We start from the raw sequence: 130361 nt of genomic DNA, 5'->3' as shown, positions 1-130361 counted from the left end.
GGGATCCAGAACAATGGCTTAGCAGGTGAAGGCACTGGCATCCAAGTCTGACTACCTGAGTTTGAGTCACAGAACCCGCATGGCGGAAAGAGAAAATCACGACTCCCCAAATTTGTCCTTTGACCTCTAGGTACATACTGTGGCACACCAAGCCACAGCCCTATAAGTAAATAAGTAATGAATTAAAATGCCAAAGGGAAAAGGAAGGGAATGGTTACAGCTGAGATTCTGAGCCTAACCATTTTCATTTAGCCCTCCCATCTATCCTGCAAGGCAGGTACCATTATTCATTGACTCGGTCAGTGAATAAGCAGTCTGGGGAGGTTGGAAGGCCTGCAATAGGGCCACTGCTAAGAAGCATAGGGTTGGGGACAGATTCAGAGAGCATCACTCTGGAACCCAGTCTTTGCCCTTCTCCCTCAGAGCTGAGGACCAAACAGGGTCATGTAATCAGAACACAGCCGAGGGTACAACTCCCAATTTTACTTCTTGGGTCAAAGATTTATGTGCTGGATAGTTTTATGTCACCTTGACACGAGATAAAGTCATTTGGAAAGAGTGACCCTCAATTGAGAAAATGCCCCCCATCAGATTGTGGGCAAGCTGGTGGTGTATTTTCTTGATTAATGGTTGAGATGGGCAATGATATTCCTGGACTGGTGGTCCTGGGTATTATAATAAAGCAGACTGAGCACACCACAGGGAGAAAGCCAGTTAGCAGCATGCTTCCATGGCCTCTGCATCAGATTCTGCCTCTGGGTTCCTGCCGTGAGTTCCTGCCCTGACTTCCTCAGTGACAGAGTGTGACCAGGGAGTATAGGAATAAATAAACTATTTCTTCTCCAAGTTGCCTTTGGTCATGACATTTGTACAGCAACAGAAACTCCAATCAAAAGATCTTGGGCCTCCAAGCTATCTCTCTCTGCCTCTCTTGGCCACATAAGTCTTTGTGCCTCTGAGCTCAGGCAGCCTTTCCCTGGCTCAGTCCTTGGCCCGGGACACTCTTTCCCAGGCTCTCTGCCTGCCTCCCTCTCTTCCTTCAGCCTCTAGACACTGCCTCAGATAGCTTCATCTGACTACTTTGCCTAGAGAGGCCCCAGTCACCACGGGTGATAGGCTCTATTCTCTTTCTCACAGTTACCATCAGAATTATTTTGTTTGTATTGTTTCTTCCTCCAACCTAGAAGGTAAGTTCTAGAAAGTCTGGGGAGTTGTCTGTTGTCTCCACATTGCCCACCGGCAGAAATCTGTGGTAGAACTTTCTTATCAGACTTTTTTTTTGGACTGCTAGCTCCCCAATAATAATAGAGACTTATTATTAATTATGAAAGCTTGGCCTTCAGCTTAGGCTTGTTCTCAACTAGCTCTTATAACTTAAATTAACCTGTTTCTATTAATCTACATTCTACCACATGGATTTTTACCTCTCCTCCATTTTGTGTGTCTGACTTCCTCAGTGTCTCACTGGCATCTCTTGCTGTGCCAGATTCTAACCCTAAGTTCCTCTCTCTGCCCATAGTCCTGCCTATCCTCTCCTGCCTAGCTATTGGCCATTCCGCTCTTTATTAAACCAATCAGGTGCCTTAGGCAGCTGAGACAAAACACAGACACATCTTCATTCAATGTAAGCAAATATCCTGCAACAGAAATCTGGTGTCCAGCGCATAGGAGAAGATCAATAAATGTTGAGGGATAAAATGAGTATCTGTCCACAGTGAGGGACCAAATGCTGCATCTGAATGGAGTTGTGATCATTACTACCAAGCACGGGCTGCATGGATAGTTCCTGAGAGCCCATTGTACGCAAGGTTAGTATTCTTGTTGCTCTGATAAAATAGCCAGCAGTCTGTTAGAATTTGTTTATCTTGGCTCACAGTTGAAGGCTATAGTTAATCACGGCAGGGAAATATGGCAACAAGAGTTTGAATACACATTACATCCATAGTCAGGGAGTAAGTAGGCAGTAATGAATAGTAGTGCTTTCAACTTCTTATTGTCCCATGACCCAATCCTAGAGGATAGTGCTGCCCCAAATTAATGGACTACACATTTCAATGAATGGAATCTAAGTAATCCCTCACAGGTATACCCAGAGGCTCATCTATGTGATTCAAGATCTTGTTGTGTTGACAATATTAACCACCACATGTGCCAGATATGCTGTGTGTTGGGGGACACAGCCACGAGCAAAAGGGGATCAAAATGCCTGTGCACTAAGTCAAATGCTAGAGGTCAAAGGATGACATCAACAAAATAAGAAACATCAAAGATGTGGGAGAATGGGTAGATATTGATTTCTGCTGTAAGCTGAGAGGTTAAGGCTGCCATTTTGAGAAGAGGAATCTTAAGCTGGATGGGGCCACCAAAGGGATGCACAGGCAAGTGAATGTTGGAAGAGCTACTGTGTGGGAAGAATGGAAAAAGCCAAAGAGGCTGGAGCAGAGGCAAAAAGAAAGACTGTGTGTGTGTGTGTGTGTGTGTGTGTGTGTGTGTGTGTGTCTGTTGGTGATGTGCGGGGGAGGCAGGGAGTATTCAGGGCTTTCAAGCCACGGTAAGGATTGTGAGACTATTCTGAGAGTGAGAAGCCCTTGGAAGGTTATAGTAGGAGCATTGATCCTCTTTCTTGTTGTTAAAACACTATTGGTGGAGAGATGACTCAGCAGTTAAGAGCACTTGTTGCTCTCAAAGAAGACCTGAGTTTGGTTCCCAACACTCACATAGTGGTTCACAACCATCTGTACCTCTAGTTCCAGGGATCCAACACCTCTTCTCTGCTGAAGGTCACAGGAATATATCATAAGAACTCAGCTGGTTATGGCAAAGTCACTACCTGGAGGGGTCAGGGAATTCCTCCAGAGGAAGCCAAATCCCAAGGAGTTTTTGGTGTTACTTGGCTTGTTATATATCAGCTGTATTCTTTTATGAAAATCATGTATGCCTTCATAGTTTTCCCAAGTGACTTTTCACCTAGAAGGGCTAACAGTGTGGACTGATCACTCTCTGGAATTTGGAGAACAGCCTCAGGAAAGGCTTTCTCTGGAATCAGATATCTCCCTTAGCCACTTTCAAGGACTACAGGAAACACCACCCAGGTGGGCGCCCAACTTCAGAGGACTAACAGTAACAGCTCATGTGCAAGTCTCCTGACTTAAATTCCACAAGGAGACACTGCCCAGGTGGGCGGACGCCCAACTTTCAAGGACTAACAGTGATAGCAGCCCACATACAAGTCTCCTGACTTAAGGTGAATTCCACAAGGGGACACCGCCTAGGTCAGGTGGACATTAAGTAATAGCTTTACACAATTTAACTCGGACCCTCCCTTCTTATACTGGGATTTCCTGGGCATGGGAGGGAGAAGAGAAAAGAGAATAGAAGAACTAGATGGGTAAGATCTTGAGAGGAACAAACTGAGATGGGGAAGAACTAGATTGAAGGGCTAGAAGAGAGTACTAGAGGAACGAGATGGAAGATGAGGAAGAGCCAGATGGGGAAAAACAAGATGAGAGAGAAGGAGATGGGAGAGGAGCTGATAGGGGAAAGAACCAGATGGTTGAGAACCTAGAAGGGACAGAACTAGATGAAGGAATTAAGATATAACCTAGAGGGGACAGTAGATAAATATAGAGAGAAATCAGGCAAGAAAGGAGCTAGACATGAGAGCAGAATAGAAGCCGTGTAGAGAGAGAACTATCACAGAATAATAAAGTGTATGAACTAAGGAGTTTTGTGTACATAGATTCATTTCATTTCATCAAAGATTAATTATCAGCTGGTTGTAGATTCTTCCCGGACCCTGGGAGGGGACTTTCGAGGGGCTGGACCCCTATAGTCCTTGATACCTCTCACCTCCGTGGCTATACCAGGAATGCAGGTAGTATATGTACATACATGCAGGCAAAATACTTACACATAAAAAAAAAAACCTAAAAGTAAAAATTGTGCTAAGGTTGGGTGTGTCAGGATCTCAAGTTCAAGGCCAGCGTGGTCTACATAGTGAGACCTTGTTGGAAAAAAAAATCACCCCGTCTTCTAGACCTCAGCTAGTCTTTAGAAATGGAGGTCATGTTGCTGGGGATTTGGGTGGAGCATGATATACTTTGATATACTCTTGGGTCCCATATAACAAAGGAACAGTTTCTTCTTCTTACCTGAAGTGTGAAGAAGGGAGTAGCCAGGAGTGTTAGCTCACACTTGAAATCTGAGCACTTGAGAGACTGAGGGAGGAAGAGGATTCCTTCAAGCTCAAGGCCACTCTAGTCCTGCAGAGAGAGACCCTGTCTCAGAACACTAAACACACACACACACACACACACACACACACACACACACACACACACACACGGGGAAATGATCTTCTGGTCTCTTAGTTTTGCTTCCTCTGATGGCGGTAGATGTATCTTACCCTCCAAGGAACTGATTCACACCCTTCACCGTGGAGGCCAATGGCTCACAGACAGGACTGGAGTTGGCACAGGACATACCAAGACCAAGTTCTCAGCGCAAAGGAGATTTATGAGGGACACAGAGGGACAAAGGCAAGGATAAGAGACAAAGTCAGGAGACAGGGTGAAGAAGAAGGGGAAGAGATGTCTGCCCTGAAGGGACTGACATAGGACTGTGTTGTTTTATCTAAGTTATTCTATTTACTCAGGAGTCAGATATTGGGGTGAAAACCTACTAGATCAGAGGAGCCAAAAAACAATTAGCTGACCTTGCTTTCTGGCCAGAAACCCAGCAAGAGAGCGTCTCTCCACTGGCCCCAAACTCAAAAGGCCCCAGAAGTTCCTCCCTACTCCTTCCTGTGCTTCTCTCTATCCCTATTCCTGGGTCCTCCTTACTCTCTTTGGCTAACTCTTGTCACAAGTTGCTGCCTCCACCCCATGATCCAAGGGTAATTTTATTAACAGTTTCAGAGTTTCATAGAGAGAGAAAATATCCCATAACAGGACTACCTCTGGATAGAGAGGAGACAGATGTGGCATGTAGGCAAATGGAAGTTTACAAAGAGAAAATGAGAAACTCTGTGTTAGGATGAGTTGGTTTGTTTTGATTGGGCATGTTAATTAGGTGAGCTAAAAGCAGGCTTTTGATTGCTGGACTTCAATACTTTGACAGCTGGACCTTGGTAGTCAGCCTCAGGGGAGGAAGTGGCCAAATAGGGGAACAGACCTTGGTGGCTAGCTTTAGAAATGTAATGTTTTTAGCAAGGGGGAGAAGGGTGAAAGGCAAAACTCGTTGGCACCATGTTTGCCATGCTCAGAACTGCTAGAGCCCTTCACTCTCGTGTGGCAAAGCTGCAGACCTTTCTTCCCAGGCCACTCCAGACTCCTGTCATGTATGAAACAAGATTTTTTTTTTTTCTCACTGTAAATGCTGTCTGACCTGACATTCACAGGTCTTTCATCCATTGACAGTAGCTTGGTCCTTGCTTCCTTAAAGCTGTTGAGACATGCATTAAGTAGGACTCAGTTCAAAGTGACAGAAAGCCAGCATGGCCTGGCTGATGAGAGAAGGTGCACCCCACCCGTGCCCACGGGGGTAGAACTGGATGGAGAACAGGAGGGTGAGATCCAAGATGTCAAGTACCGGCCCTCGGCCTTTCAGGTCTCCCTCCCGCACACCGTCCATTCACCCATCCAGCTCCTTCCAAGTGGTGACGAAGGAATCCCGGCTTTAAACCTTAGCACTTAGCCGCCCAAACTGGAACAAGTTTATCTCTTCCCTAACTCATGAGTGCAAGTCCCAGGACTGTCTCTGGTTGGTCTATCTTGAGTCACACGCTTCTGTGGACCAATCATTAAATAGAGGATGGGTCAGACTGCTGCTAATTTAGTCAGATTCCATGCCCATTTTTGAGCCAGAGGTTCAAGTTTGTTCTTCTTGACCGGATCAAGAAAACCAGGAATGATTTTTCAAGAAAGATAGGTTTTGTCTTTTGAACTGTGACGCCAGAACAAACCGCAAGGGCCCATCAACAGGCCCACCTCCAGGGGTCTTTCTTGAGAAAGTCTTTTTTTCCCCATGATTTTTAAAATTGATTCTTTGTGAATTTCACATCGTGCACCCCAATCCCAACCATTCCCCTATCATTCCATATCCGCCCTCCACCCTTGTAACTTCCCACCAAAAGAAAAATAGGAAAAAAAAAAAGTCTCTCTGTGGAAGCTGTGGCGTGTCACCGTGTGTCACAGTCTACCCTTTTGTTCAAGCAGCTTTACTTGCAAATGTTCATTACCATGAGTTCTGGTCTGGTTTGAGTCCTCTGGCTTCTGCTATACCATCAATACTGGACCCTCACCGAGACTCCTCTCCTATATCCTGCTGTTTCCCTGAGTCATGGAGATCCTGCAGCTTTGGTTTGCAGGACAGGCCCCTTCACACACTCCAGCAGCTCATAGATGGGGTAGGTGTTGGGGTGGGCCAGATAAAAGCCCTGGATCTGGCCCTGGGTGGTAGTTGATTTGGTCAACCGGCCATCTCTCCCATGTCCACACCCCCAGGGGCCAGCTCTCTCACCCTGCCCAGGTGAGGGGTGGGGTCGCTCTCCCATACCCATGTCATGGGGCCAGCTTTCCCACACCTATACCCAGCTCTCCCATGCTGCCCAGGTGAGGGGCAGGGCCAGCTCTTCCTAGTTCCTCAGCTGACAGGGTTAGGCCAGCTCTCCTGCATCACCAGCTCTCTTGCATCCACATCACCTCTGGCACCGCCATACCGTGGCTGGTGAGGGCATGGTCTAGCTCAATGCAGTACTCAGACATCAACATGGCCTTAGACAGCAGCCCAGACTAAGGAGGTCACATGGTATTTGGTGGTGACATGGGCCATGGACGTTGACACAGTCAGCTGCTGCAGAAAGGCCATGGACCCAGACATTGTCCTTGGCAGCAGCATGGGTCTGTCCAGATGGCCTCAGGTGGCAGGGCAGGCCTCTCACATCAGGCTGTCCCTTATTGCCTTTGAGTCTCCAGTTCAGGCTGTCTTCCTAGCACACACTGTTCTGATTCTCTTTCTCTCCCATCTCTCCTGCACATACTTGCTCATCACAGCGGTGCCCACCCCAGCCCACGCTAGTGCAGCAGTGGGCTGATCACCCTAGTGGATCTCTGAGGCCTGGCTGCTTGTGTTGAAGTCCTGGCTTCCCTCCTTCCCTGGAAAGCCGCAAGAAAAGTCTATTTTAAAAAATCAGAATTTTTATAGTCTTTTTTTGGGGGGGGAGAGGTAGGGAGTTTTGAGATAGGGTTTCTCTGTGTAGCTTTGGAGCCTATCCTGGAACTCACTCTGTAGACCAGGCTAGCTCAAACTCACAGAGATACACCTGCCTCTGCCTCCTGAGTGCTGGGATTAAAGGTGTGCGCCACCACTGCCCGGATAGAATTTTTATTTTTAAGAATTTCATGCATGCAGTTGTATTTTAATCATATTCACACCCTCAATCCTCCCCCACCCCGATTCTTCCCAGATCCATTTCTCACTTCACAACCCGCTTCAAACTTCCTGTCTCCTCTCCTCTCCTTTCTTTCTTTCTTTCTTTCTTTCTTTCTTTCTTTCTTTCTTTCTTTCCTTCCTTCCTTCCTTCCTTCCTTCCTTCTTTCTTTCTTTCTTTCTTTCTTTCTTTCTTTCTTTCTTTCTTTCTTTCTTTTCTTTCTTTCTTTCTTTCTTTCTTTCTTTCTTTCTTTTTCAAACAACCCACCAAGTACAATTTGTGCTGTACTCATGGGTGGGGCCATCCTCTGGAGCTTGGCTGACCTCATAAATAAGACTGACTCTCTCTCCTCCCAAAGCTATCAACTGTCCAGAGCCCCCTCCATACTGTAATGTTGACCGTCTTGATCTTGTACAGCCAACCACAGGAGGTGTGCATTCCCGAGTGCAATGGATGCACCCTCTCCAGAAGACTGTTTTTCTCCAAACCTCCCCAATCTCTGGCTCTTATAGTCTTTATAGCCTCTCTTCACGGACCACCTCACCTTTCCACCTCTGATGAGGAACTTTAACTTCCCAGGATCCTCATCTCTGAAGTAGAGACAGCAACAGTGCCTGCCTCATGGGTTTGTCATTAGAATAGTGGTGGCACAGAGAAAACCCTCAATGAACATTTACAATTATGATCTTGCCTTTAAAGAAGCTTAATTCTAGGGTCCTACTCTTAGAGACCTGGGATCTTCAGTGGCCTGCTTCTGTCCCCTACCTCCAAATGGGGACGTTTAGAAATGTAAATGTTTCTCAGGAGGAGTCTATACCTGGTCAGGCCCTGCTCCAAGATGGTGGTTTGTTTGCTGTTTGAGATTGGATCTAGACTCACTCTACCTGTGTGAACTTTTCATCCTCCTGCCTCTGCTTCCTGAGGTCTGGGATTACAGGCTTGTGCCACCATGCCTAGTTTTGTGGTACTAGATTTGAAATCTGGGCTTTGTGCATGCTGGGTAGGCACTCCACCAAGGGAACTGAGCCAGGCTGTAGGGAGTCTTTCTCTGTCTCACCAGCCCAGCTCCTAAATAACCACATAGAGACTTATTCATTATGAAAGCTCAGCCTATAGCTCAGGCTTGTTTCTAACTAGCTCTTATAACTTAAATTAACCTATGTCTTTAATCTATGTTCTTTTACATGGCTTTACTTTGTAATGCCAATGCTGCTTACCCTGGGCCCCCATCGTCTTATTTTCATTCTGCCCTTCTTCTCCCCAGCATCCTCTGTGCCTGGAAATCCTGCCTAGCTATTGGTCATTCAGCTTTTTATTAAGCTAATCAGAATGACACATCTTCATAGTGTACAAAAAGATTATTCGACACCAGGCACTTAAGTTTTTTTATTTATCTTTATTCTACTGCCTGTGTGTATGTGAGTGCATTTTGTTAACACTGTGGGCATCAGATCCCCTGGGACTGGAGTTAATTAATTAATTAGTTAATTAATTAATTAATTTGGTTTTTCGAGACAGGGTTTCTCTGAGTAGCTTTGTGCCTTTTCTGGAACTCACTCTGTAGACCAGGCTGGCCTCAAACTCACAGAGATCCGCCTGGCTCTGCCTCCCGAGTGCTGGGATTAAATGTGTGTGCCACACCACCTGGCAAGGGACTGGAGTTATTGACAGTTGTGAGGCATCACATGGGTGCTGGGAATTGAACCTGGGTCCTCTGCAAGCACAGCCAGTGAGTTCTCTTAATCATTGAGCCATCTCTCTAGATTCCCCAGGCACTGTTTTAAATGAGTCTCATGGACTGTCTTATTCTCATCTAACAGAAAAGCTGTAAATTCAAACTATTTTTAGACTCAGTTTCAGAGAGGTAGGATAACCTTCCTCAAACCATGCTTGGTAATTGGTAAACCTGACCAGGAGATCTACTCACAGGACAAGTGACCAGTTGTCTCTGCTTCTCAGAATAATTTGTTTCTTTCCAAAATGCCTGGCCACATCTCTCTTCCAAACAAGACACCAGTACCTCCACAATCCAGGCAGAGCCTGCTAGTAACAGCCCCTTTCTTGTCATCTAGAAACTACACATATGATCTCAGGAAGGCAGAGGTGAGGCAGGGGGATCTCTCCTCCTCTCTTTTCTTCCCTCCATCCCTGCTCTCTCTTTTTTCATTAATTCTTAATAGGGTCTCATTATGTAGCTGTGCCTGGCCTTGAACTCCCAGAGATCCTCCTGTCTCTGCTTCCTGAGGGCTGGGATTAAAGGTGGTTGTCACTACACCCTGATTCTTTTCTTCTATGGTTCAGAAAAGGACCCTGAATATACTCAGAACTCGCTAAAGTCAATGAAATGAAAAGACAAGATATAAATGAACTATGGATTAATGTGATGATGGACCATGTGTTTCAGCCTGTTTGAGCACTGCTCTTGTATGGTACTATGTTGCCCCCATGTGGCCACTTGTAAGATGGCAGACAGTAAACAACTAATTTTGATAGAAATTTTCAAAATTTTAGAATAATGCAGGAAGTAATATAGCTAATTTGTTCTCTCTATCACTAGAATGTTTTCTATGTTCGGTTTGCATTTGAATTCCAAATATCATTGCAATGTGTTAGCATACATCTTAAAATGAGATCAGCTCATTTTACAGATGAGAAAACTGAGGCATAGAGAGGTTCAACTACTTGCTCAAGTTAATATGCACTGAAATCCAGACACTTTGCCAAAGCCAGGAACTCCTCATTCTAGGTTTTAACATGGCTGTTGGTATCTTTTCCAAAATGGGTCACCATGCACATGTTACCTCCTATAGGAGACTTCCCAGGGCATCCAATTCATGGTGTCCTCCACTGAACCATCAGCTTTTGATGTATTGCCACTCATTTCCCATGCTAGGAAATTTGTATTCATTCACCTTTTTTTTGTACTGCCTTGTCTATATTGTCTCTATCCTTTGCCCCACCTCCACCCCCCAGGGTGTCTGCTCCTCAAGATTAGGGACCACATCTGAATTGTGTGGCAAAGGTGTCAGGGGGCTGGAAACATTTAGTGGAATGAATGGAGGGGCTGGATCTTGTAGTACCCTACAACTTGGAGTGTGAATACTCAGGAAATGAAAGCAGGTACCCTGTGTTTCATAGCCAGACCTTGTCTTAAAAACCAAAAGGCTGAGGCTTGGAAAGATGACTCAGTGGTTAAGAGCATCTACTCCTCTTTAAGAAGACCTAGGTTTGAATCCCAGCAGCTATACAGTAGTTCACAACCATCTATAATTCTCGATCCAGGGGATTCAGCACCCCTTTTCAGCCTCTGCAAACACTCATCATATATGTGGTACAGACAGACAGACATGTTGGCAAAACACCCAAACACAAAACAACTAAATCTTAAAGGTGTGTGTTTGTGTGTGTGTGTGTGTGTGTGTGTGTGTGTGTGTGTGTGTGAGAGAGAGAGAGAGAGAGAGAGAGAGAGAGAGAGAGAGAGGGAGGGAGAGAGAGAGAGAGAGGGAGGGAGAGAGAGAGAGAGAGAGTGTCTGTGTCTCGGGAAGCTGAGGATATAGCACTGTGGTAGAGTGCTTGCCTGGTTCACTCGAGGCCCTGGATTTGATGCCTAGTACTGCAAACAGACAGACAAAGCACAATAGAAATAAGAATGGGAGAGAGGGAGAGGGAAGGAAGATAGGAAGGGAGGGGGACAAAGCCTCAAGCTCTCTAAGAGAGTGAGGCAGGTCACAGAAGGAGAGGGGATGGAGGGCAGAGAGAAATGCAAGATGGGAAGATGCTTTTGGCAGGTGCTCAGGACCATGAAACATCAAGGGTGAGTGGGTGAGTCCAAGCCAGGCCCCCACTTGGCTAGGAGGACATTGCTCTGATTAGAGCTGCCAGACTTGGCAAATAAAAGCACTGATGACCAGGTTAAAAATTAATTTCAGATAAACAGGGAATATTTTTTTTTTCATGGAGCTATCCTTGCCTGGCTCTCTGCTTGGTGCTAAGTGTTGTGGGAGATCCTGTTGACTGTAGTCTGCTTTTAAATACAGAACATTTTGTTTTTGCTCCTGAACAAACTCTTTATTGATCTAAAAGAGGGACAGATTTCTCAGAGACAGATGGCAGCTTGTTACAGGAGAATGGTTCTGGAGGCTTAAGGGAAGGAAAGGGGGGGAGATGTCAGTGTATTGTTCTGAGCCCATGGTGGCCTTCTGGAATCTGCTTGCCCCTGGTACTTTCTTCCCTAGGTCTGGAGTAGTGTTTAGCTCCCTGGTTGTTGCTAAAAAGAACAGGAGAGAAACATTCAGCTCAGGAGGAAAAGACAGCATGAAAATGTGAGCTCACTGGTGATCTGCCCATTCATCCCATCTCACCAAGTGGCTGGGGGCAAGTTTGCAGAGATGAATGGCATGGGGCGTGGCCTTGAGGCTTTGCACAGAGAAGGGAGTGCCTCCTCACCCTTGCCTCTTCTCTCTCTCCTTCCCTCTCTCCCTCCCTTCCCCATTTTTACTTCTTTTCTCATATATTTCTTTTTTACTTTCCCAGCCAGTTTCCCAGTCAACTTAATTACCCAGTATCCAGACGTGACTCTAAAGGAATAACTACTGCACACTGGTTTTATTGTTATTGTCCTATCTTTGCACAGATACCTGCTCCTGATGCAGCCACAACAATCCAACAGTGCCCAACTCAACCTAGAGTTCATTTGCATACTCATCTCTGATTGGTTGGTACAAATCCACTAGGCACCTGACCCTCTACTTACCTACCTCCCTTTGCTGGTTTGCTCAATCTGGTGGCCTGGGATTCTCAGATTTGGCACTGCCCTGTGTGCCCTTGTCTGCTCAATAAAGCGTCTCTGGTGATCTCTTTGGGTTGAAGTTAAAAATCTGGATCAAGCCTGAGCATTGCCACCGACAAAATTACGTGACCTTGATGAATTGTTTTGCTGTTCTGATGACACTCTGTTCCTATATCTCTGTAAGTGAGAAGTGCCTTGACTGGATTTTTAGGAGAATATTCTGTGGTAGTTAGTATATTCTCAAAAGCCAGACAGCCTGAGTTCAAACCCTGCTTCTATTTATCTGCAAAATGCCCTGCACCAATGACCTATTTCTCTTTCCTCTGAATAATAAATTAATAAGCCGAATAAGTGCATAGATGTAAAAACACAACAGTGCTTTGAACACAGGTGGTCTAATATGTGTTAGCTATTACTGTGATAGATATTAAAGTCTATTGTCTAAATGTTGTTCATGGCCTTATTGCCCAATGCATGTGAGAGTGTGGGCTAGGAAAAACTAGTTGGCTCAGAGTACAGAGGTCCCTTTATGAAGAGAACTCAAAAGAATGAAGCTCTAACCTGTTGGGCCTCCGCCTTCACATTTGTAAAGTGTCTATGACAACCCTACCTCTACCTATTTCCCAGGAGAGCTCACATGCCTGGCCCATCGTAAGTCTTCAAAACAAACATGTTGCATGAGTGAATGCACGGGCCACATGTGTGTCAGTGACAGGGCAAGCTGCAGGGTTCTGTCTTGGGTGGCAGCTGGACTAACTTGTGGCCCCTGAGACCTACTAAAGTGGAGGCCCACAGGAGGCAGGGGGTGAATGATGAGCTGAGCAGCCAGGCTGGCTGTGTGTTGGTCATTGTTCCACATGTAGATGATGGGATTCTGGTTAAACCAGCCTAAAAGGATCCTTGCTGGAGACAGGTCAGGGTGGTAAGACATCACCTGGGGGTATGGATGAGGATGAGGAACCTATCAAGCAGTCGGAGTTATTTGATATGAAGATTGTGGTTCCTGTTAAACTGATTTAGTAATGCTCTCTGCTAAAACTGGACCTTATGAGGAAGATTGGCTCGGAGATGGTTTAGGAGCCTGATTGAAGTTTGGTCAAGGAGAAACTCTTTGTCAGTCTGCATGGGAAACATCTGGGACTAATGCCAATATTAACAGTGGTTATCTCTGAAGAATAGAAGTAACTTTAAATTAAACTTTTAGAGGTTCGGGCTGGGGGAGTAGGTAAGTGGTCGAGCATAGAGCACGTGCTTAGTGGGGGATAGGGCTGCATTTGACGCCTCCCCCTGTGCTAAAAGCAGGAGTTCCTATTTAGATCACGTAGGCTCTGTGTGGCTCTGGTGGATGCCACTATCGCTCACAGGAAGCAGAGCTGAGACAGAAGTGTAACTTTAGATGTTTGCAAGGAGCAGGACAGATCTCTATAGCAACCAGAGAGTACAACCTGAGGGGAAGACAGGATCCTAGACCTTGAAAACTCTATCCAGGCTTAGAATTCATTTAATTCCTGACTGTCTTTTGTCCTAATAATCAATCACCTTCGGGAATCTTTTATGTATTCACTTTCTAAGACAGATTCAAGCTGCCCTTAATTTTCCAATCATCCTCTTGTTCCCCGGGGTCTAAGGACTGCACCACTGCAGGCTGCACCCTGGAATTCGCGCTTTTCCTCTGAGGGCTTCCCAAGACACTGAAGCCCGACACAGGCTAACTACAGCTCCCAGCATGCTGTGCGCTTGGCCTCGAGCGCGTCGCGCGTTGCCGACGTATGCCGTAGCGCGGGGAATTTCGAGTAGAGGAGCTGCGTGGCAGGCCGGTAGCTGGCGGTCTTGTCAGGAGCGACCATGGAGGCCCTGGCCGAACCGCGGTGGCCTCCGGGGCTGGCGATGATGAAGGTGAGTGTCTCGGGAAGGCGGTGGCGCGGACGGCGCGGGTGCGAGCGGGACGGCCCTGGCCGCGCGCCCCCGCCTCGACCCTACCCTGGTCGGCCTCGCGACGCCGGGCCTCAGTTTCCAACCCCCGAGACAGTCCGGGAACGCACGGCGGCCGTACGCGGGGGAGCCCAGGATGGCCGCCCTAACGAACCGGATGTTTTGGATTTCAGTCACAACCGCCTCGTCACCAGGATGCAGTCACTGTCACGCAGTGTCTACGATGGTGACAGTTCCTCCTCCGAGAGAACTTCCCTGTGTTAACAGCGACGTCACGCGTGGTGTGGGTGGACGTTACATCGGAGGACGCTTTTATAATCATGTACCAAAGCAGGGGATCTGCTTACCATGACTTCCCATTTCTCGCAGAGGTTCAGGAGTGCTTCTCGTTCTCAGCGCACGGCAACCGGTTTCTCCCTGATGTGCCTTGCCTTACTCAATAATGACACATCTGTCTTTTAAAAAACTTTTAATTATTTTGTTAATTTATGAGACAAGGTCTTACTCTAGCCCTTGGCTGGCTTGGAGTTCGGTATGTAGACCAGGCTAGCCTCGAACTCAAAGATCCATCTGCTCCAGCATCCTGAGCATTGGGTTTAAAGTCATGGGTCACTGGCCATCCCTGGCTCACCCTCACGTCTTTTTAAAACAGAGATCAGGACCTAGGCCCAGCACTTAGCCTTTCATTTAAAAAAATTATTGCACACTGAATTATTTCACTTAACATTTACTTAGGTGGATATTTTTTGTTTTTGTGGTTTTTTTTCTTCTTCTAAGAATCACTCCTGAATTCAGGCTTTTTCCTTTAAATACATAAAAACAATGTATTTACCTATAACGATTATTCTTTGCAAGCAGATTTTGTTTTGTTTTGTTTTGTTTTTTTTGAGACAGGGTTTCTCTTGTATATCCCTGGCTGTCCTGGAACTCCCTCTAATAGATCAGGCTGGCCTCGAACTCTGCCTCCAAGTGCTGGAATTAAAGGTGTGTGTCACCAACTCCCAGCACAAGCCGGTTTTTAATAGCTATGTACTATTTCATCATATGGGTTGTTAATGACAACGTTTTTGTCTGGGTTTGATTTTGAGACAGGCTCCCTGTATAGTAATAGGCAGGCTTGGAGCTTGCTCCCTAGCGCAAGCTGGTGTCTAGCTTTGGAACCTCTTGCTCTTGCCTCTGAAGTGTTAGGTTTAAAACTATGTGTCACCATAATGGCATCTGCTTATAATAGTGTATAATATATGTAATATATAATAATATAATGGTATTTAAATTATTTATTTTAAACATTGGTTCTGTGCATTGAGTGTTTTGCCTATTTGTTTTATGTTTCTACATGCATGACTGGTGCTTGCAGAGGTCAGAAAAGAGCATCAGCTCCCCTGGAACCAGAGGCATAGACGGTTGTGAGTCATCTATGGGTGCCAGGAAACTAACCCAGGTCCAGCTGATGCTCTTAACTGCTGAGCCATCTCCTCAGTCTCTACAGTATTTAAGTAATAGATTCATATGATTTAAGAAATACATAAAATGAAACAGATTTTCCTGCCATGTTCCTTGTTGCTCAGTTCCTTGCTCTTAGTAACTATGATTTATCACTTTTTGTACCTTTTCAGAATTTTCTTCATATATGGAATATCTACTTTTGCTTTTTTTTTTTTTTTTAAAGCAGGTCTCACTGTGTGGCTCTGGGTGTCATGAAACTGTAGATCAGGCTGGTCTGGAACTCACAGAGATCCTCCTGCTTCGCCTCCCAAATGCTGGGAAATGTGGGCCACTATCCCTGGCTATAGTCTGCATTTTTATTCAGTGTGTTGTGCGTGTGCGTGTGCGTGTGCGTGTGCGTGTGCGTGTGCGTGTGCGTGTGTGTGTGCGTGTGCGTGTGCGTGTGCGTGTGTGCGTGTGTGTGTGTGTGTGTAGCTCAGGATGGCAGCCAGGTCTAAATCCATGCTAGACAAGGACTCTACCCTTCAGCTGCCTCCTCAGCTTCCCACACTTACACATTTCTTGAGACTAAAGCAGCCTATCATGGTTACTATCAGTAACTTGCTTCCTATCTTCTTTCTTTTCTTTCCTTTCTTTAAGATTTATTCATTCATTCATTTATTTATTATGTATACAGTGTTCTGCCTGCATGCATCCCTGCAAGCCAGAAGAGGGCACCAGATCTCATTACAGATGGTTGTGAGCCACCATGTGGTTGCTGGGAATTGAACTGAGCTCAGATCCTCTGCAGGAACAACCAGTGCTCTTAACCTCTGGGCCATCTTTCCAGCCCTCAGTACCTTTCTTAAACAAATTAAAAGATTTTAAGCTGCAAGAATAAATCCTGTTCTCTTTAGCTTGTTGTCCAAATTGACACTGGCCGTAGCTAGCTATTTTGAAGGCTTCCTTCTTTGGCTGCACTGTGGTGTATCAGGCATAAGCATTGGACTACCATGAGGAGGATAGGTATTTCAGTCTCAGAATCCTGCCGCAGCCTTCGAAGTGCTAGGATTACAGGCGCATGTTCTCATACCCTACTAAGCCTTTGTAATGTTTGACTTTCCTAGTCTCCAACTTGGTTCTTAAGCTGTGTGGTGACTGTTGATGTCTTCTACCAAGTGGTAACCATATGCCAGAGGATGGGGTCTGAAGAGCTAGAACACATGGGAGAAGAAGAGCAGGAACGCAGAGCTAACAGTGTGGCACAGAACCCACAGTGTCAGCTCTCCAGAGCAGCTGGGGTAACCTGAAATTTGAATTTATTTTTATTTTGTTTTATTATTTTTTTGTGTTTTCATGGCAAGGTTTCTCTGTGTAACAGCCCTTGGCTTTCCAGGAACTCGTTTTTGTAGACTAGACTGGCCTCTAACTCAGAGAGATCTGAGTACTGGGATTAAAGGTGTGCACCACCACACCCAGCAAATTTAAATATTTGTGGGGAGGTTTTTTTCTCTGTTTGTGATGATATTTTGCTGTTTCTCTGTAGTTAGATTTTGAATAAGTGTTGTGGAATTAATTTTAGGGGAATAGAGGGAAAGTTGTATGCCAGGCATTGATCCTGCTGCTGATGTCTTGCTGATATACATGTGTTTTTATATTTCAGACAATAGATGATTTGCTTCGCTGTGGAATTTGCTTTGAGTATTTCAACATTGCAGTGATAATACCCCAGTGCTCTCACAACTGTAAGTATATTTTGTTTTGTTTTAGTAAAAGGCCAAGATAGTTTTCATTAACACTGAAGATTTGTTCACATGTTCATTTTTAATTTTTCATTCCTCTGTCTTGTACTTTTAAGGTCTTTATCATCACCTTGTCTTGAATATGGCAGTTTTTTTGCAAGGTTCTTATATTTTTCTACCACCTCCCCTTTTGGATATTTTTATATGCCTTTTGTAGAATTTACAGCAGTAAAGATTTGGTTTTTTGCTGATTAATATGTTAAGCTTCAGGATGTTGTTTTTAGCAGGATGACAGATAAATGGTTCAGCCACTTGGTTTGAAATTATAAATCTTAAACTTCAAAACAATAGGAATGCAGATGCTTTTCAACATGGGATTATTTCCCAGTAAACTTCTCAGGAGTTGAAAATACTGTTACGATTTTGTTAATGCACCCAACCTATTTGCTGTTGTAGCACGGAACAGGTAGAATGAACTGACCTCCTGATCTACTGGCTGATGGGGCGCTGTCCCTACTACCTCTACCCAGCATTTCAGAAGTATTGTACTGCATATTGCTAGTGGAAGGTTGTGGTGGGGAGCAGGTCAGAGGAATTCAAAATGTAAAATGTAGTGTCTATGGATTGAATATTGCTTTTGTATTCTGGGACGGTTAGAAAATTGTCCAACTGTCAATTCAAGGACCACCTCGGTTTCCTCGGATTTCTCTCATTGAAGAGTATTGCAGACTGTCTTCTCACTTAGCAGCGGGGAGACTTAAACGAGTAGTGCAGTAGCATTGCTTATCTTCTTCATTAGAAATAGGTTTTACATGCTGAGGGATAAGCTTATTTTTTTCTCTTATTTGTTAGGTTATGTGGATTTAACCCTCATACATACTTAGGCAAGTACTCTGCCACTCTCCTAAGTGTTTTAATAGCTTACTATTGTGGAGGTTAGTTAACCTGTCATTTAGGCCATCTAGTTTGTTGAATACTTAGATTTAAAATCGTTTTTGTTCCTCTGCTTTCAAGTTGATACTTGTCTTCAAAAGTTAAAAATCAGTTCAGTGTGGCTTTAAAAAAGATGGGGAAAAGCTTTGACAAAAAGTTCTATGAAGCCATAATAAGATGTTGGCAGATGTCGGCTTTGTAGATACACCTACGCTTGGCTCTTGAGTGCCACTTACCAAGTGAATGAATTCGTAATTATTGCCCAACATTTCTCTAAATGTCAAAGTCTGTTGAGTAGTTTTTACTTCAGAAGATAGTTCTGAGAATTTATATGCAGAACTTGAGGCTGTGGAAGATGGGTTAGTGGGTAAAGTGAGGATATGAGTTCTGATCTCTACTACCCACATAAAAGCCAAGGGTTGTGGTGTACATCTGTAGCCTTAGCACTTGTGGACAGAGACAGATGAAATCCTGGGGCCTCACTCTAGTCAGCCTATCTGGAAAACCAACAGTAACAATGTGAGTTTCAGGTTCAAAGAGACCTTGTCTCAAAAATAAAATGGAGGGGTGATTGAGGAAGACACACAACATTGGCTTCCATATGTACATACCTAGGCAAGTGCTTCCACATATAATAGACATACCAAAAACAAAACCCCTTCACTACTTGGCCCATTTTGAACTATCATTACTTTTCTATTGCTGTGATAAAATACCATGACCAAGGCAACTTATGAAAAGAAGGGTTTATTTGATGCATTTCCTACCAGAGAGATGACAGTCCATTACCACCCCAGCAGGGCAGGGAATTGTGGCTGCAGGCAAGCGTGGCACTGGAGCTGGAGGCTAGAGCCTGAGGGCTCACATCTCATACCATAACAGGAAGTGGGGAGATGGAACTTGAAGTAGACAGTGTCTTTAAACTCTGAAAGCCTGTTCCCAGTGACTAACTTCCTCCAGCAAGGCCACATTTCCTAAGCCTTCCTAAACAATGTCACCAACTGAGAACCGAGTATTTAAATGCTTGAGAAAATGGAAGAAATTTCTTTGAAACCACCACAATGGGTCTTTACAAATGATAGTTTTCTTCCAGGTAGAGTCATATGAATAGCCAAGATCAACTTTGGGGACTGTTTCTAAATATATTTTAATATATTTACAAACAATAAAAATCATACATTAAAATGAACATGTTCAATGAGTTCTGATAGATATGTCATATAACAAGTACAGTTAAGTTTCTTCATCAGATAAAGTTCTTCCCATTTTAGTTAATGTGGTCTTTGAAATACCCATATATCTATCTATAGCTAGATCTGTCATGTGGTATTGTCTTGGATTGATAGGCTTGATGGCTCTTAATCCTAGCTATTTATTGCTTGCTGTTCCTTAAACATTCCAGGATTCATCACTGTAAATCACTTTATTCTGTTTCACTCTGCTTTTTTTGGGGGGGGGGGCAAGCAATAAACACTATGTTTGCATTATTAAAGTTTGAATGAGTTAAGCAGCAGCTTAGTTAAACTAGACCCAGTCACTGTGTTGTTATTCCACATGAGGGTTACAGAGTTATGCAGAGCTGCACTCCTATATATTCTGGAGTGCTGGTCTTTAGTTGATTGGATGGTGTTTTCTTATCAGCTAAAAATAATTAAATTTTTGTTGAATTAGTGTGATTTAAAGTGATTTTTTTTATGACCTACATCCACTGAATTTAATATAAGTGAGAGTAGAATTCAAATTAAAAGCAGTAACCTTACCTGCAGGTGCCTGAGCTTAGCAGCCATGTTTAGGAATTTGGGACTTAAAATAGTGCCTGGGAAACTTCTTATTGTGTGTCTTAATTACTTCTCTGTTGCTGTAATGAGACACCATGACCAAGGCAACTTATAGAAGAAAGAGATTATTTGGGTTTACAGTTTCAGAGGGTTAGAGTCCATGACAATCGTGGTGGGAAGCATGGCAATAGGCAGGCAGCATGGTGCTGGGGTAGTAGCTGAGAGGTCACATCTTAATCCACAACCACAAGGCAGGGAGAGTGAACCAGGAATTTTGTGAGTCTCCTGACACTTCAAAGTCCACCCCTAGTGACACACCTCCTTGAACAAGGCCACACTTTCTAATCCTTCCCTAACTGTTCTACCAAGTAGAGACCTAGTATCTGAATATATGAGCCAGTGGGGCCGTTTTCATTCAAATCGCCACATTCCAGTCTCTGGCCTGCATCCTCCATAGGTTTGTGGCCATATAATAAGACAAAATGCACTTTGTCAAGCTTCAAAAATCCCCATAGTTTTTCAGTCTCAACATAATTTAGAAATACAAAGTCTCTTTTGAAACTCAAGGCAGTATTTTAACTCCTTGTAAACTCAAAATCAAAAAGCAAATTACATAATTCCAACGTACAGTGGCATCGAATATACCTTACCATTCCAAAATGGAGGAAGAGGAGCACAGTGAGGAAATGTGGTGCTTTCTGCTTGGGCGCACTCCTCCCTGTAGAGCTGTCTGTCTAGTTTTTTGGAGAGGTGTAGTAGTTTAGCCTGTGACTTTGTTTTTCTGATGGATCTGAGGAGAGCTGTTGTTTTTTCAGGTTGTTCACAAATGAATGGCAATTGCCAGCTTCTTTGCAATGCCCAGAAGAGCTGCCTGCCCTTGGCCATATGTCTGTCCCTTCCTTTTCCCCGTCGGGGTACTGTTGTTGGAGCTGGCAGTACTTTATTTGTGAATACTTGCACCATCCAAGTCATATTGTTTTTGCTTCCTCAGCCTTAATTCAGCTGAACTCAGGCTTCCGGTAAAGGAGCCACCAGTGGGATAGTCTATTACACCGGGTAATTTTCTTTGGGAGTGCATTTGATGCTGCTTCAGCTATGAAGAATTTAGTAGATACTTAGTTCCTGCTTGACTTGTAATGTAGTTGCCCTGTGCTTTGTTGGCTCTAAAAAACCTTAGCCCTGTGTGTTGTTTTGGCACCTGTTAAGTGTAGGGTGGTGGGCATCACAGAGTTAGGATGTGGGTATCTGGCACATGTATAAAATAAGCCTAGGGCTTCTATGTGTTCCCGTGGCTCATAAATGGAGCAAAGAGGGAGTGGTGTGTGCTTATGGAATTCATTGCACTAGATGCATTTCCTTTCCTTAACAGTGCTTTTAGTTACATGTGTAGATACTTGTGGAGCAAGAAGGCACCAGAAACTTAAAACTTAAAACATTATGTAATGATATAATGATAGAAGTACTTTAGTCTTAGGCCAAAATTTTGTTAAAAGTCAAATTCCTACATTACCAAATAGTGTAACTTCCTGTGTTACATTTTGTGTCTTTTTGCAGATTGTTCTCTCTGTATAAGAAAATTTTTGTCCTATAAAACACAGTGTCCAACTTGTTGTGTGGTAAGTTTTTAATTTTCTTTTTAAAAATTTTGTTGATTGGGGCAAGTTTTTTGCTTTCTGTGTCCACAGAAATGCACAGGATCATATGTAGTCCTAAATTAAGCCACTTGACTGTTCCAGGAAAGACTTCTGAAGTATACATAAGAGACTTGGGTTTTGTTCTACCTCTCATCAGAATTTTTATACCCTAAATGTATTTTGTGAAGTGAAAGGCTATAGTACTCCTTGACTCCTATAATTTATGTTTTTATGGTTCCTAACTTTTTATAATTTCTCACTTTGGATGAAAACTGCTGGTGGGACTCTTTGTTTGTGAAGGACTGGTGTCCATGTTTGTAGAGGAGGCAAGAGTTTCATGACAACTGGGTTCATCCAAGCCTCCCTGGACTCTTACCACCTTCCCAGACCAGCACTTCAGAACAAATATCAGCAAGTGTGCTCTCCGTCCCTGAAGCTTTTCTTGAGGTGAGGACAGGTAGAGAAGGAGATGGAATGGGAAATTAAACCTGTGTCTGGGGAGAGAAAGAAGAGACACGCTCTCTTGACTAGGACACTGCCAGGGGCTGGAGGTGACCACTCTGGCTGGTACATGGTGTCAGGATGTCTATAAACTGTTTCCCTGTGCCATGAACAGTGCAGTTGCCCCAGCCTTGGAGGTCTTTGCCACTGCTGTGCTGCCTTTGTTGAGATGGACTTAGCTCCAAGGCGAACCAGACAGCATCCATGCTGCAGTGCTGGGTGGTGTTTTTGTAGTTTTGAGTTCTTATTTTTAACCTTCTTTGAACACTTAATGCCTCTTGTAGTGTTATTACTTAGAAACATCTCTCTTCTGTTTCTGAGTAATTTGGGGAAAGCTAGAGTTTTGGTATTTTGAAGAAAAGAATCCTTGCTCATGTTGGGTTTTGTCTTAATTGGTACAGAGTAAATAGCAGATAGTTTTAACATGCTTTTGAGAGCTGTTATCAGGCTTCAAGTTAGCAGGTCCTGATTCACTGGCTAAAGTTCTGCGTTAGTATAGATGAATTCACTTTATTTTGAGGTTTTCCTGGAAGACTAGTGGGACAGAGAGCTCCAGGAAGACAGGTCAGACATTTTCAAAAGCAATATTGTGACAAATAATTACTGTTTTTGACCTTTTCCATCTGTTGTTTCTCCTTTCTAGACAGTAACAGAACCAGACCTGAGAAACAATCGCCTTTTAGATGAACTGGTAAAAAGCATGAATTTTGCACGGTATGATTCAGTTTTGTGACTAACTCCTAACCGCCTTTGTGCACCCTCCCCCCCCCATCCCTGTTCAGTTAGGGAGTGCAGGGTTGCATACTGGAGCAGAAGAAGGGGTGTGATGATAGCCAGTGCACACATGCCAAGTTCTAATACGGAGTCTTGGGATCTTCTCTATTTGATAGAAAGTCTCCTCTTCTGAACAATGAAGAGTCAAAGTGTAGCTAAATTGGCTCTTTATTCATAGTTGGTGTTGTATTGCTACTGGGGTGTTAGGCTTTGAGGCTTTTTAGTGGACAGCACTAGAGAATATATGTGTTTATGCAGTTGTGTATACTAACACTTTTGTATACACATACCTACCTATAATCGGTTCTGTTTGTATGTTTTAACCTATTAATCAGATTTACTCAGCATGTATAATATGGTGTGCTGTGTGAGACATGCAGCTGCTTCTCTGTAAAGTTCTCATAGATAGCCTTGCTCCTTCACTGTCAAATGCATGAATGTGTGAATATGAGTTTGGTTACCCAAAGGGGTATATAAAAAGGCATGTTTTACCAAACATATCTGACATTGTTTTAATCATGTTATTAGTTCACATGTTCATATATAGAACTTGTTGGCTTGTTGGAACATTCTTGGAGATACTTTACTTTGCTTCTAAAAATATCATTAGACTGTCATTAGAATTGTACGTTTATTCATAGGTTTGTATCCTAAAGATGATCACGTTTGATACTCTGAATTCTCCTAATGCTTATTCCAGTAACTCTAGTTAGCTGTTTCCTTAGTGAGGCCACAGAAAGATGGTGTATTTTTCTAGATTGAGAAACTAAGTGGTTCTCTGATTCTTCTATTGAAGTCATTGCTTTCTTACTGTAAAGTCTCTTGTCTACTAATACTTTTTTTTGGCAGGGGGGAGGGATATGTGTGGATGGGACATATGTGCTTGTTAACATAGTTATACTTGCATGTGTGTGAGGGTATGGAAGCTGGAGATCAGTTTTGGGTGTCTGTCTTTGATCACTCCCCACATTTTTGGGGAGTGTTTCTCACTGACTTGAAGTTTGAAAATTTAGGTAGGCTGACTAGCTAATAAGTTTCAAGGGTCTGTCTGTCTCTGCCTGGCCAGCCCCAGCTTTTTATGGGGGTCCTGGGGCTAACTCAGGTCATCTTGCTTCCACCAAAGTCACTTAATGACTGAGCCGTCTCTTCAGCTTGTGTGTCTGTCTGTATTTGAAGCTCCCCGATGGGCTCTGTCATTCTCCTGTGCTTGCCTTCTTGGCATTACCATGTTACTGTCATCTTTGAGGTGCATATTTCTTGGATGGATGTTCACCATGTGCAGTACTACTGTACTTCATCTGCAGAATGGATAGGGATGAAACAGAAGTTAATCGATATCATTACTTGTTTGAACTCTGGTCTAAGATTGATGAGGAAAGAACTTTAATCTTATGATGAAAATGTAAGGTCTTTGTATTGCTTGTTGATTTTATTTCTTGTCTTTCTCATCTGCCATTACCATTTTATATGCCATTTTGATTTTTAAAAATTTAATATTCTAAATTGAATAATAAGATATGGGAAATAATTTAAGGTTTCAGATACAGGATGATATGGATCTTTTACATTTTTATTTTTATTTTACATTTACATTACAATGACCTTTTGGCATTTCAAAGAACACACTTTTTCTTGGCTCATTTTAAATGTTCTTAGCCAAGTGTGGTAGCTCACCTTCACCCTGTCATTTGGGAAGCAGAAGTTAGAGGATCATGGGTTTGAGGCTAGCTTGGGTTACATAACAAGACCCTGTATTTTAGGGAAGACATTCTTCATCTTCTGTTTTGAAGAAAAGTTTAGTTAGATTTTGTTGTTGTTGTGTTTTCGTAAGAGAGCATTATTTCTGCCCTAAGTGGTAAAGTATTATTATTTTTTTAATAGAGACCAGTCTCCATCTATAGCATTGGTTTTATGAATTGTTTGGGTTGGTCAAGTTTGGAGCTTTCTTTTGGTACTCCATATGTAAGAATATACACATTTTAGTCCGACCCCTCCCCAAGGCAGTTGACGGTTCTTAGGGAATGAGGAGTCATTTTTTTCTTTTTCTTTTTCTTTTCTTTTCTTTTTTTTTTTTTTTTTTTGAGATTGAGTTCCTCTGTAGTCCTGGCTGTTCTGGAACTTGGTGATCTGCCTGCCTCTGCCTCCAGTGCTAGGATTAAAGGTGTGCTCTGCCGCTGCCACCACCACCTGGCAAAAAGTCACTTTCTTTACTGAAGTAGCCATTGGTAAGCTGTCTCTGTTCTAGTAAGTAACCCCAGACCTATTCTCATGCATGCAACCCCAAGTAAATTCAGTAGGTTAAAACAAAACAGAAGACATGGAAGTAGGAAGATAGGACCAGGGCTTGTTGGGAAGAAGAGCTCTGAGGGAATGGGGGGTGGGGGATAGAGGGCAAGGGAGATGTACAATTTTATATGTTTGAAATTGTCAGGGAATTTACAAAAACATTTTAGATAATAATTACAGCAGATACTGCTCTTAGCATCTTACAAGCAGGATGTGAGTTCCTCTGTGGTTGTGGTTATGTTGTCATTGACAGCATGCTGGCTTTGCATTCAGGTGGCACTGGGCTCCAGTCCTGGTTCTCTAGTTATGATAACAATAAAGAGATTTACCCTTTTGACCCCTGTGTCTTCATCTGAAAAGATAAATGGTGCTGTTGATGGGATTACAGATGAGAGTTATATGAAGGTCTTTTCGATAGTACTTAGTACAGAGGAATCCAAAACCAGATTTCTGTCACTACTGTGCATTTCCATCTCACACATTGATGCTCTAAGGTGCTATTAAGAATGTGCTGTAGGGGCTGGAGAGATGGCTCAGAGGTTAAGAGCACTCGCTACTCCGTAGAGGCCTGGGGTTTGATTCTTAGCACCCACATGGCAGCTCACAGAGGTCTCTAACTCTAGTCCCAGGAGACTCAATTCCTTCTTCTGGCCTCTGCAGGCACTGCATGCACATGGTACACAGATACATGTAGGTAAAAACTCATACATGTAAAATGAAAAAAGACAAAAGAGTGCTTTAGCGGCCTCTGTCTCCATCAGATGGTTCTAAGCTGCTGTTTGTGTGTTTCAGATTAGAGCAAACACTTGCAGGGACTCCAGTGATGTAGCTAAATTATATGGCCTTAATGACATATGCACTTAGAGACATATTATGAGTTTCGATTCTTGGCCACATTCTACATTCTAAAGAGTTGAGGTTACTTGTGTAGTTATCAAGTCAGCAAGCTCTTCTATACTTGCTGAGTCACAGTTATTATATTCAGAGCAAGATGCCCTGTGGCGGGCTGTTTTGTGGTTCTGCCAGCTGTCTGAGATCTAATCTGTATGCTTTCCAACTAGATGACTTGATGACTTGGACCTGGGACTTTATTTACCCATCTGTACAAAAAAAAAAAAAAAAAAGATGATTCCTTTCTGATATCTTTCCAGCTCTAAAAGTCCATAATCTGTCCATGAGATAGCTGAGTGCCTGTGATGAGTGCTGTTAGGTTCTGCAGTGCTAGATCACTTTGATAAGGATTCATAAGGGAAAGTGACCAATTCCATTTAAATGTAAACATCAATTGGGAAATTAGCATTTTCACTCAACTTATTTTAGTGTATTTAAATTATAACATGTTTCTTGGTTTTAGATGTTCTCTGTTTTCATCTTTCTCAAGTCTTCAAACAGACTTTTCTTCCATATTTCAGACTCCTGTCAACAGCTTATCTCATATTTATCCTTGAGCCTCCTAAGAGCAAATAATGCTTAACATGTGCAAAGGGGACTGATAATGCTCTTCTCTGTTCCATATCTGCTCTGATGATGGCTGTTTTTTTTTTTTTTTTTTTTTTTTTTTTGTTTTTGTGTGTGTGTGTGTGTGTGTGTGTGTGTGTGTGTGTGTGTGTGTGTGTGTATGTGTATGTTGGATGTGTGTGCCATGGTATGTGTATGGAGGTGTTTTGGAATATAGTTGAAATGTGTTACATTCATTTATGCCATGGAATATTTGTTTAATTATGCAAAGATGTATTGCATTCTTTTATGTTGCATTTGTTTAACTCTGTGAAGCTGTTTGTTACTTTGCCTGTCTAAAACACCTGATTGTTCTCCTAAAGAGCTGAATTGCCAGTAGCTAGGCAGGAGAGAGAAATGGGGGCGGGGGTGGCAGGCAGAGAGAATAAATAGAGAGAGAGGAGGACATCAGGGGCCAGCCACCAGCTACACAGACAGGCATGGAATAAAAGATACAGGAAGGAAAGAAAAGATACACAGAAATGGAGAAAGGTAAAAGCCCAGAGGCAAAAGGTATACAGGATAATTTCAGTTAAGAAAAGCTGGCTAGAAATAAGCCAAGCTAAGGCTGGGCATTTATAAGAAAGAATAAATCTCTGTTTTTTTTTGGTGGGGGGAGCTGGGTGGCAGGTCCCCCAAAGAGTAAAGAGTTAAACAAAACAAAACAAAAAACCAAAAAAAAAAAAAAAAAAAAAAAAAAAACCAAACAAAAAAACCCCCCAACAACATGGAGGTCAAAGGACAACCATCAATGTCATTCTTTGCTTTTCCCCTTTGTTTGAGATGGGATCTCTTTGTCACTGCATAAACAGCCTAGCTGGCCCCTGAGCTTCTGGAATTTGTCTTGTGTCTGCCTCCCATCTCTCCACAGGGGCACCCTGGGATTGTAGGTGTTGTGTTACTACATCTGGCTTTTATATGACTTCTGGGGACCCAAACTCAGGTTGTGGAGCTTGTATGGTGAGCACTTTTACCTACTGTCTCCTCAGCCCTGCATTGAAACTATCCTTTAACTACTCTAGCTAAAGACTTCGGTGTCTCTCTGAACTCGCTTTTATTACCACTTAACTTGTTAATCCATTAATAAGTCCCATTGGCTCTACACAGTGCTTCCCAAGGCTGAGTCTTTGATCTCCTTACCATCTAGAATCTGGTCCAAGTCAGTGCCATCCTACTGGACTGTGACCATTTCCTAATTGTATTCTTACTTTCACTTTGGCCCTCCTAAAATCCTTCCTGATGGTAGTAACTAAAGTGATTCCTTTAAAGCAAAAAGTCAGGTCATGTGTAAAGCCATTTAGTGGCAGTTCCTTGTGTTAGGCAGTTTTACGGTGCGATAATAAAGTGCTCAAGCTGTGCACCTTATAAAGAGAAAAGATGACTTTGGTCCTTCTGGAGCTTTCAGTCCAAGATTGGGAGGTCTTCTGGGCTTACACCTTTGGTGGGATGGTACGTTATAGTAAAAGGACATTTTGGAGCAAGTGCTTGCATTCCAGGTGAGAGACAGAAGATAAGGACTGTGCATAGTCCTGTGTTAGGACATGCTCCACTGGCCTTAAGGACCTCCATCGTGACCCACCTACCTCTTAAATTAGATCCACAGCCACCCCCAGACTGATTCCCATGAGCACTCAGGCCTCCAGGGAGCATTTAACATCCAGATGGTTGAATTCTCCATCTTACTGGAGCAGGAGCCCAAGGTCTTCTGAGTTAGTTCTCTGGTTGCCTGCCATCTTGCTTCCTCTCAGCCTTCATGTTTGCTCTTTATTCAGTTGCAAGCCTTTTTGTTTCTCTACTATGTTGCTTTTAGGCCTAGACTTTGTGCTTGCTGTTCTTTGTAGGTGAACCAGTGTCTTCCCAGGTGGCTGCCTGGCTACGGCCCACTTTCTCTGAACTCTGTTGTCATAAGTTACTTTCTTAGGGAGGCTTTCTGACCAGCTATAAAGAACCCTTACCTCATCTTCTCATGCTTGGCCGCTTTTTATTTTATTTTGGTTTAATTTAGTTTAGCTTTTCTTGTGTGGGGCTGGCACCCTGAGCCTTCCACATGCTAGGGAATCTCTCTACCACTGAGCTGTTTTCTTAGCCCCTTGGCTCCATTGTATTATTGCTTTTCACATAGGTTGTATGTTCTTTCCCCCTTACTTTATAACTTTCATGAGTATAGGATTTGCTTTCTATTGTGCTTCTCTGGCAAGATTAGGTAGTACTGGAATAAGTTAATGGATTTTAATTTCAGCCCCGAGAATAGTTTATTGTGACTTTGCTGCTACTGTCTGCCATAGTCTTTATTGGCATGCCTTGAAATAAGAGAGCCATTTGGAATTACATTCATTTGAATTGTGGAAGAAAGGCAAAAAATTATCACTAGTATGCTGAAAGGATCAGTGGTGTCTCATCTGCGGCTGAATACTATCTCCTCTCTTTTGTCATTACAAGAGGAAGGCTTTTTTTCTGAACCTTCTTTGTACTAAATCAGAGACTGGAAGGAAAAGAGACTATTGAAGAGGATGGTTCTGTGTGTGTGTGTGTTTCAATTTCTGTTTCTTTTCTAAGACCAAGGTCCTTAAGTGTTTGTTTTAATCTTCCTGCTTTTCCCTCCCTCCAGCTTCCTCTTCTCCGTCTTCCCTTCTTTCCCCATCTCTCTCCTCTTGTCTAGTCTCTCTCCTTCCTTTTTCATGGTTTTTGTTAGACATGGCATCACTGTGTACCTGAAATTGGGCTTGAACTAGAATCTTGTGCTTCAGCCTCCTGAATGCTGAGTTAGAGGTACACGCCACCACCCTTAGCTTAGTTTTTCTTTATTTTTAGTCTTTGTGTTTTTAAATTGTGGGAGAATTTAAATATATATGAAAGTAGGGAAGGTAGTGTAATGAACCCACCCTCTTTCCTACTTGAACCTAACTTTTCCTGTGGAAATGAACATTTTTCTTTCTCTTTTTGTAGTTTTTGTACTCTTTATCCCTGGCTCCTTTTGTTCTTCCCTTTGGCTCAGGACATTTTCTGCAGTTTTAAGAGAGATGGTGGTTGTAGACATCTGTGTCTGGTCAGTCATGGGGGAGATGTCTCATTTGCTGTCACTAATGATTGATACTAGTGAGTTGTTGCTTTTTAAATTACATTTTATCAGATTGAGTTCTAGTCCTGCCAGGGCTGCATAGTGAGACCCTGCACAGAAAGAAAAGAAGAGAGAAAAGAAAGGAGGGAGGTAAACAAAGAGGCAGAGCCTTGATAAACACAGGCAGGAAAGGAAAACTCTACTCCAATAATCTTTCACAAGTAGTCACAAAAATCATTGGTGAAACAGTAAAACCTAGGCATAAAAATTTAAGATACATTAAAAATCAACTAATGTAACTATATTAGCCAAATAAAGTAGAAAAATGTGTCTAATCATAATCAATGCAGAAAATGCATTTGATACAATTTGGTACTAATTCATTGTAAAAACTTAACTTCTCAAAAAAAAAAAAAAGAAAAGGAAAAAAAGAAAAAGAAAAAAAACTTCTCATTTGTTTCTTTTGAATATTTTATGGCTTGATTAGTAGCTATTTTCCTTTTTCTTTGTGAAGATTGGGGACCAAATGTTGTAGAAGCTGCAAAATCTTTCTTTAATTTTGAACAAAAGTATATTTTGTTCTGGGGAGCCTCTCTTTAGTCCAGATGGAAGCTCTGGGCTGGATGGGAGCGCTGGTCCAGATGAGAGTGCTGGCCGGATAGGAGCTGGGGGCTGGACTCTGAGTCTCAGGAAGTCCCTGGGGTCTCCTTATCTTGTCCAGATGGGAGCTCCTCTTGTCCAGATGGGAGTTCCGGGGCGGATGGTAGCTGGGGGCTCTCTGGTCCAGGTGGGAGTTCTGGGGCAGGATGGAATGCTCGAGGCTGGTTTCTAAGTCTCCGGAAGTGGCTGGGGTCTCTGGCAGATGGGTGTGTGGGCAAGGCGTGGAGGTTGTATGGTTCACTGGAGGGTCTTGGAGAGGGGGAACCTTCACAGTGGGGATGGGGGTTCCTGCCCTATGGCCAGAACCTGGGGCCCAGTTGGGCAGGTCTTCCCTGGAGTGGCTGGTGCCCAGGGCTGGGACCCAGGTGCGGGACTCTCTGGGTGTGACCCCAGGCACTCACCTCTGGTCCAGGTGGGAGTTCCAGGGCAGGATGGAAGCTGGGGGCTGGTCTCTGATTCTGAGGAAGTGGCTGGGGTCTCGGGCAGATGGGTGTCGGGGCAGGGTGTGGAGACTGCAGGGTCTGCCTGCAGTCTTGGAAAAGGGCGTATTTTGTTCTGACAAGCAATTAAATTATCAGCTCTTTGCTTTTGTTCCATTAAAGGTTGGTGCAATGTATTAATTTTATACACACATGTATACATGCATACACATGAGTTTTACACATGTAGAAAGAAGTAAACGTGCATGAATGCACATTTATGTAAACACACATTCTGTGTACACAGTGTGGTCCCTTTGCTGAGGTACAGCCTCTGTGACATCTCACGACTATCCCCATGGTCTTCATAAGAGTATTTCCTCTTTGGCTGGGCTAAGCTAAACATCTTTCCAGCACTGGCCGCTGGCATCTGTTTATCAATGTCTGTTTCCCACCAGACCCCTGTGGGTTTTTTTTTTCCTTCCTTGTATACCCTGGAGATGATTGCAGATTTTCTTCTTGTAGCTCCCACATGCCAAGCACCTTGTATCCCTAGTCCTCATCACCTCTGCCCAGAATTGTGTGCTCTTCTTTCTAGACGGTGAGATCACTTTTCCTGCTTAGATGTCAGTTCAATATGCAAATTCCAGAAAATGCTTCCAAGAGAAGGAAGATCTTGGGACAATGTTGGCTCCCTTCACATGTCTCCTCCCAGAGATCAGACTTTTGTGTCGATTATTCTGTAGTGATACTGTTGCTTAGCCATTGGAGAATAAGTCTCATATCAACGGCTAGACCCAATATACTTGAAGTCCTAGTAACTGCCTTTCCATTCTGATTTACTGCTCGGTTTCTTGTTTTAAAAGAAACTCTTTAGTTTGGTTGTGACTGTGGCATAAATTCTGTGTTTCAGAGAAACAAGTGTTAATTGGGAAGATCCCAGTTACAATGTCTAATTTGACATCTTAATTTCCCATCTTTTTCTCCCTCCTCCTTTGGTATGTGTTTCAAGGACTCGCCTGTTGCAGTTTGCTTTAGAGTCACCACCCATATCTCCTGTGTCTTCCACTTCAAAGAAAGTTGCTGTTAAAGTACATAATACGGAAGCCATCAAACACCCTGTCAAACAGGGGAACAGGCTAATGGACAAGTTTCTGGTTAGAGAAACTGGTGAGTGTGTAGCAGAGTTGCTGGGAAAAGAAAACGACAGGAAATTCAGCCCTCACAAAGAGATAAGCACCTCTGCTGAGATTAAAGAGACGAGTCTGGTCGGAAAGGCGGTACTTGGTCCCTCGGATGCTAATGGTCCTGTGACACCCTCTACATCCGCCATGAAGCTGGACACTAAAGGTAGGAAGTCATTTTTATATATGCCTTTCCTTCCTTCCTTCCTTCCTTCCTTCCTTCCTTCCTTCCTTCCCTCCCTCCCCTCCCCTTTCCTCCCCTCCCTTCCCCTTCCCCCTTCCTTCCTTCCTTCCTTCCTTCCTTCCTTCCTTCCTTCCTTCCTTCCTTTTTTTTTTCTGAGACAGGGTTTCTCTGTGTAGCTTTGTGCCTTTCCTGGAACTCACTTGGTAGCCCAGGTTGGCCTTGAAATCACAGAGATCTGCCTGGCTCTGCCTCCCGAGTGCTGGGATCAAAGGCGTGTGCCACACCACCCGACTCCTTTTTTTTTTTTTTTTTTAAGATTTATTTATTTATTATGTATACAGCATGTTTGGCTGCAGGCCAGAAGAGGGCACCAGATCTCATTACATGGTGGTTGTGAGCCACCATGTAGTTGCTGGGAATTGAACTCAGGACCTCTGGAAGAGCAGTTAGTGCTCTTAATCTCTGAGCCATCTCTCCAGCCCCTATTTATGCCTTTTCAAACTTAAGGAAATCTCATTCATGTGGTGTAAGATTAATAGGCAGCACTTTTGAGGGGGAAGTAAGAGGGATAGACCAGGTTTCACCTTACCATGCCTCACACATTGATGTAGTCAGTACTTAGAGGTAGGTTTCTTGTCTTTTTCATAGACTAGGAATCAGGAAGATTCTTGCAGAAGTGAAATAGTTTAATAGTTAATGCTTCTCACGGTAGCTTTCTGTGTTTAGGTTGGAACCCTCTCACCTGCAGTTCCTGTTAACTTTTTTTTTCTTTTTTTTTTTTTTTTTCTTTGAGATGGGGTTTCTCTGTGTAGTTTTGGAGCCTGTCCTGGACCAGCTCTATAGACCAGGCTGGCCTCGAACTCACAGAGATCCACCTGCCTCTGCCTCCCAAGTGCTGGGATTAAAGGTGTGCGCCACCACCTCCTGGCCATCCATCCAGTTAACTCTTTAAGGAGGCCTCCATTTTATACTACTGGTTGAACATTTCCTTGATGCTCTGCCTGTAGCTGAATGACTTTTGGCATATGACATGTACTTTAGTGACCCTGCCTTATTTCCTAGCTCTCCCTCAGAATGTCTCTGAAGCCAAGTTGTTATCTCACTCTTCCTATAGTACACCCATAGACTGGCAGAATAAGTGAAAACCAGAGCTGGTGTGCCACCTAGTTGGGAATACAAGTTTACTGGGACACACTCCTCTCCTTTGTTTACATATTATCTCTGATGTTTTCATGCTGTAGTGGTGCAGAGTGGCCTAATCGTGACAGAGCCAGGATTATGGTGTGAAGGGTGATCTGGAAAGCCCATAACCAATCTCTATGAGCCCATTTTTTTTTAACTAGAAATGTGTGTTTTTAGCAAATGCATATAACCCACGGTTGAAGGCCAGTAGTGTTTGTAAGGATTTTTGTTTGTTTTTCGATATTCTGTTTTTAGTTTCATAGGTTTTCAACTTTTGTAGAACTTTTCTTCCCAAATGAAATCTTAGAATGAATCATAACATATAAAATAGATACAATTCTCTGTGTTCTGTTAAAAAGGAGTAGGGATCCTAGAGAGTGTGGTGCCACAAGTCTCCCTTCTTTGGCCACTGCTTTTTACTCATGGTACTTCCATATCCACTGATACCTCCATGTTCGCTGCATCTCCACAAAACTGCAGCTTTAATAAGGCATACCTGGCCCAGGAGCAGGGAGGTCAGTAGGTTCAGCCAGATTGTACCAAGCCAGCCAAGCCTTGGTTTTATTCATAGTTGTAAATTCATTACGGAGTTGTTGAGATTGATTCTGTCCTGTGTAAGATGGTCCTAGGGCCTGGAAAAACTCAGCATTATGGTTTGCTGGTACCTTGGTAGAAAAGTTACTTGCAGTCTCTAGGCCTAGGATTATGCGACTTCCCACAAAGTAGCTAGTTACTAGTAACCGGTCTGCTCTCCTTGCTCTTGTGGGTTTTTCTAAGAGTAGATTATCTGAGATTCTGTCTTTTCTCTTAATTTTACCTTTTATCTGGCTAACAAAGTCCCTGTCTCTTTCTCTCTCTCTCTTTCTCTCTCTCTCTCTCTCTCTTTCTTTTTTAAATACAGTGTCTTGTCCTGTTTGTGGGGTCAGCATTCCAGAAAATCACATCAATAAGCATTTAGACAGCTGCTTGTCACGTGAAGAGAAGAAGGAGAGCCTCAGAAGGTAAGAAAGCTGGGCTTAGCCGCTGCCCTGCTTGGCTGGGCACTTCTGTGCTTTGTAGACGTGCACCAAACTAGGACTCCTTTGTCCTGGTGACTAGTGCTCCTGTTCCCTTTCTTGCTTGATTTTTTTTCTTTAACAACTGGTTCCCTTTCCATTCCCTCACTCTTGTTCCTTCTTCAGCTCACACTTTGCCACATGTCAGTAGTGGATCAGTGCTGGCTCACTGCTACATTATGATTTAGACAAACTACTGACTTAGAATCACTTGTCTTTTTTTTTTTTGTTGTTGTTGTTTGTTTTTTTTTTTGAGACAGGGTTTCTCTGTGTAGCCTTAGCTCTCCTGGAACTCATTCTGTAGACCAGACTGGCTTCGAACTCACAGAGATCTGCCTAGGCATGCACCATCACCACCAGGCTAATTCACTTATCTTTTAAACTTACTTTTTTTTTTTAGAATTCTCAAACTGTCATGTAAAGGCCTTATCCCAAAAAAGCAAAAGACAGCTTGAATTTGGAACATATAAAATCTTTCATTAATTCTTAGGATGTTTTAATACTTTAAATAAAATCTCTAAATAATTAATATTTTAAATATTAATTTAAATCATACTTATTCTATATTTATCTCTCTGTCTGTCTGTATTTATATGGTACTGAGAATTAAGTCCAAAGCCTACTACCTAATGAGCTTCTTCAAAAATCAGTTTTTGAATAGGCTGTTCTAGTAACATGTAAAAATGATACAGAAGAATATTTTTGGCTGAGTATGGTGGTGTATGCCTGTAATCCTAGCATTCAGGAGGCTGAGGCAGGAGAATCAAGGGTAACATAGACTACAGGTCAGCCTAGGCTGCATGGTGACATTCCAGCCCTATGTCTCTATTTCCTCCTTCCTTGCCAGAGAGTATATGGACCGTAATGATCTTCTCTCCAAAACACCGAGAGATGGCATTACTAATAAATTGTGAGGTCAGTATTTGTACCTAAACTACTTTGCTACTTTGCCTCCTTTGTGTATCAAAGTCACCAAATCTAAAACTAGTCCACTTTGTATGTTCAGGAGTGATGTTTTAATTGAAGTTAAATTGCAGGGCTTCAGGAATCTGTCTAGTAGAGACAATAAGGAAGCAGAAGTGTCATGTTTCAGTCTGGTGATGGTAGAGAGATGTGGTTGGGAGAGGCATGGGCAGCAAGGTCAAGGGCAGAGTTTATTTTTAGAGGTAGGGTACAGGCCTCAATCTTCTGCCATTGTCAGATAATAGGTAGAATAGTGGTGAGCACAGGGAATGAAGTTGGGGAAAGTTGGAGAGAATAGGTGGCAATCAAGAGGGCTGTGGAAAAGAGGAGGCTGCCGATGATAGTAGTGATGCCTGGAAAGTTGGAGGAAGGGAATGATTGGCTCTTACATTTCATTTGTTTTGAAGAGTATTCTCCCAAAAGCATTCTCTCCAAAGACAGGACCATCTTACTGATTTAATTATTAAAACTACAAAGGTGCCTCTCAATTTTTATGAGTTAGTTTGGAGTGAATGCAGGCTTCAAGGGACAGGCTGTACTGGTGTAACTTACAAAGGCTGATATTGAAGTGTGGCGATGTGTTGCTAACTCACAGCACAAGCTGTCCTTGACTCCAAGCCTGAGCAGTCCTGTGCTCACAAGGACTGCCTTCTTGTACCCTCAAGTTTGTTGATGGGAGTAGAATTTAGATGTTTATGTTGCTTAGTTAGGGGGAATTTGGAGTAACACAAATCAGTAGCTCCCAGATGACTTCTAGGCCATCAGTATCTCATGACTTGCTTTTTTCCTTCTGTTTCTCCCCAGAGAATGAGTCAGAAGTAGAAAAGCTGAGTATTTTCTTTCTGGAGAGTAAGAAATTGGCACTGATAATCTTGTTTAGATTGTTCTCTTTCTAAATGTATCTGTTGTATTCTTCTAATACTTTTAGCTCTGTTCAGCGGTGTTCCAAATCTGGCTGCACAGAGAGCCCTGCCAGTTGGTTTCCAGTACAACCTAGAACTGTATCACTCATAGCAGATTGACAGTGCTGGGAAGTCCCCCCTCAGGTAGCTGCTGGAGTTTGTTGTGTTTCATAACTCCTAGTTTTTTGTTTTTTTTTTTTTTTACTCCAAGGTAGTGTGTGTGTGTTTTTTATTTCTTTATTTTATTTTTTGTTTTGTTTTTGTCCTCACAAGTCATTTTTTACAAAATTGTTCAGGCACACTGAGGGAAACATGGAGCTGAATCTTTTTGGTTATATCCTGGCCTGGCCTTGGTCACGTAAGAGTCGCTGTGTCTTACAGTCTCTTTACAACACTAAAATGTCAGCTGCTGGGTGTGGCTGCTAGCTCTTACCACACCCTATGTGAAACTGTCGTAGAACTGTTTCTATTGAAGTCCTGGTTCTGAGACTCTGACATGTGACTCAGCTTCACTGAGTCAGCATAGACAAGATCAGTGTCAGGTGATGCTTAGGGAACTGCTTCTCTGGCTTCATGGTGTCACATTCCGTATTTAATTTTAATTTTGTGTGCATTGGTGTTTTGCCTGCATGTATGTCTGTGTGAGGATGTCAGAAGCCCTGAAACTAAAGTTACAGACAGGTGTGAGCTGCCATGTGGGTGCTGGGAATTGAACCTGGGTCCTCTGGAAGGACAGCCAGCCAGTGTTCTTAACTGCTGAGCCATCTCTCCAGCCCCCATAGTTTCAAATTCTTGACAGAGATGGTTGATGTCTGGTGTTGCTTTCATTGTGAATGCCAGTGGACACTATAGATCTTCGTTAGAATTTCATAATTGCAAATGTAATTGTCTGTCCTTGATAAAATAAATGTTTTAGTTGGAGACTTAATGAATTGTTCCTCTTTTTGTGCTTGTCATAAACACTGCAAAATGATTCAGTTGAATTTCCTACTGTGATTTTATTTTACCGTAATGTCAGCAATCTTGTAGAGCCCAGTTGGATGACATTATAAGAAGAAAATATACTCTGTTGAGGTTTGCAGGTTCTTTTATAATTAAGTAGTTATTTCTGGCTTTCAGGCTTTACTAACAGAGCATAAAAGAGATTTAGCCAGAAAACGGTCCTTGTGCGAGTAGAACTGTTTTATCTGTACTTGGCTGTCATAGTGCTCTCTCTCAGTATGACCTTGGACCACGCACCAGCTTTACCTTAGGAAACTGGAAAGTAAAGATTCCAGCCTGCACCATGTGGCTGGGTGCTGCAGAGAAAGTGACTGAGCATCTGCAGTTAAAGAACACTCTCCTGGTAGTTCTGAGGTCCCTGAAGTTTGGGAAGCACAGCTTTTTTGAGCTCTCCATGCTTATCTTTTAAAAAACATTTTATTTTAAGCCCCGTTACCCTTAAGATCTTACTAATTTGCTGTTGTTATTTTGAAATGATTGCAATTGTAAAGACCACTCTGCTTATTATGCACTTAATTGCCCATAGTGCTGAACTTCTAGTCAGAATGCATATACTGACTGACACCCCTGCCCATCTAGCTTCCTTTGTGTGGGTGTGGATAGGCATGTTCATGTGTAGGGGGTGTATGTGTATGTTAGCATGTGTGTGAAAGACAGAGGTCAATCCTGGGTATCATACTCAGGAGTATATTCTACCTTGTTTGAGACAGAGTCTCTCAGTGGGACTAACCTTGCTGGTTAGTTAGGCTATCTGGCTAGCTCCAGGAATGCCCTTGTTTTCACGTCCCGAACTTTTTATATGGATGCCAGAGGTCAAACTCATGCTTGTGAGGCAAGCACTTCATTGATTAAACTAAGAGGATCTCCCTATCCTCTTCTTTTTTATCTTCATGGCTCAACTATTTTTCTAGTCAGCCAGGTATTATGAAGGTAAATTACTCTTTTAATGAGACTTTGATAATTCACAATAATCCTCAGATCTCTCTCTCTTTTTCCATTTTAGTTCTGCTCACAAAAGGAAGCCGCTGCCCAAAACTGTGTATAACTTGCTCTCTGACCGTGATTTAAAGAAAAAGATGAAACAGCATGGATTATCTATTCAAGGGAACAAACAACAGCTTATTAAAAGGCACCAAGAATTTGTACACATGTACAATGCCCAGTGTGATGCTTTGCATCCTAAATCAGGTAGAGTAATACATTTGTGCTCATCTTTGGATAAAGCAAGTGTGTAGCTCAGAGATTATAAGGAAGAATTTTCATAAGTACCTTTCTGGTAGTAGTTGAGATATGCAAATGAATTTTTTCGAGAGCTACCTGGAGAATACTATGCTAAGGCCATCTTCTTCTCAGGTGGTCTCATAGCCCCAGTTTCCTTTGCAGAGGAATCACTTTTGCCAGTTTTGAGTATCTTTCCAGAGATGGCGTGGTGGTAAAATGATCTAGAGTCCTATAGTCTTACTACTTTATGCTGAGTGACTATGAACAAGTCACATCTCTGTACTTTAGTTTTCTCATCCATAAAATGAGGATTATAATCCTACATGCTGTATAGTGTCTTTGAGGTGGTAGGATGCATCCAAACTATCTAGTACAGTACCTCAGCAAGTTCTTAGAACTCCATGGATGTTTCCATTATGATTATTATACACAAACAGGCATCCTTAGTCAGTAGTGATTCATAAAAATGTCAGTATCCTCCACGTAGTTTTCACTTGACAATGCATACATTTTGGAGTTCTTTATAGGTAAGAACTTATAGGTAGAATTGCTTTATGTTTGAAAAAATGGAGAGTGATATAAAAAAACAGTGCATGGTATGTTAACTTTTCATTAAATGAAAATGCCTCCTAGATTATGGTCAGTGTCCTAGAATCTCTTTCCTTCCAGTCTGGTTGTCTCCATACATCAGACCACTGTTTATTCACTCTGCCTTCGTAAGCTAAATGAGTTGGGTAATAGCCACAAGTTTATCCCTAGTTTCAGTGCCTTCATGGTTAAAGCTCTTTTTTGCTACACTACATTTCTGTCCACTACTTTACCCAGGCTCAAAATCCTTTTCTTTTCAAATTGTACATTTTTTATATTTTACTGTACTGTTTTCTGTGAATTAGGATAAGTGTATTGAGCAGTAGCCATGCCATAGCTTGAATGTTATACTATTATAAGACTTCCTCCACCGAACAAATTAGTTCATTACTTTTTAATTTTGCCTCACTGAAATAGTCAAGACGTGAGCGGAATGCAGTCAGATTCTTCGCTAGAGTATAACACAAATGGCCTCTACTCTTGTCCTAGTTCTTTGTAGAGATCTTACCCTCTGAAGTCTCCTGAGTACAATCTTCATTGTCCACATCTCAGCATTCTGGTCTTCCTCTTTTCTACCACAGTGGCCTTTCAGGCTGTGCTTAGAGTGTTTGAGGACTCTAGCCTGCAGCCTCACACCCTTCCACAGTCCTTCTTCATGTTACTTCCAAAGGCCTGTGAATCACATGGCTAGGTTTTTCACAGTTGACTCCATTTTCTGTACTCATTTTTTGTTTTTGTTTTTGTTTTTCAAGACAGGGTTTCTCTGTGTAGCCCTAGCTGTCCTGGAACTCGCTCTGTAGATCAGGCTGGTCTTAAACTTAGAGATAGAGATCCACCTGCCTCTGCCTCCCAAGAGCTGGCATTATTAAAGGCGTCTACCACCAAGCTCAGCTTGATCTGTACTACTTTTTTTTGGTATCGGTTATTTTTCTTATCGGTATGACCAAATACCCGAGAAGAAGCAACTTCAAGAAGGGAAGATTTATTTTGACTCATTGATTGAGGTGCTACATGAGTGGGAAGGCATGGCAAAGTTTATGATTCTGAGTGTACAGCTAAGACTCCTACCATCTCAGTGTGCCAGGAAGCAGAAAAATGGGAGTGCTGGCATTCTGTAGAAACAGCCTGCAATTGGTGTTCCTGTGTCTGAGCTTCTCAGTTGTGATTTTGTTGTTGTTTTATGTTTTTATGCTTTCTTGGTAGCCGCCCTTGGCCTTTTGCAGTCCATCAGAAAGTGTATTTGTGATCTTAATCAGATGTGGGTCCTTGCAGACTATCTCCTGGACATTGGTTTTTGTCACCTGATGCTCCTGATCGCTCCCAATTTTGCCACCTGTTTTTGGGTTTTAGGACATGTAGTTGCTGTTTGACTTGATGGATTCAAGCAAAATTATAGTTGGGTAGATGGTCTAGTTTCTCCTTGTCATTATAGTGAGGGTAATGACATTGTTAGCTTTCTACACCCTAAACAGAATTAGAAATCTCTCTGAAGGTAGTTTAAATCCTTAAGTTGTACCCACCCTAACAACATAATTTTCTTACTACTGTAGAGTGTGCCAGATGTCTTGAATGGTACTTGTGTTAATGCATGGGATAGAATGTAACTGCTTTTCCTTTCCTATGATACCTGGACTCAGTAAGCTCCCAAGGACATAAACAGTTCTTGCTCACAGATGATATTGTTTACATTGCTTCTACCAGCTTTACAATATTAAGGAGGCAGATACATATCAGTGCTTGGAAAAGAAAATTTTTTGTTTAAGTGAAGCAATTGCTCTGAATTTAAAAATAAACTTTAGTAGGTTTATTTGCAGTTGATATAGATGGGAGGTTGAGGTGGGTGTAGAGGGAGATTGAATGAGGTGGGAACTGACTGAGAAGTACTCTTATTTCCCCCATGTGTTTACCCTACAGCGTAACCAGTTATCAAGCCATCCTAGTTTTTGTCTACCTTTTAATATCCATAGGATATTTTGAAGTGATTTGACTTAGTATCTTTTTACATATAAACGAGTATAAATGATTGTCAGTTCTTATTCTGTACCTCATGCACTTAAATAGATGGACTTTTGATACTAAAAGACAGCATTTGGAAAATTTGCACTATTTATGTTTAAAGAAAGCCATTTAATATGTGATCTCCTTGCTATGGGTGGTTTTGGAGGCAAGGGATTTCCTGTGGTATTTGCAGATCTTTTTCTTTCCTTGCCAAGTTTCACTACATTTAATATATTGGAGTTTGAGTGGCTATCCTCTAAGAATTTAACTCGTAGTAGTAAATTAATTCTCATATTTCATTGGAATTGCTGTTTATATATTCAAGAGAGAAGGCAAAAATAACATGGTATTTCTTACGATGTTATTTTGATATGTAGAAGAGTTGAATGTTAAAACTCCACATTCTTCTTTTAATGTATTACTTTGAAATATTGTTAGACTTACTATTTTAATTACTATTCTATTGTTGTGATGAACGAAACACCAAGACCAAGGCAACTTTAAGGAAGCACTTAACTGACTGGGCTTGCTTATAGTTTTAAAGGGTGAGTCCATGACCATTATGGAAGGGGGGGCGGGGCATGATGGAAGGCGCCTGGCATGGCATGGCATTGGAGCCATAGTTGAGAGTTCATATCTGATGTGCAAGTTTCAGACAGAGAGAGAGAGTATGTGGGACTGGGCCTAAGTGGGCTTTTGAAACCTTAAAGCCCAGCCCTAGTGACACACCTCTTCCAACAAGGCCATACCTCCTAATCCTTTCCAAATATTTCTACTAACTGTGGGGACCTAGCATTCAAATTTGTGAGTCAGTGGAGGCCATTCTCCTTCAAACCACCAGACTTATTTTTGAAAACTTGCAAAAAGAAGGCAGGAATCTGCATGTGTTTATACCTATCTTTCTCTATTGTTAAAACCTCATATAGGCATAGAGTAATGATCAAACAGTGTGATTAAGTGGTTTTTTCTTCTTCTTCTTCTTTTAATAGCTGCTGAAATAGTTCAAGAAGTTGAAAACATGGAGAAGACCAGGATGCGCCTTGAAGCCAGTAAACTCAATGAAAATGTATGTTGAATCTTTCAGTGTCTGTGTAGTAGTGCAGGAAGAAAAAATTGAATTGAACTTTTAAAATTAAAAGCCAGCCTTTGTAAATTATTTTTAGTAGAAAATATACTCTAACACAGTACTTTTTACAGTATTAAGATTTCCTTACAGCTCATGTCTTCGTACAGCATTTGTGTTTAACAAACTTACAGCATAAAGTACAGCCCCAAGTAGAGTTTTGCTTATAAGCTTGAGTCATATAGAGAAAGCTCTTGTGGCTCTGTTTGCTGTCTGCTGTGAGGTAAAGACACTCCTCCACCACTTATCCTGTCACTGTGGAGTTCTGCCCAGATGTCTGGGGCCAAGCAGCCATGGGCTGAACACTGAACCAGCATGTGAGCTATAAGCTAGAAAAATGAGTATGTCACTAGGACACATTGGAAAAGAGAAACAACTAAAGAAAAATGAGCTGGGAGGTGATGGTGCATACCTTTAATCTCAGCACTCGGGAGGCAGAGGCAGGTGGATCTCTGTGAGTTCGAGTCCATCTTGGTCTATAAACCAAGTTCCAGTACAGCCCGAGCTATTACACAGAGAAATCCTATCTTGATAAACAAAAACAAAACCCCAAAACAAAATTAAAAAAAAAAAAAAAAGAAAAATAAGAATATTCTAAGATTTGTGATCTTTATAAACATCTATGCATAATTTTCATAAGCATTAAGAATGAGTTCTGGTTGGGGATTTAGCTCAGTGGTAGAGCGCTTGCCTAGCAAGTGCAAGGCCCTGGGTTCGATCCTCAGCTCCGAAAAAACAGACAAACAAAAAAATGCAAAATGTTTGGGGCTGGAGAGATAGCTCAGTGGTTAAGAGCATTGACTGCTTTCCCAGAAGACCTGGGTTCAATTCCCAGCACCCACATGACAGCTCACAACTGTCTGTAACTCTAATTCCAGGGGATCTGACACATTCACATAGACATACATGCAGGCAAAAAAACTAACACACATAAAAATAAAAACTTTAAAAAAAAAAAAAAAAAGAATGAGTTCTGGGTTTACTCTGCTATTCCTGATGACTTTTGTAGCTCTTAGGAGAGACAGTAGGACTATGATTCACATTCAGTAGCAATGTATCTTTTATAGTTACCTTTCCCTAGTTTCTATGAATCATGGGCCAATTTTTAATAATCTGATTTTAAAGAAAATAGGCAATTATATAGCTGAAACATAATTGCCTACCATCTGGAAAGTTACTTTTTTAAAGATTGTATTTTTATTTACATGTGTGTGTCTTTGTGTATATATACTGTGTATGTATGTGTGTGTGTGTGTGTGTGTGTGTGTGTGTGTGTGTGTGTGTGTATGCCTGTGGAGGCCAAACAAGGGTGTTGGATCACCTGGAACTGGAGTGAGAGGCATTTGTGAGCTTCCTGATAAGAGTGCTGGGAACTAAACGTAGGTCTTCTGAAAGGGTGGCAAATGCTTCTAACTTTAGAGTTATCTCTTCAGCACCAGTAATCACCAGTTTTTTCTTCTTCCTCCTCCTCTTCCTCCTCCTCTTTTTCCTCACATCTTTCTTATTTCTACTTCATATACATACATATATATAAATACATTTTTTTTTTTTTTTTTTTGAGATAGGTTCTCACTTTGTAGCTTTGGCTGTCCTGGAACTCACTGTATAGATCAAGTTACCTCAAACTCACAGAGCTCTATCTACCTGCCTCAGCTTCCCAAGTACTGGGATTAAAGGTGTGTACCAGCACTCCCAGCTAATTTAATACTCCTTTTAAAAAATTTTTATTTAAAAAATATTTTTTCATAGGATATATTTTAATCATTCTTTTTCCTCCTCCAACTCCTCCCTATTTCTTAACCCATTCAACTTCATGTTTGTTCTCTTTCTCCATTATTGAAATAAAAAATAAATAAACAAAAATAATAAATAAGTAAATACAATAAAAAATTGTAGCACAAATTCTAATTGGTCTTAGCAATGAAAACCTGGAGTCAAATATTGGGGTAAATGCTGAAAGATCAGAGGAGTAGAGCAGCCAGCCACTAGAAAGGCTTTTTACCTCTAAGAATCCTCAGACTGAAAGGGCTGAGCTCCTGTCTCCACCCTGCCTTATCATTTCCTCTCCTCACCCAGCCATATCACTTCCTGTTTCCTCCTCCCAAATGCTGGCATTAAAGGTATGTGCCACCACCACTGCCTGATCTCTAGTGGCTAGCTTCTGCACTCTAATATTCAGGCAAGCTTTATTTGTTAGAGCACAAACAAAATATCACCACAAAAAAAAAATCCAAAAAACACAATAAAAATCAGAAAAACCAAAAGAAATAGAATAAGACAAAAAATAATAAAGTACACCAAAAAAAATGGATTCTATTTTTTATATTGGCCAACTGCTAGGCATGAGACCTGCCCTGAAGTATACCCAGTGACACACCATTGGAGCAAACTGATATTCCCTGTGCCAGCAGGTATCAATTATAAATAGCTTCTTGGTTAGGGCTAGGGCTTTGTGTTCACTTCCCCTTCTTAATGCTGGGAATTTTGTCTGGTTTGTCTTGTGCATACTATCACAGTCTCTGAATTCATATGCATATCAGTCCTGTTGTGTCTGGAAGACACTGTTTCCTTGGAGTTCATCACCTTTGGCTCTTATAGTCTCCACTTCCTCTTTCATATAGATCCTTGAACTTTGAGGGGAGGGGTTTTATAAAGACATCCCATTTAGGGCTGAGTGTTCCAAAGTCTCTCACTCTCTGAACATTGTCCAGTTGTGAATCTGTTTGTTAATTACCATCCACTACAAGAAGAAGCTTTTCTGATAATTGAATAGTGCTCTGATATATGGATATAGCAGTATGTCACTAGGAATCTGTAGACGAATTGCTAAACAGTCTTATTAATAAAAAAACCTAAGAGCCAGGTATTGGGGTGAATTCTGAAAGATCAGAGAAGCAGAGCAAGCCATAGCTTCCTCACCTTGCCAACTTCTCAGCCAATCCTGTTTACTTAAACTGGAAGCCTCTGAATCTTCATCCGAATGGATCTCAGCTGAACTGCTGCTAAAAGCCTGAAATCTTAAAAGCCTCTAGTTCCTGGTCCTCACGCCTTATATATCTTTCTGCTTCCTGCCATCACTTCCTGGGATTAAAGGTGTGTGTCACCAGGCTTGGCTGTTTCCAATGTGGTCTTGAACTCATAAAGATCTGGATGGATCTCTGCCTCCCAAGTGATAGGATTGAAGGTGTGTGTGCCACCATTTTCTGGCCTCTATGTCTATCTAGTGGCTGTTCTGTTCTCTGACTGCAGATAAGTTTATTAGAGTGCACAATATATTGGGGGGCACAATATCACCACAGGAATCATTTTATTGCTTTGTTCCATAATAGGGCTTCCTCTAGATCAATGGCTATCTAGTCTCAGGTTCTTGACCACTTTAACAGTGTCAGGTATGGGTTCCAGCTCATGGAGTGGGCCTTAAATCCAATAAAATAAAAGTAGTTATTCCTGTAACATTGTGCCTCTATTGTACCAGTATACCTTGCAGGCAGATATGTGTTGTAGGTTGCAGAGTTTGTAGCTGGGTGATATTAATAATTTTCTCCTCAGGTAGTATGCAAGAATACTTTCTAATACCATCAACAATAGTCAGTAGGGGTGAAGCTTCTCGTTGGGCACCAGCTCAATTTCTCCATGTTTGATGACATCAATAATAGGGCCTTATCATCAGACTATAGAGAATAACCAATAACCAATATAGCTTTGGTAATAACTTGTATTTGGAGGTGTCTATGGAACACCTTTGGCCAATGATTCAGCAAGTTGTAACTCATTCCTATCACTGGAGGTTTTACTTGGTGACATAAGATGTCTAATTGGGGCATTGACTCCATTTAAATTTCTTTCATATATGTATATATTTTAGGAAGCTTCTATAGTGGTCGATTTCCATATGGCATTTCAGCCTTTAGTGTTAGGTGTCCCTCTTTATAATCCCTCCTTTCTTCTGCCCTTCCATTCCCATTCCATTTAGTCCTCCTCATTTCCCCTTTATCTCTTTATAGTACTGTATTCTATTTCCTTTTCCTTGGAACATCACACCCCTCCCTGGTCTCTTACTAGCTACCTAACCTCTGAGGTTATTTGGGTTGAAATACATATGTCTAAAGCTTAAAAGCTAACACCTATATAAAAACACATGATTTTTTTTTTTTTTTTTTTTAGGTCTAGGTTACCTCATTCATGATGATTGCTTTTACACCATCTATTTACCTGAAAAATTTATTATTTCATTTATCTGAGTAGCCGAATAATCCATTTATCAGTTGATGGACATGTAGGCTATCTGCAATTTATAGCTATTTGACTAGAGCAGCAATGAACATGGATGAGCAAGTATCTCTGTAGTAGGATGTTGAATCTTTTAGATATATACCCAAAATGGATTTTGTGGTAAATTGATTTTCAGCTATTTGAGGACCCTCCACACTGACATCCATAGTGACTATACCATCTTGAACTCCCACCAGCAGTGAATAAGTGTTCCCTTTTCCCACATCCTCACCGGCATTTATTGTCATTTGTTTTACTGATTTTGGTCATTTTGACTGGAGTGATATGCAATGTAAAGTAGTTTAATTTCCTTGATGGCTAAACATGATGAGCATTTTAAAAGTGTTTCTCAGCCATTTGTGTTTCATCTTTTGAAAAGTGTTTAATTCTGTACCCCATTTTTAAATTGGTTGTTTTCCTTTGTTCAGATTTTTTTTTAGTTCTTTATATATTCTAGATACTAACCCACTATCATATTTCCTATTCTGTAGGCTGACACTTTGCTCAAATGATGGTGTCTTTGCTGTACAGAAGCTGCTTTCTGAGGTCCCACTGGTTAATCGTTAGTCTTACTGCCTGTGTTGTTGAGCTATTTAGAAATTCCCTTCCTGTGCAATGAATTCAATCCTATTCTCTACTTTCTTCTATAAGATTCAGTCTATCTAGTCTTACATTAAGGTTCTTGATCCATTTAGAGTTAAGTTTTGTGCAGGGCAACGGCTGTGGGTCTGTTTTTACTTTTCTCCATGTAGCTGTCTGGTTTGACCAGCACCATTTGTTGGCCATGCTGTCTTTTCTCCAATGTGTAGTTTTAGTTTCTTTGTCAAAGATTAGCTGTTCATAGGTGTGTGGAATTATGTCTGGGTCTTCAGTTCTATTCTATTGATCAAGATGTCTTCTTATGTCAATACCATGTTTTTTAAATGAGTGTGGCTCTATAATACAATTTGAAATCTGTGATAGTGATATATCCAGTATTTCTTCTATAGCTCAGGATTGTTTTTACTATTCTGGGTTTTGTATTTATAATGTAATATTCTTAATACAGAAACCCACTTTAGTTGACAAAATAGACTTCAAGAATTAGAGAAGAGATTCATGAAAGTTTCAAAGCAGAAAGAGGAAATGACATGTACAACTAAAAACTCAGACTTGCTTAAAATTTGTCTTTGTTTTCTTAATATATTTTAATTTTTAATTAGGTTTTTAGTAACCACAAAAACAGTGGATGTCTTTATGGTGCTTTCATACATTCATATCATTGTGCTTTGCTCATATTCACCCTATCCCTTGTACTGGTTCTCTTCCTCTGCCAAATATTTCCCCTTAATATTTCACTTGAGAAACCTTACATATGCAGAAAGGTGAAAGAAATGGTACTACCGTCTACCATCAAAGATTTATTACCTGACACGATTTTCCTCCCTGGTTTGACTGTTAGACACAGGTTTGTATGTGTTTTGATTTTTGATATTTTTCCTCAACTATTTGAAGTTGGATACAGATACTTGATGCATTTTATTGGGATATTTCTATTGATGGGAAGAACCAAAACTTTAAATCTCTCCACAAATGAATCTCACCTTGGCCTAAAATCTACAACTACTGTCAATCTACTTATTATAACTTTTCTTTTTTTTGTCAAATTATATGAACAACTGGGGCTGTGGATGACTTAGCTTAGCAGGTGGGATCACTTGCTGTATAAGCATGAAAACTTGAGTTCAAATCTCCAGCTCTCATGTCCAAAGTGAGGCATGGCTGTGCATGTCTGTAACTCCAGTTCTGTGGGGAGTGGGGACAGGAGGATTGCTAGGGCTTGCTGCTTGCCAGCCTAGCTCAGGTTCAGTGAGAGGCCCTGTCTCAAGAAAATATGGCAAAGTGTCTTCATGTGGATACAAGCATGCACATCCATACATACTTGCACATATACCACATACACAATGTAAACAACCTCTTAGATTTCACTGTAATATTGTTAAAGAAGAAAATAGTATTTAATCATGTGAGATTTCCTTCTTGGATACCACTTCGTTTGAGGGAAAAGTTGTTTTTCCTTTTTTGTTAATAAAAGCTAAAATCTGCCAATGAGAGAGAAGTGGTAAGTGAGACTGTGTACTGTTTACGAAAGTTGGAGGAAACGTGCAGGTTCCTCAGAAAGCAGATTGTCTTCCTGTTTTAAGCAACCACATTTGAAATTTTGAAACTTGATTTCCATTTTTGTCATTTTGGATGAAATTCTAAAGATTTTTAAAAATTATTATTCTAGGTCATGGTTTTTACAAAGGACCAAACAGAGAAGGAAATAGATGAAATTCACAGTAAATATCGTAAGTTGTGCAATATGTCCTTATTGTAAAGAATTTAAGTTGCTGTTTTATATTTTAGGTAATTAAAAAATGTTTGATATTAATGTTCAAAATAATCTTGTTAATGTTGTTTCAGAGACGGGGCTTTAGTGGGTGTCTGCTCAGGTACCCCTTTGTATATGGTACCATATCTATATCTATCTATCTATCTATCTATCTATCTATCTATCTATCTATCTATCTATCTATCTATCTATATATCTGTGACTAACATTCTGCTTTGAGCTCATTGTCACCAAGCACTTGGCAAATATGAGTTAATTCCCAGAAACCATTCTGTGAGAAGGGGCGAACATAGGAACATTCAGGACTGCATAGAGTCTCAGGCCTGCAATAACAATTCTACTGTAAGGAGGTATAACACTTTTGTGGCTCAGAGATTTGTGTCAAAAATAAGTTTCCTTCTCTTGTTAGCTTTCTCTCACACATTGCCATTTCCTTTTATGTAAGTGGTCTGCCTGTGTATCTTTGCCAGGTCACACCTTACTGTTTCGTTAACTGGGTAGTTGTTATTTCTTATTTACTTAGTTGATTGGTATTTATTTATTTATTTATTTGGAGACATGGTCTCTCTGTGTAGCCCTGGCTGTTCTGGAATTTGCTATGTAGACTTGGCTGGCTGGCTTTGAACCCACAGAAATCTAATTGCCTCTATTAATTTTTTAATTTTAGTTTTGTTTTATTTTTGTAGCACTGAGGATTGAATTCAAGGCCTTGCATGCAGTAGACTAGCATTCCTGGAAGAGTTACTTCTCCAGCCTCAAGTTTAATGAGGACTGAAGTTCCTTATTCCTCCTGGTTCTGGCTGACTCTCCTTCTCATTCTCCCCACACTTCTCCTCTCTCTCCTTTTCCCTCTTTCTCTCAGTCTCCCTCTCTTTCTCTGTCTCTCTTTGTTTATTGAGTCTGGGTCTTGCTTAGTAGTCCAAACTGTCTCAGCCTTCCTAGTGCTGTGTGTATGTGTGTGTGCCACTACACTAGTTAAGGCCAGCAAGCAGCATATAATGAATGTTGGTTGAGTGAGTGTTCCAGTTATGGTATGGTTTCATTGTGCTCAGATAAAAGTTCTCTTCCTTCCTTCCATCCTTCTATTCATTCATTCATTTATTTATTTATATTTATATTTATTTATTTTACATACCAACCACAGTTTCCCCTCCCTTCTCTCCTCGAGTTCCCTACCCCTACCTCCCTTCTTACCACCCCCCACCCCCATCCACTCCTCAGAAAGGGTAAGGTCTTCTCCAATGGGAGTAAACAAAGTAAATCAAGTTGCTAGGAATCTTAGCTGGGGTCATCCTTGTGGATTCTGGGGAGTTTCCCTGGCACCAGGTTTCTCCCTAACCCTACAATGCCCTCCTCTATCAAGATACCTCTTTTGTTGTTCTCCTCTCTGTCATCCCCCAGCTTGACCCTCCCAATCCCTCATGTTCCAATCCCCCACTTCCTCTCCTCAAACCCCACCCTCCCATCCCACCCCACCCCCACCCCCGCCTCCTGCTGTCAGTTTACCCAAGAGATCTCAACTGTTTTCCCTTTCCAGGGCCATCCATGAATCCCTCTCGGGGGTCCTTGCTACCTAGTTTCTCTAGGGCTGTGGATTGTAGCCTGGTTATCCTTTGCTTTACATTTACTATTCACTTACGAGTGGAGTACATACCGTGTTTGTCTTTCTAGGTCTGGGTTACCTCACTCAAGATGTTTTTTACTAGTTCCATCTATTTGCCTGCAAATTTCATGATGTCATTGTTTTTTATCACTGAGTAAATACTCCGTTGTGTAAATGTACCACATTTTCTTCATCCATTCTTCGGTTGAAGGACATCTAGGTTGTTTCCAGGTTCTGGCTATCATGAATAATGTTGCTGTGAACATTGTTGAGCAAGTGTCCTTGTGGGTATATGCCCAAGATTGATATCATTGGGTCTTGAGATAGATTGATTCCCAATTTTCTGAGAAACTGTTATACTGATTTCCAAAGTGGCTATACCATTTTTCACTCCCACCAACAATGAATAAGGATGTTGAGCAATTCTTTAAATGCATTTCGGCCATTTGAGATTCTTCTGTTGAGAATTCTCTGTTTAGATCGGTACCCCATTTTTTAATTGGACTATTTGGTATTTTGATGTCTAGTTTCTTGAGTTCTTTACACATTTTGGAGGTCAACCTTCTGTCAGATGTGGGGTTGGTGAAGATCTTTTCCCATTCTATAGGCTGCTGTTTTGTCTTATTGACCATATCCTTTTCCTTACAGATGCTTTTTAGTATCAGAAGGTGCCATTTATTAATTGTAGATCTCAGTGTCTGTGCTACTGGTGTAATATTCAGGAATTCAGAGAGTAATTTCCTGTGCCAATGCATTCAAGGCTACTTCCCACTTTCTCTTCTTTCAGGTTCAGTGTAACTGACTTATGTTGAGGTTTTTGATGTACTTAGATTTGAACTTTGTGCATGGTGATATATATAGTCTACATGTCAACATCCACTTATGCCAGTGTCATTTGTTGAAGATGCTTTCTTTTTTCCATTGTACAATTTTGGCTTCTTTGTCAAAAATCAGGTATTCATAGGTGTGTGGATTTATGTCAGGATCTTCAATTTGATTCCATTGATCAGTGTGTCTTGGTATTGTTTTATGCCAATACCAAGCTGTTTTTATTACTATAGCTCTATAGTAGAGCTTGAAGTCAAGGATAGTGATGCCTCTAGAAGTTCATTTATTGTACAGAGTTGTTTTAGCTATCCTGGGCTTTTTATTTTTCCATATGAAGTTCAGTATTGTTCTTTTGAGGTCTGTGCAGAATTGTGTTGGGATTTTGATTGGGAATGCATTGCATCTGTAGATTATTTTTGGTAAGATTGCCACTTGTACCATATGTTAATCTTACTTATTCAAGAGCATGGAAGATCTTTCTATTTTCTAATATTTTCTTCAATTTCTTTCTTCAAAAATTTAAAGTTCTTGTTATTTAGGTTTTTCACTTTTTGGTCAGCATTACCCCAAGATATTGTATATAATTTGTGGCTATAATAAAGGGTGTTGTTTCTGATTTCTTTCTTAGCCCACTTATCATTTGTATTCAGAGGGCTACTGATTTTTTTTTTGAGTTAAACTTGTATCCTGCCACATTACTAAAGGTGTTCATCAGCTGTAGGAGTTCCCTGCTAGAATTTTTGGGGTCACTGTGTATACTAATATATCATCTGCAAATAGCATAAGTTTGACTTCTTCCTTTCCAATTTGTATCCCCTTGATCTCCTTATGTTGTCTTATTGCTCTAGCTAGAACTTCAAGTACTATATTGAATAGCCATGGAGAGAGTGGACAGCCTTGTCTTGTTCCTGATTTTAGTGGAATCGCTTTGAGTTTCTTTCCATTTAGTTTGATGTTGGCCGTCGGCTTGCTGTATATTGCTTTTATTAGTGTTTTTTCAGTTTTTTTATATGGTGAATTACATTGACAGATTTTTGTATGTTGAACCATCCCTGCATCTCTGGAATGAAGCCTACATGGTAGATTTTTTTTTTTTTTTTGATGTGTTCTTGGATTCTGTTTACCAGCATTTTATTGAGTATGTTTGCATCAATGCTCATGAAGGATATTGGTCTGTAATTCTTTCTTTGTTGTGTCTTTGTGTGGTTTTGGTATCAGGGTAACTGTAGCCTCATAAAAAGTGTTTGGCAATGTTCCTTCTGTTTCTATTATGTGTAACAATTTGAGGAGTATTGACATTAGCCCTTCTTTGAAATTCTGGTAGAATTCTAAGCTGAAACCATCTGGCCCTGGGCTTTTTTTGGTTGGGAGACTTTTAATGACTGCTTCTATTTCCTTAGGAGTTATAGGTCTATTTAAATTGTTTATCTGGTCTTGATTTAATTTTGATATGTGGTACATATCCATAAAATTGTCCATTTATTTTAGATTTTCCAATTTTGTGGCATACAGGTTTTTGAAGTATGACCTAATGATTCTATGGATTTCCTCAGTATCTGTTGTTATGTCCCCCTTTTCATTTTTGATTTTGTTAATTTGGATATTCTCTCTCTTTTGGTTAGTTTAGATAAGGGTTTGTCTATTGATTTTCTCAAAGAACTAGCTCTTTGTTTCATTGATTCTTGTATTGTCTTTGTTTTTCTATTTTATTGATTTTAGCGTTCAGATTGCTTATTTCCTATCATTTACTCCTCCTGGATGACTTTGCTTCTTTTTGTTCTAGAGTTTTCAGGTATGCTGTTAAGTTGCTAGTATGAGACTTCTCTAAATTCTTTATGTAGTCACTTAGTGTTATCAATTTTCCTCTTAGCACTGCTTTCATAGTCTTTCATAAGTTTGGGTATGTTGTCATTCATTTCGTTGGATTCTAAGAAGTCTTTAATTTCTTTATTTCTTTCTTGACCCAGTGGTGATTCAGTTGAGCATTGTTCAGTTTCCACGAGTTTGTAGGCTTTCTGTAATTTGTGTTGTTTTTGAATTCTACCTTTAAGCCATGGTGATCCAATAAGATACAGGAGTTTATTCCAATTTTTTTTTTTTTTTGTATCTGTTGAGATTTGCTTTGTGATCGATTTTGGGTAAAATGTTCTTTTAGGTCCATTTGAGTCACATCTTATTTCTCTGTTAAGTTTCTGTCTGGCAGACTTGTCCATTGGTGGGAGTGGGGTGTTGAAGTCTCCCACTATTAGTGTCTGGATTTGATGTGTAATTTAAGCTTTAGTATGTTTCTTTTACAAATGTGGTTGCCCTTGTATTTGGGGCATAAATATTCAGACTTGAGACTTCATCTTGGTGGATTTTTCCTGTAATGAATATGAAATGTCCTCCATCTCTTTTGATTAATTTTAGTTTGAAGTTTATTTTGTTAGATTTTAGGATAGCTACATTAGCTTGTTTCTTAGGTCCATTTGATTGGACCATCTTTTCCCAACTCTTTACTCTGATGTAATGTCTGTCTTTGAAGTTAAAGTTCCTTGTATGCAGTAGAAGGATGGATCCTGTTTGTATATCCATTCTGTTAGTCTGTGTCTTTTTATAGGTGAATTGAGTCCACTAGTATTAAGAGATATTAATGACCAGTGATTATTATTTCCTGTTATTTTTGGTTTTGTGGTTGTTGGTAGTGTGTGTGTGTGTGTGTGTGTGTGTGTGTGTGTGTGTGTGTGTGTTTCTTTCGTTTGGGATTTGCTGGTGTGATACTGTCTTTTGCCTATGTTTTCATTGGTACAGCTAACTTCCTTGGGTTGGAGTTTTCTTTCTAGTAGTTTCTGTAGGGCTAGATTTGTGGATAGGTATTATTTAAATCTGATTTTGTCATGGAATGTCTTTTTTTTTTTTTTTTTTTCTGTCTCTGATGATTGAAAGTTTTGCTGGGTATAGATAGTCTCGGCTGGCATCTGTGGTCTCTTCATGTCTATCCAGGAACTTCTGGCTTTCAGAGTCTCCATTAAGAAGTTGGGTGTAATTCTGATAGGTCTGCCTTATATGTTACTTAGCCTTTTCCTTTGCAGCTCTTAATGTTCTTTCTTTATTCTGTATGTTTAGTGTTTTGATTATGTGGTGAGGGGACTTTTTTTGGGGGAGGGGGTCCAGTCTATTTGGTGTTCTGTAAGCTTCTTGTATCTTCATAGGCATTTCCTTCTTGGGAAAGTTTTCTTCTGTGATATTGTTGAATATATTTTCTGTGCCTTTGAGCTGTAATTCTTCTCCTTCTTCTGTCCCTATTATTTTTAGGTTTGGCCTTTTCATAGTGTCCCAGATTTCCTGAATGTTTTGTGTTAAGAATTTGTTTGATTTAATTTTCTTTGGCCGATGAATCCATTTCCTCTATTGCATCTTCAACACCTGAGATTCTCTCTTCCATCTCTTGTATTCTCTTGGTTATGCTTGCATCTGTAGTTCTTATTTGTTTACCCAGATTTTCTATTTCCAGAATTCCCTTGGTTTGTGTTTTCTTTATTGCCTTACACAGTATCACCACAGTTTCTTTCTCAGGGGAAGGACAGCAGTGAATGGTAAGATAAGGTGGTCTTGGCTCTTTGCTAATGCTCTGATCTCTTGGGCTTTTAACTCTATATTTGGTTCTGTGTTTCTTATTTAGTAAGACTGTTTAGAATTTCATCTACAGTCCCCAGTTTGCTTTCTATGTTGTGATAAACACCCTGACCAAAAGCAACACAGGGAGAAAAGTGTACTATCTATCATGGAGGGAAGTTGGGGCAGGAACCTGGAGGCAGGAACTGATACAGATTCCATGAAGGAACATTGCTGACTGGCTTGCTTAGCCTGTTTTATTACACAACCCAGTACTTGTCCTGGGTGGCACTGCCCACAGTGGACTGGGTCATCCCATATGAATCATAATCAAGAAAATGCCTCACAGACTTGCCTACAGGTCAGGCTGATTTGGCATTGTCTCAACTGAGGCTTCATCTTTCCAAAGGACCCTAGCTTGTGTCAAGTTGACAAATAAACCACCCTCCACATACGGTAGATATAGTTGCTACAGTATGTGCCTGGTGGAGTACATGTATATAATGTATTTGCTCAGACTGACCTACTCATTGTCTTCTTGTCTGTGTGTGTGCGCGTGCCTCAGGGAGTTTAATTTGGATTGTTCACAGCAGTATGGGTGAGGGGTTATTTACAGGAGCATGGCACTGGCACCTTACCATTGTTTATACCACTGATGAGAACCATAACTGCAAGTAGATCCTCAGGGGTCAGGGCCTCATGAGTCCCCTATTAGAATGTTGACAGGGCCAGTCTTGTGCCCATAATTGTAGCTGTTGTAGTTCAAGAGTACAGCCCTGTGTAAGGTTCAGAAGACAGCTTTCCAGTACAGCTGTTCACTGAACACTCACTCTCAATACTTGGAACGAATTCTGAGCTTCTATAGTACTTACCACCCACTGCAGAGAGTAGCTTCTCACCAAACTGGCAGCAAGCATGAACATAACTATTTAGAAAGCATGTGGTCATAGCATGTTCATTTGGCAAAACAGCAGTAATAGCTTCCTTACATGGTCTGTGTCCTCTCCAGCCATCAGCTTATAGTAATGGGCATGGGTTCGCTCTTGTAGAGTGGGCCTCAAATCCAGTCTTACTTGGCAGGTCAGCCATGTAGCAAAAAATAAAAGATATACTTTTCTCTCTCTCAAAAATGTAAAAATAAGTGCATAGTTCTACTTGTAGACAAATGGAGTAAGGGTCTTGACTGACTTTTCTCCCCCTCCACAAAAAAAAAAAAAAATTGATCTGATGAAGTATATGTTAATGTTTGTCTTAGATATTGGCAAACAGGTAGCACAGGACTGTGAGAGAAAACAAGATGGAAAGCACTATAATCTGGTAGCAGTTTTCAGGTGGTAGGATGTGGAACCTGTTGCTACCACTGAGCTGAGACAGGTATCATAGTTCTTGAAAGCCAGGGTAGCCAGAATCTGTGGCACAGTACCAGTGAGAAGGCGGCTGTGGAGAGACAACAGCTCCAAAGATCTGTGAAAGAGGCCAGTGACTCCTGGCTGACTGAAAGGACGAGGCAGAGCAGTTTCTGAGGTCCACACAGGAAGAAGAGTGGCTGGCATCACTATCAGACCAGGCAGGAAAGCCTCATAAAACATAAGCAGAATCTCAGAGATTGCCTTGCTAGTAAAGCCGAATCACCTGCCTGTGCTATGGTTTCCATTGCTGTGCTAGATACATGACCAAAAGCATGGTGGAAAGAGTATTTCATCATACTGCTTGTGGTCTATGGTCTAGGAAGGTCAGGACCTCTAGGCAGGAGTTGATACAGAGGCCACTGACGAGTGTTACTTACTTTCTCCTCATGTCTTGCTCAGTGTGCTTTTTAAAAGCACCCAGGACCACCAGCCCAAGAGTGGCACCACCCTCATTGATCTGAGCCCTCCCACATTAGTCATTGATCAAGAAAATGTCCCACAAGCTGGCCCACAGGCCAGTCTGGTGGGAACATTTTCTCAATTGAGATTCCCTCTTCCCAAATGGCTCTAGCTTGTCTATTTTATGTCTAATTGACATAAAACTAGCCAGTACATCACTTCAGAGCCAGGGAATATGCAATCTAGACTCTTCATGCTGCATATGCTTTGCCACATCTTATTTACCTTTTTGTATTTTAATTGTGCCATTTATGTGTATGGCTGTTTTGCCCACATGCATGTTTGTGCATCTTGGGCAGCCCTGACCCTGCAGAGGTCAAAAGAGGGTGGTTGCTTTCCTAGAACAGGAGTTAACAGACAATTCTGCGCCATTAGAAGAGGTAGGAATTAGGAAACTGTCACACTCAAGTGTCACATGTAAAGTCACATGTGACACTTGAGTGTGACAGTTTCCTGACATTCTAATATTTACTTAAAAGTTTTAATTTTCTCTTTGACATAAAATGCTTTTGTTCATTTTTCTTGACATTCCTGTCCTGTCATTCACTTCTGAGACTAAGAGTGCCAGAATTCAAGTCTGATGGCTACACTTTGTTGTGCTTCTACTTAAAAGTATCCTAAGTCAGGAATGGTAGCAATCAGGAAGCTGAGGCCAGGGATTATATGTTTGAGGCTAGACTGATGTATATATTCCAGGACCTGCCTCCAAAAGAAAAAGAGGTACTTGTGCTGGCTAGTTTTGTACTAACTTGACACAATTGAAGTCATCTGAGATGAGGGAACCTCACTTGAGAAAATGCCTTCAGGGGCCACTATGATGGTGATGAGTTTCCAGTGGCTGTGGGAATACCGCTTCCTGCCCTTCTTTATGTTACAGCCGAACGTGGACACTCGGCAGAAGCAGCTTGGTGCTCTCTCGTTCTGTCCTTCTGCCGCTTGCACAAACAGTCCAGCACGACGGTGATAGAAGCCCGGGAGAGCCCGCTCTTCAACAGTGTCCAGCTACAGCGGGAAGGTCCTGTAGAGTCAATCCAGATTGTATTAGAGGAACTTAAGGAAGAAAGGGAACCTTGAGTGGTTGGATAAGAGTAAGTCTAGCTTCCTGATCATGTGGCGGAGGCCAGAAGAATGGGGAAACTCATTCATCAATGGGTTTCCAGGAGCAGCCAGAACCACTCTGTGTTTATCCTGTATGAACTGACCAGTGGGGAAGACACAGAGGATGAAGCTCTACAAGGCCCTACTGCAGGAGCACAAGGCTGAGACTATCACTGTCAATGATGGCCGAGAAGTCAAGTTCTTCTAGCAGAGACCTGTCTCCTTCTACTTCTTACCTTCCACCTTTCCAGGGCTTTCACAAGGAGACAGACCAAGTGTCCCACAGACTGGACCAGTCACTCCACCGACTCAAAGGGCTCAAGTCCTGAAAGCTCAGACTTAGGGATATTTCCTGCTTAGTCCATTCTATCTGTCCCCGGGACAGAGTGAGCCCACGGTGCCAGGGGAAAAGGATGGTTCTTGCCTTTCCCATCCTAGACTGTCCCTAGGCCAGGGTCTATAAACCTGACACTTTATATATGTTCTCACACATAAGTACACATCTGTATACACCTGCACCTGCTTCTTTCTCCTTCCCCCTCCCTCTCCTTAGCTGCTGTGGCATCCCTTCTCAGGCTGGTGCTGGATCTTCCTAGGGGTGGGGTGGGGGGAAGCCCTGGCTGCAGGTAGCCTTCCAGACAATACAGAGATAGGAAGTCCCAGTGGGGGCTTGGCAGTGAAAGGCAGCCCCACTCTGATTTATGATATTAAAATTTCTACTCCCACAAAAAAAAAGGAGAAGAAGAAGAAGAAGAAGAGGAGGAGGAAGAGGAGGAGGAGGAGGAGGAAGAGGAAGAAGAAGAAAATGCCTTCATAAGATCAGGCTATAGGCAAGGCTGTAGGACATTTTCTTAATCAGTGAATGATGTTGGAGTGCCCAGGCCATTGTTTCCCTGGGCTGGTGGTTCTGGGTGCTATAAAAAATTAGGCTAAGCAAACCAAGAGGAGCAAGTGAGTAAGTAGCACCCCTCCATGGCCTCTGAATTAGCTCCTGCCTCCAGGTTCCTGCCCTGTTTGAGTTCCTGTCCTGACTTCCTTCAGTGATGAACAGTGATGTGGAAGTGTAAGTTGAATAAGCCCTTTCCTCCGCAGTTGCTTTGGTCATGGTGTTTCTTCACAGCAGTGGTAACCCTAACTAAGACAGTAGCCCATTACATACATGGCTGACTTAGCTCACAGAGTCTCCTAGTACTTCGGTGTGCCTCAGCACTTTTTTTTTGTTTGTTTTTTTCAAGACAGAGTTTCTCTGTAGCTTGGAGCCCATCCTGGATCTCGCTCTGTAAACCAAGCTGGCCTTGAACTCACAGAGATCCACCTGCCTCTGCCTCCCAAGTGCTGGGATTACAGGTGTGCGCCACCACCACCCGGGGCCTCAGCACTTTTTATTTGTAGTTCTCATCTCACCATAGAGGGTTTTAGAAAGGTGTGTCATGTATTCAAGAGCCAACATTTAATTACTTAAGAATTCTTACTGTTGGATCAAAGAGATGTGTGTAAGTCTGTTTGTCATATATCTATTTATATATGGAGAGAGTTGCTGGGATACTAAACATGTACCCTGCTACTCAGCTACTATGCAACCTACCATCAAGACAGTCTTAATAAAGTTGACTTTTTGTTTTTTCTAAATGATGAGTGTGTGCATGCTGGGAGGAATACAGCATCATTTCTTTGATGCGTGCTAGGGTACCAGAAATTTTCTCCACCATCGCTGCTGCACCATTCATGGATTATGTCACCGTAATAAAAAAGGACAGATAGGGGCTAAAGAGATGGCCCAGAGCATAAGAGCAGTTGTTCTTATGGAAAACCCAGGTTTGGTTCCCAGCACCCACATAGAGACTAACAACTATCTGTAACTCCAGAACTGTAAATTCAGAGGATCCAACACCCTCTTCTGGCCTCCATAGGAACTGCACATGTGTGGTACACAGGCATACATGGAGGCAAAACATCCATACATGTAAAATACATACATTTTTTTCTTAAGGATCAGATTACATCTTAGTATGGTTATGACAATAAGTGTTACCTGATAGTCTTTGAAGGAAAAATTTCAGGGTTCTTTAGCAGTACTGTACTGTGATATACAGTTTTAGAATATAGATGATGGAAAGGGAAGAGGAGCCCACCCACAAATAAAACTGTCAATAGTAGAGACTTGAGGCAGAAAGAGCTTTGATCATGTGGTTTTGGAAAATGTAGACAGATGGAATCATGAGTTGTGCCCCCCACCTGTTGCCTGGAAGCTATGTGGAAAGCAATAACGAGGGGCTAGTAGATTTTAGAGCTTGGCAGCAGCAGACCTTGACAGTGTGCCTTCTAGAATGGTTTCATGGAGAAGAGGAAGGAGTTAGAAGCACTCAGTTGGTTGAGACCAAGTTGGAAAAAGTGAGACCATTAAAAAAGTAGACAGCTCCTTTATTACTGTGTCATGGAGAGTAGAAAAATGAGGTAGCTGAAAGTGAGTTTGCAGTCGGGGAGAAGTTTTTTTGGTTTTTTTTTTTTTTTTTTTTGTAAAAGTTGAGAGGTACTTATCTCAGTGTCTTTCAGGCTTTTGGAATGCCACCCACAGCCAGAGATGATGCTTATAGCACCACTAACTACAAACACAAGTTATGGAAACAAGTTTCATAAAACCATATTTACCTTTATCATTTTTGGTGCCTGTTGGTACTATCCATTCTGCCCTCTGTTTATTAAGAAGTGAAAAGCTGTGGATCTCTGCATCTGCTTCCATCAGTCATTGGATGAGATTTCTAGCATGGCAGTTAGGGTGTTTGGCCATCCTATCACCAGAGTAGTTCAGTTTGGGCTTTCTCTCGACCGTTGCCAGTAGTCTATTGTGGAAGTATCTTTGTGGATTTCTGGGGGCCTCTCTAGCACTTTGCTTCCTCCTATTCTGATGGGGTCTTCATTTATCATGGTCTGTTATTCCTTGTTCTCCCTCTCTGTTCTTGATCCAGCTGGGATCTCCCGCTCCCCTAAGCTGTCTTTCCCTCGACCCTTGCCCTTCATTACCCCCACTCATGTCCAGTTTGCTCATGTAAATCTTACCTATTTCTCTGTCATTGGGTGATCCCTGTGCCTTTCTTAGGGTCCTGTTTTCTAGGTAGCCTCCCTGGAGTTGTGAGTAGCAGTCTAGTCATCCTTTGTTTTACATCTAGTATCCTCCTATGAGTGAGTACATACCATCATGTTTGTCTTTCTGAGTCTGGGTTACCTCACTCAGGATGACTTTTTTCTAGATCCATCCATTTGCCTGCAAACCTCATGATGTCATTGTTTTTCTCTGCTGAGTAGTACTCCATTGTGTATATGTACCACATTTTATTTATCCATTCTTCAGTTGAAGGGCATCTAGGTTGTTTCCAGGTTCTGGCTATTACAAACAATGCTTCTATGAATATAGCTGAGCATGTTCCAGGTGGAGCTCCAGGAATCCAATCGGTGAGAAAGAGGAGGGATTGTATGAGTGAGAATTGTTGAGACCAAGATTGGAAAAAGCACAGGGACAAACAGCCAAACTAGTGGAAACACATGAACTATGAACCAATAGCTGAAGAGCCCCCAACTGGATCAGGCCCTCTGGATAAGTGAGACAGTTGATTAGCTTGAACTGTTTGGGAGGCCCCCAGGCAGTGGGACTGGGACCTGTCCTTAGTGCATGAGCTGGCTGTTGGGAACCTGGGACCTATGCAGGGACACTTTGCTCAGCCTGGGAGGAGGGGACTGGACCTGCCTGGATTGAATCTACCAGGTTGAGCTGGATCCCCAGGGGAGTCCTTGCCCTGGAAGAGATGGAATGGGGAGGGGAGAAGCTGGGGGGAGGGTGGGAAGAGGGAGGACAGGGAATCCGTGGCTAATACGTAAAATTAAATCAAATTATAAAATAAAAAAATTGCTACTGAAAAGATACAAAGGAGATTCTATTAATTATTTAGGATATAAAATAGGGCTATAAAAAATTAGCCCCCCCCCAAAAAAAGAAGTGAAAAGCCAGTCCCTGGACTACTAAATATTCCCCCCACAATCTGTAATGATTAGTGTAGTTGTTTGAAAAGAAAATGGCCAAAGGGAGTGGCATCATTAGAAAGTGTGGCTTTGTTGGAGTAGGTATGGCCTTGTTGGAGGAAGTGTGTCACTGTGGAAGCAGGATTTGAGGTCTCATATATGCTCAGGCCACGCCTGGTGTCTCAGCCACTTCCTTTTGCCTGCATAAGATATAGAATGCTCAGTTACCTCTAACACCATTGTCTCTGCACACTGCCATGTCCCACCAAGATGATAATAGACTGAACCTCTGAACTGTTAAGTCACCCAATTAAATGTTTTCCTTATAAGAGTTGCCATGGTCGTGGTGTCTCTTGATAGCAACAGAAATCCTAATACAGAAGTTGATAACCAAGGTCAGAGGTATTGCTGTGATAGGTTTGACCAAGCTTTTGTTTGAAGGAATATGGACCTTGGGAGTGTGGATTAGAAAAACAGTTGAATGCTTTAAGTGCTGCTTAATAGGTCATACTAGTAGGAACATGGAAAACAGGGTGCTGAGTGTGTTTTGAACTGTGGGTGCCTGGATCAAGAGGTTGCAGAAGAGAGAAATGTTAGTATGTGGCCTAGAGACTCATCTTGTGATATTTTGATGAAGAATGTGGCTGCCTTTTGCTCTTGTCCCAAGGCTAAAGTGAAGAGTTTTGGATTGATTTCATTGACAGAGGAAATCTCAAAACAGCTTAATATAGACTCTGTTGTGTGGTTATTAGTGGTAACTCTAAAGAAGATTTATAATGAAAAGGAGCAAGCTGAGCAGGGTACATTACAAAATTTAAAGTCTGGGGAGAAAAGGAGCACCAGGAAGTGGAGCTAGATTAAGAAATGGAATAAAGGGAGTGGTGACCTCAGGGCTAAGTTTTCAACCTTTGGCTCTCAGTTGTAGTGGTATACTCTCCAACATTCCAGAGGCAGAGGCAGGTGGATCTCTGAGTTTGAGGCCAGCCTGGTCTACACAGCAAGTTCTAGAGCAGCCAAGATTAGGCAGTGAAGTTAAAACTATCAAAAACAGAAAGCTGGTGAAGATGTAATTGAAGGAGGGGTCCACGTTCCAGCCTTAGCAAGCAGCAGAACTTGGCCAATTCAGCCACATGGTTCTGGTTTTAGAGTCAAGGATACAAGAAATGAGTTAAGGGATATTCCTTTGCTGCTAAGGAAAACTGCTGAGGCCAGGCATGTATCAGGGGTGTCCCTAAATGGAAGCCCAGAAAGGCCATTGTGTGAAGTTGTGAGATTAAAGCCTGAATTGCCTTGGAGATTCAAAGATGTTAGAGATGCTAGAGTCATGAGATACCTGCTGAGGAGAGCTGCTCACAGGGAGTGGAACCAGCCCAAGAGTAAGTAAGTGTGTTGCAGTCAGCAAAGCTGAAAAGAGTTGGAGATCTGAAGAGCGTTTTGACATCAGCTGTGGAGATGCAGAGTTTGGAGTTTGCCCTGCTGCTTTTGATCTTGCTTTGGTCCAGTCTTTCCTCACTATGCTCCTTTCTATGGTTTGGAATGGTAATGTATAGCCTGTGCCACTATATGTTGGAAGTATGTAATCTTTTTTAAATTTTTATTTTATTTTATAGGGGATTGCAGTTAAGAAATTGCATGAATCTCAGAAGAGACTTTTAACCTTGGACTTTTAAATAAGTTTGAGACTGTGATAGCCTATGGGGCCTTTGAAGTTGGACTGAATGCATTTTTGCATTATGATATGGCTACAAGCCTTTGGGGGCCAGGGAGTGGAGTGTGGTGATTTGAAAGAAAATGCCTCCCAAAGGGAGTGGCAATGTTAGGAGGTGTGGCTTAGTTGGAGTAGGTGTGGTTTTGTTGGAGGAAGTGTGTCACTGTGGAGGTGGGCTTTGAGGTCTCATATCTGCTTAAATCACACCTAGTGTCTCAGACCACTTCCTATTGCCTGTGTAAGATATTGAACTTTCAGCTACCTCTCCAACATTATATCTATCTGCACACCACTATGTCCCATCATGATGATAATGGACTGAACCTCTGAACTGTAAACCACCCAGTTAAATATTTTCCTTTATAAGAGTTGCTGCGGTCATGGTGTCTCTTCACAGCAATAGAAACCATAACTAAGACAGATAATTTTTAAAAGATTCTGTATGTGAGGTCTTTGTGATGAATTGAGAGCATAAGATAAATTATAACACATACAGTTGTTTCATGATAATGACTAGGAAGATAGAGGACATTTACACAGACAAGGAGTGGTGGTGATTGGAAGAGGATAGTTTCTCTTAAAATAAATCTGTATGTATTTTGGTTTTGTGAAGTCCACTAAGGGGGTCCATAAAGAGGTTGTGTGGGTTTGAATGAAGAGCAGAAAATGAGCCACAGTCATTTTGATGAACTTATTCATCAGCTCCCATAACTAGGCAAGCCACTTAATTTTTTTTAAGGGCCAGTTATTTTATGTGTATGCGTGTTTTGTCTGCATGTATGTTTGTGCACCACATGTATGTCTGGTACCACAGAAGTCAGAAGAAGGGGTCGTACCTCCTGCAACTGGAATTACAGATGGTTGTGCGCTACTTTGTGGGTTCTGGTAACCAAACCTGGATCCTCTGGAAGAGCAGCCAGTGCTGTTCACTACTGAGCCACATCTTCAGCCCCCAGAACCACTTAAAATTTATAAGAGGAAAATTCAGGACATATAACTCAAACTCATATTTTAGATTCTAGAGTGCTCCTTGCCAAATAGCAGATCTCCTAAGATAACTGAAATGATGAGTGGGAACAATTTTATTAGTCATAATCTGTTGGCATCATTTATTTTCTCTGCAGCAATTTTGGACTTCTTGAATCGGAGCCAGAGTGGTGGCTGCTATTTAGTTTTTGTTTTCAGCCTAGCTGTGGAGTAACTAGATTCAAGCCAGAAATCTGACTTTTAAACACTGTGAATCTGAGCTTTTAGTACTTTAGGAGTAAAGTCATTAAGCCTTTCTAACTGTTAATTTGACTACTTAAGGGATTTTTGGACAAATCTTAAGTACAATCCTATGTTTCCTAGTGGCTTAGAAAAAAAAAAAAACCAGGAAAATGCCCACTGTGAATGGCACCTGGTTAAATACTAGATTAAATTTTAAAAATGATTTATTTACTTTATGTGTATGAGTATTTTGCCTGCATCTATGTCTGTGCACCATGCGTGTGCAGTGCCTTCAAAGGCCAGAAGTGGGCATTAGAGCTTCTGAAACTGAAGTCACAGACAGTTGATAGCCACCATGTCAGTGGTGGGAATTGAACCTAGGTCCTCTAGAAGTGCAGCCTGTTCTCTTAAGCCTGAGCCATCTCTCCAGCCCTTTGGATCTTAGATTTTTATAAACAGTTCAAAGGGAGCTTAGCAATATTCATTATTTGTTTCCCAACTGTGAATGAGAAGTGACCAGCTGGTTCAAGCTCCTGACACCTGAACTGTCTAAGTTGCTTTTGTCAGTATTTTATCACAGCCACAGGAAAAGAAACCTAGATAATAAATGTACACTTGACTTAAACTACCCTTGCCTAATAGCAGCTCCAGAATGATGATGATAGTGTTGACTATGCATTCTGAGAGCTGAGGAAGTAGATGAGGGGTTCTCTTTACATGCATGGAATAAAATAGGCTGTGAAAGAAATGATCTATTGTGTATTTTCCTGTGTAGACTCTCTTACCTGCTTCTAAAGAGATGGCTTTCTCTAACTTCTTAATTTCTTTTTTGTAGCCCTGGCTGGCATGGCACTATGTAGACCAGGCTGGCCTCAAACTTAGACATCCGCCTGCCTGTCTCCCTAGTGCTGTGATAAAGGCATACTTTACCATGCCTGGCATCTAAAATCTTGATAGTTTATACATTTTTATTTTTGCTGATGTTTAATCTTTTTGAAAAATCACTTTTCATAGAATTTCATCCATTTCTAAATTGCTAAATTTTTTTCAGTAACCTTTATGCCCAGTTTACAATTTCTTTTGTTTTAGTTGAGTTTAGTCTTTTATTTTACGACTTACAGATATTTTACAGCCTTCTGATTAGTTTCACTGGGAGTTTGTATTCACATAAATGTATTAGAATTAGATGCAGTCTCTGAAGTGCCCTGCTATCCCTGCAGTGTTCAAATACAGGAATCCAGCTTCTTTTTACTGACATGCTTCATAACTCTGTGCTGTTTACCATGCTGAAGGATGGCTTCTCAGAAACAGGTGAAGTTATTCATCTCATTGATTTTTTTTTTCAAGATTTAAAATCTAGTTATTAGGGGCTGAAGAGATGGCTCACAATTAAGAGCAATTGCTGCTCTTGAAGAGGACCCAGGTTGGGTTTCCAGTACCCACATGGCAGCCCAAACAATCTTAACTCCAGTTCTAAGAGATCTGATGCCCTCTTCTGGCCTCCTTGGGTACACATGTGGTGAACATTCAGACTTCCAGGTAAATACTTAAATACACCTAAAATGAAGATGAGTAAATGTTTTAAAAATTAAAAAATAAAAATAGAATAAAAAACTAATTGCAGATTGGGAAGACGGTTTTGAGGTATTCCAAAAAGAATCAATGGACCCATCAGTCAGATTTGTGGGTGAGGTATATGAGAATGACTGTGCACATGGAAGCAGACCTGGCTTCTTCCATAGTGGGGATGGGATGTCAATCCAGCCAATTCTCGAGGGAATTTTATATACCTACAGAAAATTCTTTTCTATGACTATTGGTTATTTGTAACTTGCAGTTCAACCGTAGCTCAAGGCATTAAGTGGCTAGAATTCCAGTAGGGTACCTCTGGACAGGCCTGTGTAGACCCTCACCCCAATGCACTCCCTACTCCTCTGTATTGTGCTAAATGTAGAAGAAACCAAGAGTTAAAATGTATATCGTTGGCTATGTGTGGGAAATTCTTAAAATTTTGTTTTCACCATTATAGTATTAGTTTTCTAAAGTTTGAGGGCATTTACAGACAGTATTATTTTGAACTATGGTTACCGTCAGTAAATAAGGTACAATTACAGCAGCTCGAACCATGGCTCAGACTCATAAGTAAGTGTCCTAATTTTTGTGCTCTAACACCAAGGATTCTCTAGGAGTGCATTGTTAGTCTTTGTAAGGAGGACCTTGAAGTCAGGGTTTGAGGTGAAGTGGTAGTAAAGATGGTGTTAAGTATCTTAAAACAGGAGACACCGGTGATCTGAGAATGTAAAATGCTATAAAGTAAGTCCCTGACTCACTGAAACAAAATAAGAAAGTAAGGTGGGAGGGAGGGAGGAAATGGTTATCAATCTGTATTCCATACTCTGTGGGAAGCCTCCCCATATTAAAGGGTGGGGGGGGCGCGAGGGAGGACGACAGCCTAGAGTAGCAAATTATGCCATGTATCGATGTTTGCTTTGGGGGAAGGGAAAGACAGGGAGAGATTGTCAGCTGCCCCTAAGCCCTCTGTGGTCTTTTCGTGGCAGCTTCTGCATTCAGTGCAGGTGATTCTGCTAATGATGATACTGAGCAACTTTGTGCCTGATACTCAGTTTGTCAGTGTGTAGTAATTCACCCACTCACAGTTCTTTTGAATTTCAGGTAAAAAGCATCAGAATGCATTCCAGCTTCTGGTGGATCAGGCCAAAAAAGGATACAAGAAAACTGGCAAAATGTCAAAAGCTACAGTAATGAGAAAAGATGTACCTGCAGAGAGGCTTTCGTCTGCAGTCACAGGTAAGACTTACTGAAACAAAAGCACAGTGAATTTTATTACTTTTTTTAAACATTTATTTATCCATTTTATATATGCACATGCATACATTTGTGCACACATTTGTACACATGTATAAAGTCATAGGACAACTTGTGGGAGTTGGTTCTGTCCTTCCACGCTGTGGGTTTCGGTAATCAAACTCAGGTTATATATATATAACCACTGGAATTTACTGAAGTTATTCAGTATTTGAAATGGGGAAAAAGTATTTTTAGAAAGCTTAATGTAGCAGTTGTTGACTATAAAGTAGCTTTACTTGCTTTGGAAACAGTGGAAGAATGTGCTGAAGAGACGGATGGCCCCTGAAATCTGCCTGTCTTCTGGTTATGAAGCATCCCAAGCTCTGTGATTGTCTAAGTGTGAGGATGTTCTCATGGTGTGAGATATATTGCTGAAGATCCTAAGACAAAGAGCATTATTTTTGTTGCAGAACTCTGATGTTTACTTTGATAAAGTGTTATGATGGAGAGTTTAAAGCTAATGCAGCTGCTATTCCAACAAATTCAGCACATTACTTAGTTTTGACCCAGCTTTAAATTTGAGATTAATGATTTTCTGTTGCCAAGGCTTCTTCCATAGGCAAAACCAAATCATAATGGGGAAAGGAGCACAAAATTATTCTTTACTACTTTTCTTAGTTGTGACAAAATACAGATAACATGTATATTTTTAACAATTCATAGGTGTACAATTCATGCTGTTAAATGGTTTCATAGTACTGTTTAACCCAAACCCTTTTAAGCATCCCCAGTATAAACTATGTTGTGTTTCACATCACCCCCCCGCTCTCCCAGATAGTCCTGATAATTTCTATTTTGTGTGTTTATGGATTTGCTTGCTATGGGTACCTAAAGCAAGTAAAATTATACAATATCTATCTGTCTTTCTGTGTTGGCTTATTTTTCTAAACATAATGCTTTTATTATATGTCAGTGTTGTAGCAAATATTAAAATTTCTTTATTCCTTAGTATGTATATGCAACATTTCATCTGTTAATTTATTGAGCTATTTTTTTTTGCCTTCTTGACTACTGTTAATGATGTTTTGTGTTCATTAGTTTTCAGATGTCTGTTCAACACCCTTTCAGTTCTTTTTTATTACATGTCTATTCTAGTTTCATTTCTATTGCTGTGATAAAATGCTCTGATTAAAAGAAACTTCGGGGAGGAAAGAGTTTATTTAGCTTACAACCCCAGGTCACAGTCTATTGAGGGATGTCAGGGCCAGGAACTTGAAGGTAGATCTGCTTGCTGTTCCAAACAGCATGACTTTCAACCAAGAGACTCACTTCACAATCAAAGAAGTACAGCAGGAACCATGGAAAGTACTGCTTACTAACTGACTCTTAGGCTACTTTATCAGCCAGCTTTCTTATATAGTTCAGGCCTGCCTACCTAGGGTTGTTACTCCCTATAGTGGACAAGGTTGTAACAGTCAAGACAGTCCTTGTACAGACATGCTCACAGGCCAATCTAATCCAGGGAATTTCTCAACTGGGGCTTTCCTTCATATGGTTCTAGGTTGTGTCAAATTGATAGTTAAGCTAACCAGACAGTGTCTAAGGCCTAAGTGGAATTCCTGGTTCACATGGTAGTTCCATGTTCAGCCTTTTGAGGAACCAATAAATTGTACTGCATAATGGCTGCATCATTTTATATCCCCACTGGCAGTGCATTCCAGTTCTCATTTCTCCACAGGTTCTTCAGAGGAACAGAACTGATAGAACACACACACACACACACACACACACACACACACACACACACACACACAGTGGGGGGGCTTTATTATGTGCAGCTTACAGGTTGTGGTTTCTCTAGACTGACAATGACTGTCTCCTATTGGAAAGGCCAAGAATTTAGTAATTGTTTAGTCTAACTAGTTCAACTAGTCTTCAGCCTGTGTTGGAATCCTGAAGAAGTAGGTCCTAATGCTAGTTAGGAGTACCTCAGCAACAGGGTTGATGAACTTGTCAGAGAGTGAGGGCAAGCAGTCAAAAAGCAAAAACTTCGCATTTCTGTGTCTTTCTATAATGTAGCCTGCCACCAGAAGGTGTAGCCCAGATTGAGGGTGTATCTTTGACCTCAGATGATCCAGTCAAGAAAATACCTTACCACTGTGCCCCAATACTTGGGTTTTAGTTGATTCCAGATGTAGTCAAATTGACAACCACGGTAGCCATCATATCATCTTACTAGGTGTGAAGTGATGTATCATCATGATTTGATTTTCATTTTCTAAGAAGTAATGAAGTTGAGTGTCTTTTCATATACTTATTGGCCATCAGTTTTTCTGTTTTGGAATGTATTCAAGTCCTTTGCCTACTAATTAATAGAACTATTTGGGTTTTGATTGAGTTTTAGGGATTTCTTACTGTGTATATCAGTCCCTCATTGTGCATATGTGATTTGCAAATATTTGTAGACACTCTTTGTTTAGTCTTTTGCTTTCTTGATAGTACTTTTTCATGTACAAGGCTGCTTATCTTTTTATTACATCCAGTTTATTTTTTTCATTTATTGCTTGTACTTTTGGTGTATAGTCTCTGGGTTTCAGAAGTAATTGATGTTGTTAGGCTGCTATGGGTGAACAGGGATGCCTAAGAGGCAAGATATGTGAAAGGTAAAGACAGATTGAAAAGATGGATTTAGTGTAGTGTCAACAGTGAGTGTAACTGATGGCCTTTAGAGTAAACATTGAACTGCCCTGTAAATGAACAAGATGCATGATTCTCAAGGGAGACCTAACTTGGTTTTGTTGCTTGTCTTAGGAGAAGTCTTTTGTTTGAGCCTCACATTTGGGCTGTTTGGAGCCCTGCATTTCAAGGTTTAAGGGCAGACAGGAAGGAGAGCTGACTTTTAGTGCTCACAAATTGTAGGATGATATTTATCTTTGATGGAATTCACTTCTCCAAGCTAATGTAAGAGGGGAAGAAGAGAAGAGTAGTCACTGCAGAAATAAGTTTGTTGTTAAGTTGAATTCATATTCCCTTACCTGCCAGTTTGACTGCATTCTCCTCCGACTGTTGAGTGATTGCATTGCCTGGGTGGGAGGGGTTTCCTGGGTGACTGGTTCCCCTCCTCATCATTTGTTTATAAGAGGAAGTTCTTGAGCTTCTGGAAAGTCACTGGTTAATGCCCTTCCTCTCCCCCTGATGAGTGGCAGAGGGTGTGGCTCTGCCTTGGTCATGGTAGTTTATTGGTATTCAGGTAACATTAGGAGCTTACACTGGTGGTGAATGCTGTCCTTCTGTGTAACAAACATTGAGGGTCATTTCTGAAAATCTTGAGTATATGAACTTGGGAAAGTGATTTTGTTTTTAAAGACTTTGTCCTAGTCAGTGAGTTTTCTCTGCCAACAAAACCTTAACAGTTGCATTTGTTTGTTTGTTCATTCACTCACTCATTCATTTTCTGAATTGTCAGGATAGCACAGATGGAAATCTCCATAGTGTTGGCACACACTGTAAAAGGGAGAGGCAACAGACAAATCTGGCACAGCTAGTATTTTTTACTCTTTTATTTTCAGATATTTGGCTGTGCCTGTGTATGTCATATTCTTTCAAACCACTCTGAGGTGTTTCTGTATCTTTATCTTTATAAAAAGAAACTGAAAACAGAATATGACAAAGGGTATACAGAAATATGACTTGTCAGATCAAATGGCAAGATTCCTATGTCTGATTGGTTTTCCTTTTCCTCTCCCCCCCCTCCCGCGAGACAGGGTTTCTCTGTGTAGCTTTGCTCCTTTCCTGGTTCTCACTCTGTAGACCAGGCTGGCCTCGAACTCACAAAGATCCGCCTGCCTCTGCCTCCCAAGTGCTGGGATTAAAGGCGTGTACCACCACCGCCCGGCCTGGTATTCCTTTTCCTTATAATGAATGGTTTGTTTAATGGATTTAGAAAAGTGTCCTTAGATGTTTGATCTCATGTGACAAATAGTATGATTACCTTATTAGTTGAGTCTGTTTTGTAAATTTGTCACTGTTCTTTGACTTTGAAGTATGCAGTTATTCCTTAGTAATCTGCTAAGAGAATGGTGAGACATTTCCATCTCTGGTTTTAAAGAAAACTTTACTTTTAAATGAATTAATCCTGGAAAACATAAATAAGATAATTAGTAGCAATAAAGTGCCATTTTCTTATTTTATAGTTTTAGAATCAGTGTTCTTTTACTGCTATTTTAAAAGTAGAACTGGCAATATTAAGTGTTAAAGAAAGACAGGGTATACATTTTAAGATCCTCCTTAATTTTTAAAACAATTTTATATTTTCTTGTTAGGACAAGAAGATAATATGAACTTCTCGGATACAGTCTCAGTAACAAACTACTTTCCTCAGTCAGAACTGGACTCCCCAGGGCAGTCAGAGCCCGAGAGACCTGATGATTCTTCCAGTTGTACTGATATTCTTCTCTCCTCAGAATCTGATTCATGCAATAGGTAAGAAATGTGTAGAAAGTGCTTCTTTTAAATTCCTGCTTCCTATGTTTTATTTTGGCTCACAGTTCTGAGGTATGGGAAGAAAATCATGGTGGCAGGAATTTGGTGCAGCTGGTCACATGAACAGTTAGGAAAGGAGGAAGGACAAGTGCTGGTGCTCAGCCAGTCTCTCCTGTTCATAGATTCCACACCACATCCAGGGGATGGTCCTGGCCACTTCTGGGATGGGTCTTCCCAGAAGCTGTGCCTGGAGGCTTGTCTCCTAGATAGCGCTAGATCCTGTCAAGTTGACAGTCAACACTAATCATATAGTGATTATATAACCAATAATTCTCACCCTTCCTAATGCTGTGACACTTTAATATAGTCCCTCATGCTGTGGTTATCCCCCAACATAAAATTATTTCATTGCTACTTCATAACTAAGTTTTGCTACTGTATGAATTGTAATGTAAAATATCTGATATGCAGGATGATGATGATGTCTGATATGTGACCCCCAAAGGGGTCATGACCCACAGTCTGAGAACTGCTAATCTAGAGGCTAGTTTCATGGTCCAAGTCAGTTCTCTCTCATTTCTGTTTATTTTTTGGGTCATCTTCATAGTGATAGCGAGAGGTGATGTGAGAGGGTAGTGTAGGGATCATAAAGTAACTTTTTGTTTTTGTTTTCTTGTCAAGAAAACACATATTTGGCTGATCAGAAAGATAGTACACACAGGAAAGAGAAATTTTTAACAGCTGCCTCAATTCATGAGATAGATGGGGAGGATTTTTAAAAATTAGATATTTAGTGATGAACAATTTAAAAAATGTTAAATATATAATTTTTATTATACTACTGGGTATTGAACCTACCTAGGGCCTTGCACATGGTAGGCAAATGCTTTACTGCTGAGCTGTGTGGCTGGCCCTTAGAAAAATATTTTAAAAATATGATTGTATTAGTTACTTAACCTTTCTTTTTTTTTCTCTTTCTTTTTTTCTCTTTCTCTCTTTTTGAGACAAGATCTCACTATATAGTCCTGGCTGGCCTCAAACTCACAGAGATCTGCCTGTCTCTGCCTCCTGAGTGCTGGGGCCCTGACTGAGAAGGAGCAGAACAGTAGCATTTATCTCTTTCTTGTTCCTTAGTAAACACTAAACAAAACAGCCCACATGTATTACTTCTGCCTTTCCTGCCTTCTAATACAATGCTTTACATTCTAATCAAATCATGAGCCAGATAAACTCTTGCTTCCTCCTTAAGCTGCTTTTGTTGAGTATTTTGTCACACACACACATAAAAAAAATAAAATAAAGAATAAGCGGGGTGTGGTGGCATATTCCTTTATTTTAGTACTCAGGACAGAGGAAGATAGAACCCTCCAGGCCAGCTTGATCTACACAGTGAGTTCTAAGCCAGCCAGGGCTACTAAGAACTAGGAGATAGATGGTCTCTTGGCCTAGTAGAAAAGGTAAAGAAAATATAGTTGAGGGAAAGGTAAAATAAACTTGTTGGTACCATGTGTTCATGTGCAAGTTAGCTTTCTGTTGTAAGAAAATATCAGAAGCACTCAACTTATAAAGAAGAAATGCTACTTTAATTTATTCAGCTGGGCATGGTGGCACACACCTTTAATGCCAGCATTCATGAAGCAGAGGCTGGCCTGGTCTACAAAGTGAATTCCAGGACAGCCAGGGTTACGCAGAGAAACCCTGTCTTGAAAAACAAACAAAATAAAACCAACCAACCAACCAACCAACCAACTAACCAACCAACTCATTCAGAGATTCCAATACATGATCAATTGGCTCTGTTGCTTTGGCCCTGTGGTCATGATCAATTGGTTCTATTGCTTTGGCCCTGTAGTGAATCAGCACATTGCTGTGGGATGTTGCTCTGATTGGTTGATAAATAAAATGCTGATTGGACAGTAGCCAGGCAGGAAGTATAGGTGGGATAAGCAGATAAGGAGAATTCTGGGAAGTGGAAGGCTGAGTTAGGAGACATCAGCCCGCCGTCCAGGGAGCAGCATTTAATGGTACACAGGTAGAGCCACAGAACACATGGTGACATATAGATTAACAGAAATGGGCAGAGTTTAAGTGTAAGAGCTAGTCAGTAGTTAGCCTGAGCTAATGGCTGAGCAGTTATAAATAATAATAAGCCTGTGTGTGATTATTTTATAAGCAGGCCTTGGGACTGTGGGGGCTTGGCAGGACCTGGAGAAACATTCGTCCTACAAATGATTAACAGAAATGGGGCTGAGTTTAAGTGTAAGAGCTAGTCAGTAGTTAGCCTGAGCTAATGGCCAAGCAGTTTTATTTAATATAAGCCTCTGTGTGTTTATTTGGGTCTGAGCAGCTGTGGACCGGGTAGGACACAGAAAAAACTTACAGCTACAGCACATCATGGCAGGAACAGTGTATGATGGAACGAAACCACTCATCTCATGGACAAGAATCAAAGAGAAAGGAGTTGGGGAAGAAGGAGAGGCAACTGGGGCCTTACATTCCCTTCAGTGGCACACCCTGGGTAACCCTTGAATGACCTAAGGAGCTTTCATGAGGTTACACCTTCTAAAGGTTCTGCCATCTCCCAATAGCCCTAGTCTTGGGACTTGCTCTATAACCATGTGATTTAGGAGACATTCAAGATCCAGACTACAGCAGAAAATGTTTATAGAAATATCTTACTCCAAAGTCCTGCTGTAACTCACTGCTTGTGGAAAGAGGTGAGATGTCTTCTTGTACTTACAGTCAGTCACATATTGTTCTGGGGCCACTCAGTAAGGTATTGGACCTCCTCTGTATGTACCTTCTTACGGACCTAGATCCTGGGTACAATTATAATTGATAAATAGTTCTCTGGCCTCCCTAGTACCTTCCTTTTGGTAAGGGTTAAATGGAGTTATCCTTATGAAATATTTGAGGAGAAAGTGAATGTAATGATGCTAGGATTAGCCTTTGTTCTCTGTTTGAAATAGGGCCTGTAAATGATAATCATTCATTCAACATGTAGGTTTTGTGTGCCAGGCACTGTTCTTAGATGCTGCAGTTTTGAGGGTGAGCCAAACATTCAGAAAAGTTTTCTTTTTCTTTTAAAGGTTCATTTTTATTTTATGTGTAAGAATGTTTTGTCTGTCTGTATGTCTGTGCACCACATGCATGCCTGGTGCTTTTGGAAGCTAGAAGAGGACACTGACTTCCTGAAACTGGAGTTACAGGTGGTTATGAGCCACCATATAGGTACTGGGAACCAAACCTGGGTCTTCTGCAAGAACAATTGTGATCTAACTGTTAAAAATAAAGTTAGACCTAAATTTATGTACATTGTAATTGGTTATATGTGTATGAGTGTGTGCTTATACATACATATACACCCATGACCTACTAAGAATAATAACTCCATTATTGTGCAGCAGGGTGTAATGTAGTATTAATGAGGTGTATTCATCATTGGAGAGATGGTAGTTCTATATTTTTATTAAAAATAAGTTCTTTGCAGAATTTACTTAAGAAAGGTGTAACTTAAATTTACTTAATAAAGATATAGAGAGACATTTTTGTTAGTGAACCATGTGTCAGGGATTGCCTTTACGTATAGTTCTGTCATGTCCCTTAAAATAAATGGAAGAAATTTCTTTTCTTTGAGACAGGGTCTTTCTGTGTAGTTTTGGCACTTGCTGTATAATTAGGCTGGCCTTGAACTCAGAGAGATCCACCTGCCTCTGCCTCCCAAGTGCTAGGATTAAAGGCATGAGCTACCCTGCCCAGCTAATGGAAGAAATTTCAAAGCAATAATGGGTCATGACTGATTTGCTTGTGGCAAAGGGCTGTTGGTGTGTTTTCGGCTGTCAGGTTTTCAGATGTTTTGTACTGCCTTTGAGTAGACACTCATCTGCAAGCTACATAGAAGATAGAAGATGGCTGAGATGGACAAGTGAAGTGACTTAGTGGTTAAGAGCACTTGATCTTGTAAAGAACTTGAATTTGATTCCCAACACCCACATCAGGCAGCTCACAACTGCCTATAACTCCAGTTCCAGAGTACCTTTTGGCCTCCATGGGTACCTGTATACATGTGATGCACATTAATTCATGTAGACACACATATGTACACTAAACAAACAAACAAGTAAATAAATACATCATTAATAAAAGGAAACAATCCTAACAAGAAGATGTTTGAGAAATACCTAGAAGGAGCTCAGTTGGTAGAATGGGCGAGTGCTTTAGATGAACTCCCTAGAGACTGCAGTCAGGTGTTTTTGATGCTGTACTACTGTTGATGGTGCCTTAGAAAGCATGAGTTTGTGTGGGAAGACTCAAACCTTATAGGTGCTTAGCAAACATGAAGAGGTGGAGATGGACTTATTTTAGGGATACTTTAATCACTTTCAGTTGTATGTTTATACATGTATAGAAATGGTATTAAAAACCCGTGTTGAGGCTCAAGAGATTGGGTCAGCTTTTAAGAGCCCTTGCTGTGCAATCATGGGGATTGGTGTTTGGGCTGTAGAACCTGTAGTAAAAAACTGAAAATTGTGCATACACTTGTAACTCTGACTCCAAGGATCTGACATCCTCTTCTGAACTCCACAGCAACTAGGGGTATGCATGCACACATAAATAAGTAAATAAAACTGATCTTAAAAAAAAAAAAAACCCTTGAGGCTGGAGAGATGGCTCAGTAGTTAAGAGCACTGACTGCTTTCTCAGAGGACCTGGGTTCAATTCCTACCACCCACATGGCAGCTCGCAGCTGTTGGGGAGTATTATTTGAAGGTGTGTTACTTTTGTTTATGTTACATTTGTTTAACTCTGTGAAGCTGTGTTACTATGCCAGTGTAAAACACCTGATGGTCTAATAAAGAGCTGAACAGCCAATGGCGAGGCAGGAGAAAGGCTAGGTGGGGCTGGCAGGCAGAGAGAATATATAGGAGGGGAAATCTGGGAAAAGGAAGAGGAGCTGGAAGAGGAGGAGGACTCCAGGCGCCAGCCACCCAGCTACACAGCAAGCCATGGAGAAAGTAAGATTTACAGAAGAGAAAAGGAAAAGCCCGGAGACAAAAGGTAGACAGGATAATTTAAAGTTAAGAAAAGCAGGCAAGAAATAAGCCAAGCGAAGGCTGGGCATATATAAATCATAATAAGCCTCTGTGTGTGAATTTATTTGGGAGCTGGGCGGCAGGTACATAAAGAGGAGGCGCAATACCTTACGACTGTCTATAACTAATTCCAGGGAATCTGACACCCTCACATAGACATACATGTAGGCAAAAATACTAATGCACATAAAAATAAAAACTAAAAATGTAACTAAAAAAAACAAAACAAAAAACCAAAACCAAAACAAAACAAAAAAAAAAACCAAACCACCCTTATTTACCTGAGTTTTAAAAGCACTCTCTGGATGTGTATAAATTAAGTTTTCTAAGTGAGAGGAAAATACAGTAGCTAAATTGGCCTCTATTTTGTCCCTCCACTTGTCATATAGTATAGTGTTCTGCCCTGCCATTAGCATTGTCTTGGACTTTGATATACAGCCTTTGACTAGGAATAGGGTTTTTTACTTAGTTCAGACATAATTTTCTTCATTTAATGGGAAAACATGAAGTGATTTATGATGCAGGATGATGGTGGTCTGGCAAAAGGCTGTCCCAGAGTTCATACCAGTGTCACTTAGTGACTCCAGAACTAAGTAGTCCAAGAGATGCCCATTTGACTAGTGTCCTTATCGCTGTAGAATTCAGGAAAAGAATTCAGAGTGGGAAGAGGCCATTTCAAACTTAATTTCATAGTAAATTAAAGCCTATCAAGAGTATGGAATTTTTATTTACTTTGTCTGTTTTATCTTTTGTGTTACTCAGGCACCAAAGGCAAGGGAGATGAGATCCCGTAGTGACTTTGTTGTGCTCTTCTGCACCCCTAAAACTGTGTCATCCTTTTCCTTTAGACACTATGGTTGGTTGGCAAGTGAACGGAATGTTCTCTACCACGTAGCCATTGCAGGTCATAAAGAAACCTAGAACTCATTTATTTCATTTATAGTGCAATGCTTCTATCTTTATGTTTTGCATTTTTTATCAAAATTTTTACTCTTTATGACCATTTTGTTGTATTCATTATATGCTTTTTTTTTTTTTTTTTTTTTTTTTTAAGAATCTCTAGGTCATTATTTAGAAAAAGTAAGTTTTTTTGTTTTTTGGTTTTTTTTTAATTTTTTTCTTTGAGACAGAGTTTCTCTGTGTAGCCACGGCTATTGTGGAACTCACTCTGTAGACTGGGCTGGCCTGAATTTAGAGAGCCACCTGCCTCTGCCTCCTTGGTGCTGGGATTAAAGGTGTGCTCCACAACTGCCTGGCTGAAAAAGTAGTTTTTGCCTTGTAAGAGACACTATCTTGGCATGTGTAGGTGCATACAGATAAGGTGCATGTGTAGATAAATGGGTTCTTTATTTTTTAAGCAGTAGGACCATGGTATTTTTAATGTTTTTCTTTGTCAGGGAAATTTCATGTTGTGGGTCTACTGTAAGGGCAACCTGTAAATTGTCTGTCTTTGCAGCCTTGCTGTCTCACACAGTACAGGGCTGATCATGTTGAATGAGGAGGTTAGTTTCTTTTGTGCTAGAAGGGTATTCAAGCTTATATAACATGGAAGATCGACACCTAAGAACAATCTTAAGATTCAGTGTGTGTATACAGTCCAAATGGTTGTTATGATAAAGTGCTCTTATTGCTGGCATAACTTGTAAGTACTACTTTTAGCATGCACTCTGTTAATACTATATTGATCTTATTTTGCCAGCTCGAATACAGATGATAAACAGATTAATAAGAATTTCAAATTGTTGTATAGTATTCCTTGCTAGATGAATCCCGGGAGTTCAAGAGACTTGTCCAAATTTCTGTAAATTAATTTATTGTTTTCATTAATCAAGAAGAGGGTGCTTTTGTTTGGTGATTCTTGGCAAACCACAGACACTGCATTTTTATTTTAGGCTAAATTAGAAGCAGAGATGCTGTTGATTATGACCCTAGAGAAGAGACACTATCTTCCTGAAGGAATGATTTGTGAATTGTGTCATGCTTCTTCTTGGAAAGTCACACTGGCAGCAACTTGCTTTCTGTGGTTGAACATTTTATATCTGTGTAACAGCACAGATAGATGTGATAGACTGTTAACAACTGGAAGATCTGGGTCTTGTAGGTTTGAAATCATTAAAATTTTAAGTCTTCTGAAGAAATTCATCCATTGTGAAATAATTTTTGGTTGTTACACTGTAAGTGAAATGCTGATTTTTTTATATATAGGACATGTTCTAAAAAGGAAGATATATGCTTTGAAAATTAACTTTAAAAGTAGTACCCATGAGTTTACATAGGATGATGAATATGATTTCCATTTAATTAGGTCAGGCTGTAATCACAGCCTGCTGTGCATGGCTGTCTGAGCCAGTGTAGTAAAGTGCATGGGTGGTTGTGACTTTTAATGCTTGTAAAGATTAGCTAATGTTGTGATTCTGTGGTCAGGTTTGTAGCCTGCCCTAACTCAGGTAGGTGAGCCTTCGCACAGATGCTGAGGGTAGGGCAGAAAAGAACCGGAGTCATTAGTATGTGAACGAATAACATTGTAACTTCCAAATCGGGGGGGGGGGGGGGTGAGTGGCTTCTCTTTTTGTATTAAGTTAGCATCTTTATGAAAGAAATTCCTCACAAGTATAGGCACAGGGTGTAGGGCCCATGCTAAGTAGCACTTAGTTATTGGCTTGTGTTTTCTAGTTTCATAGAACTTCTCTTCACTTTTATTCATTTCTGAAAGAGCAATCTAGAAAACTTGAGAGCCAGAGTGGGCAGAGGGGACTAAAAAAACCTTCTTACCACCTTTTAAAGAAAATGTTAGTTGTTAAATTCTAACCTCTCTTCTGAGGGAAATGGAAAATAATGGAGATAACTTAAGGGATAAAAATGACATTGGGTTATTCATCTGAGGATGATGCTATTCCCTGCTGTGGGATGTCATTCTGTATGCTGTGAATATGTGTTGATTGCTTGATAAATAAAATGCAGATTGGCCAGTAGCCAGACAGGAAATATAGGCGGGCAAGCAGATGGGGAGAATTCTGGGAAGAGGAAGTACAGAGTGAGGAGTTGCTAGCCAGACACAGAGGAAGCAAGATGACAAGGCAGAACTGAGAAAAGATACCAAGCCACGTGGCTAAACATAGATAAGAAATGTGGGTTAATTTAAGTGTAAGAGCTAGTCAGTAATAAGCCTGAGCTAATGGCCAAGCAGTTATAATTAATATAGGCCTCTGTGTGTTTACTTGGGGGATGCGAGTGAAAGAAATTTGTCCTGACCACCACTGGCCAGCTGGCCGGGGACACAGGAAAACTTCCACCCACAGTTCCCATTGGCTATGTGTAAGAACAGGTGAGTCCATTGCTTAGTGAGGGGAACAGGAGCACTTTGTAAGTAGCCAGTGTACTCTCTCATAGCCAGAGGTTACAGGTGGGTTGTAGCTTGACAGTATGAGGTGTGGCTTTACTCAGGCCTTGCAGTGCAGCCCAAGGCATGGACTGGGTACCCCTGAGAGTTGGGGTTGGTTAATACAGGAGACCATGATTTTGAGATGAAAGAATCAGAGTCCTGGAGTGTGTCCCTTGATGTTTCATACTGAAAAGCTAATGGGTCTTTCAGGAGTTTTTGACTCAAGAATAATCCACAGCTTCTGTGTTCCTGGTTATTGCTTCCTCAATAGTTGTGTTACATCAATCAAGACTACAGAATAGTGAAACCTTGTTCAGTGAGCTGTGTGCACTTCAGTTGATGCTATTCTAGTACTGGTAGTGCCTTAAGATGTGTAATCTTAGCTCCTTGGAGATGCAGAAGTGCAGTGGCCAGGAGTCAGGTTAGTCAGGAAGTAAGTGGCAAGTCATATTTAACCCAACTGTTTGACTGTAGAGCTGTCAAGAAACCCAGCATTTTCTGTCCATAAAGAAGTATGTACTTAGCCCTGAGAGAGCAGACCTGATGGAGGACTTGGGTAGAAGTAAAGCACCTGACTTTCCTGTATTTAGGGAGTGGGAAGTGAGGCAGGAAAAGGAAGACAGCATTTAGGGCATGTGTCATCAAACCAGATGCCATTGTCTGACTGAGGAACTTCCTGGGGAACTTCAGTGCATTGTAACAGTGAGGCCAGGCCTGGCACACTGAAGGGATGGTGACAGGTACAAGGAGATCTGCTGAGTCTAGGTAGTGATGGTAATTAAAGGGAGGAATAGAGTTTTGGCTTTTGGTACATTTTATGAGTACAGATGGGGCTTTTAAAGCCTTTGTCTCTACCTAGAAAAAGGGACTAATAAATGTGGGCTTCCAGAGCTCCTTGTGCTCTGCAGCTGTCTCTATCCACTGTCACCTTTATGCCCAGAAGAGGAGCATAGAGATGCCTGTGGGCTGTTGAAAACAATGATAGAGTATTGGGCAACAGACAGATTACCCAGAAAGCTCTGTACCAAATAGGCCCACAGGTGGGAAACAGAAAATATGTTGATGAGAAACATTGTGCTTTTTCATCTCATGTCATAATAAACCAAATACATAAAAATCCATCATCAAACTGGAGTTTACCGTGTGTAAACAAAATTCTCTTTACTTTAGGTAGATGAGCATCAATGTGGGATTAGGAGTTCTTTGATTGTCTGGGGATGGGGGTGTCTTTCCTTATTATCCTGCTTTCTTGAAGTGTTCTTGTTTTAACACAACTTGTCATTTTGGAAGGCTTTATTTTAATTCTACTTGTCTGTATTTAGTGTATTGTTTTTCTACAGTCCTAGTTTTTAAGATAGAGACAGATTTCTCTGCTGGAATAGGGGATTACAAACAAATATGGCTAAAGTATCCATACAGTACTGGACTAGAATTGGAGTCATTAAAATGAAAACTTGACTTTGACTTCCTAGAGATGGAAATTGATGGGAAGAAATATTTAATAATTTGGTTAAGTAAATGAGCTAGCATATGCACATGTATATTTGCTTGTCCTGTCAGATGTGAGGCTCCTCAAAGCACACCACAGTGTTAATCAGCACACCCAGTGTACATGTGTTGGTGTTTATCATAATACTATTAGCCAGCAGAAGACACCAATGATCCTTGTAGAAATTGCTGTTTTTTGGACCAGTACTAGAATATGTAAGATAAGCCTAGAGTGTTTTATCATGTAAGAAAACAAGGAAAACCAAAAAGAAGGGAGAGCAGGGCAACAGAGAGGAAAAATAAATAGAGTATCACAAACTCAGCAACTGATAGTATGTGTAGGGGAACCAACAGCAAGAGTTCCCCAGTGGGCAAAATAGGACAGTTTAGGCAGTAACATATTTACTATAGTATTGGATTAACCCAAAGCATAAAATAAATGTCTATATTCATTTCATGGTGATTAAAAAATACAGTAGAAGAGAATAGAATACTGTGGATAGAGAGATTGCAAGTGATTGACTTGGATGCTTCCTATCACACAGTCTATAAAAATGCATTTTTATTTTAAATTTAGGACATAGCATGAGAAAATAATTACACTTTAAAAATTACTTTTACTATCTTTTGCTAGAACTTTGAATTTTCACACAGTAATTGTAAGCATTGCAGCTTGGATGGGAAGGTATCCTGGCAGTTGGGAGCCAAGGAATACCACAAAGTCACACTGCACAACAAACCTCACACAAGAGATTTATTGGGAGGGAAAAAACCAGAAGGGTGGCTGCCTCTGCTGGGTGAGAAACAGCGGGGAACTGAGCAGAAGGCAAGGCTTATATAGAGTTTCTTGGGGGTGGGGGCGGAATGGAACTTTTCAGGGTGAAGCTTTCCAGGGTGGAGGTTGGTGGACTTTCAAGTCCAGAGCCTGGGCTTTTTACTCTGCAGGGTGAGGGCAGGGTCCAGCTGTTAGGGCAATTCTGTGAGTGGAACCTGGCAGTTGGAGGTCCTCAAGGGAGGGGCTTACAGTGATTTCACTCTATAGGAGATGTTGCTTGGTCTTTATGTTTTCATCCTAACAGAAAACATGCAGGCTGCACAGTGTGTTTCACCCTTTTCAGTTACCATCTTTATTAGTGTCTGTGTACTTGTAACAGTGCTTTGAGTGGTGACTCTCAGGAATTGTGTGAAAGTACAGAAGGTTTGATGTGTTCTCCAGTGCTCTTTGCCTAAGGATATGTCCAGTAAATAAAAGGGGTTTCTTCTCCCAGGTAGTCCACACTGGTAACTTAAAAAAACAAAAACAAAAACATTACTATTGTTTCCTTTGGATAATCTGATTGTGCTAGATAGTTTTATGTCAACTTGACACAAGCTAAAGTCATCTGAGAGAAGGAACCCTGTAAGAAAATGCCTGTCTAAGATTGAGCTGTGGGTAAGTCTGTAGGGCATTTTCTTAATTAGTGATTGATGGGAGAAGGCCCAGTCTGTTGTTGGTGATGCTGTTCCTTGGCTGATGGTCCTAGGTTCTATAAGAAAGCAGGCTGAGCAAGCCCTGAGAAGCAAGCCAGTAAGCAGCACCCCTTCCATGGCCTCTATATCAGCTCCTGCTTCCAGGGTCCTTTTCTTGCTTGAGTTCCTGCTCTCATAAAATCAGAAATAGAGTTTTCTCCATGGGGAGCAAGGCAGTAGGCAACTGAGTATGAGAAGTAGGGTCGCAAAAGCCAGCAGAAGAGTCAGAGACAGCCCCTGCTCCCACTGTTAGGAGTCCCACAAGAAGACCAAGCTACACAACTGCAGCATATATGCAGAGGGCGTAGGTCAGTCCCATGAAGGCTCCATGGTTGTTGGTTCAGTTTCTGTTGAGTCCTGTGAACCCAGATTAGTTGGTTCTGTGGGTTTTCTTGTGTTGGTGACCCTTCTGGCTCCTACAATCCTTCTCTTCCTCAGGATTCCCCAAGCTCCACCTAATGTTTGGCTGTGGGGTCTCTACATCTGTTTCTATCAGTTCCTGGATAAAGCCTCTCTGATGACAGTTGGGCTAGGCAACAATCTATGAATATAACAGAATATCATTAGGCATCATTACATTGGCTTTTGTTTTTTTTTTTTGCCAGTTGTGCTTGTTAGAATTCCTAGCCACTCCCCCAGCTACATGACCACATATGCCCTGTCTAGTAGCCAGGCAAGATGCTTAGACATCCCAGAGCCTTACATCCTACATAATCTATGTGCTGCATTATGCTGCATGATCATGCAATCTATGTGCATGGGTGGTGTAGCTATGTAAGCCCATATGCACATGTGCAGGGGGAACCTATGAAAAGTGGGTTCCACCTATCCCTCCCCTCTCTTCCTGCACAGCCATTCCATTCCATAGGCCTGTGCACACTCCTTCTGTTCCCTTCCCCTAATAAACTTTTTTTTTTCTTCAAGGTTATGTATCAGCATGTATGACTGCAGGCCAGAAGAGGGCGCCAGATCTCATTACAGATGGTTGTGAGCCACCATGTGGTTGCTGGGAATTGAACTCAGGACCTCTGGAAGAGCAGTCAGTGCTCTTAACCTCTGAGCCATCCCTCCAGCCCCCCCCCCCCCATGGCTTTTCTCACACAGTAAACAGCACTGCTTAATGAATAACATTGCGCCACTTAATAAATAACAGTGTTTGGTTTTATTCTAGGTCTCTGGGTTATCCAAGAGGCTGAACTTTTAAAATGTTAGAATTTGTAAGACTGTAGGACTTTTTAAGTTTGTAAAATATTTTATATTGTAATGTTTATATAATGTATGGTCTTAGGGATAAACAAGAAAAGGAAAAGTTGTGGCTTTACAGTGATGCGTTTATATATCAAATTGACAAAGAGTTAATTGTATGCCAACTTGATACAAAGTAGAGTCATTTGAGAGAAGGGTACTTTCAATAAGAGTGCCTTCATAGATTGGGCTCTAGCAAGCCTATAGGGCATTTTCTTAATTAGTAATTAATGAGAAGGTCCTGGCCATCTCTGAGCCTGTGGTCCAGGGTTCTATAAGAAAGCAGGCTAAGCAAGCCTTGGGGAGCAAGCTTGGTGGCCTCTGCATCAGCTCCTGCCTCCATGTTCCTTCCCTGCTTGGGTTCCTGCTCTCACCACTTTTGATGATGAACTATTTATATGGAAGTGTGAGTGAAATTAACTTTTTCCTCCCCAACTTTGTTTTAGTTGTGGTGTTTTATCACAGAAATGATAATCCTAAACCCTAAGATATTAATGAACTTTTTATGATAGTTTTGTTGATATTTATAATAAGTTATTGACTTATTTGCTTTCTCATTAATCCCAGGTAGCAGATTATTATTTTTTTTTAATTTTTTTCAAGACAGGGTTTCTCTGTGTAGCTTTGCACCTTTCCTGGAACTCGCTTTGTAGACCTAGCTCTGCCTCTCGAGTGCTGGGATTAAAGGCGTGCGCCACCACTGCCTGGCAAGGTAGCAGATCTTAATGTTTGTTCAAATCCATGAATTGCCATGTCATAATGACCCTCTGTGACGTTGTTGTGAGCCCATTGATTTCTTTGATCAGGAGACTTCTAAAAATTACATATTTTATTATTAGTTGTACATTTAAAATTCCTATAAATATTGCCATTTCATTCTTTGATCCATGCTCAACAAATGACTTATTTTGTGCCGTCAGTCAGACCTGATCATTTCCCAAAGTTTGGGTGTTGATAACTGTCTTGTTGAGTTTTAGTTGACATGGTAATGATTGCATAAGGTTGATCTTTTTTGAATTTCTTTTGTATGTGGAATGTCTGCATGTGGGTGTGGGCAAATGAGCACATAGGTCCAAGTGCACGTGTTGTTTGTTCTTTGGAGGTCATCCTTTATACTCTTTTCTTCATCTTTTAAGATAGGCTCTCCCACCGAACTCGGAGCTTATTGATTTGGCTACTCAGGCTAGGCTAGTGAGCTCTAGGTATCTGCCTATCGCTCCTCTCCCAGTGCTGAGATATGTTGCCATACCTGGCTTTTACTTGGGTGCTGGGATCTCAATTTAGGCCTACATGCTTGCATAACAAATGCTTTGTCACTGAGCCATTTCCCAGTCCCTTGCTCCCCCCCCCCTTTTTTTTAAACCATCCTTTTCTTTGAAACAAGGTCTTGATGTGTAGTCCACACTGGCCTTGAATTCATGGTCATCCTTCTGCTTCAGTCTCTTGAGTGCTGGAGTTACAGATGTGTATCATCACTCCCCAGTCAGCTTTTTTGAACTCTTGTTGCCATCAGCCAAGTGGGAGTCTCGGGCATTATTACTATCACTAATGTCCTGTTCATGTAGCTAGAGTTTGAACTTTTAGGGTAAGAGAAGATCTGGCAGAAGAGTTAATTCATTCGGAGACTCATCTGAGGATTGTGTAAGTACTTGTTATGGACCTACCACACTACTTGTGCATACTAGGTGTGGGTCAAGGTTTACAAGAACAGATACTCTCTGACTAAGAAAAAGATAATTGGATAATTACAAGAAAATGTGATTGGTGTTTTTGTAGGAAAGATAGAAGATGTTGGGAGAAGGGCAGCTGATCTACCTGTAGGGACATCAGGCACCTGACTGGAATACTAAAGGATGAGAAAAGCTTTACCAAGCAAAGCAGTGCTTTGGAGGCAAGAAATGGAGAAAACTATGATTTCCAGTGAGATGGGGAAGCAGGTAGGGACTGAAGCCACAATTAGTGATGATGGCATGTGTGATGCAGTGAGCAGTGCAGGCACCACAGTCAGACCCTGCCTGTAGGCCTGAGTCTGCTGCCCACGTGGAACTTGTAAAAGTGCATTGCTGTTTATCAGATACCTACTTGGGAAATTCTTGTTCCAAGATATGTCTTCATGTGCTTAGTTTGATCAAAAAAATGAGATCAATTTTCAACTGTTGAAGAATTTAATTATTCATTGAGGAAAATGAAAAACAAAAAGGAGTAGCTAAGCGCGTGCTTTTCAGAACACTTTGAGAAAAGTTGTAGAGGCTGAAGGAACTCCTAGTTCCTTCTAATTGTTAGACATGGCAGTAACTGTTTGAATCAATATTCCCAGGATCCCAAGGTGGTGGCCAGTTAACAGCTAACTCTAGTTTACTTTTAAAAAATGAAAATCATAATCTCTTTGTCCCTGTACTGGTGTATAAAATTGGAAGGGGTGAAAATAACATGTGATTTCCATTATCCTGTTGGAATTTTGTGTTTTTAACTGAAGGCTTGGGATTTTGTTGTTGCAGTCACTGTCACACTAGTTTCTTTTAAATCAGGGGAGCAGGAAGGTTAACCCTGAGAACCCGAGGAAAGAGTTAGGATAGAATGAATGCAAGTGTGTTCAAAGTAGAAAGTATGTTGAGAAGTCCTAAGTACAGTAACTGCTTTCATGGATGAAGGATGAAGGTCTAGGAGCTGATGCTGCTTCTCTATAGGGATACCTAACCACTCATTCAGTCCAGCCTAGGCATTTCCTTACTTTAGTGTGAGGATTTTCATCTGGCTACATTTTAGACTACTACTGCTTCCTGGCTTGGTAAGAAGTGAATGTTAAGTTAGGTGAAAAGCAGCCAGGTGGGTTCTGCTTCCCTGCAGTAGGCTGGTTTTCAGCTCTTATTTTAGCTTAATGATGACTAGATAGCACTCCATTATCTCTTCCTGGAATGGCCATCTGGGTGCCTCATCAGTAGGCAAGACAGAATTAATTTGCAATCTCTCTGTTCTTTTTCCATCCCACCCAGATACATTCTGGAACATGGGTACATATAGTAAACTGCTGATTTTGCTTGCTTCTGTGGATTTTACCAAGTCAGCAGAACACACCTCTCTGGTATCTCAGAGGAATTCAAGTGTTACAGATGATGGGTTTCATTTGCAGAGGCTTTTTTTTTAGTTGATTCTGCAGAAGCCAATTTTAGAAGCCTTAAAGATGTCATTATATGCTTGTCTTACTGTATTAAGCATAATTTAAAGTCACTTATGACCTGTTACTGGGAGTATGGGTCATATTGCACATAAAGTATTAAAACATATCAGATTATTGGAAGGTCGGGGTAAACATAATTTGGGAGGGATAGTTCTTACACACATTTAATGGCTTAGTCTTAGTACTTCATTTCTTAAAAAAAAAAAAAAAACAAAAACAAAAAAAACCAGAGTCCCAGGGAAGGTAAGTGTCTAATGACTGAGATCCAGTTATATCAGTGAGATTTAAAATTCTTGTCCTCCTTGGCTCATAGACTGGAGTCATCTGCCCGTGCTGATGCAGCTCAGGATAATTGATCTTGGCATCCTCTACTTGCACTGTTATATTTGTAGTCTCAGAAAGAAAACAGTATACATTTAATTGCCGCTGGCCTAGCTGTACAGGGTATATGCTAGCCTCAGCACCATCTTTATACTAGACCCCTGCATCCCTATTATCAGAGAATTTGTCATCTAGTTAAGCTACATTGATAGGCAATGTTCATCTTTGAAACGTTGCTTGTTCTATGATTCTCTGGGGGTGGGGCGCTCTATCACCTACTGCTGTGATCTTGTCTCTTTATGTTGTTATTTGCATGAGATGTTCATTTCCATGATGGTTAAAAACAAAACACAAAACAAAGTGACACCTCATGCTTCTGTCCCTGTGTCCATTTAACTAGAGAAGTTTGGTACCTATTTGAAGTAGTCAATATTCGAATAATTTAAAAGGATTTCCCTTACATTAGGTAGTTGATATCTCAGAGATACTGCTTTTGTTTTAAGTTTCAAGCTAAACAAGCACACATATTTAATTCTGGTTCAAACTTGAATTCTTCCAGAGAGCCAAGAGAAACAATGTCTTTTGATTTCCTTAAAAACAATGAAACCACCCAGCACTTTTATAAGAGTCACTTCTCTCATTAATCCAGTGTTTTAGACTCTTTCCTTCAGCAGACTTAGAAAATGGTAGTATTTTGGTACCATACCAGGATTTAAAAAAAAAAAAAGATGCTGGAGCCTGGAGGTGCCTTCTATGGCCTTCTGCTACCTAAACCTTATTGGATGCTGAGAGTTAGTTCCTGGTATACCACCAATTTCTGGGAGAGCACACTGCTTAGAAGCTGTGCTGTTACATGCCACCCTAGTATGTTGTTGAGTAGTGGGAGGACAGTGTCTATGTAGACAAATAGTGTGGGTAGGAGGCCAGCAGCAGCATTTGAAGTCTCCCCAGTTTCTGACAAGTAAGGGTCCTTTCAAAGAGGCAGGAAGTTACTTAATTTCACAAAATCCAATGAAATAGTAAAGCTCTTAGTTTTTCAGTTCTCCAAGTCCTCAGAAAGCACCAAGGCCAGATTAGTATAAGTTTTGAGATTGAAGTCAAATTGAAATAACAGTTGAAATAATTAAAACTAGCAAGTTCATGAGTTCCCCAGTCCATTCCTTTTGTGTAATAGCAGAACTTCAGAGGAAGCACAGAGTGAAAGATGTAGTGTTTTCAAAGAATAATTAATGCCAACTCTCTCCTAGTTAGAAACCCTGTCTTAGGATCCAGAGAAAGGTGTGCCTCATGTGGCTGAGAGGCTTGATGTAGAGATCACATCATTTGCACATGGAACGGGGAAGGGTCACATTGGGAATCAGAAGAAGGGAACAGATTTCACTGTTGCAGGAGGCAACTTTATTAAATTACTATTTCAGTTAGGGTAGCTGGATCTAGAAATAGTTCTTATTCTAGAATGTGGCATAATTTGGTAGAAATACTTGGGACATAAAAGAAAGAATGATAATATTTTTTCTTACAGAGATTAATCTTTTCTTTTTGAAAACATTTTAGCATAGACATGCTTTCTGAGTACCTGGAAACTGGGAAGGAAGGGATCCGGAAACAGAAGAGTGGACAGAAGCCATAAGCTAATGGTTTGCCAAAAGAGAAGGGCAAATTGAAAACATTTCTCATCTGTAAAGTTAGCACATATCTTAATATTTGAGGGTACAGATCTAGGGACACTGTTAGACTGTTGTACACTGGTACTGTACAACTATAGGGACATTATTGTTAGAATGCTGTACAGAACAACTAATGGGGAAGGGACTCTGAGGAGATCAACTGAAAATCCAGTTGCTTTACCTTTACTTGGTATCTGGATGAGTGTCCTACACCTTATTCACATACAACAGGGCCTACCCACGTTTAGCCACTACCCATTATATGATTGCTTCACCTATCTCTTTCCCCTGCCAAACCCCAAATCAGGGTCTCATAAGTCCAGGCTAACTTTAAATCATATACTGAAGATGTTCTTGAACTCCTGGTCATCCTGCCTCTACTTCCAAGTGTTAGGATTACAGGTCAGCCCCACTATGCCTGGCTCCATTGCATTATTAAGAGTAGAACACTGGCCTGGCCTAGTGGCATGCACCTTCAATCACAGCACTGCAGAGGCAGGATGCCAGGCCTCTGAGCTTTGTGGGCGCTTGCACTCATATGCAAACCATTCCTTAGACACACCACACATACTTATAATTAAAAATAAATCTAAAAGAACAGAAAACTGGAAATTACTCAAGAACACTGTGGAGTGCTTAGGTTTTTATCTTTAGAGGCAAGTTGATTAGTGCATCCACCTACTGAAGTACCATGTGATTGTTAATGGAATATCTCTTCAGTGTTAAAGAGATTCCTAGGATACATTATCTAAAAGAGTAACATTTGGAACAGCAAATGTAGCTTACTGCTTTTATTCTAAATGGAGGAATGTAGTGAGTGCTTTGATTTTGCACAAAATAAACTTAAAAAGTAAGAAATGCACTGTTGAGGAATAAGTAACTTTAGAAATAAGAAAAGCTAATAAAAGTGGTTACATGTTGGAGATGTCAGGACCAGGGTAGATGGGAACAAGGATTCGAAACCATGTGTGTGGGGGTGTGGGTGGGCATATGTCTGTGTGTGGGGGGGGTGTCTGTGTGTGTGTATGCGTGTGGTGCACATGTGTCAGGAGCTGATGTAGCTCAGGTGGGCTTCGAGTTTACTGTGTAGTGGATGATGACCTTGAACTTACCCAAGTACTATGATTACAGGTTTGTACCAACTGTACTGGGGATCAAACCCTGGGTTTTGTATGTTGTAAGCAAATATTCTACTAATTTAGCTACATCCCTAGCCCTCAGTGTGTATCTCTTGATGATTTTATCTTGAATCATGTAAGTATTTTAAACAAAAAGTATAGACACCTTCACCTTTGAAATAAAATTTTGAAGTCATTGTATCTTAGGTGTTATATGTTGACTAGTAAAGGATGATGGTGTTGGTACTGAGGCAAGACAGATGTACTGATGAGGTTTTATAATTTATGGATTTTGTAAATTAATATTGGCATTGAATTTTTAAAAATGCCTTTTGGCTTGGAAAATTTGGCATTATATTCAGCTTTTAGCTGTTAGTAATGTAACATTTTATGAATTTAATACTGCCATATTGTTTTTTAACTAACATACTTTATTGCTTGATGTTTTGCTATATCAGTTTTGAGAGTACAATATGTATGAACTCCTGAAAGCTATATGGTTCATTTATTCACCTAGCGAATTTTTTGTTTGAAAATAAATGCCCTTGTGGTACGATTGAGCATTCAGCATTGTTTGTAATAGCCAGAACCTGGAAACAACCTAGATGCCCTTCAACTGAAGAATGGATAAAGAAAATATGGTACATATACACAATGGAGTACTACTCAGCAGAGAAAAACAATGACATCATGAGGTTTGCAGGCAAATGGATGGATCTAGAAAAAAATCATCCTGAGTGAGGTAACCCAGACTCAGAAGGACAAACATGGTATGTACTCACTCATAGGAGGATATTAGATGTAAAACAAAGATGACTAGACTGCTACACAACTCCAGGGAGGCTACCTAGAAAACGGGACCCTAGGAAAGACCCAGGGATCACCCAATGACAGAGGAATGGATGAGATCTACATGAACAACCTGGACGACAGTGGGAGTAATGAAGGGCAAGATTTGAGGGAAAGAAAGCTTAGGGGAGCAGGAGATCCCAGCTGGATCAAGAACAGAAAGGGAGAACGAGGAATAAATGAAGACCACATGAAAATAGGAATAAGCAGAGTGCTCGAGAGGTACCCAGAAATCCACAATGATATATCCTCTGTAAACTGCTAGCAATGGTCGAGAGAAAGCCTGATCTGACCTAGTCTGGTGATCAGATGACTAAACACCCTAACATTCGTCTTGGAACTCTCATCCAATAACTGATGGAAGTGGATGCAGAGATCCTCAGCCAGGCCCCAGTTGGAGCTCCAGGTGTCCAACGGTCGAGAAAGAGGAGGGACTGCAAGAGCGTGAATTGTTGAATCCAAGATTGCAAAAAGCACAGGGACAAGTAGCCAATTGAAAGAAAGCACGTGAATTATGAACCAACGGCTGTGGAGCCCCTAGCTAGATCAGGCCCTCTGGATAAGTGAGACAGTTGAATAGCTTGATCTGTTTGGGAGGCATCCAGGCTGTGGGACCAGGACCTGTTCTTAGTGCATGAGCTGGCTGTTTGGAACCTTGGGCTTACACAGGGACACATGCTCAGCCTGGAAGGAGGGGACAGGACCTGCCTGTACTGAATCCACCAAGTTTAAATGAATCCCCAGGGGTGTCTTGGTCCTGGAGGACATGGGAATGGAGGGGAGGGGCTGGGGGGAAGGTAGGGGTGTGGGCGGGAGGGGTGAGGACAGGGGAACCCATGGCTGATGTATAAAATTAAAACATATCATCATCATCATCATCATCATAAATATATATAACACAAAAAATTTTAAAAAAAAAGAAAAATAGGAATGTGAAATAATTCTCTAGTGTCATTTGTACTTTTAAAAGTGCTCACACTAGATGATAACTAAGCTAGACTGTCTTTTGGTTTGGAGGAAATCTTTGTACAAGATGTAGTCATATCAAGTCTGTGAATTTCCTTTGCTTCCATAAAATCCATGTACCTTACGGTCAGGTGCCTTTGTTCCATTGTAGGAATTAGCTCAGCCATTGGCTCTGTGCATGTTCAAAGATGTGGTATATAGAAGGTGGTTGATTTTTTTTTTTTTTTTTTTCCTCACTCGTTGATGAAATGAAATCTGATTTTGCTTTGCCAGCCTTCCTAGGTTACTTGGTCACGTATTGGACTACTTTGTTAACTAAATATAAGCTTCATTGTTGCTGTTTTGTAAGATTGGATAAATACATCTTTTTGTTACCTGTCATCTAAGGCCTTGTTATCTTAGTTTTCTAGCTTTCCTGGAGTTCAACCAAGCTCTTCTTAACCATGCTTTGTCCATGAAGCTTGCAATTGGTTGTCTAGTACAGTCTTACTGATAGAAATGTAGGGGAGGTACTGTTAACTTATTGGTGGAAGTATTAAGGCAACTCTACGTAGTTAAAAGGGAGGTTTATTTTGTGGGGTAATTTACAAGTAAAGGGATAGGTTACAGGGTCCAGGAAAGGTGTAATGCAGTCCAGTGGTGTTCTCTGGAGAACTCTGCTCAGTCTACCTCCCGCATCCAAGATCCAAGAGCCGCCACATCCAGATCTCAGGTCTTAAGGGCTCTTGTCTCTGCCCCACCTCATAGGTGTGACAGTTACTGGAAGCCTCACTGGGGGTAGTACTTCCAGATCAAAGCTGGAACAGCTACCCATTACATCTCCCCCTTTTGTCTAAATAAGAAAGTTCTAACTTAATACAAAACTATATACAATAGGAACGATTATCAAATATTTTTTTTAAGTATGGTGTGTGTGTGTGGGGTGTGTGGGGGGTGTGTGGGAGTGTGTATGTGTGAATATGTATTGGCCAGAAATAGACATCAGCTGTGTTCCTAAGTTGCTCTTCATATTACTTTTTTTTTTTTTTTGAGCTGAGAATCGAACCCAGGGCCTTGTGCTTGCTGGGCAAGCACTATACCACTACCCCAGTTTGTTTGTTTGTTTGTTTGTTTTTTAAGATTTATTTATTTATTATGTATACAGTGTTCTGTCTGTAAGTATGCCTTCAGGCCAGAAGAGGGCACCAGATCTTATTACAGATGGTTGTGAGCTACCATGTGGTTTCTGGGAATTGAACTCGGGACCTCAGGAAGAGAAGTCAGTGCTCTTAACCTATGAGCCATCTCTCCAGCCCGCTGATTATCAAATATTGTCCAGGCAGAATAAAGGATAATGACCTAGACAAGATGGAACTACAACCAACACAAACAATATCGAACAAGAGACACATACTAAAATCCAGAGAAGTCTGGAGCATAGGTAAATGGCACATTACAAAGATCATTCCAAAAGGTGTCCTATCCTAAAGAACCTAAATCTAATACTTAATATGTTCTACATAAGATACAAGAAGATTGTAACTATAACTGTTAGATTTCAATCTCATCAAAGACCTGAGAAGGAATATAATAATACCTGAAAAAAAGAAAAGAGGAAGTGCTGTGGATATTGCGCTGTATGCTGTGAATGTATTGTTCTGATTGGTTAATAAATAAAGTGCTGATTGACCAGTAGCCAGGCAGGAAGTATAGGCAAGACAAAGAGAGAGGAGAATTCTGGGAACAGGAAGGCGGTGTCAGGAGTTGCCAGCCAGACACAGAGGAAGCAAGATGTGAAGGCAGAACTGGAAAAAGATATCAAGCCACGTGGCTCAACATAAATAAGAATTATGGGTTAATTTAAGTGTAAGATCTAGCTAGCAAGAAGCCTGAGTCATTAGGTCAGTTTTAATTAATATAAACATCTGTGTGATTATTTGGGTCTGAGTGGTTGCAGGCCTGGGCAGGACTGGAGAAAACTCCAGCTACATTAACTTGTGTAGATGAATAAATAGTATTTGAGTTTCTGCTTCCATTGGCTGAAGCAGCATGGTTGACAGATATCTAGGCATTCCTTTTTTTTTTTTTTTTTCCTGCTGTAATCTTTTTGAGCTTCTGTACATCTTGCAAATGGCAAAAAAACCTAGAGCAGGTCTGAATTAAAGTTAAGTGTGTGTAAGGTAATTATCATGGTGTTGGTAAGAGTAGTTACTCAGAAAAATGGTAACCTTTGTCATCATTGAGTGATTTTTATAAAATGTCTATGAATGTTGACTATTTTATTATGTCACTATTAGCCCACGACTAGAGTATTTAGCATATAAGCTATTAGCTTACCCTACAGAACAAATTACTAGAAATCATGATTTGAGGAAGGATTCATGCTAATGGGCAGCTTTTACTGAAAGATCATTGTCAGGCAGGTTTTATACCCTTTTAATGAACTCTCTAGTGATTTGTGCTCCAAGGGGGTTGTTTTTTATTTTAATGTTACATATTTTCAACCACATTCAAATTATTGCCACAATGAAGACACTTGAAGTAGGTAACTATTAGATAATAGAAAATTCCACTTGTAAGTAATTTTTAATCTGCAGGATTTTTATAGCAAACGTTTGTGTTTTTCCTATTGTGCAGTACCCTGTGTACCTGCCAAGCTGGATAAATAACAGGCTCTGATGATTTTGCACCTGGTGTCATAGAAACACTGGGAATCAAAGATTAAGTGGTGCATATAGTGATCAGGTTTCCTGGGGCAAATTGAAGCAGTGCTGTGACAGTTATTTGGTAAATCCCAGTTCAAACCTGTTTTATGAAAGTGGAGGCAACATTGATTGAACACTTACTATGTGCCAAGCTATGTACTTAACATTTAGTGTGTTGTATTGATTCATCTTAAAAATATCCCTGGAAAATACGTGTCTTGACTAAAAATATGGGCTTTGAGGTTTAGAAAGGTTCCAGAACTTGCCTAAGGTTGAACATTCAGTGACAGGAACAGGAGTCCATCTTAGCAGTGCTGTCACTGAAATCTATGCATGTCTCTCCCCCGGCCCCTCAACTTTGCATCATAGCTTTGCAGGAGTATTTGATATCTTGTTAGCTTTGGTAAAATAAAATCTTTACTGTTTGATGAAGTTGTCTGCTAGAAAAGGAATATACAAATAGCTTTTTCTTTAGAAGTAATGTTCAGAGAGCAGGAATGCCATTCTCAGCTATTCCAAGGTGCATGTGCACACTCACACTTGCATTAACTCATCTTTCTCAAGTTTGAGCTGAAATTAAGGTCTATGTGATGAAAAGTTAGAATCTTCCAGCACCCAGGTTGGGTTTCAGAATTTAAGATTCATATAATTGTCTGTGAGACTTTTTCACATGTAATCTATGTAATAAAGTCCACAATAGCTGGACAGATGGTGACATCAGAGGACACAATCTCAGTACTCTTCCATAATTATGCTGTAACTTTCATGTGCTTATCTAGCTTCTTAAATTACAGTTTTCCAAATGTTATAAAGCTAACTGGTAGAGATGCTGAAGTTTATGCAGAAATTTCTTGCTCTAGATGTAAAAATTATGTTTGTGTAGGATTGCACATGCTCTGATCCTGGGTCTATCAGGGTGGTTAATTAAATTTCTTCTAAGATTTTTTTTTTTTAAGATGTCTTAATTGTTTTTTAGAATTTTTTATCTTTAAGGAAAATTAAAATGACCAAATCTTCAAAAATATTAATTGCTTCTTCTGTCTACAGGAAAGAAATCCTCAAGTGATAATGTCAGTAACATTAACTTAAATGTGGAGTCTTGCAGATAAAATTCTCAACCATCTTAGTAAATAAGAAACACAGAACCAAATACAGAGGAAATAGCCAAAGAGATCAGAGCAATAGCCACGACTAGCTTTAGCTTACCACCAGCAGTAGCTTCCCCAGAGAGAGTTTCTTCCTGTGTGACTTGTGTTTTTATTGCTTTCCTCTTCTGCCTTCTGATTGGCTCTAAGCCCAGTCACATGACTTCCTTGTCACTGTCTGTCTATACAGACCTTCAGGTCTCTATGGTTGGTACTGAGATTAAAGGCTCATGTCACCACGCTTGGCTGTGTCCTTGACCACACAGAGACTCTGCCTTCCATGTGATCGGATTAAGGGCGTGTGCTACCATTGCCGGACTTCTGCTTAATGGCTATTTGACCTCTGTCTCCAGGCAACTTTATTTATTAACATACAAATAAAATATCACAATTCATCACAAATAAAATATCACCACAGGGTCCCTTTGTAAAATCCTAAGAGTCTAAGATGTAGTGGAAAGTGTTGCTGGAAGTTTTCCTGTGTCCTGCCTAGCCCACAGTTGGGACAAATCTCTCACCCACAGTCCCGCAGCCTTTTTAAAAAAATAATCACACAGAGGCTTAATATTAATTATAACTCCTCAGCCATTAGCTCAGGCTTATTACTAACTAGCTCTTACACTTAAATTAACCCACAATTCTTATCTATGTTTAGCCATGTGGCTTGATACCTTTTCTCAATTCTGCCTTGTCATCTTGCTTCCTCTGTGTCTGGCTGGTGACTTCTGACTCAGCCTTCCTCTTCCCAGAATTCTCCTTGTTTGCTTATCCTGCCTATACTTTCTGCCTGGCTACTGGCCAATCAGCATTTTCTTTATCAACTAATCAAAGCAACACATATTCACAGCATACAGAACGACATTCCACTGCAGGAAAGAAATGAAAATTGAGGACACTGGGAAGCTGCCTGTATAGCTGGGCATCATTATTGAAGACAGGAGAAAGCAATTTGGTGTGCTTTGTGAATCTGCAATCTGTTTCCACTGAGGCATTATTGCATACATCTCAAGTGTATGCCATGTGAATTGCACATGTTCCCTTTAACAGTCGGTGACTGTGCTGGTTGATTTGAAAGCACCTAGGAAAAGCGATCACAGACTACCAGCTTCTGGACAGGACTGAAACTGGAACTTGCTTTGTAGACCAGGCTAGCCTGGAACTCAAAACCTGCTTCTACCTTGAAAGTGCTAGGATTAAAGGCGTGTGCCACCTTTTGGTGGTGGGTGGGGGTATTGGACACGAAGCAGATTTTACTATTTTTTTCTGACCATGTGACAGTGGCCAGCAACATAGTCAAATATCTCCCCAACTCCCAGAAATACTGCCAGCCACATTGTCAGGGCACATGAAAGAGTAAATAACTGCAGGTTTCTTCTGCAATTAGAACAGTTACTGTATAACAAAGAGGAGCCAGAGTTGAGATTTTGTGACCAGAAAGGCTTAAACCTCTTCTGTGGGAATGACAGTGGCAGTGGACATGTGCTTTCCCCAGTGAGGGGCTGTGTGGGTCTGCCTCCAGAGAGTAATAAAGTCAGTGAAACCAGCTAACTGATCTTCAGGGCTTGCTGCCCTGCTTCCTCTTCTAATAAAAACTCTAGTTCAGTAGTTGTTTACTAGGAAAGGTTTGTTCCAGTCCTGTGTTGGGTGAAATTGCCTAATGAAGAAGTGGTCATTGTTCCAGGGGACACCTAGCTTTTCAGAGGGGCAACTTCTTAGTGGGAAACAATAGTACATGCTTGGGTACTGTGGCAGGCTGGGTTAGGGGTCCCTAGTACAAGGACCTAAAGGAATAGTTGCAGTGCATATGTAGTAAGTCAGAATCAACTGTCTACAGGCTTTTGTCCTACCATTTTAATAGTCATATGTGTGTACTGCTATATGAATAAATACAACTGAAGTATTACTGAGTTCACACCTGTTCTTTATCATGTGGCTCTTTTTCAAGCCACAGATACCAGGAGCTCCTCGTTCTCAGAAGCTCAGGAAATGTACTTAGAGGTATAGGGGTTACACATGCATTTCACCTGGACACCCTAGACCCTGCATGAGGCTCCTTGAGAGTCTAAGGACTTGGGGAGGTACACTGAGTGAGACATTTGGTGCAAAGCTGATGATCTCTGTGGCCCCTTTTGTCTAGGTGTCCTAGGGAAACGCTGCTTCAGTGTGGTTAGTCAGAAATGGTTGCAAGTGCTTCGTTGACACTTTTAAATCTTCATATTGTAAAGCTTTTGTTATTTTTAGTGTATCATTGGAGACGTTATTCACATTTAGTATTTTCAACCCTGTTGTTTCTCACCCTAGCTTTCCTCTTTCTGCTAGATGATATTTGTTTTTGAGTGTCCCATATGGTTCCGTGACATTCCATGTAGAATGTCTAGAAAAGTGTGTTTGATACTGGTGGGCACATGGCCTTTCTAAAGCCATTGTTATTGATTATATGAGAACAAGTGCTAAAGCTTTCAAGTAGTTTTTTCTTTTAAAGGACTAATTTGTGCTGCCTGTGACCTTAGTTCCCATGCACCACTAGAGAGTGTGGCATTTCAAGCTAGATCACATTTTATCACACATCTCCATTATTAGCACTGCTCACATGCATTATGCTTTACTCTATGTTGGTTACCAAGAGACTAAAAGCACCTCTTGTGGATCTCATCACTAGAATTTAGTTTTTAAAACACAATCTCTTTCTCTTTTCCTTTTTGATAGTAGTGCTGGGAACTGACCAAATTGTAATTTGATCTTTGATTTACATAGCAGATTAAAAAGCCTCATGTCATTGCTCTGTCTAAATTCAGGTTTTATGTTGTGAGATTTATTTAAGCTTTGTTTATTGTTTTCATCATTGATAACTCATTAAAGTTTTTATGGCTTTTTGAAATTTAGTTGGCATATAATAAATTATAAATATCTAAGGACCCACTCAATTTGATGAGGTTCCATATAACATAGGTGTGTGACTATGAAACCATCTTCACAGTGTGGATGGTGAATATGCCTACCCTTTCCTATTGCACCACTTTGTGCTTCCTACTGACCCTAGCTCCCTAGTGCTCCTGTTGGATCAGGACAGACCTCACAGTGTGGCATTGCTGACACATGTCCTTTTAGTTCCAGTTCGGACATCATAAGAGATCTTCTGGAGGAAGAGGAAGCCTGGGAAGCATCTCACAGGTGAGTTCTCACCGTCAGCAAGTGTGTGAGCTGGGGCCCGAGAAATGAGAGCCCTGTGCAGCTGATTTGAGACAAGACGTTTGTGCTTCCTGACGGATGAAGAAACTCCTAATCCAGGTTGTTTGTTGTCTGTGTATCTCACTGCGGAGCTGGAGTCCTGATGCAATAAGTAGTTACTCATTGATGTCGTTTCTGTGTCCTTGTTATTTATTTATTTATTTTTTTGGGCAGTGTGATAATTTGCTAAGCACAGGCTTGGGGTAAATAAAAATAATCCTTTCTCATGTCTGAGGTGAGTTTCTCCTTCTGCCTCCTCCCTACCCCCTTGTCTGGAGCCACTTTGTCCTTCTTTCTCTTACACAGGCAGCCTCTCCCTTCTAGCTGGGTCTTTCACACTTTGTCCTCAGTGTGCAGTGGTAGCCTCTTCAGCCACAGGCCATCCTCCTTCCCGCTTCCTTAGTAGTGATGTCATCTTGCAGTTTCTGTTTCTTTATCTTCCATTTCCAGCCTTCTTTGAAGGCCTCCATACTGCTAAATCCAGAGGCCATTTTCAGAATTCACTTTCCTTGTTTCATTAGCAGTGTTTTATACTAAGCAGGAAGTTCAAGGTTATCCTCAGCTTTGTATCAAGTTTGAGGTCAGCCTGGGCTACATGAGACCCTGTGTTCAAAATTAAAAAAAAAAGATGATGATGGTGTTTAAAGATAAAGTAGAATAAATTCGCAGTGGATAAAAATGCTACAATAGAAGGTATCTGGATAACACCAAAGAAGACAGAGATGGTGGAATGGAGAAATCTCTCTCTCTCTCTCTCTCTCTCTCTCTCTCTCTCTCTCTCTCTCACACACACACACACACACACACACACACACACACACACACACACAAAAGTGACACACAAATTCTGCTTTATGAGTGATTGTAGGAATGGGTATATAACCCAATCAGAATATAGACACTACAGAATGGATTAAAAAAAGCTGTGCTGTGCCTTGTGCTCTGTCTACAAAGAACACATCTTTGAGTCTAAGACACCAATATATTGAAAGCAGAAGAATAGAAAAAGGTATGTCATAGCCATCCTGAAGGACGATAGTGTTGACAAGATAGACTTGAAGGTAAAAAGTGTAACAGAGCCAAAGACATTTATAATCTTGAAAAGGTCAATCTATTAAGAAGACAAAATGATTGAGAACATATATCCATGTAACAAGAGTCCCATGAAGCAAAAAGATGGAATGGAAAGCTACCACAGGCAGCAAGGAGTAAAATTTCACCACTACCCCCCAAAAAACCATTGCCATGGACACAGACTCACTTTCATCAGGCCATGCAGGTTACAGTGGGCCTGCAGAATTGCATGTTGATGGTGTACCACTCTCCACTGGGCTTCTGCCTTCCTCAGAGAATAGTTTCCTGAGGCAAAAGAACTTGGGAATTCTCTGGCTTTGTGAGTCCTTCATGTTCTCCAGGCACAGGCCCATCTCTGCTCTTTTAAAGTGCTATGTCAGGAACAGTGTTCAGACACACTAAACTGCAGACCTTTCTGGGGTCTCATTCTCTTCTTTTCTCTATTTATTTACCTTTTCATTTTCTTGGTACTGTTTCTCAAAGTACAACTTTTAATTTTGATGAAATGTATTATGTCTATTTTAATTATTTTTGTCCTACCTAGGATCTTTTTGTAACCCCAAATCACTCAATATTTTTCTTTTATGGCTTAGAAATATTAAGTAAGTGTCATAAGGTGTGTCAATGACTGGTTCAATGGTTCTTTTGGGCATAAGGTATTCCCATTGCTGTAGCATTAGGTATTAAAGAGATGACCCATGTCTATTTCATATGTGTGTATAGATTTGTTTCTGGAATCACTCTTATGTTTGTTGATCATGTAGATATCTTTTTAACATCTTGTAATTGCTGTTTGGTAATGCTTTAAGTCAGGTAATGTGAGACTTTTTAAAATAAATATAATGGTTTATATTAGTTCATTTATTATTGTATTACTTTTGATAAATGTGTAAGGTGGCAGAGGAAGGATTGAAATGTTCCTTTGTAGTGTAGCTGCTATGGCCTGGTGTAAAGTTGGGATGATCCTTGGACCAGACTGGCTGTACTCTTCTGTATGTCATTTCCATTTGACATGTAGGTTCTGCTGAGCTCTTCTGGTCTTTGATAGATAACCTACTGCAAAATGTGATGATCCTGGTAGAGAGTGGCAGTCTTTAGCGTCTATAGGGGACTATTGCATCATGGACTAGATGGCTTAAACAATAGAAATGCGTGTTCCCGCAGCTCTAGAGGCTGGAAGTCCAGAATCAAGGTGTTGATAGAATTGATCATTGAATGCTCTCATTTTTGACCATTTCCTGCTTAATGACTTTAAGAATGGTATTGGGATTATGCTGTTTGAAAAGCTCAGAATTCTAGGACCAGCAAGATGACTCGGTGGGTAAAAATGCTTGCAACTGAGCCAATGACCTGAGTTTGATTCCCCAGGCTTATATGGTAAAAATAGAGAACCTGCTCCTGTGAATCATCCTCATACACAGTACACACACTGTCTGTCTGTCTGTCCATCTGTTCCCCCCCCATCCCCTGTCTGTTTCTCTTTTTCTCTTTTTCTCCTCTTCTCTCTTCTCTCTTCTCTTTTCTTCCTTTTCTTCTTCTTCTTCTTCTTCTTCTTCTTCTTCTTCTTCTTCTTCTTCTTCTTCTTCTTCTTCTTCTCCTCCTCCTCCTCCTCCTCCTCCTCCTCCTCCTCCTCCTCCTCCTCCTCCTCCTTCTTCTTCTTCTTCTCTCTCTCTCTCTCTCTCTCTCTCTCTCTCTCTCTCTCTCTCTCTCTCCAAACAGCATCCCTGGATTAGCTGTGTTTGTATATGCTCTGAGTGGAAGTTTGGCCAAAGAAAGTTAAACTTCATTCTTTTATTGGGCTGTTGTAGCCCTAGGCTGAAGTTGGCAAGATGTGGCCCATGAACCAAATCTGTTCCACTGTCTGATTTTGTTAATAAAGTGTTATTAGAACATAGCCATACATTCCTTTACCTGTTGGTTCATATTTTTCTTTGTTGTTTTGTGTTACAACAGAGTCAAGTAGTAGCAGCAGAGTTGTCAGAGCCCAAAATATTTGGACCATTATATAAAAAATTGCTAGCCCTTGTTCTAAATCAGAAGAATCTAAACCATTTGGTTGAATACATTATACTTTGACCCACCCTGGAAAAAGTGGGGAGCATAAAGAGTCTCTGTAGGTTTTATAAAAATGTCCTTATCCCTCCTGCATCTGACCCTTCTGGGTAAAAAGATGGGATGAATGTGGGAGATGGTTTAAACAGAGGTGCCATTCTAACTAATGGGAAAGGACACACTGATCTTGTAGAGGGCAAGGAGTACTAACAACACTGGCATCTGAACAGAGGAACTCCTAGGTTACGGAAGTTGTAGGCACAGAAACACACTGGTGACTCGGGTTCAGAGCAATCTGTGGAAGGCTCTTCACAGTGGAAGAGTGCCATTGTGAGAGTCTCCCGATGGTGGCAAATGCCTTGGGTTTTCCTGTCTGCTTTCCCTGTCAGATGACTTGGAATATAATTTGATCTTCATTCATCATAGTCTTCTTCTGACTGTTCAGCAGATCCTGCCCTTTCTCACACAGAAACATTAACGTGTCTTTGGTTTCTCCATTCTCATACTGTTTCTCAGTTGTCCCACCCTGCTGGTGGCATGTACAGATGAAATAGCAGTCTCTTCAAAACCAGGAGTGGATTCAGTTATTTAAACTGAGTAAGAAACTATCCTGATGTTACTCACTGATAATCTCTTAAGAAGTGTAGTTAACTTGTGTACCCCACTTGATGCTGATGTTATTTATGGGAAACCAGCAGTTATGAGTACTTCTTTCTTTTCAGGAGCACTGTTGTGGGGAGCACCCCAAACTGTGCTGCTTGTATGGAAGCTAGGTATAAATATTCCTTCATCTCAGAAATGTGACTACACACTAGTGATGATCATTATAAATTTTTAAGAATTCAAAGAAACACCACTGGTAGATTATGAGGCCCTCAGACAACTGTGAAGAGCTCTCTAGATTGAAGCTGTCTTTTGTTACTCAGGGAGGGTTTTCTAGAGCAATGTGGGTGGTGGTGTGTGCATACCCTGCTATTCCTACAATAAGAACCATCCAATTGTTTGTCCTTGACTTTAGCTGAGGTAACTGATACCACGTTGCCTCTGGAAGGTATTTACGAGTGCCTTGAGTGTACAGACCCACAGAGGTTTCCTAGTGAGAACTTACTCAGGGTCTGAAAATCTGAGCTTGTTTTCCCCAGCAGGGCTGCATAAGGGGATGACTGGACCATGGACATGGTTACCAGGTGTTTGGAAGGGTCTGTACTTGGCTGAATGGTGTGCTTTGATCTAGCAAAGGGGAGGTCTTTTGCCCCTCCCTTGGCATTGTTATAAAAAGCCCTTTTGAAGAGACAGAAGGGACTGGTGGGTTTTGATCCAGGTCCTCCTGAAGCTATCCTGTGTTTTTGTCTGTCTCCTCTCCACTATCTTTCTATCTAAAAGTTTCTTATTTATTCCTCTTTCCTCCTCATAGGAACCCTTTAAAAGGTGAGAGCTGGCTTCCCACACTTGAGTCACTGCCAAGATTCCATGTGGCTTTCTAAGATAGCCACTGAAGGTTTATAGAATTGTTCTGTTTGCTGGATCTGGGATCCTGGCCTCATACTTGGGTTTACTATTGCAAATTCATCTCATTCTACTGCTAGTACTTTTAATTACTTTATGAGACGAATAGAATGAATTAATGCCAATTTCTGTCAGTTGATCACAGTGGCTGATAAAGTGGTATATATCTCAATTCTCTAGAAGTCACTCTGGTGTAGAAACACTAGGTATTGATGGGAGACATGTGTCTATGAGTCTTCCTTTTCTATTTGCTCTGAAAAGCCAGGCAGTGACTGCTTTTGGTGAACATCCTTTGTCTGTGTAGTCAGGGTGTTTGTATGGTAAGTAGCATTGGAAGACTCCCTCCCTGTCTAGAACTAGAGACAAAATACTGACCATTAAAAAGCGTTTTTGGACATGAGCTGCTTGCTGCTATCTGGCCTCTCTGTATCACCCTGTGGGAACTGGTTCTTGAGCTGCTCCGATGCCTGTCTTCTGGCTCTGCCCATGCTGTAACACAAACTTCACTTTCTGTAGAAGCCTATTGCCCTCTCTGGTTTCTGTGAAGCTGCCAGGTGAACTTAATAGTTTGCCCTTATTTAGCTTAAGCCCTTCCCAGTATTTGAAATATTAAGTTCATTTTTAAATAAACCTATATCATATGATTGTGTCTCACTTTTTGTTGATATAATAGGTGATCTATCTTTTAATTGGGCAGCTCAGCCAGTTACATTTAATGTAATTATTGACTGATGCTTTTTATAGTATCTTCCAGGTTGGATTCAGTGTGCTCTGTAGCCAAGGATGACCTTAACTTCTTACTTCTGCTCCCCATATGCTAGGATTACAGGCCTGCCCCATATGACTGGTTGATGCAGTGCTGGAATGCAGCTGGTCCAGCATGCTCCCACCTGATTTTCACCCCCAGTCCAATAATGGCTATGCATAACAGTTTGGGTCATTTTCTTTTTGCTAATGCCTTTTCTTTCACTTTCCTTCTATCTGAACCCATTTTGGATCACTAGGCAATGACACGTGATTTCCTTTTATTTCCAGTATTAGCTTACTAGCTCTGCCTTTATTTTAGATAGTGCTTGCCCTAGGGTTTGTGACATGCATGTTTATCACAGTGAGCCTTCAGATATGTCCTTTGGTATATTATATGAGCACCTAACAACAGTGTGTTTCCAAGTCACTCTTCCTATTCATGGTCCTGGTGTCATATATTTACTCCTGTGCATGTTAAATAGGCCCAGATTTACAGCTGGTAGTCGTGCTTGTTTGAGGTGAAAAGCTTCCTTTCCTGTTCCTTATGTTGTTTCTTAAACGTATTAGCCATCAGTCCTCTTAGCTTTTGTCTGAGATGTCTTCCCTTAGCTTCCATCTTTGAAAAATGTTTGGCTGGGGGTGGATTCTGGGTTGACAGTTTTTCTTCTGGCACTAACGTTACCACTGTGTCACCTTGAGGCCTGGCTGGTTTCTCATCCCTCTAAGGAATGTTCCTTTCCTTTGCCTGCCTCCGAAGGTTTTCAGTACTTTGAGTATGTATCTAGGTGTTTTCTGTTTGTTATTTGTCAGTGGGGGTGGGTTGACCACCTCTAGTCTTTGTTTGACATCTTTATTTTAGAAAACTCACAGCTGTGTAATTTGTTTTCCACAGCTGTTTCTTCTACAGGGATTCTAATCATACATGTACACGTACACACACACACGCACACATGCATATGCACACTTTTTTTTCTTTGTGTTTCAATTTGGATTTTTTAAAAAAAAATATATATATATATGTGTATGTATGATGTCTGAGAGAGTGTGTATATTATGTGTGCAGGAACAAGTGTGAAGAGGGCATTGAATCCTCTGGAGCTGGAGTTAAAGGTGTTTAGAGCTACCTTTCATGCTCTGGAGCAAGTACTCATAACCACTGAGCCATCTTTCCAGCCCCCAATTTGGGTGTTTTTGGTTGACACATATGAGTTATGTATTAGTTCTATACCTTACTCTTAATGGTCCTTTGAAGAAATAGTTCCTCTCCAATAGTTTAGAACTTTCCCGATGTTTCCATTTGATTTGTTCATATCATTTCCATGTCTGCTGAAATTCTCTGGATGTTTACTACCTTTTTTTGTTAGAGCCCTTGTTGTATTATTGGTCATAATTATTTTGAAGTTCTGTGGTCTGGTGGGTCCAGTATGTAGGCTGCCTCTACATCAGCCACTTTGTGCATGGCAGTGGAGTCTCTTTCTTGCTTCTTTTGTGTCTTCATTTTAGCCTAAGACTACTGTGTAGGATGCCAGAGACTGAGCTAGATAGTGTTTGTGCCTAGAAAAAGGCTTACTTCTATATGGTCATTAATTGGGGGAGTTTGCCTGATTGGTTTCTAGTGGTTGTTCTGGCTGCCAAAGCATCTGAGATATGCAGCTCCAGTTTTTCTGTAAGAGGCTCAGAGATGTTTGTCTGAGCTCCAGGTACCAGTGCATTCCTGCTCTTTGCAAAAGAGAACATCCAGCAAGGCAGACATGCTTTCTGCCTGTCTCAGTGACTATCTCTCTATCTCTAGGCACTTCTGTTTCTGGCCCGTTTTAGACTTCCTCATGAGCACCCAGTGGAGGAATGAGGCTTGCAAGTGCATGTAGACTTGTGTTTGTCTCATACTGCTACCTTGTGCTTAAGAATTCATGCTAGCCTGCCTCTGTTGTTTGCTTCAGGTCAGCCAGAACTACATTATAAGACTCTATCTCAATAAAACAAACAACAGCAACAAGAATTCATGGTGAAAATATGTGTTTAGAATGATCGAGGCCTCGAGTTTGATTACCAACACCAAAATAAACAAAACAAAAGAAAAAAATAAAAAAAGAAAGGATTCCTGAGAAGTTTAGTTGATTGCACAGCAGCTCTCTCTTTCTCACTCTCATTTTGCTCTCTGCCCAAAGTGAGGGAATTTTGTGTGAAGGACTTGTTTCTTTGGGTTTTGTTTGGAATGTGTATGAGAGAGAGAGGAGGGGAAGAGAGAGAGAGGGAGGAAGGGAGGGAGACAGACAAACAGGACTCCTCACTGGCCTGGAGCTCATTTGGTAAGTTGGGGCAGCTGTCAGTGAGTCCCACCCCAGGGATCTAGCCACCTACCTACCTCCCCAGTACCTGGGTTATAAGCACAGGCCACTGTGCTTATCTTTTTAATGTGGGTCTGTCTTAGTTAGGGTTTCTATTGCAGTGTAGAGATACCATGACCATGGCTACTCTAATAAAAGAACACATTTAATTGGGGCTTGCTTACAGTTTCAAAGGTTTAGTCTGTTATGGCTAGAAGCATGGCAGCACACAGGAAGACTTGGTGCTGGAGAAGTAGCTGAGAGTTCTACATCTGGTTCTGCTGGCTATAGGAAGAGAGCAACACTGGGCTTGGCTTGGGCTTTTGGGGGGCTGGCTTCCAAGTCCCCCCCCCCCCCCAGTTACACACTTCCTCCAGCAAGGCCACACCCCCTAATCCTTCTCAAGTAGTGCCACTGTTGATGGCTTGGCATTCAAATATATGAGCCTTTGGGGGCTGTTCTAATTCAGACCACCACAGGGTTCTAAGGATGGAACTCAAGACAAGATGATAGTGACTGAGCCATCTTCCCAGCTCTGTTTGTTTTTGAGACCAGATCTGGATATAGTATTTTGTGTGCTTACTTCCAGGATGGCCTGGAACTCAAAATGTAGACCAGGCTGTCCTCAAAACCAGATTTTCCTTTCTCTGCCTCCTGAATGCTGAGATTACAAGTTTACCACTGTACCTAGCTGTTTAAAGCTACTGCATTTTGATTCAAGGGAAGGACTCTTCCTTTGGCCTTTGCAAATTCATTGTTCTCAGACTTACAAAGTGGGAATGATAATTATAGTGATAATACAAACTATAGTATGTCTCTAGAAAACGGAGGGTTGAAGGTTTTGGTGAAATCATGCACGTGAGAACACTTAAGTACTCAGGGGTTCCCATAGAACAATGACCACTGCTTTCTAATATGTCACGTCTTGTCTTCTTGTTTTCAGAAATGATCAGAACAGAGGAAAAAACCTACAGCAGAGTCACCGCACTAGAGCTGCTGAAAGTTCTGAGATTGAACCAAGAAACAAACGGAATAGGAATTAGTATGAGCTTTTGCTAGCTTTTCCATACAGTGACCAGAATATGGTATTTTTTATTGCCACATGAGGTTTCATATTTAGCAGTGCCCAGGGAAGATGTTTAATTTTAAATGTAATAGTTAATTTATTTCCATTCTTCTTTGCCTTTTCAGAAAAAACAACAACAACAAAAGAAAAGTTGTGAAATGACCCTTGACCCTTCTTGGTCAGTTGCTTCCTTCCTTTAAGACGTTTCTCCCCTAAAAACACATTTACCAGCTTTGCACAGCTCACACATTCCTTAGTATGGGTGTTTGCCTTGGTTTGACTTCTCTATTTCAGAATGTTTTAAAGTCATTTTTTACTTTTTTCCATTCAGGGGACCAACCCCAGCAACAGCTTCTTTTCGTTGTAACAATCCAGTAAGAGTGTATATGCTTTTGTTATAATTTACTTTCTTTATATAAGTGCCCAATGCCAGGCCACCATCAGATACTGGTTAGTACTTGAGATGAATGTATTTGTTTGTTAGACACACTTGTGTTTTACATATAGAGTAGGTTTATGATGTAAAGTCACAGAGTTAGTTTTATTATTTTTGAAAAGTCAGGAAAGTTAGTATTGTAATTTAAGTAACAATCACAATAACTCTAAAGAATATGTATGTTCTTCTGAAATGGCACTTAAAAATTATTACTGTTAGTATTTTCCCACTGGGGTCAGGCAGATCTCTAATACTTTGAATCCCAGCTATTAAACAAACAAACAAAAAATGAAATAAATGGATTTTATCAATAAATACCCAAGTTGTAATTTCCTTGAAATAGTGTCTTGTGAGTATTTGAATAAAGACTATAAATCTTTATATTGCATTTGTCATAAAATTTGTTGTTGTGTGCAAAATGCCTTCAATTCCCAAATTTCCCTGCTTTTGTCTGGCATTGCAAAGCCAGCCTGCTCCTGTCTACCCCTCAGCCACTGCCCAGCCCATAAACACAAGCTTTCACACACAGCATCTCATATGGCCAGGTTATAACAATGAGTCTACTACTGGGAAAACCATTTGTGGCTTCTCCTTTCCAGAGAATGTCTCTGTGGACATTGGCTTTTTGCTGTGCTTTGAGGCTTCTGACAATGTGTGTGTTTGTGTGTGTGTGTGTGTGTGTGTGTGTGTGTGTGTGTGTTGTCATTATGGCAAGAGTTGAATGTTTTCATACTGGCATTACTATTGATAATCTTTATGAGTTCCTTGAGTTTGGGAAACAAACATCAAGACCACTTACTGAATCTGTCCGTGTGTCTCCTGTGAAATAAATTGTTGCTGGATCCTAATAGCTCCCCCGGGGAGAGGGTGAGAAGGCATGATGTCAACAGCACAGATACTGGGAGTCAGCTGAAGGCAAAAAGCAAACTCGTTTGTTCAATAACAGGGAAGGCCTTATATACCCTCCTCCCAGAACCCAATTGGTGGCATTGTGTGGTCGATCCTCATTGGCTAGGCAGGATCAACAACTCTTGACCGCGCCTGTTGCTAGACCCTCACTCAGGCAGACTCCAGGTTGGCTCATAAGGGAGTACATTATGTGCATGCCTTGGCAACTTGTTTGAGCCAATTTCCTCGACCCTATGCACCTGTCCTACTACAATAAGTGAGCAGAGGTTAGCACTGACATGTTTATATTGCTGAGTTACCAGGATTAAGCTACAGTGAAAGCCATGTTTCATTTAAGATGACATAATCTGCCACACATTAAATTGGAAGCAATGTTATATTTTCAGCAAAAGCAGTTTGCAAAGGAGAGGTGAAACACAAACTGGGAAACCAGGCACATGGATTTAGTTAGTAACCTATCAGTCACTCTACTGAATACTTGGAAAGTGATGATGGCCGGCAGTCAGTACATTCTAAAACTTGTTCTCTCAGTGGGACAGATGGGAGAGTTTGTTCCTCAAGGACAGTTGAACAGAATGTGGAGAGAGTTTTACCAGTACTTGAGGGGGTTGGAGGAGTGTTACCATATGAGCAGGGGCCTAGGCCACTGTTAGACATTGTACTACCTTATCACAGTGAGCATTGATTTTCCTCACAGTGCTAGGGCCTGGAAGGCTAGATCAATAGGGTGTCTTCTGAGGCCTCTCTCCTTTGCTTGGAGACAGCTGCCTTCTCAAAGTGTCCTTAAATGGTCTTCCCTCTGCACACGTGTCTGTCTGATCTCCCCTTAGGAGGACCCCGTCATGCTGGTCAAACCCATTTATGCGACCTCATTTTACTTTACCTTTTTAATGGGTCTCTGTAAATACAGTCTTGCTATTAAGACTTCTCACATTTATGTCTGGAAGAGGCACAGTTTAGCCTGTAAGCTTCAACAGTAGTTGTGTTGGCCAGTAAATTTTGCTACTGTTATGAACGTAGTGTAAATAGTCTGTGTTTTCTGATGGCCTTAGCCTACCCTTGTGAAAGGGTTGTTTGACTCCCAAAGGGTTTGGGACCCTCAGGTTGAGAACCACTTTTCTAGGTTAAACTTTCAGTGGTACCAAGATTATAATGACATAAAGGAGCTCTGTGCTGATCTGAAAAGCAAAACTTAATGAGCATTGCACTTAAGGCCGACTCTGTATGTTCAGTGAAGGAGAAGTGTTCCTACTTGACAAAGACTGGGGAACTCAGTACACTTGTTTGATCCAGAACTGGGTGTGAGAAGCTCCTAATTATAGAATTTACCTTGTATAAATGCAATCTTTACCCAACTTCCTGCCATTCACTAGCCATTGATTCTTTTTTTCTTAACTGTCCTTAAGGGCATGATGACTTCCATCTGTTATACTGACTCATTATAGCAGTGGCACAAAGTTTGGGTGAATGGGTGGATTTATTTATGTATGGGTGTGGGTACACACATGCCATGCTCTCTGCATGTGGACATCAGAAGATTACTTAAGGGAGTTTGTTCTTCATTATGTGGGTCCCAGGACCAAATTCAGATCATCAGGTTTAACAGCGAGTGCCTTTATCCTAGGGACCATCTCACTGGCCCCCACTTGTATCTTATAGAGGCACATCTTTTCCCTAGTATTTTCAGGTATCATCAGGCCTCAGACCATTCAGAATTCAGACATAGGTGTATGCTTAAATATGTTGCTGCTCCCCTGACAGATTGTTCCAGAAAGCCTGTCTTGCTTAGGATGCCATCTCTGCTGCACCTACTTCTGGCCCTCCTGGTCTTTCTGTGTTTTAAGTGGAAGTGAGGAGGATGGGCCCTTTTAAGTTTGATAATGCAGCTTTGATCTGGACCCTTTGTGTCCCTCTTCAACAGCTACATCTTGTATGTCCTTCCTTCAACTACTAGGACTGAGTGTTAAGTGGAGTACAAAACTAAGAGCCCCTGTTGTAGACCAGGAGAGAGAAGCATTTGTCAGGTAATTACACAAATTAGTACAGCTACCAGAAGTGCAGCAAAGGAAGGACTGTCATTGTGGAAGAAACTGGCTTCTCCAGGACTACCCCACCCAAATACACACACACACACACACACACACACACAACCCTTTCATTTGTCTTCACTTCCACGGTGCATTGTCAATAGTCTTTAATCGCCTGACAGCCTCTCTGGAGTAGGTGCTGTACTTTGCACATTCTTTTTTCAGACATTTCAATGCTTCTGGGTTTTCCAGTCATATACAGTTCTGAACAGGGCACTGTGCCTTTTCACATGTGATTATTTTCCTAGAGTCCCAGCCAGGCAATGACTAAACAGCTTTGAATAACACATGGCCAGGTTTTCAGGACAGGAAGCACCAAAGTCTGAGATTCTATAGAGTTTGCTCTGTGGGTTTTAAAATAACGAGTATTAAGGAGCAGACTGTGATACCCAGATGGGGATTTCAGCAAGTACATGAGGTTTCGGTGTGCTTCTGTTTACTGGCAAAGTGGAGAACCTAAACTTGAAGGAAAGAATTCCGCAGAGTTATGAGCAAAGATGCATAAGACTTGGTGTTCTGCTGTGATAGCTTTTATATTTAGGTCTCTGACGAGACAAGTAGGAAACTTTTGTTTTGCCCCCAGGCTTTGGGCAGCAGCTGGGTGCACAGCACCTGAATACCTTGACATTCTGGACCTGTTGCCATTTTAACACTAACCCAAGAAACCCAGCTGCTTTGGATGCTGGGCGAACCGGCAGCAAGCAAGGCTGGCATTCTGCTAGGAATGCCTATGCTTGAATGGGAGCCCATATGGAGGGCAGGAACTTTTCAGTGCCTGTATTCTAACTTTGGAACTCACAAGTGCACTCGGAGGGGTCCTCATACCATTGTTCGTTCTGTTTGGGTCATGTAAGCACCACATCGCTATCTTTTATGTAGCATCTACTTTTGAGCAGCCTTACTTTATGGGACTGTTAGCAGTCTTCTCTGCTAAATGTATTTTTAGGTCACCCAAAATTCATTGTTAAGTAGAGGCACTTTCAGATGGAACAATTAATTAGTTTTCAGTGCTGAAAACGCAGTTCAGAGGCTCATGCATGCTAGGCAAGCACTGGTTCACTAAGCTGCAGCCTCAGCCCCAGGGACATTTCTTTAGTTTTAACTATTCGAATCCTAAAAATATCTGCAGTTTTTAAAATTTGAGCAGCATAAATAGAAAATTTCTGAAAGTGTGGTATCTATAAAGAGCAGGTTAATTTCTGCTTTAATTATTTGACACTGATTAATTTTTGTTAAAAACTTGACAGGATTTAATCACAGCACTCAGGAGGCAAAGGCAGTGGGTATCTGTAAGTTACAGGCTAGCCTGATCTACAGATTAAGTTCTGGGATAGCCAGAACAACATAGTAAGACCTTGTCTCAAACAAACAAAACCGAAAAGGCAACCAACCAAACAAAAACGCAACAACAACAACAACAACAACAACACTTGAGGGGCTATTGAGAACGATAGCATGGTGGAACGCTGACATTTGACCTGTGGAGAGGCTCTTCTCATCCACTTGGTCACAGAGTTCTGGAAGTGGAGGCTCTAAAGGGACGTGCCTATCTAGATCTGTTTGAAGATCACAGAAGTTCTGACCACTGCGACTCAGAAGGTGAAAATGGATGAATACATTTCTCTCCAAATCATCTCTTGTCCAGAGCCGTTTCTGGATGTTTTTTTTAGGGAGAGTTGAGTGCTTGCTTGTTTTGTTTGAATCCACTTACTCTCCACGCCAGGCAGTGTATGGAGAGAGGCAGGCTTCTCTAAGGTACAGCAGAAGTTCTAGTGAAGGATGCAGTATAAGCAGAAACAGAATGGAGCCCCAAAGAGAAGTAGGGTGATAAAAGGAACTTGTGAGCCAAGAAATTGGTCAAGGGGTTGGCAAAATGTAAACAAGTATAGGTGGGTAAAGTAGAATGGTTAAACCAAGCTAGAAATCAAATGCTGGACCATACTGTGAGCTTGAGCAAAGGGAATTGGACTATCAAGGAATTCTGGTGTCCTTGATATTGTTTGAGTGGTATCGAGATTTACTTCACAGCCTAAAACAGGGGTCCATATATTCATATAATCTTAAGAATAACCACTAGTGAATACAAGCTCTGAGTGTTCCAAGCCTGAAAATGGAGATAAGGAAAAAGGGGGAGGAATGCATCATTCATAAATAACAAAGCAAGATACGTCCAATATATCAATAATGCATATGTAGATTTCTACACTCAAGTTTTTGGTTTGGTGTTGGTTTTTAAACAGGGTCTTGTTTTGTAGCCTAGGCTGTTGTCAAACTCAGCATCCTTCTGCCTCATCCTGCTAAGTGCTAGGATAATGGGTGTATGACACCATGGCTGGTGGCTTTACAAATTTTAGGAGACATGCAGAAAGTAAAACCTAGGAGACGCCACCAGGCAGATTTGGGGTAGCAGCCATTGTGGCACACTAGCTCTATGGATTCTTTTCACTTAGCTCTACTGAGTTTTATGGTTTATTTTTGTTGTTGTTTGTGATACTGAGGATCAAACCCAGGGCCTCACACGCCCAGTGTACCCTCTACCATTAAACCACATTCCCTATCCTTACCTCTCTCTGAATTACTGAGAACTTGATGAGAGGTAGAACTTGGACTAATGTTTACAGACGGGTGTACTTTGCATTAAAAAGGGACAGAGAATACTAGAAGCATGGCATGATCAAAACATAATTCTGTTTCTGGGGCAGGATGGCAGCGGATGGTTGTCCCTGGAGAGGCGAGTGCCAGCTTTCTTAGAATTCTTCTTGGCGTTATTTGTCTTCCCGTATTATTTCCTCTTCAGTGACATTTCATCAAGCCCAGCCATTCAATTGCCGGGGTCCTTCCTTTGTGTGATTATCCCTCACCTCTTTTTGGGAATAAAAAGGTCATGAGATGAAGAGTCACTTGATGGATACTGTGTAAGAACACGGAGACAGCAAAGTGCAGAAAGAAGCAGTTTACTACACAAGCGGCCCGTGCTGGCTCATTCCATGTCAACTCGACACAGCTAGAGTCATCTGAAAGGGGGGAGCCTCAGCTCAAAAAGATCCATAAGATTCGGCTGTCGGACATTTTCTTGATTAGTGATTGATCAGGGAGGGCCCAGCCCATTATGGGTGGGGTCCTGGGTTCTCTAAGATAGCAGGAGGAGCAAGCCATGGGGAGCAAAGCCAGTAAGCAGCATTCCTTCATGGCCTCTGCATCAGTGCCTGCCTCCAGGTTCCTGCCCTGTTTGAGTTCCTGTCCTGACTTCCTTCAGTGATGAACAGTGATAAGCAGAATAAACCCTTTCCTCCCTGAGTTGCTTTGGTCATGGTGTTTCATCACAGCCCTGGTTACCCAAATGAAGACACAGCCTGCTGTGTGATCAGTCCAGCCTTGGAGTGGGTCTCTTTCTCTCATCTGGGCCTCTGCTGCTGCTTCAGTGGAATAGGGCATTTGACTGGACTCTAGAATGTCTGTAAGGGGGCTTTGCTATCATCCAGCTCAGCCCCTCCTGAAGCCAGTTTCAGTGAAGGTTTCTATTTATGGGTCTCTGCTATGTCATTCCAAATGTTTCTCAGATGGAGCCTCTGGCTGAGACTGTCTTGGAGTTTGAAAGAAAGAAGGAGCAGCCCGATTGGGATACTCCTCCTCCTGTGATGAAGAACCTCATTTTAAGCTGGGCAGTGGTGGCACACTGCTTAAATCCCAGCACTCCAAAGGCAGAGGCAGGCAGATCTCTGAGTTCAAGGCCAGTCAGGTCTACAGAGCAAGTTCCAGGACAGCCAGGGCTACACAGAGAAACTCTGTCTTGAAAAACCAACCAACCAACCAACCAACCAACCAACCAACCAACCAACCAAGAACCTCATTTTGAGGGCTGTAGTGGGTAGCCATCCCAGCATTGGCCTGGAAGTTCCAACCCCCACTGAGGCTTCGGTAATGGTCACGCCCACAAGGCGGGGCAGAGGAGGAAGCGGAAGACGAAGGATCGGGAAGAGCTCTGTCTCTTGGTTCCTGGACTCTGGACGCTGGAGGTAGACCGAGCAGAGTTCTCCAGAGAACACCGCCAGACTGCGCTATACCCTTGCCAGACCCTGTAACCTACCCCTTCATTTGTAAGTTACCCCACAAAATAAACCTCCCTTTTAACTACGTGGAGTGGCCTTAATAATTTAACCAATAGAGGGCAGCATTGAAAGCAGTATTGAATGCTGAGTCCTCCAGTGAGGAAACCAGAAGAAAGTGCTTTTAGTTTATGTCATGGCTTTTAGTACCACTGAAGCCAAAAGTCAAGAGAAATCAAGGATCCTGGCTGCTGGTTCTGTAGGCTCCTGAATTGAGGGTCTGGGGCTCTATCAGCAACTCCACCCAAGGTATAGCTGCTGCTGCTTGTGTTTCCAAAGACAGACCATTTGGGCCTTAAGTTATGGAAGTGGTTTAGGGTTAGGACAATTGATCAGCTTTAGACTTCCAATCCTCTTCGGTAAGCAAAACTCATCCTGATGTGGATTGAGCAGGAAAGTCCGTTTCCATACCTCTATCCAGTCATTCCTAGGCCAGTCACTACCATACAGCATCAGGTCACTTGGTCACTGATCACATCTAGTAGGTTGCTTCCTCAGTCCACCTCTGCCGCCAGCTCCTGTGGTCTGCTCTTGACATCACTGAACTGGTCAATGATCCTCTGATCTCGCCCAAGACCTTCATTACTGTAACTTTACCGCATTTTGGCTGTATGTCATCCGGACGCCAATGTGTTCTTACTCCCCTATCAAACAGGTTCGATTCTGTGGCCCACCACAGCCTTTTCCCTCCACCAAACCTGCTGTGTTTGTTCGCTTTCCATCACCGAAGCAAGTTCCTGAGGTAATCAACTTACGATAAAGATTGATCTGGGCTTGCACTTCCCTGCTTCGGGGCCTGTGGCAAGATGGCATATTATGGTAGGGAGCATGTGGCAATACAAAGGAAGGGACTAGTGTCGCACAGTTCTTTTCAAGGGCATGAATGATCCAAAGCCTGGAAGACCTCCTAGGCTCCAACTCTTACATTTCTGCAGCTGCTTAGTAGCACCATGATTGAAGCCAAGCCATTCGTACATAGCCTTAGTACAGAGCCTTTGCACAACATTCAAAATCCAAACCATAGAAACTTCGAACCTTGAATACTGAAATACTCCAGAGCCCAGTCTGCAGCTCCCTGCTTAAATTTTTAAATATTTGTGTGTGTTTGTCTGTATAACTGTACCATGTATGCACATGTGCCCCTGGAGAACAGAATGGGCATTTGATCCCCTGGAACTGGAGTTACAGGCAGTTGTGAGCCACCAGATGCTGGTGTGGGGAACCAAACCTGGGTCTTCTGCAAGAACAGCAAGTGCCCGGAACCTTGGAGCCAACTCTGCAGCCAGACGGTCATCACTGTGAGCACCATTTGCATTTCTTTAATGACTGTGATGCTAAGCATCTTCCGATATCCTTCCTGGCCAGCTATGTATCTTCTTTGGAGAGGTAGCCTAAGTCTCTTTCTTATTTTTAAGTCAGATTACCTGTTGTTCTGATTAGAACTCCCGTTGGTTCTCTTACCTTTAATCATCACACCCTGTGGGCAAATTGGTTTAGACTTCACAGTTCCCCTTCAGCTTTCCACTGCTACCACATCAAGGCACCACCGGCAGGGAGGCCACTATTCTAACCTCTTAACCAGTCTTAGCACACTCAATCTGTTCTCTTGGATTGCTTTCATTCTCCCCCACTGCTTACTGAACCACAGCTGCACAGATCCTGGGAATAGTCGCTATGGCCGGTAAGGCATAGTGATTTCACTGTTTCTTCCTTGTGGAATTCTCCACCCTGGCTGCTCTTATGGCTGGCTGCTCCTCTTGAGTGGCACTGTCTTGAACTTGTCTGAGGTACTCATCCTTCAAGTAGTCATCTGCTCTCCACTGTCTTACCTTCTTCATACTTACACTGTCTACACCACTGCTTTGCCTACTTGTTTATTGTGTATAGCCAGAAGTTTCTCTGGTCCTGCTCGGCCCTGTGGTTGGGACAAATCTCTCCCACCTGAGTCCCACAGCAGCTTGGTCCCAAGTAAACACTCAGAAGCTTATATTACGTACAAACTGTATGGCCTATGGGTCAGACTTCTTGCTGACTAGCTCTTATAACTTAGCCCATTTCTATTAATCTATATGTTGCCACATGGCATTGGTGTTACCAGTCTGCTGGCATCTTGTTGCTCTTTGGGAGGCAGGCTGGCATCTCCCCCGACTTCACTCTTCTTTGTCTTGTCTCCAGTTCAAATGTGCCGCCTAACCTTATCCTGCCCTGACATAGGACAATGAACGTTTATTTATCAATCAATCAATCAGAGCAAGACATATTCACAGTGTACAGGAAGACATCCCACAGCAATTGTGTGTTTGCCCTTACCTGAATGGAGCTCAGCAGCATGGGGGTGGGGGGTGTCTGTCATGCTTCCTACTGTGTCTGCGAGGCCTGTGGTCATGTCTAGTACACAGCAGGCATTCAGAACCTATGTTGGAGCCCACTAGGTTTCCTAGTGGCTGTACCCAGCAGGACTGCATAAGAGGATGATTGGACCACAGGCCTGGGTACCAGGTGTTTGTAAGGGTCTACACTTGACTGTAACTAGCAAGGGGGTGGTCTTTTGCTCTATTCCTTGGCATTGTTATAAATAGCCCTTTGGAATAAAATTCTGAGCTGGTGGATTGGGATCTAGGCCCACCTGAGGCTATCCGGTGTTTCTCTCTGTTTCTGTCCCCTCTTTATTTCTAACTAAGTCTCTTATCCCTCATTCCTCAAGAGTCTGTGGGGTAAATGAATGTGGGGGCTGGTCCCCCACAAACCCATTTGTTTTAAGACAGGGAAATGAAGCCTAACTAGGTTGAATCTCTTATTCCTCTCTGGGGTATGAGGTCTGAGGCCAGGAGCCTGACCTGTGTGGTATGCACCTCTATGTTCCCAGTGCTCTGCTAAGCACCTGAGCGTAGTGGGTGAGTCAAAGCAGAGCTGAAGGAATCCTTGCCGAGGAAGCAAAGAGATCTTAGGTTATGGCTCTGGAGATTTTCCTTCCTTAGTTTCTCCCGTCCTATACACAAATGCCTGGTTCAGCTGACTGAAAAAGGTGAAATTATACCATGTGTGTGAGTCACTCCAAATTGGTTGGTAACTTGTACCAAAGCAATTGGTAACTGCTTTAAGTACATGGGTGTGTGTCCTCACTTAGGTGTATGATGATCTTGATTGTAAGCTTATAGATACTAAATGCATTTCTGTCTATGAAATTTTTCTAGAATTTACACCCTGTACCAACTAAAACCAGTTACAAGTAACATTAGTGAAGACCTACACTATAGAAAGTACTTTTTAGTTTTTTAGAATATACTTTGTGACTTGGATTTAAATACTGGATACTTAACCTGTAGTCTTATTTCTTTGTGCCTGGACTTCATTTTACTCTGAACCCTTGTGTTAACCTACATATCTGATACACAAATATTCATCTTTGAACTTGGCTAAGAAACTCCTGGTGCTAAAAGTGATTACTCCGTCTTCCTGGGTGCCTTCAAGGATTTTGTTAATAGCTTTCCTTTTTGTTAAACAGATTATCAGATCACTTCTGTTACATTGAAATGCTCTGCACTGACATCCCTTTCTCTGGGGGTTTTGTGATGAGAGGCGCAGAGATTTTTGTTATGTATAGAAAGCTCTGCTGCTATGAACATATTGATTAATTCTCATCAGGGCACAGACAAGGGGTTGTCTGAAGGATTAGGGCAATTGTGGTCATGGAGCTGGGAAAGGAGGTCTGGGTTGATGTTTGGCTTTTTTGATCATAAGTTCAAGTTGTCATAAAATGTTGGAGCTTGAAGTCAGCCACAGAGCCTCCCTAGTCCAGGGCTGTTATTTCACAGGGGTGGCCTAGTCCAGAGAGAAAGATGGTTCTTGTGAGACTATGCAGTTAAGAAACAAAATCAGGATGAACTGGCTTTGCATCTGGACCTGTGTTAATTACTGAAGTTGACTGTTAAAGCTTACTATGAGATAGATCTTCATTGCAGGATGTTTTTAATTATAGGATGCCCATCCATTTCTATGTTGCAGAGAAAAGTCCAGAGGAACCTGGTAGCTATCAGATTGCCTTCATCAAACTTCCAGTTGTTCATAGACTAGTGCTTTAGAGGAAGAATAGCAAATATCCTAATAGCATTAGTTAATTTAAATTTTAAAGTATTTTTCCTTGTGTAGTAACTGTGGCAATGCAATATTATGATCAGAAATACTTCTTACATTCTAAGAGGCTATTAAAGATTTCTGAAACATGTCCTTCATTTCATCCCCCATGTGATGCTTCCTGCGCTCGTCAATAAAGACAAAGCAAGGCTGTTTGTTAGGAACACACACACACAAACAGATACAACACACAGACGCACAAGGACAGACAGGAACAGATCCACAAGGTAGCCTTCAGACACAGCTCAGACTCATAACCAGACGAACAGGACCGAAGACATGGAGAGCGAAGCAGGGAATTCCAATCTAGTTTCTCTTGGTTAAATGGCGTGTGTGTGTGTGTGTGTGTGTGTGTGTGCTTTGATTTCTTTCCTGCATGTGACGCCCATGCATTGTTGGGGACTCTGAGTTGTTCACTAATGCATTAAATCTACTCACAGCATGTTATTCATTATCTCTGAAACACCAGAGTTTTCATCACGTCTCTCTCCCTGCCACCGCTGTTTTTTACCCATGAGTCCCCACCTTTCGGGCTAGCCAGTGCCCCTCCATTCTTAGTGGGTCTTTTGAGAGCATTTTATGCCTTATATGTTAGTGTCAGCTCCCCCCCCCCCCCCCCCCCCCAGCTCTATTTTGTTGAATTGCAACTTCAAGTCTGCAGTAAGAAAATGGATAGGAAGACAATCTGCAGAATACATCTATCAATCAGAGTTTTCAAACGACATCTCAGAAGCCTCTAGAAGAGAGTGAGTGTGAGTTTGCTTGGAAGTTCCCAGACAGCTCATGCTGTCACTGTAGAATACCATCTTTTTTTAGGATGCCTACTTCCCAAGCAGAGACTTGCCAAGCCACAGAGAACTCCCCACAAACCTAACCTAGATCGTAAAACCCTTGATTGTCTTAATAAGTGCCAGAACAGAACATGGAAAATTAGTATTAAAAATAAATGTTGGAGGGGTTGGGGATTTAGCTCAGTGGTAGAGCGCTTGCCTAGCAAGCACAAGGCCCTGGGTTCGGTACTCAGCTCTGGCAAAAAAAAAAAAAAAAAGTTGGATAAATGTGTATATGAAGTACACTCACCTTAGAATCTGGGATGTTAGGGCTAGACACATCCTTCAAGAGCCTCTTGCCTAACCATGTGAGTAAATGGCTGGTCCAGCCCTTACATATAGCATTGGAACTGTGGAATGTTGTCCCTAAATTGTATTTATATGGAGTTATGTGCCGCATCTTAAAGGGGGCAAAGGGAGAAAGGGCTGTTAGCATGGGTCCTAACTGAACTTTTAGGAGAAGAAATGAAATGTTAGCTTGCGTGGTGCTGGTCATCATATCTTTCCCGGCCCCATGCCTCTTTGGGACACTGCTCACATTACTAGGCTTGCAGCTGCTTCCTCCATCCTTAGAGCCTGAAATAGCCAGTTGGGGCCACACTAGCTCACTCTAACCTCCTCAGCCCCCAAGTCCCACTTTTTAGGTTCCTTATTATTTATTACATTTGGGTTCACCTAAGAATAGTCTCCTTATTTTAAAGTCAATTCCCATTCATATGCAATCTCAATTCTCCTTTGCCCTGGTCCTAAAGTACTTTCAACTTCTGTGAGTTTAGCATGTGATATCATTGGGTGGCCATTATTCTGCCTACTTGGTTATGCAACAGATGTGCTATTTTCCTCTCCAGAGATGTACAGGGCCAGCATCTTTATTTGAGTGATTGTCCCCCTTAGTGGGCTTCCATTGGCTGTGATCATTTGTGAGGCTGGGCTGGCCTATTCCATAGTCTCTCTGAGGTCCGATGTTGACACTTTTTTTTTTTTTTTTAAATAACCTCAGACTTTCATTGTTTCTGGGCTCTCTCTGTGTGTCTTTCTGTATCTCTGTGTCTGTGTCTGTCTGTGTCTGTGTCTGTGTCTGTCTGTCTGTCTGTCTGTCTCTCTCTGTCTCTGTCTCTGTCTCTCTCTCTCTGTCTCTCTGTGTGTGTGTGTGTGTGTGTGTGTGTGTGTGTGTGTGTGTGTATACATTGCTCAGCACCTACTTCCTTAATATCTGGAAGACCTTACCGGCCAGCCCTTGGAGCAGCTTATGCTACCAAAAAGAGTGTGGCTCAAATGGGCTTTGCTGTATGGTCTTACGTTAATCAGCCTGGACCAAAGAAATGGACTCTTCCATCACCGTCCCATGTCTGCTGCAAAAAGTGTAAATTTTTCTCTGTGGGGAATTAAACCCAGACTTAAACACAAATCATAAGAGCAAAGCTGCCATGTAAGTTATTGATGGTTGCTGCTGAGCTCTGCTCACACCCTGTTCTGTCCAGGAGTGGAGGTAGGTGAGAGCTACAGCCCACCCTTGACCGTGGTAGAGAAGGAGCACTGAAATGTGGCAATGGAAAAGTAAGGGCACGATTGATAGAGGGACAGGAGCAGCTAGCCAGAGCCACTTAGACTCCACATTCGTGTTCAATTTTCCTTTAGGCCAAACTGAGATCCTGTTGGAATGTGGTGTTCTCACTGACCACAGCTGCCCAGCTGTTGTTTTAGCTTCACCGTTCCTTCTGCTCAGTGGTAGTTTAGTCAGGGTGGTAGCACTTGATGGTCACTGATGGGAGGGGCCCTGTCTTTGGTCTCAGTTCCTCCCACGTGTCACCTCTCAGAGAAGAGCAGAGATAGGAAGGGGTCCTTGGACAGGACACGGATGTGTGTACATCACTGTTTTAGCCTCTCAGGTCACTCCTGTCAAGTCCCATCTCTGGCCTCGTCATGACACTGGGTGGCCTTCCCTGACTTGGTGTCATCTGCTCAGGCATGAGGCTAAGGTTCCATTCCTGAGGCCTCTTTATGCATGAAGAACTTGAGTTGCCATGACACAGCAGTCATCTTGATTCGGTCTCAACTTTCCCTTCTCCATGAGGGGCCTGACTTCCATCTGGACATGGTTAGCAGCTTTTAGTACTCATTAGACACCACAATGTCAATGTCAACTTGGGTGCTGACTGTCACCCCAGCAGCTTTGGAAGAAGTGTGCTGTTCAGGGTGTGAGTGACCAGGTAGCACTTTCTCCAGTTGGCAGGTCAAAATCGTTTTTATTCTTTGATAATGCATTTTGCTTTAAAACCCAATCCAGATCTTATACTTTCAAATCCTATCAAACTGACATGGAAGCCAAGTGGCCTTTTCTGGGCTTCTTTTGACAGACAGGAATGGGACACTTTGGTCCACCAGTGCAGACTCTTTGCCCCCTGCTCACTTACCAATAACCCCGGCCATTCCCTTTCATCCACTGCCATCCTCTGTCAGTCTGGAGAGCGAAACAGACAGAACTGGATAGCCCAGAGATTAATAAGGGAGTGTCTGTGAAGGACAAAGTGGGGGGATGGGGGATGAGGGGTGCTACATGCCTATAATACTAGCCCTTTGAAGGTAGTGTATCAGGGCCAGCCTGCACTACCTGGTACTCTGTCCCAAATAACCAAACTAGAGGAATCAGGAAGAGCCTTTAGGAGACTTCTGGACACCTGTGAGAGCACAGGAAGGGAAGACATTGACAGGAAGAATCCTGACAAGAATCTCACACTGAGAAAATTTTAGCTAGCTCAATAGGAAGTGCTAGACTAAAGGCTGGTGACCTTAGAGGAAGCCTACTGCTCTGAGATAGGAATGACCTGTGTAGATCTTTATCAGCGCTTCTCCAGGGACTCCAACAAATCCCCACTGAAGGGGAGGCCCGACACTGTCACTATAGCGTGTGTGTGTGTGTGTGTGTGTGTGTGTGTGTGTGTGTGTGTGTCCCCTCCCTATGGCCCTGATAGCTGCTCATCCAAGTAGTTTCTACCAGAATAGAATGTTCTGGACAGGGATGCTGTGAAAGCAGATTTGGACTCTTGACATTTAGTTCAGTACATTGTCTAGGGCCTTTATAGAATGCGCCTTTCTTAATACCAGTAATATAGAGGCCCTTAAGGCATAGTCTGGGCCATGCGGAACTCAGTCCCTGTAGGGAGACCTGTAAGTTAATTAAAACAGCTTTTTACCAGGTGTGTTAGTGGGAGCTCTAGGAAGGCAGAGGCAGGTGGATCTTTCTGAGTTTGAGGCCAGCCTGATATATATAGAAAGTTCTAGGGCTCACAGGGAGACCCTGTCTCAGAAACAAACAAAACCAAAACAAAAAAGAAACCACTTTGTAATGAAACCCAGGAGAGAAATACGGTTAGGACATTGATGAGCATGGGAGTGAGGTGTTTACCAAGGACATTTGGTGGGTAGTTTCTTTTCTCATCACGTGGACAAAAGCAACTTAAGGGATGAGGCATTTGTTTAGACTCACAGTCTCAGGATTCTCTCCATTGTGGTGGGAGAAGTATGTTTTATGGGTCAGCTCCATCTGTAGAGCTGGGAACATATAGCCATTGTTCACATGGCCCAGATTATGTGGCAGAGACAAAGGTCAGAACCAGAGGCAAAGATAACCTTCACGTCTTGTTCCTAGTGCCCCACCTCTGCCAGCTAAGCCCCATACCCAAAGGTAACACAACCTCTTCAAACAATGCCACCAGCTTGGAACACATAAGGCTTTGGGGGCATTTCACATTCAAACTACAACAGCATTTTTCTTGTGTATACTCGCTAGGGCATGGAGATATCCTTAGCTCTTATCTCCCATTGCATGAAAAAAGGTTCTCCAATCAAGCAAAATGTGATCAGCACTTGACACCAAAGGCAAAGGAGAGGCCACGTAAAGGACTTCTTGGCTCATCCTTCGAGACTTCCTTTGCTTACACTTCTAGCCTAAAGGTACCTAGTGGGAGCCTCCACTGGCCTATGTAGGTATCCAGAGGCACCAACAGAGACTGACTGCTCTCTAATGTGTTGCTCTTGTCTTCCTGACCTTGGACTCTCTGCTTGTTCTGTGGGGGGTTGGGAAAGGAAAGTGCCATTTTTCTCATAGGGAACTCCAGACATGGGCCTGTGAAGGCCTCTGAGGGAGACAGGAGGTAGCTCCTCTGAGTACCTTGTGTTCACATTAGTGACATGGCTGTTTTAAGCCTAGAAATGAGATCCTCTGTTTATATCTGAAGGGATTGGCTAGCCAAAGGAAGTTGCCCTTTTGGAGAGCTCCTGTCTGTTATGGAAGCAGATTTACTAAGGAGGATGATGTTAAGTGACAGGCACTCCAGATCTCAGCTTCCTCAGTGGTCAAAGAAGGACTGAGCTGGAGGCTTTCTGAATTTCTTCTGCCTTAACATCTGATGTTCCCCCTTGGTCTGACACTTTGGGGTACACAGCCAGACATGACCTTGCTCCAGTTGGAGGCCAGATGGAGGTTCGGTCAGGGTGATGTTCAGGGGCCCAGAGGGAACCTCCTGAACTGGATGCTGCCATATGCTTCTTAGGTTAGGAATGTCAGTTTTCTAGTATGTCTCTTGCATGGTTGAAAGGTGGCATACAGCCCATCTTCTGCCAAGAGGAATCTCTGGATTACCAAACCTTCATCCCAGAGAAAGGTGTTTCCTTCCACTCAGCTGTCAGCAGAAGGGAGGACTATCTCCAGATGTGGTCTCAGGCTGGGTACCTCCAAGGTAAATGAGGCTCAGGGACCTCCCATGGGCTTAAGCAGCAGCCAGGGATGGCTCAATGTCAATGGATTGATTTTCACATTACATGTGATATCTTCTTGATTCCTAGCTTGCTTGGTAGGTAATTTCTTACTAGATACCAGTCTTGGGAACTTTACCTTGTCAGATGGCAAATAACTTTTTATTCCTATAATCTTGATCTTTGTTCTAAGACACAATGATGCTGCTTAGAGATACTTTGGATCTCTTGGGTCTTTGTGTGTGTGTGTGTGTGTGTGTGTGTGTGTGTGTGTGTGTGTGTGTGTTTTGTCTGGAACAAAGCTCAGTTTGGAGCTTATTACTCACCACCACTGAGGTAAGACTTGCCTTTTTACTCTACTGAATGGCTGGTGAATTTTGAGGTGTTTTTTCAGTCTTTCTTGGGAACTGGCTATGTTCAGCTGTGGAAACATCCAGTTTCCAGCTCCATAAATGCCAGCTCTGTTATCCCTAATCATTGAAAATTATTCTTTTCCCAGTGTCCTTATGTATATTCTCCTAAAGATACACAGAGATCTTGTATCAGTCTCTGGGATTATCTTTGGAGCAGAAATGTCCACTCTATTTCTCCTCTGCAAATTTCAGCTGCTTTGGTCTCCCTGGATTCGAGCCCTGTCTTCTCAAGTCAGGGGCTATACTTGGAATTCTCTTTGGGTGGCCAACCAGCTCCCAAACAAAAATACAGAGACTTATCATTTAGTTTTCATTTTTATTTATTTATTTATTTATTTATTTTTGATTTTTCAAGACAGGGTTTCTCTGTAGTTTTGGAGCCTGTCCTGGACTAGCTCTGTAGACCAGGCTGGCCTCGGACTCACAGAGATCCACCTGCCTCTGCCTCCCAAGTGCTGGGATTACAGGCGTGTGCCACCACCGCCTGGCTGAAACTTATCATTTATTATGAATGCTAGGCCTTACCTTAGGCTTGTCCCATTAGTTCTTTTAATTTAATTTAACCTGCTTCTACTCATCTATGTTTTGCCTTGGGGCTTTTTGCCTTTCTTTCATTCTATATGTCCTACTTTCCTGCTTCCTCTATTTCTGGCATCTCCCTGTTGTCTCTTTTTCTTTCTTCCCTGAGCCTAAATTCCTCCTCCTACTTAGAATCCTTGCCCAGAAGTCCCATCTATACCTCCTCTCTTGCTATTGGCTGTTCAGCTTTTTATTAGACCAATCAGGTGCCTTAGGCAGGCAAGGTAAAACAGCAACACATCTTTACATAATTAAACAAATGCAACACATATTTACATAGTTAAACAAATACAATACTTCTTTACATAAACAAATATTCCACAGCATGAACAAATGCAACACATCTTTACATAATTAATCAAATGTAACACATCTTGGCACAGTTAAACAAATATTCTGCAACATGGGGCCTTATCAAGCCCCACCCATGGCTTCCCCAGCCTTAGGCCAACCTGGAATCTCCAGGCTGTGAGAGGAATTCTTAGTAGTTTGCTTGTTTTGTTGGCTTCTCATTTCACAAGTATCACTCTCTTCCATTGACTAATAAAATTTCTGTAGCATGTTTCTGATGCTTTTAAAACTTTTTCAAGAAGAATTTATTAGGGTTCTCCAGGAGGCATAGAGCCAGAAGGATGGATGCCTCCACTATTCTATCAGATTTCTCATAAGAGTTTTCATTTCAGAAAGTGAGTATTGAAGAGCTTTGATCACGTGATTATGGAAACCGAAAAGTCTCATCTGCAAGCTGGAGACTTGAGGAAAGCAGTGGAGTACACTGTAGTCTAAGTCTGAAGCCCTGCAGTGAAGGGAGCTGCTCATGGCTGTTCTAGTTCCCAGGCATAGTATTGCTTCCATTCAGCAATCAGGCAGGCATAGTATTTCATCATTCTCTGCCTTTTGGTTTTGTTTGGGTACTTGGTGGAGTGGATGATACCCACTCATGTTAGTGAAATCCACTCACTCTTCTACTGAGCCCACCAATTCAATGCCAGGCTCTTTGAGAAATGCCTTCACATTCATACCCATTCTTACCTTGCATTCATGACCTAGTCATACTGGCATAAAATTAACCTCCACAGGTCTATCCTTCTCAACTTGACATTCATATAAATCTCTAGAGCTTCATGTAATCTGATTAAAAAAACCCAGCAAGGTCCTTCTGTCAAACATGATATAGCTATCCTAAGTACAATGAACGTTCCACTAACCTCTTTCCCAGAAAAGAAGATATAATAACTTACATCCTCTCTAACTTAATAATTGATAGTACTTCAACATTATAATACAAAGTTAATAATACTAGACATCATGTTGCATAGTATTTAACTTCTTTCCTCTTATGTTTGATATAACAAAAAATAAGTGTAAGGTAGAATATTAATGTGTTCATAACAAAACAAGGAAATATTTGTGACAGAGTCCTTGCTTTTGTAGCAGCCCACACAGTCATAATTGTTATTTGCAACTACCTTCTATTCATTTACCATATGGAAATGCCATAGTAGGTTGCCATGATTCTTAACCTGATGGTGTGACCCAAATCTCCTGGGCCAGCAGTGTTTTCCCACTGATATTTTTTAATTCTTTTTAAAAATATTTTGTTAATTTATTCATTTTACATATGGACCACAGTTGCTCCTTTCTCCTCTCCTCCCATTCCTCCTCCCTTCCACACTGCCCCCAATCCATTTTTCCTCTGTTTCCTTTCAGAAAGGGGTATCACCAAAGCATGGCATATCACATTTTGGTAAGACTAAGCACCTCCCCTTGTATTAAGGCTGGGCAAAGCAATCCAGTATGAGGAGTGGGTTCCCAAAAGCCAGTCAAAGCATTAGGAACAGCCCCTGATACCACTGATAGGATTCCCACAAATAGACCAAGATACACAACTGCCACATATATTGTTAGGGTCGGCATACAAAACAGAGAGCTTCACTCTGATATCGGGTCACAAATGAAGCTTTATTTTTAGGCACCAATGAAGCTTGTGGGACACCAGCGCGAGGAGTAGCTGGTGACCCCGAGTTTAAGGCTCACAGGCCTTTTATGAGGCAGTTCTACCAGGGCAGGGGAGTGGGGTCACCCAGAGTGTAGACACCTCGACGCCAGATGTCTCCACGGTCTTTTCTCAGAGTCTGGGTAGGTAAACGAATTCCAAGCTTATCTAGCAAGGGGTTATTTGGCAAGCATTCTTCTTAAGTAATTTATCTTGCAAACACAACCCCAGGGGTTAATTGGCAAGCATCCTGTTAGCACAGCATGGTGGGCTAACTTTTCTGATATGGGGCGTGGGGGCAGAGTGCAGTATTTCCCACTGAATCTGCAATTAGCAGAGCTAGTGGGGGGGGCTTGTTTCCCTTACAATGGCCTTTCAATATGTAGAGGGCTTAGGTCGTTCCCATGCAGGTTCCCTGGTTGTTGGGTCAGACCCTGTGAGTTCCTATGAGCCAGGTTAATTGTTTCTGTGGGTTTTCTTGTGATGTCCTTGACCTCTCTGGCTCCTACTACCCTTCCTCCCTCTCTTCAGCACAATCCCCTGGGCCCAGTGCTTGACTGTGGGTCTCTGTATCTGTTTCCATCAGTCACTGGATGAAGGCTCTCTGATAACAATTGGTGTAATCACCAATCTGATCATAAGAGATGGCCAGTTCAGGCTACCTATCCACTATTGCTAGGAGTCTTAGCTGGCATCATCCTTGTAGATTCCTGGGAGTTTCCCTTGCATCAGGCTTTTACCTGACCCCCCAAAGTCTTCCTTTTCCAGTTATTTCTTTCAGTACTCTCCCCCTCTACCTACTTACCCTGGATCCCTCAAGTTCCCATCCCTTCCTGCCCCTAGTCCAGGAAATCTCTGTTTCCCCTTCCCAAGGGCCCTCTTTGTTACCTAGCCTCTCTGGGTCTGTTCCCACTGATTTTAATCACAGGACATGATGATGCTAAGAGATGCCCCAAGGGCTCTCTAGTGTCCCTGACATACTCAACCCTCTTTGTGGAGGAGTCATCCAACTGCCCCCAGCTCAGTCACCACAGTAACTTCTTTCTTTTTCTCTTGACTCAGGGGCATGAAAAGTGGCCGGGTGGCAGTTCTGACTCCCAGTTCAATGGAATCATTGTGCATCTTGATGAAAACATTCCTTCCTATGGAATGAAGAGCTCTAGGCCAGGAGAGAGGTCACAGGTAAGAAAGCAAACCAAACCAAAACAAAACCCTCTTTATTGTTTTTTTGTTTAGTACTAGACGTTAATATACATAGCAAGGAGCTTTGTTGTGGCATGTTTTATGCATGTGTATAATGTATTATAACACATCCTCACCTGTTTGCTCACTCTTGACCCCTCCACGCCTACAG

The 130361-nt window shown here is 41.6% G+C and overlaps 1 protein-coding gene and 1 pseudogene across 2 annotated transcripts; both read left to right on the top strand.

Moving 5' to 3' along the window:
* The first annotated feature begins 14004 nt into the window (after positions 1–14004).
* Positions 14005–109579, top strand: Rad18 (RAD18 E3 ubiquitin protein ligase). 2 transcript variants are annotated; one of them, XM_036181564.1, is made up of 14 exons: positions 14005–14114; positions 16703–16876; positions 17239–17320; positions 21583–21644; positions 22807–22877; positions 31870–32207; positions 34309–34408; positions 38333–38517; positions 42126–42202; positions 48801–48861; positions 67501–67635; positions 71958–72117; positions 99871–99933; positions 108640–109579. In XM_036181564.1, exons 1-14 carry the CDS (start codon positions 14064–14066, stop codon positions 108737–108739), a joined length of 1659 nt encoding a protein of 552 aa, XP_036037457.1. In that variant the 5' UTR covers positions 14005–14063; the 3' UTR covers positions 108740–109579. The 2 variants fall into 2 exon arrangements, with proteins under 2 accessions (XP_036037457.1, XP_036037458.1); XM_036181565.1 differs by lacking the exon at positions 16703–16876.
* On the top strand, positions 57616–58104 carry LOC118579834 (annotated as a pseudogene).
* Positions 109580–130361: the final 20782 nt, after the last annotated feature.

This window comes from Onychomys torridus, chromosome 3, assembly GCF_903995425.1.
Source record: "Onychomys torridus chromosome 3, mOncTor1.1, whole genome shotgun sequence".
In the NCBI taxonomy this organism is placed as follows: domain Eukaryota; kingdom Metazoa; phylum Chordata; class Mammalia; order Rodentia; family Cricetidae; genus Onychomys; species Onychomys torridus.
This window is presented reverse-complemented; position numbering and strand designations above follow the sequence as displayed.

What these genes read in the sequence shown, in the direction of transcription:
- Rad18 (XM_036181564.1), top strand. Translation starts at nt 14,064, where the DNA reads ATGGAGGCCCTGGCCGAACCGCGGTGGCCTCCGGGGCTGGCGATGATG. An exon ending in AGTGTCCAACTTGTTGTGTG is followed by an intron (nt 21,645 to 22,806) that starts GTAAGTTTTTAA and finishes TCTCCTTTCTAG; the next exon opens with ACAGTAACAGAACCAGACCT. An exon ending in CATGAAGCTGGACACTAAAG is followed by an intron (nt 32,208 to 34,308) that starts GTAGGAAGTCAT and finishes TTTTAAATACAG; the next exon opens with TGTCTTGTCCTGTTTGTGGG.